The sequence below is a fragment of the Cryptomeria japonica genome, chromosome 4 (assembly GCF_030272615.1).
Source record: "Cryptomeria japonica chromosome 4, Sugi_1.0, whole genome shotgun sequence".
Taxonomy (NCBI): domain Eukaryota; kingdom Viridiplantae; phylum Streptophyta; class Pinopsida; order Cupressales; family Cupressaceae; genus Cryptomeria; species Cryptomeria japonica.
This window is the reverse complement of record NC_081408.1, coordinates 689,225,585-689,369,763: the sequence shown is the minus strand read 5'-3', so window position 1 is coordinate 689,369,763 and position 144,179 is coordinate 689,225,585. Positions and strand designations below refer to the sequence as shown.

General features: G+C 35.6%; 1 protein-coding gene across 1 annotated transcript; it reads left to right on the top strand.

Annotated features, from left to right (window-relative positions):
- The first annotated feature begins 129,168 nt into the window (after window positions 1-129,168).
- LOC131053132 (UPF0496 protein At2g18630-like) lies at window positions 129,169-130,061 on the top strand. The gene is made up of 3 exons (XM_059219418.1): window positions 129,169-129,352; window positions 129,499-129,630; window positions 129,850-130,061. Exons 1-3 carry the CDS (start codon window positions 129,169-129,171, stop codon window positions 130,059-130,061), a joined length of 528 nt encoding a protein of 175 aa, XP_059075401.1.
- Window positions 130,062-144,179: the final 14,118 nt, after the last annotated feature.

The window sequence follows — 144,179 nt, the reverse complement described above, 5'->3', positions numbered from 1 at the left end:
CCAACAGTTGTGTGCAACTCTTCACAATTATCAATTGACTATGAGTCAAATGGAACAAGCAAATCCTATGGCTCTGAGTGATAAGGGTGATAGTAGTCAACAACCATTTGGGAAGTTTAAACTGAACAGAGAGTCCATTAAATTCAATGAAAACATCATCAACAACAATGTGAATGCAGCATCAGGTGCGCCTCCTATTTCTAAGTATTTCAAGAAAGAAAGAAAGTTTACTCCTTTGAATGAATCATTGCATAGTATTATGAATAAGTTATTGGAACAAAATGTGCTTACTCTTCCTCCTATAAAGCAAATAGATCCTGCAAAGATTAATTCACCCTATTTTGATAATAAATCTTTTTGTCAATTTCATCGTCAACCTGGGCATGATACCGAAAAATGTTTTGCTTTAAAGGGTAAAATTCAAGATTTGATTGATAATAATACTATCTCTGTTTCAGGTGTGAATGATAAAGGCAACACATCTGTAGCTCCTCCTAACCAAAATCTTAAGATTTTTACTGATCCATTACCTTCTCATACCTCTAATGTGATTGAGACTAATGATTCCTCTTTCTCACCTGATAGTCTTGTGTCTATGACTCCGAATATGATTAACTTTGTGGAACAGCAGAAAATCCCTGAAGAACCTTCCATCACATTTGATTCTAGTGAAACTATCAGGGCACCTGATGGTCCTCTATATATAGTTGCAAAAATTAAGAATACACCTTGCCGTGGAGTGCTTATTGATCCTTCTTGTATGGTTAATGTCATTACTGAAGAATTTCTTTTTACTTTGCAATTGAATCAAGTGATCTATGACAAAACAAATGTGGTTGTGAAATTATTTGATGCATTTTTTTCTCCTGCAATTGGTTCTATTACATTACCTATTGAGGTCCATAACAAATCCCTTGATGTGAACTTTTCTATTATTCCATCATCCAAACAATTTTGTGTGAAGCTAGGCTATCCTTGGCTATCTTCCATGAAAGTTATTGCTTCTCCTATTCACAAGTGTTTGAAATTTCCCCATAATGGTGAAGTTGTTACTGTCAATCATAGTCTCTTTAAACCAGTTGAAAGAACTTCTAGCTTTCCTATTGATTACTTTTGGCCTAAACAATTCCAATCTCTTCCACTGCGAAGTGATCATCTTTTCAAATCTTATCAAAAGTGGAAAAAAGATATGATCATATCTCTAAGTGAACCTCGAACACCCAAACTTGATATTCCTATCATTCTTGAGAAGGAAGTTCTTCCTTTGAAAGATAAAACTAATGTCTTCCCTCAAGAAGATTCCCAACCCATCCCTATGGATGTGACTATGTCTATGCCTAATAAGCTTTCTAAAGGTAGACCCATACCTCCTCGTCATGATGGACTTGGCCTCCTTCCTAAACCAAATATTCCTCCTTTATATGGAGCAGTTCCTGCTCCTTCCTCTTATTGAGAGAAGAGGCCTTCTTCTTCTCCTATTGTCCAACCTAAGAGATCACAACCAAAACACCCAAGTGATAAGGATGAGAATATTCCTCCTCCTCAATCTTCTCAACTTCCTACTAAGACTAGATGAAATCATTCTACACGTGAACGCCAATGAAAGTGTCATCTTAGAGCTTGTGCAGCTGCTTCTCAAACTTTGCAATCCCCAAAAACACCTTCAGCTAGCATTATTCCATTTTCTCCTCAGCCAAAACTTGAGCCAAAATCTCCTAAACATAAGATGCATGATGGTCTTGATCCTGTGCGAGTTAAAGATCCTATTTTTATAAATCTTGATGATGATATAGATGAAAATGTTATTCATGATGAAAATGTTACTTCTTTTCATTCTGATAGTGAATATGAATATGTTGATGTTGATAACCATTTATTTAATGAATTTTCTAAAGCACTTATCCTAGCTCCTAGACAAGAACAACGTGGCTTGGAACATGAACATAGCCCTTGTTTAGATCTTGTGATAGCTCCATCTATTGTGTTGGATGTTCCTCCTCTAGCGTGTTCCCTACCTTCCCGAAATATTGATCAGCAAGATCAGGGGGTAGATGACGTGCTAGACTAGTTCATTAGCATAGCAGACTCTCTCCTCCTCTCTTGATCTCTTTTGTTACTTCTTCTATGTGTTATTCTCATTCTTCTATTTGTTGTCCTTAGTGTTGTCTACTTGAGGACGATGCAAAGCATTGAGATCTCTTTTGGTCTCTCTCATGTTGACTCAAAAGACACGTGTTCCCTTCTTCTAGGTGACCTTCCTTGATTGGGGAATGAAGAACAATTATGGATACATACATATGATATACATGAATTATCATACAGCATACTGACCCCAAGGAAAGCGAGTCACCTCATGCTTTGTGTTTTGTGTCTATTATCCTTGGACTTATCACACACTTGGGGGCTAAATCCTTGTGATAACATGCTCCTTTCCTTTCTCATTTCCTATATGTATCACTACCTTAAAGCAATCACCCTTGATGAGGCATGTGTGATCGCTTTAATGTCAAGGGGCATATACCCTATTCATATCTCTTCAAGATACTTGAAAATTTCTTGGCAAATTTAGCTTTGCCTTGAAAATTTTTGATATTTTTCTCGCATGACTCATAGTGAGGGAACCTTACTACTGATAGTCATGGTTCTCCCTCATGATCTTCCCTTTGACTTTGTCAATCAAAGTCGTAAGATCCTTAGTCCACTGGGGGCTTGGTGTATCTTGCCTCCTTGATGTGGTGAAAGTCTTTCAATGTTGTTTCCTTGTACTTTATTGGAAGTATGGGCGTACGCTTATACTCCCGCTAAAATGGGGGCTAAATGTGGCGTCCTAAATTTGCGACACTTGCAATTTTGACTGCATTTGGGTCTTCACGATGGCGGCACAACATTGAACCTGAATGGAGACCCCGAAACCTATCTACGACACCAAAAATTGCATCTTTTTGCACCTTGGCCTGATCCTTCCTTGCACCCTGTTGTCCCAAGAGGTGGGACCATGGCGCCCAGCGCCCTGGTCCTTCAGGACCATGGTGCCTAGTGCCCTAGTCCCTCAGGACCATGGCGTCCAGCGCCCTGGTCCCTCAGGACAATGGCGCCTAGCACCCTAGTCCCTGGCCCTATTTTGGGCCCAGTCTCTTGTTGGGCATCGGGTCTTTAAGTTTGCAATTCAGAAAATAATGCTTCTAGGTCGGCCTAAGGTCAGAAAAATTAGTCTTCTAACCCTAATTGACAAGTATATAAACTACATTCCCTCTCCCAAAAGAGGGAGGAAAAACATATGCGTGCAAGAGGCGGAAGCGATATTCAAACATTCAAACATTCAAGCATTCAAGCATTCCTTCAAGCAATTGAGCATTCTAAGTCTCCATTCAAGGCTAAGTGTTGCATTCAAGACAAGGATTCAACCATTGAAGAGGAGATCACTTACAACATACAACATACAACATTCATTACACCTTCGCATGTAAGAATACAAACATTCTTACAACAAGGTTGCAGGTACGTGGCTATAATTGAAGTTCTGGAATCCTTGTGCAGAGACGAACAGATCCCCCTTCGTTTCATGGATTTTTCGGAGGACCGTGTGCACTCCGGGCGCCATCATCCTATCAAATTTCACTCAAATTCACAGAACAGCATCATCTCGACATTTTACTGCTAATTTCAGGTCCGCAGCTTCATCCTGTGTCTCTATTTCCGTTTACAAGCAAATCTTTCCTACTTCACATGTACTCCTAGTTCAATCTTTCTATCTACATTCTTTACAAAAGAGGGTATCCTTGATGTCTCAACCCTTGAAACTCATTTAGAATTCAGTCTTGCATTGTGTGGGATTGGATCTTGTGAGTTTCAACCCCTCTTTTGAATGTAAAGTCCCTCCTAAGTGAAAACCGTCAATCCTAGTGACCTCCTTTCTCCTTGGAGTGGGGGAGACACCTAGGGTTTGATTTTCTGCTTTACAAGAGTCTATATACCTTGAAGTTCCTCTAAATTGTTCATCAATCTTTACATTTGTGTAATCTTTTATTAAAGCATCTATAAGCTTTACCCTTAGATGAATAACCAAGAATTATTCCTTCATCACTTCTAGGATCAAACTTGCCAATATACTCATCTCTTCTAATATAACATTTACTTCCAAAAATTTTGAAATACTTAAGAGTAGGAGTATTACCAAACCATAGTTCATGAGGGATCTTACCGGTTTCACCTTTGATGTGAACTTTGTTGAATGTATAGATAGCAGTGCTTACTACCTCTCTCCAGTACACATGTGGTAGATTTGCTTCTGATAACATACTTCTTGCTGCATCCAAAATAGTTCTATTTTTCCTTTCAACAACTCCATTCTGTTGAGGTGTCCGAGGTGCTGATAACTGTCTTTTGATTCCATTAACTTCACAGAATGTATTAAAATCTCTGGATGTGAATTCTCCTCCTTGACCTGATCTTAAGCATTTGATTTTCTTACCGGTTTCATTTTCAACCATTGCTTTGAATAGTTTGAACTTCCCAAGTGCTTCTGATTTTTCTCTGAGAAAAGTAACCCAACACATTCTAGAATGATCATCAATAATTAGCATGAAATATTTATCACCTTGTAGACTTTTAGTTCTAGCTAGACCACATAAATCAGTGTGAATTAAATCAAGAGCATTATTGGATTTTTCTGGAATACTTTTGAAACTAGCTCTAACCTGTTTTCCAAATTGACATTCCTTGCAAATTGTATTCTGAGGTTTCACAATTTTAGGTAGATCTCTAACTGCCTTAGAAGTACTGATTTTTACCATGCAATCAAAATTTACATGACATAGTCTTTTATGCCATAGCCAACTTTCATCTATATGAGCAATTAAGCATGCCTTTTCACTATTATTCAAATGAAAGATATTACCTCTAGTCTGATTACCGGTTGCAATTTCCAAACCAGTTCTATTCATGATTTTGCATTTTCCTTTTTTAAATTGTAACTGAAAACCTTTCTCAACTAATTGACCAACACTTAAAAGATTATGTTTTAATCCTTCAACATAGTAAACATTGTCAGTGTTATGTTTACCATCAAGAGATATTGAGCCCTTACCTTTGATTGAATAGGCTTTGTCATCTCCGAATCTTACTAAACCTCCATTGTATTCTTGAAAGCTCAAGAATTTGCCTTTGTCTCCAGTCATGTGATGTGAGCATCCTAAATCAATAATCCATTCATCCTTTGATTCAACTTTAGCTGCTAGGGCTTGTTCTAGCAGTGGAGCAATAGGTACCGATTGATCTTTTGTTATAGCCACAAAGACCCATCCATTGTCTATTGGATCCTCATCAAAATCATCAGTCACACCTTCATCAACAATGTAACAAGATTTATCTTTGTTTTTCTTAAATCTATATCTCTGATATTCAGGATTAGGTTTATATGTCCTTCTAGCTTCTTCTCTTAGTCTAGCATGTCTATCAGGGCATCTTGAAGCCATATGACCAATCTTATTGCAATTGAAACATTTAAAGGGTGCTTTACCTTCATATTTACTTCTAATTGGACCTTTTGGCATTTTTCTTGCTAATAGTGCTTCAAGCTCTTCAAGTTCTTCATTCTCCTTCCTAGTTTCTTCAAATTATCTTGCATAAAAGGCTCTCCAGTCTGATTTGTCAAAAGATGGAGTAGATGATGTTGATGCTTTGAAAGCCAAATCAGTTTTTATAGCAACGGGACCAAATTCCTCAATTTCAAAAGCTAAAAGTTTTCCAATCAATGTATCCCTAGTTACTGATGTATTAGGCATTGTTCTCAACTCATTAATAGCGGTAACCTTCATTTTATATGTCGGTGGCAAACCTCTTAAGATTTTTGAAACAATCTCATCTTCACTCAAGGTTCCTCCACAACATTTGATACCTAAAACAATTTCATTTACTCTTTCCATAAAAGCAAAAATTCTTTCATCTTCTTCCATTTTCAGATGTTCATACCTGACTTGAAATCTTTCAAGTTTTGCAATTTTGACTGTGGAATCCCCTTCATTCAGTGTTTCCAAATGATCCCAAATAACTTTTGTAGTAGACCTATCTAATAATCCCATGATATGTTGATCTGACAATGCGCTCAAAAGTGCTTCTCTTGCTTTGCAATCATTTTCTTCATCTTTAGCTAAAGTAACAGGAGCAGGCTGACTAGCTATAGCAGTAGTATAACCATTCTTAGTAACTTCCCAGATGTCTTTACCAATGCAATTTAGATGTGTCTCCATTCTGATTTTCCATATTCCATAGTTGGTTCCATCAAGTTTAGGACTATCCTTTCCGAAATAATTAGTAGACATTGGATCTCCTCAAGTTGTTAAACTTCCACAATAAGAGGACTAGGCTCTGATACTAATTGTAGGTCCTAGGGACAACTGAGAGGGAGGCGTGAATCATTTGTCAAATAAATTCAAACCAAAATCTTGTTAACCAACTTATTGCTTAATACCGGTAAGATAGTTAAATGTGTCAATGAACAATATTAATAGGAAATGTTGTACCAGTAGGAATTAATGCATGAAACATAAACATAAAATCATCCACAATACATGACACAAATATTTGTACGTGGAAACCCTGTAAGGGGAAAAACCATGGTGGGAAACCTTACCCATAATCAGATGATATTACTGTAGATAGTAAGTCTACAAGAGGGGTCTACACATGCAGAAAGGCCAATAGCCTAGAGCTCACTGCTCAAACACAAATGGGAGTCACACTGACTACAGTTGGATGGTTAAATCCAATGAGAATGTACTGCACAAAATAGCATCTTCATATGGTGGATTCAGTACCAGTGTAATGCTGATATGCTTCTACAAAAACCTAACTTCACCTTCAAATGATGTCTTCGTGTTTATCTCTGCTTGATCTCACATATACCCTTCCTTAAATCTTTTTCGCATTCCACTCACTGATCTTACAAATAAGATCTTACATTTATACCATACCCTAAGACCAATTTTAGTAGGTCGGCTCTACAAGATATTACAATAAAAACATTTTACAAATAATACAATATCTGATGCAATAATTGATTAAACATGTCGGCTTAATGCATTTACAACAATAATAAATCATCTCCATAGCGTGCCATGCTGATCTGGAAAAGATAAACCTACCAGTGTAACCCTAGATAACCTGGACCTATTTGCCGGTAAAAGCAAATATGCAAATAACAATATACCAATGATATTACTTCCAGGAAAACTGTCCACAAGATGTCTTCAACATTATCAAGTGTCTTCCATGTCATTGCAGGTATTGGTGAACATTATATCCTACCGGTGAACATTATATCCTACCGGTTAACCATATACCGGTGATGGTTTGAACAGTTTACTGATTACCGGTGAATGTTGCTCGATCTCCAAAGTAGGTATATTTAGCAGTTGTTGACATCAATGACAAAACCATACCAAAATACCAACAAGAGATACGTGAGTCTTGCCAGACCAGAGGAGAGAAGTGATACTTGCAAAGTGTAAGTGCAAAAGGTGAAGAGGAGCTAAAGGGGATCTGCATTGGCATTGAGTGTTGTTAGCAGATCATTGTAATACCTGTTGATCTCTAGCCACTTCAATAGTTGAGAAATCCCTTAATAGGGTAGCTTTAACTAGCTTACTGTAAATCCTTGAACAGGGTGACTCAAACCATTGAGTTCTTGAAATCCTCTAACAAGGTAACCTTTAACTGGATTTAACCCTTAACTGGGTATTCTAGCCATCCCTTAACTGGGTGATCCCTAATAGGATCAGTTCCTAATAGAACCTATTGTATCAGTCTTTAACCAAACAAGGCTCTTAACAAAGTGAACTTCTAAAGAGTTCAAAACATCTTGTGGGTATTCATCCCCACCGTGGTTTTTTCCAGTTGGGTTTCCATGTGAAAATCTATGTGTCATGTGTGATGTTTTCATGTGATGGTTTAGTATCTTATGTCTGATGGTAAAACATGTTGAACTAGCTGTTATTATGTTTTTGATGATAGATTACCTGTTCATGCACTAAGGTGAAATGGAAAGGAAGTATTAGATTATATGAAAAGGTAAGTGTCAACCGGTTTATGCTTGTCTTAGTTATTCTAGGTTTTGTCGGTTGTACTTTGTTTAAGAACGGTGTTACTTTTTGTTTGCGAAAGCGCAGTGTTTGCTGACAAACTAGTTTTAGGAATGTGTTTTTGTCTATACTGATTCACCCCCCCTCTCAATACTAGTTTGGTACTATCCGTTCATCATTGAGCTATCAACCTTGACCAACTTCAAAGCCTAAGCCACCTGTGTCTTTGGATAGCTTTTGTTTGCTTAACATCTTATCCAAAGCCTCAATGTTGCCTTCATACTTGCTTCTTATTTTTATTTCTTCTTTTCTTTTTTCAAGCTCCTTCTGAGCTTTATTATTTCTGCTTCCACCTCTTGATGCTCCTTTTCTTTCTTTGTCAAATCAAAGGTTGTAGCTTCACCGATCCTCTTAGTTTCTTCCAGCTGTAGCTTCAAGTCAGATATGATTTGACTGAACTTTTCCAGAGACTGCTTCAAGAGATCTTGTTCATCTATTGCAACAAGCTTAACTCTCTTGAGTTCTCTTCTTCTTTTACTTAATTCTTCAAGTGCATTGATAAGTTCACTCTCCAAATCCACTTGAACTTCAATATCCTCTTCTTCCTCCTCTTGAACAGTAGGTCTATCAAGTGCCATGAAAAGATTTAATTTTCTGTGGTTCTCATGGTCATCATCTTCTAATGCATCTTCATCATTTTTTGTGTCATGCTCAATGGTATATAAGTTGTTTTGATTCTGGTAGTCACTTCTTCCCTACCGGTAGTCATTCCTTTCTCTATCTTGGACGGTAGATCTTCTGAACTCTCTTGACTCATCTCCATCAGTTTCTTTGTGAGAACAGCTTGCAGCAAAGTGTCTTACCTTCCCACAGTTGAAACACTTAAGTGGTATCTTTCCTTTGTACTGGCCTAATCCTCTTTTGAGTTTCCTAACAAAGTTTGCTACTTCAGCATCAAAGTCTTCATTGGATTCTTTATGAGTAACAACTTCTTTCCCCTTTTTGGTGGTGTTAAATGCAACTTCTTTTCTTAAGGAAGTCTCACCAGTTGTTCTCATCTCATAGGCTATTAGGGAACCAAATAGTTCATCCATTGTAAAAGTCTTCAGATCCTTGGCTTCTTCTATGGCTGACACCTTAGTATCATATTTGGGAGTGAGAGCTCTAAGTATCTTTTTGACAAGAATTTCTTCAGCAATCTCTTCACCAAGTCCTTTAATAGTATTGATAGTTTCATCAAATCTATGAAGATAGTTTGCAATTTTTTCATTATCTTTCATTTTGATGCTTTCAAGTTGGCTCCTTAGAATTTTTAGCTTGGCTTCTTTGACCTTTGCATCTCCTTCAAACAACCTCTGCAATTTGTCCCATGTCTCCTTTACTGAAATGCATTGCATAACTTTGACAAATTCATTATCAGACAATCCACTCAAAATGGTAATGTTTCTCCTTTGCATTATTTTCATACTCCTCCTTTGCATCTGGATCAGTAGGAGGAGTATTGGGAGTGACATACCCATTCTTGACCGGCATCCACACATCAAAGCCAAGAGATGAAATATATATCTCCATTCTTCTGCTCCAAAAGGCATAGTTAGATCCATCAAACATGGGGGCTTTTGAGGAAGTAGACTCACTTCTTTCCATTGTGCTCAAAGTTCAGAATCTACCCAAGGTTTAGAAATGACTAGGAACCTTCGCTCTGATACCAATTGTTGAACATAGAATGCCATTGAGAGGGGGGGGCTGAATCAGTGGTTCCTATTTTTCCCTGATTACCGGTCTAATCTTCAAACAATCAAAAATTTACTTAACCACTAAATGGTCATGCCAATAAAGCAAGAGATAAAACTAAAGAGATCATTCACACACAAAAAACTCACAACACTAGATTTACGAGGAAAACCCAATGTGGGAAAAACCTTGGTGAGAAGAGTTGTTGGAGTCTACTACTCCAATCCAGCCTCACAGGTTAAACATAGATTTACAAAGATTTTGGGCACCAACCTAAGGAGCACCAACCCCTACACTTTTAGAGCACCGACCCAAGGAGCACCAACCCCTGCACCAAGCTTTGACTTGGTGATGTATAATTAAATACTGTTTGGTTACAGTTAAGGCTTCATGTTGTAAATGAATTCTACAACTCTTGAATAGAACAACTCTCTATCGGTTTATTGTCCTTTCTCATCCACTAGAGCTCACACTATCTATTGTGAGATCATTGTCTATATTCCTCACACTCTATTATCTTCCTCTTCCTCACACATATAAGTTCTCAACACACTATTTCTATCTTGGATGATGCCTGCTCTGATACACCTTATCGGTTAGGCTGAACTGTTAGATTATGACACTACCGGTAGAATCTCCTCACTGATTTCCTTACTAACTCTCTCTACAACTAGCTCAGATCCCCTTCTATAGTCTTCTCCTCCCTTTCTCTCCCTTCTCTACACCTTTCAATCTTCATAACATCAACAACCCTTCTGTCTGGAGCTCTTATCTCTTATAAAGTGATTTCCCGCCCAAAAAGCAATTCAAAAACTTGAGCAGTTAGGGTTTCCTTTTTCCCACATGATCTTCATGAGATCCAATCCCACCTACCTTGGACCAATCATTTGTTCTAGAAGACTACACCTGCACTACTTTTCCATTATCCAATGCACGTTTTTCTCAAAGTGGCAATCACGAATCAAATCTTCTATCATGAGGTTTGACAACACATAACATGTTCTAGACATTTCCTTTATGAGAGCATCCTAGATCAGATTTCCTTTGTCTTGATTTAGGCGCCAACTGATCCCTGATCTTCTTCAGTCATTCCTTCTTCTTTGAGCCACAATCAATCATATGAAATCCCATGATTTGTGTCTCCTTCATTAATGACAATTATTTGTTTCATCAACCCTGTCGATGAGGCTTCACTAACCACAACACACTTGCCACCTCGGCTTCTCAAGGCATTACACCGATCAAGACATGACCTTCCAACCCATAGCTGGTCTGGTAAACATATACTGGTGAAACATTTTGCTGATGAGAGTGTTCTTCTTCAGTTAACCAGTAGAACATCCCATACCGATTTTGCTCACTAGATTTCCATCATGCCAGTTGACATCAAATGACAACATAATGCCAAAATGCCAACACTATTATGCCTCTTTAACTTGGAGTCATCCACATTATTGCTTAAATTATATCTCCTTGGTGATGAAGGTATTTATTTTGATATTTGTTTTTGCCTTAAGAAAACAACATTGGGCTATGTTGACATCTTAAGGCGGGGCATGCATCATTGTTTCCTTGTATCTTATGTCTAGTTCAAGTTGTAGATTTTCTTGTGCATAATACTTCACCTAGTTATCCTTTTCAAATTCATGTTGTTAGACTTGTGTCAATATTGTTAATGTTGTCATTGATGTTAAACCCGGTGATCTAGTTGGACCGAATGTAGCATATTGAGCATAGCATTGATAATGAATAGATAATCTATGTAGTGAGTAGAGAACTAATATTGAATAGATACTAAGAAGCTAAGTATGTATGATCTACTAGAGTTACTTCTGGAAGATTTCTTCCTTCCAAATCTAGTATTTGCTAGTCATTGTAAAAGTTGTATCAGTTGTAGTTCTATCCAAAAGTTTGTATTACATTATGATTTATGAGTCCTATGCTTTAGACTATGTGGCATCTATATCTTAATGATGGAAATTGTTGTGCTTAGAATTTATGCTTATGGGTATGAATCTATGGGTCCAACAGACCCTTATTTTGTTTTAGTAATTGAAGTGTGTATTTTGGCAATTAAGAAGGAAGCGTGTAAAATATCATTAAAGGCCGACTTGGTTATGTGTTGATTTGAGCAATGTATTATTGTGTAAATCATTTATATTTAGCTTACATATTATCTCAGTGTATGTGCTTACCCATATATATATATATATATATATATATAGAAGACATATGGATGTGTATGGAGTGTGTGAGCAACAAAGTAGTGGTATGTAAAATATGCAAGTAAAGTGAGTAGTAGCAGTGTGCATGTGATTCAAGCAAAGTGGAAAGAGAGATTATCAAAGTATATATGAGCAGTGTGCAGTGTGATGGAGTATGATGTATGTGTAAGTGTGAAGATGTATGTGGAAACATGTAAGTATAGTGTTGTATTAATCCCTTACCAAATCTGGTACAAGAAGTTGAATTGATAGAGTGCAAATAGTGTTGTACTAATCCCCTACTAGATTTTGTGCAAGGAGTTGTGGTGATAGGTTGAGAAAGTTTTATAGTGATACTTCACTAAATCTATTGTAAGTTATTGTTTTTGATATTTGAGCTTATCTTGGAATTGACCTCATGCATTTGGAGATGCAATTTTCTTTAATTTATTGAATCCTATTGCAGTGAGGATTCCAATCACTAGTACATTTGGATCAAAATTTCAACGGCAAATCATCGGAATTCTGACACAATTTCATCACACTACCGACAAAAAAAGCTATCGAAAACTTTGTGTCAGAAGTTTCGACTATCCTTGTGGTCATCGCAATTCTGACATCACCTCCAACCTTTTCGATGGTTGCCATGGATGCTCATACCCTTAAAGAATACCATCACGATCTCGGCATATCATTGGAATTCTGACTCCAAAGGGTAAAATTTCAATAAAGGAGTGTCGTCGGATGCACAACATCCTCGTCAAAGCTCTCCTGGAGGCTGTCGTAATTACGACAGCCTCCAGGAGAGTTCCAATGAGGATGTTGTGCATCCGATGACACTCCAATTATGATGACCTCCAGGAGAGTTCTGACGAGGATGTTGTGCATCTGACGGAACTCCTCTATTGGAATTTTACCCTTTGGAGTCAGAATTCCGATGATAGGCCGATTTTTCGGAAAAAAAAAATTTATAGAAAAAGATTGACATTGGTGTCTCTCTTCTATCTCTCTTCTCTAACCCTCTCTACTATCTCTCTTCTCTCTCCCCTCTCTAGGTCTCTTTCTCCATCCCTCTCTTCTTCTCTCCCTCTCTACTTCTCTTTCTCTACCCTCTCCAGGTCATTATCTCTTCCTCTCACCCTCTCTCTCTCTCTCACCTCTATAGGTCTCACCTTCCATTCCTCCATCATTACCCATGTTTTCAGGTTGCAAGATATTTCCTAAAGTACTTGGTTGCTAGGGTTTATTTGCTTAAGTGTTGGAGTTGGAGTTAGATGAGACCTGCATGATTAAGCTGTATTAAGTGGTCAAGTCACCAAGATCTCAATTGTAAACATGACTAGGTTCTAGGGTTTTAGGGTATAGCATAGGTCAAGATTGAGGTATGGTGGTCAAGAATTACCTTCCAATGATAAAAGACATCCAAATGATGAAGAATGAAGGTGAAGAACTCATAGAAGTTTGGAGGAGATAATTTGACTAAGTTAAAATTTTGTTTAAGTCATGGTCATGATACTAGCTTGCTCATCAAGAGCAATTTGTGCGAATGAACCCTAGAAATGTGCCCATGCTAGAGAAGCAAGAATTCCAATAAAACCCAAGGCAATGCTAGTAAGGGGTCAAAATTAAAGAATTAGGGTACAAAAAACAAAATTTGGCTAAGTCGAGATGTTGCTCAAGGATGACCTAAATCATGGAGTGTAAATCAATCATGAAACATGAGAATGGATAGGTCTTGACCCAAGAAACGCAAGTCCCCCTTGTGATTCCAGCAGATATCACATCACAATCATTGAGTCTATCTGCAATATAAAGTCAAGACCTGACTATTGGAATCTTGGAGTCATCCCATTTGATCACGTAGTTTAGCACTTGGGAGGATTTTGTTCAAGAGAGGATAGAATACTTAGTATTTTATTTTGTGTTGCATAGTGCATAAAAAACACATCAACAGAAACCATTGAAAGGTTTGGTTAAAGCCTTCGAATCACAATCTCTATGAGAAGCTATCAAGAGTGCCCAAAATTTGGAAACTTTATTATCCAAGAACATAATTCATAAGGCACCACTTTTAGAGCAACCAAAGAAGCCTATCAATGTAATATTTTATTTACCTTGGATATGTTTTATCCTAAGTGTGATATTCCACTATTAAAAAGCTTAATTAGGTAATATTTTTACTTAGGTAGAATAAGATAATGAGTTGCACATTCTCCTTCTTTGATTGAGATTCTACTTTTTCCTTGTCACAAATTTGGAAACTTGGATAAGCAATTTCTTTTTTTGGTTTTCTACCTCTTCATGATCCTCATGGATTTGGAATCTTGGAAGCTATATATTGTAGGTTTTTCCTTGATTAACATATCAAATGAAACTATTGTGAGCTTTCATATCTTAACATACCAAGGGCTTAAGTTTGGGGATGACAGGGGGATGACGAAGGGGGCGGGGTGGGATGCAAATATATATACAACTTAAAAAATTAATTATAAAAGGATGTGTATAGAATAAGTATAACAACTATAAATAAAACTTTGCCATACTATGTAAATTTTACAATAAACATTAAAAATATGTCAATGATTTCATTGAAATTTGAACATTAACAATGGTGGTAGAGTTTTGGAACTTTGGGAACAAACTAAGAATAAGTATAAGAATTGTAGATGAAACTTTGGCATACTAAGTGTTTAAATTAGTCAACATAAAAATAATGGAAATGATTTCATTAACAATAATAATGGTGGGTAGAGGTTTGGGGTCAATGGGTAGTGCCCCTTGTGGGGGGTTTGGGGTAGAGCCCCCATCAAGGTTAGGGGGCATTGCCAAACCTTTAATACGGATGACATTTTCACAATAATTTCACCATTTTTGTTTAGAATTGGAGTTTCTAATTGGGGGCAATGGGAGACTCATAGGCATCCTCAAGATGGTCAAGAGACTCCTTGGAGTCCCTAGGACGTCCCTAAGTGGTGCGGCAAGGGGATGTTTCCCCTAAGTATTGCATCCTAAAAAATTAGGGATTTTGGAGGGGGGGAAGGGGTCCCCATGTTTCAATGGTTTCAAAAGATTCTAAGTTTTTTTTTATCTTGTCATAACAAAATATACTCCTCTTGCATCCTTGGATGATTTGAAAATTGAAAACAATTTGACAAGAAAAAACTAACTTCTAAAGTTTAGACTTAGTTTTCTTTTCTTATCAAAGTCACTACAACATTTCAATGATCAAAGTAGCTTTTTTTTGGTGGTTTCAAAGTAGACAAAAGGCTTGAGAAATTCAATATTATCTTTCATTCCACCAAAATTGGAGATCAAGAAGCATGCTCACAAACAAGGATTTGTTTGTAACTTAAGCCAATCGACTAGTTTTGGGGGCATTTTTCAGGTCTAAAGAACCTACCATTGTGTCAAAAAGGCTCATAAGACCCCATTTTCATCTAAAACTTGTCTCTTTTGGTCGTAGAAGCATTTAAGGAAAAAAAAAAATCACACAACCAATGATATGCCTATACCATACATATTTGAGATAAAATAAAAATAAAAAATTGACAAGGTTTGGAGACCATTGAACAATTTGGGAGATTGCTAGTACATACACTCAATTTATAAAGTCTCAATTTGATGTACTTAATCTTCGAGAGGCCTATACAAAAGCATTTTGTAATTGCAAACTAAGATAAATTTCCATTTTTGGCAATTTTCATCATGGATTATGGTATTAAATTCCGACATTCTATTGTCAAGATAAATTCAGAGAACCATTTGTACTCGAAACAAGGGATAGTGAAAAACTACATTATGTAGGATCTCCTACACCAAGTGACTATGAACAAAAGTGTAGGTATTTAACAACAATGACATGGTCCATGGACTAGTGATCCTCCTCTTGATACTCCATCTACAAATGAGAACATCTCTTATACACGTTGCTACTTTAGAATTAAAAGTTACTTCTTCTATAACTTTCCATGATTCTTTGCAATAGGATTATATGTCTTCTAGATTCACCCCACTAGGACACATTCCTATCAAGCATCTTTACTTTTTTGAAAAGTAGACCACATTTCAGTTCTAGATGACACCATAATGACTTTTATTTCCTCTTGCAAGATATTCCTCCATCATGTATTTCTTCATCGAAGTTCAAATTTGCTTCTTCAAGGGCTCTCAATGATTCTCTATATAGGATTCTTCATGTCTATGAGATCCACTTCATTGGGAGGCCTACTTAAACATTTCACATCTGTTTGTGGACTCTCACCTTTCAAATATTGATGAAACAATTGAGAATATTTGTCTTCTCATTGATGACAATGCCCATCGAGCCACATCATCTCCCATTGTAAATTCACTTGTTCTATCCCCACCATACCATGCAACATGACACATTCTATTTCACATTAATTAAGGTCTCACACTTCAATGATTGTAGTCCCTGAATCTTCTATGGAACAATCACAGCTTAACATCGACATCAAGACACATGAGTCGCTTCAAAAACCATACATCTAAATTCCTTTCTACATTCCACTTGAATGGGAATTCAACAATTTGACAACTCAAGATTTCTATATTGTGAAAGGAAGGTGCATCATTTGTTGCAAATGAACCTACTACAACATTCACCATTCAACATTTTGCATTGCTTTTCTCTCTTCTTTGTGGAGGCACCAACTTTAGGGGATGGGGTGGGTCTATATTATCCTTCACATATGCCACTTGGGATGGAGTTTTGTCCTATGGATTTTCTAGTCTCTACTTCGAGAGGGTACACTCTCTTAATAATTTGGGGTTATTTCATATTTTACATGGATACCTAACCTTGTGACCCATTTCTTCTTACCTCAATTGCACTTAAGGGGGTGTGCCAATGTACCATTTTATTCACCAAGTGGATATGTTTTATCATAAGTATGATATTGCATTTGTTTGTTTAGTTTACTTAAGTAATTTCTTTTAACTTGAGATAATGACTTGCACATTCTCCATCTTTCATAGGATTATGTTTTTTTCCTTATCCTCAAAAATTTGGAAACTTGGATAAACAATTCCTTGTATTTTGGTTTTCTATCTCATCCTCATCTTCATCCTCATGGATTAAAAATCTTGGATATCGAGTGAAGATATTGTGAACTTTTTCATTTTCTCTCTTATGAAATCAACTATGTTATGCTATTTTGATTTTATTATCATTTATATTTAACAATTTTAAAAATGTTATCACTTACATTAATTTCTAGGTTAATACTTATTTTGTAGATTCTAATAGAATTGAATACCATACCCAAACAATATCTAGTATGAACTAGTTAGTTATAGGCTAGGTTCCAAGCGTACTTGGTAACATAGTTTTTGAGCTTGTGTTTGTTTATGATTTAATGATTGATGCATCTAGCTTTGCTATGCATCTACTTTGAATACAATGAGAGGGTGATTTTGTCTAAGCCAAGAGACCCTGCTATCTAATATCACCCAAGAAAGATATTGATATTTTACCTTGGAAATATAAGCCTTTTGTAAGTATAATTCAATGAATTGTGATAATAACTTAAAACAAAGTGAATTAAAATTTGATTGAGTTCCCCATTGTATTTTAACAAATCACCTAGGAAGATGTTCATTCCTAACAATTTCCAATTCTCTTTCCAAAAGGATGAAAAAGAAGAGAAAGAAACTAATTAATGTTGGGACAAAATTTAGAAGACCTATGTTTTGTGTCTGAAAGCTACTAGCCTAGAGAGCATGGAAACAATCTGAAGTCATGGGAGAGAGTTTCAGTTCTATCTCTAGAAATTATGTCCAGTACTCTTGTATTGAATTTTTAAATCCTTCTAAGTTTAAATGTTCACGAGGAAACTCTAAAATTTTAATAAAATACATAAATGAAAACCAATTTTGTTTTCGTCGGAATACTTTTGAAAATCACATCACCTCAATAATTGAACTGTAACAATAAGATTGCATACAAAGTGCAAGTTTGCTATGACACATGTTAAAAGGGTTAAACTATTTTAACTAATACAAACACTAGAACTATTAAACAACAATAGCTTGTTGGTAATCAAGATTTTGGACTATACCCACATTTTACACCTTTTCATACAATTACAAAGAACATAGAAAACATGTACGTGGAACTACAGATTCCAACATATGTAAAAATACAACAATCTAAATAAGAATGGGAAGCATGTGGAGAATGTTAAGACATGCATAAATAAAAGGAAAACAAAAATATCTCAATGTGTATCACAAACAAATCAAGGAAAAAATCTTTTAGGCAAGGGACCGATATGATCATAAAAATTTCAAAAATTCCAAAGTATAGAGCATTTGAGATTTTACAGAGAATGTGCTAATTCAGCTTTATTTATGATGAGGCATATTCACAACTTTTGTAGTCGCACCATGGTGTTGTTCGTGTTGGCTCTATTGGACCCTGCAATTAAGATTCAATATGTGTACATTATTCAATAAGATTAACTGTGCAACATAATGAAATATTGAAAAGTGTGTTATCTTATTGAGCTTCACTTTGTTTCGAGAATAGTTTAATATTCTCTACTTAACAAGGCCAACCACGTGAAGGTGGAAGCTCATTTGGCCCCTCCCCCCCCCCCGATAACATCACTCTAAATTCCCCATTAACATCTAACATTCATTCATTCTTTCATCCATTATTAAAATATAACATTCATTCATTATCACATAACATTCATTAACACATAAAATTCATTAAATTTCATTAACACACAACATTCATCAATAATCATCAACACATATCATTCATGAATATTCATTAGCACATAATTACATTCATTAACACATAAAAATCAGTCATTATCAAATAAGGTACATTACAATCATTTCTTTCTTTTTTTTTTTTTTGAAGCTATGTAAAGTCTAAGTGGAGCATTGTCTTCTTCATCATTTCCCCCATCTTCGGATGTTCTTCTCTCTTGTCATGCTCTTGATGTATGCCTAGTCCTATACAAAGGATGAGGATGTTGAACCAAAGGGGGGTCCTCTGCAATAACAAAGAATTGGGTTAAATTCAAAACATTTTTTTATTATTGTTACAAGTATTCCATTAATTTAAAGAACACAACTGTTACACTCTTTGCCTGATGGGGCCACATCATCTTCCACATCATTTTGTCTAGCCTCAACCTCGACATGCTGAACACCCTCTAGATCCTTTGGAGTTGAAATACGAAACATTACATTAATCAATACACCAATTGCAATTAAATTTGTTTAAAGGAATAATAGTGGTCCTCTTTACCTGATTAGGGAGCATCACATTCCTGATGTTGTCTACCCGGATCATGCTCCACTTGGTCACCACCGACTACATGCTCTAAAATATTAACAATAAAGGTTACATTAATTACTACACTAATTTTCAATTTAAGATGTTTAATTGTATTAATAATTACATAAAAAAATTTGAATAGCAAATGAATACCTCCACTACTAGGATGCACATCTGGACCTTCATGTACAGGTTCTATTCCATGATTATCATGTTGCATTCCAATGTCATGTGCAGTGTTATCATTGCTTGCTTATTTAAAAAAAATATTGTCACTTTATGTTGAAACTTAACATCAAATAGATTATTGGTTAAGTATTCAATTTGAAATAATTTCATTTAGCTTATTTACCATTGTGACAGATGCATCAGAATCTCGTGTTTGCCCACTCAATTCTCATAGCCGTTCAGCCACGACTATATAGCCTTGCTGGTAGCCAATTCTCTTGTCATCTTCTGTGGGCGCTCTATTGAATTCAGAGCCCTGCATTTTTGCTTAGTATTGTGAATTTTGCTTGTATTGTTTGATAAAAAAAAAATTGTTTACAATTTATAAATATTTTGATGTGATACTTAATTTACTAATTCTTACAATTCATGCGACAAGTTTCATATAACCACCAGAGCTGAGTTCGTGTTGCCCATGCTTTTCTTGTCTTGCCTTGGTTGCCTTTGATGTGTCACTTAATCTATGAAAAGTTTGAAATATGTTAGATTATATAAATATAATGAATAATTAGTACATATTCACATTCTTAATAGTATCACATACCTTCTTCTGGCCTCTAGTGGTGTTTTTCCTTTTTTCCTTTCAATTCTCTCCTTTGCATCCAAAATCAGGTCCTTCCACTCCCTCTCTGGAATCATGGGGGGATGCTCATACTTTACGTTCTTCTCTAAATGTGTCTTGTATTGGTCCCTCACATACTTTAGATATGTGCTAGCTTTTTCCAGGAGCTTAGTCTTGTCGAATGTGTCATTTCCAAACAACCCTACCATACGGTTTGTGAGTTCATCTTTTAACTTTTTTTCTTGGTCATTCCACCTTTAAAGCAAAAACAAACCTGTTAGATTTAGAAAGAAACTGAAGCTACCTTTGATAGAGTTCAAGAAATAGATAAAAGGAAAACTATTCTAGCAATGATATGAAATCAAAATAGTGGATAAGGGTTAGTTCACATATGATGTTCCACCTTTTACGTATGGTGGGCCCAAATATCTGCAATGTAATGTCATTAAGATTTTTATAAAAAATATCATTTCCTAAAAAAAAAAAATGGCATCATTAGTCCAAAATGAGTGATCAGTAAGTAAATTACAATTAGACTATATATAATAATAATTTTAAAGTACCTGGAACCTTCTATATCTTCAAGGGAATCAATTCTTCGTCGCTCACCACCAATGTAGCCTGCAACGTTCCCGTACTAGCAATACGGGAAGATCCAAGAAATGATGGTATGTTATCACCAGTAGTCACCTCTGGTGCATCCTCATGTGCATCTCCTGCCACAGTAAATGAATCCACTATGAAATGCCTCCAAGAAAGAATACTTCAAGGGTAATAAACACATAACGAAAGAGAGAGAAATAGAGGGATCTACCACCAGTGGGTGGGTCAACACAAGCTAGTGCAATAGATGATGTCTGTATGCTATGTGTTGCCAACATTGCAATCGGCAATACAGTTGGGGTCGACCTCAAACCCATGTCAGCACCTGAAGAGTAATACATTAAATATATAAAACATTAAAAAAGCAAGTTCACAAGTCCAAAGGAGTGGTTTTAATATATAGAACATGGTCATCACCTAAACTACCCGCAATACCCTGATCATCACCACTAGGATGATGAGCCCTTATAAATTTATATAAAAACAACACATACATATTTTAGTTAATGACATAAAAGAGAAAAAAATATAAACCATTATTGAACTTTTGTTATGATTAAAGCTTTCATTACTGCTAACTTGCAAGTTTTCCACTATCCGCAACAATAGTTGCACCCTCTCTATTATCTCATGAGTCTGAGGGCTTATGGTTGCCAAATCAACAATATCTTGGCTAATTTTTCTAATATTCATTTGTACCAATTGTATAGGGTTTGCGCTAAGTGCGATGTCATCAGTGCATAACACTGTCGAGCACCCCACATCCCTATGGAGGTGCTAAGGTACTACAGGTTCCTTTCCCTTATCCCAAACATCCGTCTATGACAAGAATATAATTAACACTATCAAAATTAATTCAAAAAACTCAAGAAAAGATCATAATGTAACAGTTTGCTTCTATCTAATTTGTACAATTACAATGAGGTTTACCTGCTCCGTAGAAGTGTCAGGACCTACACCCCTATCTGTGCTATGTGGTGTATCCATGTGGCCCTGTGACAAAGAAAAAATATAAAAATGTTAGTGAAATGAAACCAATAGACTTAGCAAAACAACTTAATAATACAATGGTTTATTGGATTCATTAATTGGAAGTTGGCTTAAATGGTATATATATAGTACATACCACCCCCATGATAGTAACTTTGTTTGTATCTATACGATTCAAATTGTAATTGATTAGCAGCTCTTCCCCTACACTTATTGATTTTATCACACATACAAACACACAATTTCCCTCACGTGCCTCAAATATGCAATTGGGTTGCTTATTAGTTGACCCAGGTCGTGTACTATTTATAAAACCTACAATATTCCCTGTTGCTTTTGGCCTTCCATCAATGTATACAGCCACTCATTTACTTTGATCATTATCTTTTTGTTGTATATAATTGGCTAACAGTGCATACCTATGCATACTTTTTTTATATCGAACAATCTGCATCCAATCATTATAATTGTAACAAGGTCCACAAACTCTATCAATTCAGCAACTTTGTTGTAACAGACCTTTATGTTGTCCATGGAAAATAGGCCCAAACCATGTAACAATGAAGGTGCTATGCGATATATCCTCTCATTAACACAAAAATTAGTGTTTATTGGAGGAAGTTCCTTGGGTACACATTGTTTCAGTAGATGTTTGTACCTCAAGGGCACCTCAATGTCGCCTTTGGTCTCATCATCATAAGAACATGACCCCCCTTGAGCAAGAAAAAATTCCATGCGTTTATTGAATTTTCTTCTAATCTTTTGACCTCTAGTTGATCTCCTTATTTGAGATCTACTACATGTCTCACTTTCCTCTTCTATTCCTACATTTCCCTCACTCGAGGAAGACACATCTGACAAATACCTATTTGGTGATACCTGTGCACCATCAAATGAGAGAATTAGTTGGTAATGAGAGAGATATTTTGCAAATGAGGGTAATATTGATGAAGAAGTCAGCCATAAAGTTGATGTTGAGATTAAAATTTGAGTAAGTCCAGCTAGGGCCTCAAGTGTTGATAACTGTATTAGATTTGCTGCTAATGTTGAGGTTTGAAAAACTGAGGAAGTTTGTTTTTCTTGTAATTTTTTAAAAATATATTATTTCTATAAGGTGTATTGACTTATACCTGTCGATCTATGAGACTGTACAGGATCCTCGTCAAAGGGGTTCAGGTTCTTGCACCAATAATTGAGCATCATAAGCATTACATTTGTAATTTGATAAACAATAAATACTGTAGTATCATAAGCATCACATATGTATCATCATATATGTAATTAAGCAACATAAGAATCACATATGTATCATCATAAACATGTAATCCATCACATACGTATCATAAATCACCATCCATCACATAGCTAATAAGTAGTCCACATTCCATAAATAAACACAAAGTTCAAAAAATGTCGTATGTATCATCATAAGCATGTAATCCATCACATATGTATTTTAAATCACCATCTATCACATAGCTAGAGGTGCATCATGAATTAATTAAGTAAAGGCATTAGAATTCAAAACATATGAATTATTTATGTAACCATATAAGTCAAATCAATTTCTATCAAGATATTAATATTAAATAGATAATATAATAATCGCATCTCATACATTTCATTCATGTCATTGATCTTCTTCTTCATCCAACTCATCATAATGACCATCATCATCATCATCATCATCATCATCATCATCATCATCATCATCATCATCATCATCATCATCATCGTCATCGTTGTCGTTGTCGTCATCGTCGTTGTCGTCGTCGTCATTGTGTTCGTCATCATCATCACCATCACCATCACCATCACCATCACCATCACCATCACCATCACCATCACCATCATCATTAGCAGCAACAACATCATCATCATCATCTTCTTCTTTGTGTACATTTCTGTTAGGAACATCATCGACAAATTGTCGATCATGATCATCATCTATATCATCTTCTACTTCTTCGATATCTTCTTCTTCCATCAAATTATACATTATCAGCCTTCCTCTTGGATCATGTCTAACAACAAATGACCAACCCAATTTATGTGGAACCTCCGAGTAAAATACCTGCTCACATTGACTTGGAAGAACATAGGGCTGATCCCCAACTCATTCAAATGACCTTGTATTAACCATTGTAAATCCATTATCATGTTCGATAACAGTTCTATCAAGATCATTTTTATTTAATCATAGCCTATACCATTTGATGATGAACAGAACTAATTTGAAGGAATTAAAGTCACACTTAAGTATATCATCCAAAATTCCAGAGTATCGATTTTGAGACTCTTGAGGATGTATGTCATTTCTAGATGAAATATTGGTCACCTCAAAGACTACAGTTATCCTAGAATCACAAGTTTTCTTCGTGTCATCCAATTGTTTGATGTGAAATTTATGACCATTGCAGCACATAGCCTTGTGGTGTTTGACCTGCAATATGTCTAACATATTAAAATTATTGCATCATGAGTTGATAAACATACAGGTGATTAATAAAATTATATGTACCTGTTGATCTCTTAAACCATATGCTAAATCAATTTCCCTTTGTGTAACATTGGAATCTCCATTACGATGAGCTTCTTTAACCAATGAAGTGACACCATCCCATGTTAATGTGTGACCAGAATGTTGACATCATTCAATCCACACCATCATCCAGTCAAGATTGTTTGCAATATACAAATGTAGCGCATCCCACTCCCGACCAACTGTACAAATAATTAATAGACCACTTACAACTGATTTATTTAGAAGATGAAGAATTAATTTACTACAATAACATCTTATAATTACCTCTCACTTTCTTCAGTCTACCTTTCCCCATCAAGTTATCCCCTTCGAATTTATTAATGGGGTTTGGATCCCAAATGCGATCTACATGGATTTTTGCTGCAAACTTAGGAAGATATTCAGTAATGTACACCATAGTTTGGTATACCATATATCCCTCCACCATAGAACCCTTAGGATGTGCTCTTTTTCGAACCAAAGCCTTCAAAAATTTCAAGTGCCTCTCAACCATCCATATTGACCTAGTGTGTACAAGTCCACACAATTCAATCTCCTCAACTTGGTGTATGAGGTAGTGTTCTTGTGCATTGAAAAAATTTGAAGGTAGACACTTTTGCATTTCACACATTAGATGAGGGATTTTTCTCTTCCAATATTTTATATCTTCCTTGTGGATTTCTTTAGATGACAACCACCTAAAAGAGATTGAAGAGGCAAAAATATATAAATGAGACTTTACAAAATAATATACAATATATTGCATAACAAGTAAAACAAATGGCAAATATAATATCTATACAATAAATTGAACAAACATCACTACTTACCTCATGTATTTTCCAAGATCATATATGACTTGCTTGATATTATTGTTGAAGTGGTTTGGGAGAGACAAAGGTAGAACATACTGCAACAATTATAAAATGATCTTTTCATTGTTTTCTAACATAATACAATAAAAAGTACATGCGCAGTATACAAATATATAGTAAATACACAAGAACGTGAATTACCTTAATGAAGGTATGCCAATCATGCATTTTCATCCCTAGCCCAAATTCACTCTTCTTTGATATGAGATTGTTTATGTTCGCAGCAAATCCTGTGGGAAATCAAATTTTTCGTATGACTTCTTTTATAGAATTGCTTTGCTACTCCGTTAATAACCAAGGAAGGGCACTTATATTAGTCTGATCTCCATTGCTATTTGATTGAATGACATTTTTCATTGCATGATTGGATTCCACAATGTCACTACAGATTTTGACAATTTTTTCTTTGTCACGCCTTTCATCCAATATTTTCCATAATGTCTCTATTATATTCTTTCCAATATGCATTGTATCAAACAAATGCACAATTTGTAGCTACTTGTAGTAAGGCAACCTACTGAATTGTCTGGGATAACTTTTTTGTCCCTTTGGAAGGTGGTCATCCATGCCTTGACGACCTTCAGTATCATCAATTACATCATCAGTAAACAAAACACGATAGAAAAATTCAAATTCCAAACATAAACCATTAGATGGAATGACATTACCTTGACGATTAATTCTATTATATTCCAACTTCCATAAGTGAGGAGTCATTCTTTGTGGCTTTGATGTAGTCTCTTCTTTCCCATTGAAAAGATGTTTTTCAGTATTCCGGTACTTATGATTTTTGTGAAGGAAGTGCCTATACTCATCAAACACCTACTTTCCTAAACTTTTTGAATGATGGGATTTCATATTTTGACCACAAATTGGACATGCAAATTTTCTCTTTGTTTGAAGACCTCCAAGATAATGTATAATTCTATTAAATCTATTAATTTTTATAATTATAATTATCATGCGCAACTTGAACACTATAACGTACCACAAAAATGTGTTAGCCCCGAGGAATCATGTATTGTCCATACAAGCATAGCATGGAATTGAAATTGTCTTTGTCCTATGGGTCTAGAGATGTCATACATGGTCACACCATTCCATAACTCCAGCAACTCATCAATAAGAGGCTCAATATATGTATTCATATCTTTAACTTGGTACTTGCCTAGTGGAATGAACAAAAACATTACATAATTATTATGACCATTTTACTACAATATTTATAATTAAATGTAGATGACTATTAAATGATAAAATACCTAGAACAATCATTTCCAACATTATGTGCTCCCTCTTTATTGACATCCATGGAGGAATATTATTTTTGATAACAAAAATAGGCCACACCGAGTAAACAGATCTCAACTCTCCAAATGGATTGACACCGTCTGCTGCCAATGAAAGCCTAAGATTATGAGGTTCTTCTTTAAAGTGTGGCCACTTTTCCTCTATGTCCATAAATGCTAAACCATCCACAGGCATTCAAATAATGTCATCTCAACTTCTATTGTGTGCATGGTAATCCATAAATTGTGCCAAGCTAGTGTACCTGAATAATCGTTGCATAAGTGGAATAATGGGAATATAACAAAGAACCTTGTGAAGCACCTTTTTTGTTACTTGATCTGTTTGATATCTTCTAATATGACATTTAGGGCATTCTATTCCAAATTCATGTTGTTTGTGATATATAATATGATCATTGGGACAAGCATCTATTGTTTGATACTCCATTTCAATATCTTTCATAATGGCAGATAATTCTTGGTATGAGCGAGGTAGAATATTTGATGGTGGTAAGAAAAACTCACCTATCAATCTACAGCAAAAAAAAAAGTTTGAGGTGTTAATATAAAGAATATTAATGGTACATGATTCACCATTTATTAACTGTAATGACATGTATGACACACCTTAACATATGTGAGATTGTTATGTTGGATAAACCATTCATAACCTTCAAGTTCACCAACAACAATACAACAGAGAGAAGAGTTGTTCAGGAGCCTTTGTAAAGGGGCTCATATGCCTTCTCAAGAAGAGGTAAATCATGAACATCAAGGTCATCCTGATCATCATGATCAGCTGTGACAGTACTAAATGTTTCATGGATCAATGTATTTGTACCATCATCTTCAATTGTGTTTTCTAGTGCATGATCATCATCTTCCATGGGATCATTATCTTCAGATTCGATATTCACACCTCCATGTTCCTCCACTTTGAAAATCATATTCTTCGGGTTGTGTTGGTCCATATCATGTGCCCTGGGGTGCTCAACCTATATAAAAATGATCAACATAAATAAACCATGATCATGATCTCATTATCAAGTGATTTCTTATGTATATAAATTGCTAAAACAATATAATGAACAACTTACCAGTGGATGATAATCATGTCCCCCTTCAACGTGACCATGCTACCTACAATGTTTCTTAGCTATTTTGATTAGAAGTCTTCTAGTCTTTAAGCCCTTACAAATTTTGCAGGGACAATAACATTTCCCATCACCTTTTCTTTTCAAGTTAGACCATAATCTAGCAATTGTCTCCTTATTTTGTTCTTCGCTGATATTATCTAACATGGTCTTTCTTCATAGGCAAAAAAATCAGGCTATGGAAACTTCAGTGCAAAAGCTTCACAAAAGTTACAAATCAAACCAAAACCATTTAACTCTTATTTTTCATCTTAAAACATTGAACTTAATAGAGAACGTATTTAATGTAGTTGATTGTGTGAACTTCTGAGCATTGTGTTTGCAAATTCTTACTAAACATTTGCCTGTTGCAGACTTTCTGAGAGACATTTTTGAGTATTCTAAGCCTTGGTTCTTGTATTTTCACTGGTGATAAGTTGGAAACTTTATGGCAGACCTATAGCCAATCGATCTAATTTTGACAAGCTATACACCAAGCAAATAGACATCTAGAACTAGCATTGTTTGCAGGTCACCCCTACCCTATGCCATGGGTATATGACTACCCAAAACTCCAGTTTAAGCATCAATCTTAGAAATGATCGGTATATGACTACCCAGAACTCTAGTTTAAGCATTAAGTTACATCATTATTGACCTTACTTTGGGATGCTATGTATGAGATTGGAACCTTTTGTAAGGTGTGATCAATGTGCTATCATAAATGCAAAGCCAAAACCATTTTGATGAGATCATGATCCCACTAATACTATTTTGCCTTGTTAATTTTGCACCCATAAAAATGATAGAACCATATATAATATGCCATCAATACCCATATACCAACAATGCTCAAGATGAGCCACTTAGAGGTAGAGTTTAACCACTTTCCATATAGGTAGATTATCTCTAACCTCATTTTCCCTATAGGTAACTAATTAGGTTCATTTTAGAGTCTTATTTCCAAATATGTACCTCTATGTTAGCTTTTTCCTTTATTATTTGCCTATTTATGCTTAATCTTGTCAATTTTGCATAATTTTACTTAGTTCTTGCATCTTCAATGAAATTATATCTAATCATATCCAACCACATCAAAATGGAACAATTAATCATATTGTTGGTCTCTCCTAGAGGAATTAAATTGAACCAAATTGACTATTCCCCAATAAAATGTTTTGAAATGGTGAATGTATAAGTTTGTAGTTTACTTTCCTAGACTAGGACCCCATTTCGTCAACATTTCACTATGAAAGCATAAATATTTTTTCTTGAAGAGAACATCTTACAGATTATGCTTCAATGTATAACACATTTTCATAATCAATCATTCGACTTCACATGGATAAAAGAATTCACATATTCTAAATCATGATCTGATGATGTGAACATCTCATATGCAACTATATGGCATGCAAAGCATTTATTTTAACATACACTTATTCATCCACATTGCAGGGATAACAATACAAGGCTCACATATTGGTCTAAGAGGATGCCATGGTCTCACAAAGTAACTAAGAACCATATGAAATGATGGTCTTGAATCCACACACAACTAGGGAGGATCCATATGATTATGTATGACTTCCCCCTTGTTTGTTTAATGGGATTAGCCTTCAAGACATAGCCATCAATAATCACTAAGAATGTACAAGTGGATCATAGCTACCCATACAACAAACACTTACCCCTATCCTCAAATTTTCCCAATGTTTTACTCCTTATATAAACTCATCCAAGGTTATCTACATCTATCTTGGTGAGGGATCACATCACAACAAAGAAGGCAACATTAAAAAATAGCAAGAGTTTCACTAAACTACCAAAGATCATAAATATTGAAAGAAAGAAAAAATAGTACCAATAATAAGTCAAATAAATGTGTTCAATTCCAATAGCAAATCAAACATAGCCACAATAACTACACAATAGAGAAAACTCACAATAGTGATTAAACTAATTCAAACAAGATAAAATAAAATTGTTGGCCCATGCAACAAAGATGAGAGATCATCAATAATTGAAGGAAACTTCACAATCCTTAAAAGTGCACATTACATAACTATATGACTAGAAATTGTGGCTAAATAGAGTGAAGATTCATCATGACTCCAATAATATCCCCTCATGTGTGCATTTGTGGCATGAACACAAAAACTCCCACATGGCATGGCCATGTACCTAATGGAGAAGACATACCTAGGCTACATGTCCAAAAAAAATGACTATAATAATAGTCCCTCATGCATGCATTTGTGGCCTGCACACTACAAATCCTAACATATCATGGCAATACACCTCATAGAGAAGACACACCTAGGGCCACATTGCACATAGCAACATGCCTCACAAAGAATACATGCATAGGGCACATGCCACATAGCAATGTGTCTTATGGAAAAATGTGCATGCATGTCACACACCAAAGCTATATGTATACATCATGAGGCACATTCATATGTTATCAAACACAACCTATTGTATCTAACATGAGTTCCTCTCTACATTTGGGCAAATCTTCCAACACTAATCACCACTAAGAAGGAATAATATAAAATGCATCTTCAAATATTTGTGTGTGTGTGTGTGGAATTGTGTCTTTGAACCCAAATCACTACCATCAACAACATGTAACCATCACCTACACTATATCAAAACATAAGTATGGTGTGACATCATATCTATTTGCATAATGTCAAAACACATGCAAACATGAAAATCATCATAGCATGACAAAAATCAATCTCCACATGTTGGAACAAAGATATAAATAAGATAATAGGGTAAGAGGAAACCCATACCAAGAACCACATACCAACTATCGGCAATGCCAACGAGATAAATGTAGGATAGGATACCAGTATGAGCCATCCAATGGTCCATTCTATGAGGAGAACTAGGGGATACTATCTTTGAAAGGTGTGGTCAATAGAGATAATCCCTACTAATGCCACAATATGTCACCATAGCTTCTTGAGTTCTCCATTCTTCTACTTAACACCACATTTATTGAGTTCCTCAATAGTGAGGTTGGTTCTCAATAGGATGCACAAACATATAAACACACAAGCATGGTTTCATCATACTTGTACAACAATACAAATTCATTTTTCTAGTTAATTACTTAGTGTAAAAATAACTCCATTACATAACATAGGGCAATAATCACCATAAGTTTTCAAATAAACTGCCCAAACATCAATTGGAGTTACCCTTTCTAAGGTACAAACATAATTTATTTATAACTTCAAAATTAAAATAATCACAATACATCCAAATAAGTTCAATAGTGCATGGAAATAGACAACATGATCCATAATTAAACCCATAAATTACCCTAATTGGATATGCTAATAAAATGGTCTCAAATAATAGAGATTATGTTGGACCTATAATAGAGATCTAGACTTTGTTTCATCATACTTGTATCCAAATACACCATCCATAGATAGGTACTCAGTACCACAATCTCATGGGTACCCATTTAGCTGAATTTACCCTATATTTAGGTGAATCTACCCTTGTATCATTCCTTGATCTAGTATATCATTCCACCAATCAATAATTTTTCCATATTCTTGGGAGAATACACTATCCCTTAGGTGAATATACCATATCCTTAAATGAATCCTTCTTGTCATCATCCTAAGTCCTCTTTTTGTTAAGTCTTATCCCTTCATCTTTAGGAAAATCCACCTATCCTTATGTGAATCTACTTTCTCTTAGGTGAATCTATTTCACATAAATCATTTATCTTATCCATCTTTCTTATGCAAATGGTGAATTTTTCCTATCCTTAGATGACTACACTCCCATTTAGGTGAATCTATCTAGTTTTAGTCTCCTTCCATTATTTTGTCCAAATTTGTATCCTCTAGTTTACATGAATCTACTTGTTCTTAGGAAAATCAACCCTATCATTCTAAGGAAAATTCACCTTGTCATCATCCTTAATCATCTACCTTTCAAGTGTATAGTCCATCCATCCTTGGGAGAATCTAACATATTATTGGGAAAATCCACTCCCTCTTAGGTGAATCCACCTTTTCCACCTTCTCATTAATCTATTATTTGTTCTAAGAAGGACACAAAAGTGGATAGAAAACAATAGAGGAGATAGTACTCAAACAAGTACTAAGGAATTGCATTAGTGACATGTCACAAATGTGAGTTATACATGTTCCAAATTGATTGATTCTCATGAAGGAACTAAGTTATCTACAATAAATAGCTACCAAAGAAACCCATTTTCTTTAGGCAAACTATCTTCTTAGTAGTATCTTAATTCTTGAGACACTTGATTTAGATATGATCTTGTAAATGGTGTTAAAAAGAGTAATTAGTCACCAACCAACCACACTCTTCATTTGTATATTTAAGAATTAGTTTGGTCAAACCTTGATTGTAACAAGCATAACCAAATCCTCCATGATAAAGTTAACAACAAATATATTATTGCATAACCAAATCTTTATGGTGGGTGTGTTCAACAAATATATTATTGTGTGAATTGCTTTTGTCCAAAATGTAGGAACTTGATCTACATATCCATGAAGGCATCATTAGGTCTCTATACAACACTGTTTTGTTGATGCATATATGTAGTGGTTAGTTGTGGATAAACCATTTTGAGTGAATTTCTCATTTACTTGAGCATTTTGCATTTAGAGAACAACTGGATGACCATTCAACAAGGGGTTTAAACTCTTTGAACTTCACAAATGCTTGAACTTTTCTTCTCAAGCAATGTACCCACATCTTAAAGACATCAAATTATGAAAGATGATAGTCCCAAATCTGCAAATGACTGTCACAACATAGTGAATAAGGGAAATCCATAGATACATTAATGAGTAGCCCTAGATCAATACAAAGAGAGCACATGCATGCTAAGGGAGCATTGAACAAGCCTTTTTCAGGATAATATAATGGTAGTAAATGAAATCAATAAAGAGCATAAGTTCATCAAGAACAATTCTTAGCCACAAAGATCTAAGGTAATCATAGAGGAGCTGATAATAAGTGAGTTAAAGAAGACACACTCAAGCCTTCATCACATTCCATAAAAAGAAAACCGTTATTCCAATGCAACATTTGCCAGCATCCTCCCTGCATGTGCCAAAATAAGAGCTTTGGAACAAGGTATGGACATCCATAAAAGAATAATAGAAGGGGGTTTTTTGTCAGAAATTAGTTGCAAATTCTCCAATAACAAAAATCACAAAATGGGGTAGCATACACACGACATGTGAACTGTATGATGGAATACCTCAAAGAGATGTCATTTCATGGAATTTTAAGATCACAGGATATGCACAAAATGGTTTCATTTGCAAAAGAAAACTAGTTGCCCTTGATTGCAAAAAACATTAGTTGCCCTTCATTGAGAAACAAAGAGTTCCTTTGATTGCAAAAAAAGCCTTCCCTTGCTTGTGTAGAGATCGCTCCAGCGGGGGGGGCAGGGAGGCAAGACAATCGCCACTTGCTTTGGTTTGCTTTCAAAATGAAAATGCATTGTGTTTTTTTTTTTTAATAAAAAGCCTGAGGTCATCGGAATTCTAATGAACACGGGCATAGGTCGTCGGAATTCTGACCAACATGGGCATTTTTTTTAAAAAAATCAAATTTTCACACAATGCTCCTTGTCCGTCGGAAACCTCCATCGGCATTTGACCCCAAATGTATTAGTGAATAGTGAGCCTTATTGTATTATGGTAATGAGCCATGTTGAAATTTGGCAGTGATCCATCATTTCTATAAAAACCATATAACTAGTTATATTATCTTGAGAGTTAACCCTCTCCATGGCTTTTCCCATTTAGGTTTTCCATGTATAAAAATATGGTATTCATTTTGTAGCAATGTTATTTATTTATTTTGCATTACTTATTCATATTGATGAGATTACTTACTAAGGATAAATTATCAATAAAAGTTTTATTGTTGTGGGAATACTAATTCACTCCCCCTCTTAGTATTCCAGTCCATTCAACCATTCAACAATTGTTATCAAAGCTTGGTCCCTTCTCAACTAGTTTAATTGCTTGAGAGAGATCCTTGTTGGTTGAATAATGGCACCAATGCGTATGATTGAAGAATATCATCTAGATGAAGAATTGAAAAAACACTTGAGGATCTGGAAAGTATGAAATAAAAGAATGAATAATTGAGAAAATGTGAAGGTAGCAAATGAATGTGTACAAAAGCTGACAGAAAAGATACAGAAGTTCAAGTTGAGACATAAGAAAGATAACAATCAATTAGAGTAGGAAAATGAAACTGTTAAAGATCTAATGCTAAAAATTGAGGAAAAGAGAAAAGTGGAAGAAACTTTGAGAGAATTAATTAAGCTAAAGACTGAAGAATGTGAGAAGTTGGAGCAATAAGTGAAGAAGTTGAAGGCAAAAACTAAAGTTCATGAAAGTAGCAAACTACTAGATGATATTATTGATATACAAAAACTTCATAAAGACAAAACTGTATTAGGATTTCAAACCGATGAATGTTCAAATAAGAAAGCCAAAGGCAAGGAAGTTAAGGCATAATAAGAGAGGAAATCTTAAGATACAAGTAATATCTAGAATTAGAGATCTACTGCAAGAAGACTACCAGTTCATCAACCAAATGCACAAAGGTACGCATCATTTAATTGTTATTGTTTTCAATGCAATAAATTTGGTCATAAAGCTACATATTGTAGAAGCATGAAGAAACTAAACATTCAATATTACAATTACAAGAAGTTTCGTCACAAATCAAGTTACTGTAGGAATCATGTTGTGAGTCAGTATCATTATCTGGTTGGAATGAATAGGATGAATAACAATTTTCATGGATATAGTTATCTATGTAATGGTTATGGTTGTAAAGATAATGAGTGCAGATCTAGAAAACATTCAAAAAATTTAGTGCAAAGCAACATCAAATGTTACAATTATAAACAATTCAGACATTATGCTAATAAGTGCAAAAAATTGGTTGGTATAGAGAAGTCTATGGAGAAAAATATGGTCAAGATTGGTGAATCGATAATTGAAGAAAAAGGAAGTCATGGTTTGGAGAAAGAAAGAGGTAAATAATGAAAAAAAGTCTAGTGTACTAGAATTTGGTGCAGATGTTGTGATGCACAAAAATGGAACCAGGTAGCTAAGACCTAATACCACTCTTATGTACACATAGTGGAATATGAAAGAGCCTAGGGAGATATCTCCCTTTGACTAATTCTTGTAGAGAAGAGAGAGTCAAGGAATATCTCTTAGAATTTCTATTCCTTTGTTGTAAATGAGGAGTATATATGTGAAATATGATGCAACAATCGACTAAACTAAGAGATGAGAAATGAAGCACACTTAAACTGAAAAAGAAAATTTTGTGTAAATTGAAATTGAGATACAAAAAGGAGGGCTAAAAAATGGACATAGAGGTGCACCTGTTGCTAAAAAATGATGTAGAATGAGAAGGACCATGGCATTGGGCACCTTGGTCCCTGTGTAAACAAAAAATTGGATATTTGGATTTGAGGTCTCGAGGGTCCAAAATGCAAATTTGACATAGAAAACTACAAAACCCTAAGGACTAGAGCACCATGCCTTGGTCCTATTCCAAGGCACCACGCCCTTATCTATATGATATAAGATCAGATTCTGGCCCTGACACTGTCTCTATGTCTTTTGTTGCTCCTAAAATTTGTGCTTCCACCGGATTCTTGTACCTGCACCTGCAATTTGAAAAAGGGTGTTGAGGTAGCTATATAGGGTTTTTCCTTAGTCAAACCCCTTGTTTTGGTGATTTCCACCTCTACAAATAGCTGATAATCTACTAAATATGTGTGTGCAAGAATCTTGTGTGTATGCAAGATCTTAAATGAACAAGAAACTAACTCTAGAGTTCTACACTATGCTTTGGAGAGAAAACCCTAAATGCTTGTAAATGTAAATGCAAATGCTTGAAATAAAAAATGATCTAGAGATATAAAGCATGAATGTAAATCTAAAAATGAAGTTCATAGAAAGACATGAAAACAACATGAAACCATACCAAACCCTAAGGGAGAGGTACACGCCAATCATCAGTTGTTGATCTCCTATTATTCTTCAATATTTTCAAAGCTCCTAAAGGGTGTTGAAAATAATTTATTTAGACTTGGTGAATGCTTTATTTTCTATTGTAGACTTCATAAAACCTGCACTTTCACTTCATAAGAATCTCCTTGAATCACCAGATCTCCGATCTTCAAATGAGGAAAGGAAGGGTTTATGTAGGAGACCCTAACTCTATTTCGAGTCATAAGCCAACTTAGAAATAATATTTTTCGCTAATCTCTTGGATTTGAATATTAAAATAATCCCAAAACATGCTCTCAAAATTTGGGGAGAAAAAGTCAAGACCATGTTGGTACCAACATGTTCCCAACACACTGTCTAACCAACTTTTCAACAAATTTTGAAGGAAGCAAGATATTGTGATTTTAAACTAAATTCGAGGAGTATGTGGGAATTTGCGACATTTAGATATGTGAAATTGGGCCTTGAAGGTTGAAATAAGACATAATTAGGGTATTTGATGAAATGATTAATTGGGAGAATAAAATAAAAAGGGGCACGCTTAGGGTAAAGGGCCCGATTTTATGATGTGTAGAGTGATATGAGAATACCTTTAATTAAATTAAATCAATTAATTAAAGGCTTAAGGAGGAATTTTGTAATGCAAAATGCAAACACACTAAGCTGGGTGCTAACCTAAGCATGGAATTGTATGACCTAGCTAAGGGTGTACAATTTATGGCACTACAATTACCCTCTACTTTAGTGGTCATATGATACTACCTGCATATCCAAGATAAAGTATAGAAAAGTAAACATTTAATGAAAAAGGATATATCCATAAGGTGTCACATGAAGCCCCCAGTGGTATCCACAATACACTAGTTGGAACTGCACCCTAAAAAACCACATGTTAGATAAAATCACAAAATCACCTAATGCTTACTAGGGAAGTGATGAAATTAGTGGGTAGCTATATGCCCATCCTATTTCGGCTTGCTAATTAGCAAGGTGAAATAAGGTATAATATTTACCACAATGAATTGTGAAAAGAGGTGATGAAAAATGCTCACAAACAATATTGATAATTGGTTTAAGCACAACATGGATCATTTCATAAGAAACATAAATGAATCATAAATAGTGAAAATGACACTTCCATTTGCCATTTTCTCACTTTTTATCTTATTTGTAGCAGAGGATCCCACATAGCACTCATGATTCCTCGAAGATGACTTGAGATGCCTACCTGGATGGAGATCCTATGGTAGTCTGTCCTTATCGATCAGTCACTTAATGAGTTGAGTGTACTGAACTACCTTTGTAAGTTTTTGTTGACTTTCTATTCAGTTGACTTTGACTTTTGGGTATGAGAAAAATTTTAATTGCACATGTTCCCCTAGTAGAGCACCATGGTCCCACTAGGGCGCCATGGTCCCACTAGGGCACCATGGTCCCAACTAAGTGCCCTCATTCTACCAGGGTGCCATGGTCCCACTAGGGTGCCCTGGTCCTCCCAAAGCACCCTGGTGCTTCCATGGGATCCTGGTCCTTGAATAAGGTGACCAAGGGTTAGCATAGGATCAGGCTTTCTAGTGTGAATGAGAGAATGATATTGATTGTTGATTGGTTGAATTTTGAAGAGACTACCATATATGTGAGAGCACATTGCTGGACACACATATCAGAGTCTTCAGAGTCAGATTCCCTGATTGTGTTAGGACGACAGAGATTGGCTTAAGACAATAGGGTTAAGGTACATCTATAGCATGCCATCCATGAAGTTCCATCCAACGATGCTTATGGCACTCATGGAGAGATGGGACATAGATACCTCCACATTTGTCCTAGTAGTGGGGGAGATGATTGTGATACTTGAGGACATGTGTTGGCATTCTTGATGAGTATGTTGTGATTGTCATTGATGGACACACACTTGATATGAGATCACCTTTTGAAAGTATGAATTATGCTCAACCAGTATTTGTTCCAAACCGGTATTATGTTGTAGTCTTTAGACTCTCGGTGTTTTGCAGAAAGTGTTTACCGATCTCAAGTGGCATGCAGACCTCAAGCAGTTCGAGGATCTCAAGTGAAATAGAGCAAAGGAACTAAAACGGCAGCTATCATTTTGCCAATCTTCATTTTTGTCAACTAGTAATCTATCTAACATTTGCACCAGTATTACTCTGAGTTACTAACCAGAAATCGGTAAATTTGTGTAAACTAGTAATACTCTGTGATGAGTTACCAACTAGTATATTTTTGTGATGAGTTACCATCCACCGACACTGTGACGGCGATTTTGTGTCGTGTTACCAAATGTGTCTAGATACACTAAACCTAGGAACTTGAAATGTAATCCTACTGGACCGACATGAAATCAAATTCCTTTTAAGGACATCATGTCGAGGGTTTTAGGTTTTTTGTTAGGGTTTAAGGGGATTGTTGAGATTGTTGTAAGAGCGATCTCAGAAGGTGAAAAGCTCTGTGTAGAGAAAAAGAGTGTGAAGTGTTCGAAGACTGAAGTAATGCTAAAATGCATTAATAATGAGCTATCAAGGATCTAACCAAGCATACTGTGCAAATATTTAGATCATTCACTTGTTGCTTACTCACATCTTTGACAAGTCTGAAACCCTTAACCGGGTAGGCTTAGCAGAGCCTTTGTAAATCATCTAACAAGGTTGTTCACAACTGTGGATCTAAAATCCTCTCACAAGGTAGTCTTTAATCAGACTTACTGCTAACAGAGATTGAGATTCCTAATAGGATCTGTTCTAGCAAAGAACATTGTATGACCTTAACCGGTCTGGTTACTATTCTGCAGATAGTTACTAGTGAGTTTCATCTCACCTTGGTTTTTCCCATTTGGGTTTCCATATCAAAATCTCTTGTGTTATGGTGATTGTGCTTATGTGGGTAAATTCCTTATTTTCTATTTGGTTTGCATGTGTATTAACCAGTTTGTTTGTAAAACTATTTTATTGGTTTGCTGCTAGACTATCTAAGTGTTTGAGTATAGTATTTTTTGGTATACTAATTCACCCCCCCCCTCATCTTATTAACAATTGGTATCAGAGCCAACCTTTCTATAATTCTAACCACTTGGAAAGAGATATGGGGGAATACACTATGAGGGAACTTACTCATCGGCTCACTCAAACTGAGCAAGCCTATGATGAACTTAAAGTCAAATATAAGGCCTCTCAGGCAAAAAGAAGAGAGCATGTTGAAAAACTGATGGAGCTAACTGAAAACAATTCCTTTGATGAAGCAGATATGGAAGCCCTAGTTCAAGAAGTGGAAAAACTAAACGAATCCAATACCAACCTGAGAAAGGAGTTGGAAGTACTAACTAACCGAATGTGTCAAGAGATTGAGAACCAAAGGAAAGCTAAAGATCTGGTAAAAGACAAAGATCATGAGATCTCCAAGCTGAAGCAAGAGATCAGTGCACTTACTGCTCATCTTCATGAAAGCAAAGCGAAAAAAGAAGAAATGCAAGGTGAACTAAACTTGGCTATCTCTGAGAATGCAAACCTAAAGGAATCTAATGCTACTATTTCCAAAGAACTCATTGAGTCAAAGGAAATATTTGCCAAATTCAATAAGAGCACTGTTAAGCTAGAGCAAAAGCTTGAATCAACTAAACTGGTAAAGAATACTAATGGACTTCGTTTCTTTGAATATGAGGAAGGTGAAACCTCTAGAATAAAAGATGGAGCATCAAAGAAGCAACCGGCACCAAAGGATAAAGGTAAGGAAAAGTTCAAACCTATTTGCTTTAATTGTCTCAAGGAAGGACACTCTGCCAATGTATGTAGAAGTAAGGCTTACAATAATTTTCCTTATTTTCTAAATGATAAGCCTAGACCCAATAGATTCAATGGTAATTGTTATGCATGCAAAAAGTTTGGGCATAGAGCATTTGAATGCAGGTCTATCATGCACAACACCGGAAGGTATCCTCAAAGGAGTCAAGGATTTCTTCCTAAACCCTCTGGGAACTGGAACCCAAACCAGTTTAATACCTATAATCATCAGTCAGGTAGCGGTGGCTATCAAGTGGCAACCAAATGGAGAGAAACTTGTTTGATTTGTCATGGTAGTGGTCACACAACTGCAACATGCAGAAGAAAGAATGGAAACATGAACAATGGACCTTGGAGAGCACTTGGAATGGTTTGCTATCATTGCAACAAATCAGGTCATACAACAAGATTCTGCAGGATGATAAAGAATATATTGAATGATATACTGGTCACTCAGGAAGGAAAGATTGATGTTGGAACTATTCAAGTGGATGTGAAGAAAGCATGGAAAAAGAAGCCAGAAGAAGTGATTCTAGAAGAACCGATTTCTGCACCTAGTGTGGAAATCACTGAACTAGCAAACTAAGCATCAAAAAATCTTAGCGGGAGCAAACGGTGAAATATTTTGAACCCCCAGTTCACACCGGCAAAAGACCTTAACTAATATGTGATACCTGTCATTCGGAAAAAGACTAGAAACACTAAAAGGCAAATTAGGGTTTACGCCCTAATAGTGGAGCATTTATTACGGTAGGTGAAGAATTTGTTTAAAAGGAATTTTCAAGTCATTTTTCAATTATAAATTTTTGAGCGAAGAAGTTTTCAAGTGCAGAGTGACGAAAGGTGATTTGTGTTGTGATTCAAAGTGATTTCAAATCCTTGAAGAAAACTCAAAAGCTAATATCAGTCGGTCAAGTGTAGAACTCAAAGCAGTATTTCAGCAACCGAAGGAGTGAGTGGTGAAGTATAATTTGCAAGCCCTAAATTTTGAATTACGAAGGTATTTCTCAAATTTCTCTATTTATCATGACTTCCGCATCACACTCTAGCTCTAATGCACCCATTGATCCAGTAGACTTCATTCAACAGAAGGCAAAAATACAATGCCCTATCTCAAATACCCACTGGTATCATAGTCGAGGAAGGCATTTTTGATTACATTGACTATAAAATTGAAGACCTAGGATCTCTGATGATCCATTCTTAGTTAAGTTTGTTCTGCGGTAAGGACGAGAAGATTAAACCAAAGTTTAGCATTCTCAAAAAGAAGAAGCTTCACAATGCAGTCTATTCCTTGAAGAGTTTTCAGTTGATCACATCTGAATCATTTTGAGTAGAGTGCACGCTGATAAAATGGACTTAGAGTGGATGCATGATATCACACTGGAAATGATCCATGCCATCACTGGCTTCTATAATGTCAGTGAAGTGCGAGCCCTAAGGAAGATCAGCAAGACAGAAATGACCAAGCTCATTGGTTCAGTGAGTGACTCACGGGGAATGACTATCAATTCCATCGAGGACAATTTGGTCAAATATGTCTGTATGGTGATAGGATACTGGATGCTCCATGCTAGCAGAATCAACTCTGTCTCTGTTGTAGCGGTAAATGCTACCTACAGGATGATCAGGGAAGATGCATCATTTGATTTATGCACCTGTATGCAAAGACAACTTCTGGTGAACCTGAATTCAATTACAAAGGACAATGCCTTGAGATTTAAATTTAGACAACTATTGGTTGGATTGTTCTTCTACTTCCAAGGCTACTTTCCAGGTTTAGGGGATATCCAATGGTCTATTGACCAACCAGTTACAAAGAAAATCAAGGAAAGCCTACAAGCAGTTGGAACCAGTTATCCAGAAGTTTTGAACAAATAGTTTGATGAGTTCAAACACAAAATGAGCCAAAGAGTGAGAATATCAGGTGATATTGTCAAGAAATATGAAGATGACATCTGCTTCACCATTAGAGCTAATGAATGAATAATGGAGGTTGTTGAGCCCAGATAGGAAGAAGTGGAGCCTATGGGTTATGAGGTAATGTATGATATGCTGGAAGGGTATGCCTCTACCCTTATTGCCTCACCTCTTGATCCTAAGGAGAAGAGAACCGGGACCTATCTGGAAAGGATTACACTAGTTGAGGAGCCCTCGGTGAAGAAAGGGAAGGTCATAACATCTGTATCAGCACCGGTTACTCTAGTGAATCTTAAAGTGACCAAGCAGTCACCAGTAAAGACAAAATCGGAAGATACTCCCTCCAAGGTATTTGAGAGGAAGCGAAAGACAAAAATTAGCACACTAGACTCAGAGGACACTATGTCTGAAGAACAGCCTAAGAAGACTAGGCAAATGAGGAAGAAGACAAAAGCAACCAGCAATGAACCGATAACATCTGCACCGGTAAATATTCATGTTTCCTCTTATAAACCTTTGTCACATTGTCAAAGGACTATAAAGAATCTTAAAAGAAAATTGCTTAGTGATTTAAAAGAATATTTTGATGATTTCAATGACAATGAGAAAGAGGAAGTAGAACAGGAAGTCATTCAATACTTATGTATTAATGATCAGTCACCCTCAGAAATTAGATCTGAGGTACCTGATTCTTTCTATAATTATTTAGATAACAAATGGTACATTGCCATAGAGAAAGAACAGGAAATAAGAGAGGAAGTGTTTGCACAATACTTTCTTGATGTGTCTAATTCAGAACTTTATGAAGCTATGGAAAGATACAAAGGGCTCTTCTTTATGCAAAGAAGTAGACTCCTATTGCTAGAATGAAAAGTTCCTTAAGTGGTGAAAGACACCCACTCTCATACCCAGGCTACTCTGAGATTGTACAATGTTTCTAAAGACAACAAAAAGGCTGAGCAAGAACTGAAAACCAATAAACTGGATGAAGTATATGACAGTGAAGGAGAACCAGTCACTACTCAAATGGACCCTATTGATGTTGATGCCTTGAATCATGAAAGTGTTACTCTGGATGCACCAATAGAAACAACAGGTCAGGAGAAATAGGAGGAAGAAAAGCAGAAACAGGCAAAAGAGGAAAAGAAGAAAAAGGAAGAAGAGAAGAGAAAAGTGGAAGAGAAGAGAAAAGAGGAAGAACAGAGAAAAGAAGAGAAGAATAAGAAACAAGAAGAAGAGAAGAAGAAGAAGGAAGTGAAAAAGAAAGAAGAAGAGAAACAAAAGGAAGAAGAAAAGAAACAAGAAGAGGAGAAGAGAAAGGAAGAGGAGAAGAGGAAGCAAGAAGAGGAGAAGTGGAAGTAGGAAGAGGAGAAGAAGAAGAAGGATGAAGAAGAAGAGAAGTAGAGGGAAGAAGAGAAAAGAAAGACAGAGGAAGAGGAGAAAAACAAGGCAGAAGAGGACAAGCTAAGAGCTAAAGAGGAGGAAGCGGCACAAAGTGCAAGAGTGGAGACTCCAAAGGCAACCGATAGTCAAGTCAAATTGACTGACATCACCAGTCCCATTGACATCCAGTCCACAAATGAAATGGAGCTATTGCAAAGCATTACGCTTGCTCAAGAGTGATTGGATGCTCTAAGGAGGAAAAAGGAGGAAGATGTGATTCAAACTGCAATGGAAACACTCACTAATTTGATACCCGGTACCAACCTCCCTAGTACCAATTCCTCTCTGGCCCAACTAAAACTCTTATGCACAGTTGTGGAAGACCAGGTCCAAAGCCTGGAAGAGGTTATTGAAGTGAATGCCAAGAAGGAGCATCAAAAGGCTTTGAACACTGCCTTGGTGAAAAAGTTACATGAGCTCTAGTCCGATTTTCAAAAGACACAAAAGGACATCAGAGATGCAATGGATGAGGGGAAATTACTGCTAAGTAAGATAAGTCAACCCCATCTATTTTGTGATGATGTGCTTGCCCAAAGAGACAACCCGCAAACTAACATGCAGTCATTCATAAGCACCTTCAAGCTGCCTTATGATTCCTTCACCACATATGGGAAAACCGTTCATTGATTTCAACTTCAGTCTGCAAGAATAGAGGTAGAGATCAGCGACCGAACATGAAATTTGCAAGAACTTCAACTAGTCCTACTACCAACATTGCAAATTCTCCAAAAATGCTATCTCAATCTTGATGCCCTGACGGTTACTCAAGAGATGAGTACCATGGATGCCATGGAAGAACAAGTCTATCAGATGCAAATGGAGAATGAGGTTACTACCTCATTGCTTGAGTCATGGTCCTTATCCATGAAGTAATTTACTCAGGACTTTAAATCTATTTTTGACAAGTTTCACTCTTTATTGTCCTAAACACTTATTATTTTAATGCTAATGGAAACAGGGGTTATCAGCTATCTTTTGTCATTGTTGGCAAAGGGGGAGAAGTAATCTAGTATTTAAAATTTTGATTCATGCTATGTATACTCTGATGTTTATCTCTATAAGGGAGTAGTATACATTGTATTTTCTGCAAAGTGATAGTGTATATGCCTAGGGGGGGTAATTTTGATTATGGCAATTTTTTTGTAAAACACTTAGATGTCAAAAAAAAAAATTGCATAAGTGTTGCCATCAATGCCAAAGGGGGAGATTGTTGGCATTATTGATGAGTATGTTGTGATTGTCATTGATGGGCACACACTTGATATGAGATCACCTTTTGAATGTATGAATTATGCTCAACCGGTATTTGTTCCAAACTGGTATTATGCTGTAGTCTTTAGACTCTCAGTGTTTTGCAGAAAGTGTTTACCGATCTCAAGTGGCATGCAGACCTCAAGCAGTTCGAGGATCTCAAGCGAAATGGAGCAAAGGAACTAAAATGGCAGCTATCATTTTGCCAGTCTTCATTTTTGTCAACTGGTAATTTGTCTAATATTTGCACCGGTATTACTCTGAATTACTAACTGGCAATCGGTAAAGTTGTGTAAACCAGTAATACTCTGTGATGAGTTACCAACTGGTATAATTTTGTGATGAGTTACCATCCACCAACACTGTGACAGTGATTTTGTGTCATGTTACCAAATGTGTGTAGATACACTAAACCTAGGAACTTGAAATGTAATCCTATTGGACCGACATGAAATCAGATTCCTTTTAAGGACATCATGTCTAGGGTTTAAGGTTTTTTGTTAAGGTTTAAGGCGATTGTTGAGATTGTTGTAAGAGTGATCTTAGAAGGTGAAAAGATCTGTGTAGAGAAAAAGAGTGTGAAGTGTCAGAAGATTGAAGTAATGCTAAAATGCATTAAAAATGAGCTATCAAGGATCTAACCAAGCATACTATGTAAATATTTAGATCACTCACTTGTTGATTACTCACATCTTCGACAAGTCTGAAACCTTTAACTCGGTAGGCTTAGCAGAGCCTTTGTAAATCCTCTAACAAGGTGGTTCACAAGTGTGGATATAAAATCCCCTCACAAGGTAGTCTTTAATCGGACTTATCTCCTAACAGAGATTGAGATTCCTAACACGATTTGTTCTGGCAAAGAACATTGTATGACCTTAACCGGTCTGGTTACTATTCTGCAGATAGTTACTTGTGAGTTTCATCTCACCTTGGTTTTTCCCATTTGGGTTTCCACATAAAAATATCTTGTGTTATGGTGATTGTGCTTATGTGGGTGAATGCCTTATTTGTTATTTGGTTTGCATGTGCATTAACCAGTTTGTTTGTAAAATTGTTTTACCGGTTTGCTGCTAGACTGTTTAAGTGTTTGAGTACAGTATTTTTTGGTATACTAATTCACCCCCCCTCTTAGTATTCATCAACATATCCATTATCCAGTAGACCATATTTGACATCATCATTGTTTCACACTATGGAGGGGAAAAAGTGAGATTGGGTGACTAGGACCTAATCCCACTTTTGCCAACACATTCAGAATACGAAATAGCTTAGGGAAATAGTTCACTTTGGCTACTTCTTGTGAGAAAGAGAGAGCCAAGGATTATCTCTTAGGGTTTCTATTCCTCTTGTTGTATATGAAGATAAGATGTGAAAAATAGGGTTTGATTGATCAACTAGACTAAGAGATGAACAATGAAGCATATATGAACTAAAATTGTAGAAACTTGCAGGACTGGAATTGAGATATTGAAAGTAGAGAAGGGAGGGGAAATTGGATATGTACCTAGTGTTGAAAAATGAGCCAAACTGACCTAGATAGGGATGTGATGCCCTACTCATATTTTGTTTGACAGGGAGCTACAACTTAAGGTCTGCAAACTTGATGTTCTGAGCCCTTAACCTGCCAAATTTCACTTGAAAGTGGGAGGACTAGGGTGCCACACCCTATCCTAGGAAGGACCAGGGCACCATGCCCCTCTCCTAGTTTGGACTGGGGTGCCACGCCCCTGTCCCTGATGATTTGGGGACAAATCTAATTACTTAAGACATTCCTTGTGCCCTTTAGTAGTCTTGAAAGTCTTCTGGGTACCTGTACTTGCACCTGCAACTGAAAATAGGATTTTGGGTGGCTATATGGGGTTTTTCCATAGTCACCCCTAGTTTGGTGGTTTGTATAGTAAAATAGTGTGTGTAGGAATCTTGTGTGTGTGCAAGACCTTAAAATGATGAATGCAAACAATCTAGAGTAACCCTATGCTTTAAAAGGTAAACCCTATATGCTTGTAATTGACAAAGTAAATTCTTTAAATCAATGATGCTAAGTGATCTAAAGCATAAATATAAATCTGAAAATTGATGTAATGAAGCTCATACAAAGACACGAAAAACAACATGAAAACATACCCAACCCCAAGGGAGGGGTACAAGCACATCTTCAGTCGGTGATCTCCTATTGTTTTCCTACATCTTCAAAAGCCCTCAATTGATGAAAGAATGCTTGATGAATGCTTGATGGATGTTATTTAATATTGTTGAAGACTCCAAAAGACCTACTCTTTCATTGCATAGAAGGCTCCTTGTGATCGTTATAAAAATTCACCCAAAAACTCTTCCCTAGGCCTTCTAATGAAGAAATAGAGCTCTTATATATGAAACCCTAGATCTTAATTTCATCTTTAGGTAGACCTAGGATTTGCCTTTTTCACCAATTAATTAAATGCTTAAAGGAAAATTACAATGCCAGATGCAAACACACTAAGGTGGGTGCTAAACTAAGTGTAAAATTTTACCAACCTAGCAAGGGTGTACAATTTATGACATTATATTTAGCCTCCACTTTAATAGTCATATGACACTACATGCATATGCAAGCTAAAGTAAAAAAAATTAAGCATTCATGAAAAAGGATATATCCACAAGTTGTCAGACAAAACCCCAATGGTATTTGTAGTACACAGTTAGGAACTGTACCCTACAAAACCACATGTTAGATAAAACCACAAAATCACTCAAATGCTTACTAAGGGAAGGTGATGAAAATTTGAGGGTAGCTATATGCCCCCCCCTATTTTCACTTGCTAATTTAGTGAGTTGAAAAAGGGTATCTTTTTTACCACATCGAATTGTGAAAGAAGATTGATGACAAATTCTCACAAGAAGATTTGATACAAGATCAAAAAATAATGAAGAATAATCTGGTAAGAAAGAGAACTAAACCTCAATTCCAACACAACAAAGAGTGTGAGGATTTGAGAGATCTCTAAAAAAAGATGTAAGATTTAAATGGAAACAAATGCCAGAGATATAATCCAAAAATACAACTCCATAAAGGAAATTGGGAAAGAATAGAGGATTGAAATGACATCAAAGAGAGATTATTTATAGAAACACTCTTCTAAAATAAGGCAAGAGATCCTCATCGGGGACATGCACATTCACAAAATAGAAGGGTTTGTTATAAAAGATACTACTCAATGAAGAAAATAAATTGATGAATGTGTAAAGTGGAAAATTGAACCCTAGTGATTCCCCACCTAGGAGAGAGAAAGGAAATCACTAGGATGATTTTTGCTTGGGAGATACTTTACATTCAAAAGAGGGGTTGAATTCACTAGATCCAAATCCTAGAGTGCATAGGGATCTGAATACTAAGTGAATTGCAACGGTGCAATGCAATTTACCCTCTTTTGTAAGTAGAAGAGTTGACTTGTTGACTATGCAGGAAATGAAGACAAAATGGGTGAAATAAGGAGCTACTAATTTGAGATCCCACTATAACTTCAGACCCGAGGTATTTAGACTAATACAAATTTGTCCCACAAATTTGGAGAAAAGTTTTCGGGACCAAGTTGAAGTTGCACCCGGTCCTTGAAAAAATCTACGCACCGAAAAGGGTTTTTTCATCTCTAAAAACGAAGCCTAAATCTGCAATTACCACTAGGCACTTGAAACCTACACAGAAAAGAGAAGGGAAGAAGAGTTGTGGATAGGGGTTTGCCTCAGTCAAACCTCAGTTGAGGAATCAACGTTGAAAGAAAGTAATTACAAATGCTTAAATGTAAATAATGGAAATGTATACTTTGGAGATTTGCAATTTGTTGATGATGGTTGCTTTGCTTCTTGAATGTAATCACAAGTGTTGCATGAAATGGCATGTAACATGAAAAACCCCTAACACACACATGCTTGAAAATGAATTTTGTTATGTTGCTCCAATGGATGAATGAAGAAGACACATGAAGAAGAAGACTTGAACACTTGAAAGCTTGAAGATGATAATATAGACCTTATGCTTGTTTACCTAATTTTTGCTTATCTTCTCTTAATCTTTCATATGAAAATGAGAGGAATAAATCCCTTTTTATACATTCCTAAGAGGATTAACTGTCATCTCACTGACGACCAACATATGGTAAATTTAAATCCCAAAGAAAAAACTAGGTTCAAGGGTCAGATGGACCCATTTTGGGGCGACACAAAGAGGGAGGACAAGGGTGCCACGCCCCTATCCTAAGGAGGACAAGGGTACCACACCCTGGTCTTATCCATATTTGGGGCCTGAAACATGGTCTAAACAAGTTGTAAAGTGTGGAAATGTGGCCCAGTTCAATGATGGAGGCATAGATGGATCTCGATCAAGCATGGGAGATGATATCGCTAGGTAAGGGGCCTAAAATGCAGTCAAAATTGCAAGGGGTGCAATTTTATGATGCTACATTTAGCCCCCACTTTAGCCAGAGTATGAATTACGCCAATACTATCAGTAAAGTAGAAGAAAGAGCGAGATGAAGATGAGAGATGCGGAGCAATACCACAAAGAATACAGGACATCACTAATCTCAAGGAACCAAACCCCCAATCTTAGGATCTTAACTCACTCAAACATATGCAAGTGCACATAAAATGGCATGCAACAAAAGCTAATATATTAGGACCTCAATTCAACTAGCTGAAGAGACCTTGCTATGAAAAATGTCTCAATCAACTAATATCATTCTTGAAACATAAAATGCCATCTCATGAACACATACAATCACATAAAAGAGAAAAGATGACATCATCCATGAACTATCAATAGTAAAACTATGAGTTCATGAGAGGAAGAAGAGAGAGAACATGAATACACACTTTGGTGATCCATGAGAAGAAAGGTGACCAAAAAGAACCATGGACATCTTGCCCTTAGAACTAGGTGATCCACGAAGAAAAAAGGACATGGAAAACTAGCCGTTACATTATATCTAAGTAATCCATGTAAAGGAGGAGAGTGAGAACACCATTAGTTCCACTCAACCTCTTGCACATGTGTGCAAGTGAGGTTTGAATCACCTCATAGGAGTCTAAGCCTGAGTATGATACAACCTTTATAAGATGTATAGTACAAATGTCAAGAAAGGCAGGACATATCACTCTAAGAGACTATGCTCTGGTTCCGTGAATAATCACCCTGCATAAGAGAAAAGTGGTGACATCTCACTCTAAGAGGCTACCCTTTGGTTCTGAGAATGACCTACTATATAAGAGAAAAGTGGCAACATCTCACTCCAAGAGGCTACCCTCCAGTTATCTTAAGGAAATTAGAACAAGGATACCTACCTTCAACACAAAGAAGATATCCATTATGGAACAATGTCATAGATCTAAGAAAGAGAGGGAATACTCTTCAAGCAAGGATAAGATAGTTGAAAAGAGATATCTTGTTGTAAGTGTAAAGGAGATCCTTGGAGGAGAAGAGATCTTTGTTCAAAAGACGTCTACCCCCCAAGAGGAGTTGTCTTAGACAAATATAACATCTTCTAGAATAAAGAAAAGAAGAGAGAAATAATTCAATCCTTCCTCCTATTCCTAAGTGAAAGGGATTCTTGATGAAGGATGACTCACTTTTATCCCAATGAGGATGGGTGAATTTATTAGAGATGTACATTACCAAGTGTGAAATACATTTTAGTCAAGGACTTACACCCCTTGTATAAGAGAGAAGCCTTGGGAAAACAACAACAACTTCACACAAGGAATGACATCAAGTAATAAAACTCACACCATCTGCAATAATAGGAAAGAGTGGATCCTTTAGAGAGAGGGAGAGAGATAATTTCCCCCTAATGTAGGACAATGAGAATAATTACACAACTTCTATAGAGAGATTACTCATAGGAGACATACCATTTCAAGAAAGGAATATATCCTATCCAAGGAACAGACATGCGCTCGCATGAAGGAAACTCCATGCAAGAAAGGAAATCAAATTTATGAATAATGTAATCCATAAAAAAAATAGTGAAACCTTAGAAAGAGGAAAGGGAATATTCTTTCCCCCAAGGATAGAGGAAAGAATAAATAGACTATTATGTTTCTCACTAAGTATGATCGCACCTGAAATTGTACCACCATGAATGACAAGGAGCCCCCAATAGGTAGGCTAACTATGCCACATAGTGAGGAGAAACATAATAGGAACTTGAATGTTATTTTAAATGATCATGTTGAATATGCCATTCATTCTCAGATGTTATTTTTAACTTGCTTGAATCAATATAATGTTGTATTTGTGTTTTCAACGCTTGACACTCATTAGTAGAATGGCCATGGGTTTGATGATATTTACAAAAAGAAGAAGTTTTAGAATGTTGTTTATGTTTTCTTCTTCATTTAGGACAAAGAGAAGATATTAAGTTGGAATTTAGAAGATTGGTCAACACATTTTTTTTTGTAACTCAAAATTAGAATGAGAAGGTGTGGAATTACAAGACAATGGAGAAGAAGATGTTGACAAAGGAAAGTGTGATTTCTCATGACTCTCAAGACTTTGTTGCACACAATTTAGAACACGTTCATTGTATTTGTTCCTATCAAGACATGTGTTAGAAGGAGAAGTGGAAATTGGTTTAGAAGTTTGGATAAAAAACACAAAAGGCTTCGTCGAGGCTTCAATCTTAGATTGAGGGGTCTTGTATTTATTGGAGGAGGGTGTAAAGTATCCTGTACTCTAATTCCTTTTTTTAGAATAATTATTGATAGGAGATGGTGTTGTTGAAGGAATAATAGTACTAAATGTTAGAATGCACTAATACCAGGAGTAAACTAAGAGAGGGGGGAGATTAGCTTACTAACAGTTACAACAATCAATTCAATTATAAACCTTAAACCAAAGCACAACAAAATGAAGAATATAACATGAAAGAACAACACACATAACACCAATATTTTGACATGGAAAAACCAAAAAGGGAAAAATCATCGTGGAAAAATCTACCCACAATCAGATGAATACTTTGCAGTAGTATTGTGAATGATTACAATGGCGTCTACACTTGCAGAAAGGCTAACAGCCTAAAGTGCACTACTCATCTCAAAGGGAAGTCTCACTAACTTACATAATCACCAGACTACAATTCAAAAAGAAGTGAACTGTGAAAGTAGCATGTACAAATGCCTGATACAGTTCTGGTTAAGCACTGGTGTCTTCTTTGCAATACAAAACCTTCCTCAAACCTACACTGGAATGATATGACTCTATTCGCACGTAATCCTTGTCTGATAATGCAGACTTAACCATCCATGACCATTACCATGACCATACAAATTACATGAATAAGTCAGCTATAAATATAGATCATCAACCTTATTTACAGGGTCGGCTAAACCCTAAACCCATAAACCCATAATTACAAAAATTACATCACATGATATCACTAGACCAATATTATGATTTACATTACATAGCATGGACCTAAATCAAGTAACCAAACATTTATATCTACTGGGAATTTTTCTAAGACCAAAATCCAACACGCTTCACCAACCGATAGAAACCCTTACTCAGGATAGAAATACTCAGGATATGATCAGAAAACACCTTTAGCATGATAGAAATCAATTCAATCAGTCAAACCTAAAATCCACTAACCGATAAAGATAAAAGCTAATTGAGAACGCTAGGCAAGCCAATAAAGATAAAAGCTAGCTAGGTGCTGGTAGATACCAAAAGTGATAACCAAATCATGAACCACCAGAATATAGAAAGAATATAACCATTAGAATAACAATCCAAAACCAATTCTAGAGATCTGATCATACTGGATCAGAATCATAGCCAAAACCAAGATAATCACCAAGACTAACCGGGATAGATCCAACTGGGATAGATCCAACTGAGATAGTCTCCAATTGGGATACAATGTTGACATCAATGAAAATACTTCACCAAATCCAGCATATTGCCAACAATCTCCCCCTTTGGCATTGATGGCAACACTGAATGTGAAAAACATCCAAGTGCCAAGGAATGCCAACAATCTCTAAAAGATGAACTGAAATATATCTCTCCCTTTGATTAATAGTTTTTGACATGAATACCGCTCTCCCCCTTTGAAATCAATGACAAAGGATGGATACCAAACCAAGAATACTGAACCAAATAGATGACTACTCCCCCTAAGTAGTAGCACCATATTCATCATTCTGGATCAGAAAAAGTATGTCAAATAAGCTCATCGGATTGATCCATCCCTGCATCTCTAAGTCTCTTCCGGAGGGCTGGTAAACCCCAATTGATCTTTGAGATATTCAAAAGTGTCTTTAGGCAATGGTTTAGTTAGAATATCTAAAATGTGTTCCTTAGTAGGCACATATACCATTCTGACTTCCTTTGCTTCAACTTTTTCTTTCAAGAAATTATACCTTATTGAAATGTGTTTTGATTTGGAATGAAATGCCAGATTCTTTGATATATCAATAGAAGAAGTATTATCATAGTGAATAACAATAGGCTCATCATAAATTTTCCTTATGTCCTTTAACATTTGTTTCATCCAAAGAATCTGAGTACAGTTGGTAGCAACTGCAACATATTCCGCTTCAACAGTAGACAATGAAGTGCATGATTGTTTCTTACTAAGCCATGAAACCAACTTCTTCCCAAGAAATAATGCACCACCAATAGTGCTCTTCTGGTCATCCACATCTCCTGCCTAATTAGAATTTATATATGCACATAATGTGAAGTCATCATCCTTAGGATACCATAACCTAAAGTCTATTGTACCTATCAAATATCTTTAAACTCTCTTGATAGCAATATCATGAGTTTCTCTAGGATCTGATTGAAATCTAGAAGCAATACAAACAACATTCATTATATCAAGTCTAGTCTAAGTTAGGGACAACAAACCAACAATCATTGATTTGCATCTGCTCGGATTCACTATCCTTTGACAATTTGTAGCCAGTTATCATAGGAACTTACCGATAGGTTTAGAATTCTCATTTCCAAATTTCTTAAGTTACTCCTTCACATACTTGTTGGGAATATGCCTCGAATTATCCTGACCATGTTTGGGTTAATCTCAGAGTAGCCTACACCGATGAGGCAGCAGAGTGTTACCTTCTTGGTTTCTGAACACTTTCTGATCAGTGTGACTTAGGTCAATGTCTTTCTCTCTATCAGCACAACTCTGGCCAATGAACTTGACTACTCAGGTTTGGTATCAGCTATCAGAAGAAGTAGTTATTTGGTACACAGAAGTCCTGATGGTTTGGTTGTCTTTTGAGTTGGAACATTTTGCATATCGACATAGCAGGTTTTGAAGTCATCCCGATGACCTAACGAAGTGAACTTCAGCTATCGGAAGGACTGCATGAGCATTATACCAATACCCAATGGAGTCTCCTTAGGTGATCAGGTTGGCATCGGTCATCGGAGGTTCCTGTTCAGTGTTATGTCGATACCTGATGGTTCTGTCTTGGGCAGTCTGGGTTGTTATTGGCAATTGGGTAGGTGTGGGAAAGGTTGTTTGGTGCTACACCGATACCTAATGAGGTCGCCTTTGGAAATCAGGTATCATCAGGAGATTGGGTCTACCTGTTGGAGGTTATCCTGAAGAGCCGATGGAGCCTACCTATTTTGGAGTGCATTAGTGGAGTCATCTATTGTTGCATCCAGGGATTGGGATTACTAGTTCATTGTTTGGCCGAAGACCCGATGGATTGGTGTAGACATCTTCAGAGTGTTTAGGGATCGGGGAGAGAACAAGAAGGTTGTACCAATGACCTGATGGAGTCACCTTCGGTGATCGGGTATCATCAAGTGATCGACTCTACCTATTGAAAGCTATATCGATGACCGATGGAGCAAAGATTGACTGCGGATGTGAGATTGAACCGAGATCCAAAAAGGTGAACACTCGGACACTAAGGATGAGACTGTCGGTGTATATGAATACAAACTGACCCGACTTCTGGATGAATGTGGGATATTTGGTTCCCATGAGTTCATGAACCCATTGGCAGTCGCTCGACGGCTAGACTTCCTGGTGGTCGGAGTGACTAACTGTCAGAGTGGCCAATGGAAACCAAAATGCAGGTGGACGGATGGAAGGTTGTTGGATTCCATAACAGATATTCTCAATGGCTGATATATGTTGCCAGAGATGTAACCGGTGATAGAGGTTGGATGATGGTTGAGTAGATCAGAGTAAAGTGATAGGTCTGTGTTGATCAGAGAAGAATGAAGAGACTACAAAGGAATTCAGAGAGGCTACATTATTGAAGTCTTGCATGTCTGTAGTCTTATACGTTCTACATGATCTTATAACAGAATTTTGAACTTGTAAATTGAGAATAGATATCTTCTTTGTTAAGACTATAACTGTAGTTTTTATTATTACAATTAGGAGTATAAAATATACTTAAGGAAATTAATACAATGCACAAAACATAAACTTAAAATTTTAAAAAATGATATTTTTATTCATTTTTTTTTTATCTTACTACACTTTCTTATGTGATGCATTATCCTACCTATGTAACTTTTATAGCTGTCATCTGTTCTAAATCAATGAGTCCATTCGACATATACCTATATTATCATTAAAATAGCCTTTTCAAAGTATAATGTTTTACCTATTATTTAATTATTTTACTATACAAAACTGATTTGCCTCTTCCTTATTTCATTCACTAAATTTGCTACATTTTCTATTGTCTCTCACAAAGAAATTTTCATTGGCTATTATATCTATCTAGTCTCTAACATCTAGAAATAATATTTCTATATCCTCTTTCTTTCAGATTACCTTCTCCTTTTTTTCCCATAGCATCATTCTTCCTTTTTTTCCCCTCAATTTGAAGTCCTTTAGCTCTTGTACCCATCCCCAATATGAATAGTCATTAAATTTGTTTTCATAGTGGTTGTCTTCTTAAGGAGGAATAATAAAATAACCCCATAGGGAATATGTGTTGAGTGAAATTGCCACATAACAACTATAAATATAGGTTTAAAGTAGAAATCTACCCTCTATAGCATCATAAATTGTAACCTTAGATAATTTATAAAACTTTTTGTGTTCCTACTTTAGTTAGTCCCATTATAGTTCTCTCCTTGGTCCATTTTTGGGCTTTTTACCCTAGAAATGATGTTATCCTTCTACATAGAAAACTCAACCTAGGCCTCGAGTAGTGTACTATCCACTTCCAAATATTTTTCCCTTTGTCTGTGGGATAGCGGCGATTAATTCACCCTAATCAAAGGATGACAAAGATTAATTCATTCTAGTCCCCCTTAAGTAGGACATAATTTACATATGTTGACACACTCTTCTTACTCAATGATTTTGTGTCTCAGTGTTGCAATTTGAGCATTGGAGGTCAAGCTAAAAAACTATTTCCTTGGGAATCCTATATAAGAGTATCCTTTCAATTCATTTCATAATTTACCATCCATCAATCATATAGCATTTTAATCATAATTTGTGCATCCCCATCAAGAAACATCAAGCATCTTCAAGCATTCGAAGAAGCATTTTATTCCACCATAACCTTCAATCATATCATCATCATGGAGAATCAAATTACATCAATATTCATGAAAACATGTGTGTGTGTGTGTGTTTGAGTCTTCTATTTTTTGTCATGGTATTGCATCAACAATTATTATTACATTCAAAGAGCATTGCATCATCAACCATTATCAATTGCAGCAGATCTGAAGTATATCATACAACATTTATTTACTATTTCTATTATAATTTTAATTCAATTAGGGTTAATTCCAAACTTAGGGTTTGACCTAGGTAAACCCCTATCCAATTTTTTTTGCATTTCTATGTGTCGATGGTGGATTTAAAAGCTATATGTGAAGATTGAGACTGAAGAAATGACAAAAAATAGGTCTATCTTTTCTAGAAGGAAAAATTGAAGGATTGGGGAAAATTTCCCACATTGGTCTCGAGAATTTCTATAAACATCTAAGAAAATATTCTTGACAACATTTTGACCTTGCAACCTAATTCTTGTCTACATCTAATCACTTTGGGACTTAGAAAAAATTTACCTCGATCTCACATTTCTGAGCTAAAGTTTTAGGTGTGGATCCTCCTCTATTTACTTTGCTCATATCTAGCTTTGTGTCACTGTATTGCATATGTACCTTACTATTTATGTTTATTTTAGTTCATTTTCCATTACCTAGAACTCAAATACATCCCAATCAATTTCAACTAAAAAAATGAAAAAGAACTTGATTTGTGTTCAATCCTTTTATATTGGATCAACTGAATTCTTCCTTCCTTTAATGTCTTCTTTGGAAGGTTAGCTCATTTCCTAGTTTGCAAGACTTAAATTGTGTAACTCTAATTTTCCATCCAATACATTTTGCTGAACCCAATGTGTCTCATACTTATTTTTTATTCTCATTAAATTAAGATCCAATGTGTATGTATTTCATTCATTCATATTTACAATATGTGTCTCATACTTATTTTTTATTGTCATATTAATATCCAATTTGTATGTATTTCATTCATTCATATTTACAATTATTTTTAAAATTTATCATTACATTATATATATATTTAGGTGTAGTTCACCATGATTACATTTTAGTGAATCCGACTCTTCTTACATTTGCATTATTTCTATTTTTTCATTTTCAAATCTGATTTTTCATAGTGGAATTTATTAAACTTGACCAGTTTGTTATTTCACATATGATTACAATACCCATTAATTACTTTTATTAAAATCATGTGGTGGATAATAGCTTCATTTATTTCATGTTTCTTGCATTCTTTCATAGTTCTTTCACCTATTGCATAATACGGGTTTCAAAGATTTTTCCTATATTCAAATTGTTTTTCAAAGCTTTCATACATGTTTCACATTGTTATATAATGATATTTTAATGAAATTAATAGAATATATATAGATAATGCCCTTGATCATCCTAGAGACTATTGAAATGAACAACATTTGTACCTATCCTACGGTATCTTTTGTTAATGAGGAAATAATCAATACTCCTATCAATGATCTCCTCAAGGAGGAAGAAACATTGAAGAGTAAAATTGAACTATCCTATTATCATAAGAACACTTTAGAGAAAGGGTGGTAAGGTAAACATGTTGGTACATCAATCGCTATAGAGCCTACTTATTCTCCAAGAGCTTATCTTAATTATCAACATATCTTGAGTCAAGATGATTTTAAGCAATTTATTCATGAGCTATCTCCTAATATAACATTGAGCAAAGATGAGCCTTATATGATAAGTATCCTTCTTCACAACCTAATAAATTTGACATTAATAGTAATGATTTAAAGTAGAATCTTCCTCGAAAGGATTCCTTCCTCATCTATTCATCCATTTGGCCCTTAAACATGCCCTTACACAAAAATTATCAAAGAATTATATCCTTCTCCTTCATAATTGAAAACATCTTATTTTTCAAAATAAAGATATAGTAGACAGGGACATAGAAAATTAGAACAATAAATTAAGATCTCTATAGATCCTTCTTCACAATGCACTAGAGAAGGTGTAGGATTTCCCAATCCTTCCTTACCAATCCTTTTACTACAAGAATTTTTTTTTAAGTCTCCTATCCCAATAAAAAGAAAAAACTTATTTTCTTAGCTAATAAACTATTTTGGAGACTTCCAAATAATGGTGAAATATCTTTCCCTCCCATTAAAAATTAAAAAACAATTAAAAAAAAGATGCCACTAAATATTGTCTTTTTTATCATATGCATGGTCATACTATTATTGTTTCTATGGAGTTTAAAATATATGTTCAAACATTGAATTTTATAGTACCTAATATAAAAATATTTATTTCTTTACATAAAAATCAAATTTTCACACAATGCTCCTTGTCCGTCGGAAACCTCCGTCGGAATTTGACCCCAAATTTATTAGTGAATAGTGAGCCTTATTGTATTATGGTAGTGAGCCATGTTGAAATTTGGCAGTGATCCATCATTTTTGTAAACACCATATAACTAGTTATATTATCTTGAGAGTTTACCCTCTCCATGGCTTTTCCCATTTAGGTTTTCCATGTATAAAAATCTGGTATTCATTTTGTAGCAATGTTATTTATTTATTTTGCATTACTTATTCATATTGATGAGATTAATTACTAAGGATAAATTATCAATAAAAGTTTTATTGTTGTGGGAATACTAATTCACTCCCCCTCTTAGTATTCCAGTCCATTCAACCATTCAACAATTGGTATCAAAGCTTGGCCCCTTCTCAACTAGTTTAATTGCTTGAGAGAGATCCTTGTTGGTTGAATAATGGCACCAGTGGGTATGACCGAAGAATATCATCTAGATGAAGAATTGAAGAAAACTCTTGAGGATTTGGAAAGTATGGAATAAAAGAATGAATAATTGAGAAAATGTGAAGGTAGCAAATGAATGTGTACAAAAGCTAAGAGAAAAGATACAGAAGTTCAAGTTGAGACATAAGAAAGATAACAATCGATTAGAGTAGGCGAATGAAACTGTTAAAGATCTGATGCTAAAAATTGAGGAAAAGAGAAAAGTGGAAGAAACTTTGAGAGAATTAATTAAGCTAAATACTGAAGAATGTGAGAAGTTGGAGCAATAAGTGAAGAAGCTAAAGGCAAAAACTAAAGTTCATGAAAGTAGCAAACTACTAGATAATTTTATTGATATACAAAAACCTCATAAAGACAAAACTGTATTAGGATTTCAAACCGATGAATGTACAAATCAGAAAGCCAAAGGCAAGGAAGTTAAGGTATAATAAGAGAGGAAACCTGAAGATACAAGTAAAATCTAGAATCAGAGATCTACTGCAAGAAGACTACCAGTTCATAAACCGAATGCACAAAGGTACCCATCATTTAATTGTTATTGTTTTCAATGCAATAAATTTGGTCATAAAGCTATATAATGTAGAAGCATGAAGAAACTAAACATTCAATATTACAATTACAAGAAGTTTGGTCACAAATCAAGTTACTGTAGGAATCATGTTGTGAGTCAGTATCATTATCCGGTTGGAATGAATAGGATGAATAGCAATTTTAATGGATATTGTTATCTATGCAATGGTTATGGTTGTAAAGCTAATGAGTGTAGATCTAGAAAACATTCAAAAAATTTAGTGCAAAGCAACATCAAATGTTACAACTGTAAACAATTCAGGCATTATGCTAATAAGTGCAAAAATTTGGTTGGTATAGAGAAGTCTATGGAGAAAAATATGGTCAAGATTGGTGAATCGATAATTGAAGAAAAAGGAAGTCATGGTTTGGAGAAAGAAAGAGGTAAATAATGAAAAAAAGTCTAGTGTACTAGAATTTGGTGCAGACATTGTGATACACAAAAATGGAACCAAGTAGCTAAGACCTAATACCACTCTCATGTACACATAGTGGAATACGAAAGAGCCTAGGGAGATATCTCCCTTTGACTAATTCTTGTAGAGAAGAGAGAGTGAAGGAATATCTCTTAGAGTTTCTATTCCTTTGTTGTAAATGAGGAGTAGATATGTGAATATGATGCAACAATCGACTAAACTAAAAGATGAGAAACGAAGCACACTTAAACTGAAAAAGCAAATTTTGTGTAAATTGAAATTGAGATACAGAAAGGACGGCTAAAAAATGGACACAGAGGTGCACATGTTTCTAAAAAATGATGCAGAATGAGAAGGACCATGGCATTGGGCCCCTTGGTCCCTATGTAAACAAAAAGTTGGATATCTGGATTTGAGGTCTTGAGGGTCCGAAATGCAGATTTGACATACAAAACTACAAAACCTTGAGGACCAAGGCACCATGCCTTGGTCCTATCCTAAGGTGCCACGCCCTTATCTATATGATTAAAGATCAGATTCTGGCCCTGAGACTGTCTCTATGTCTTTTGTTGGTCCTGAAATTTGTGCTTCCACCGAATTCTTGTACCTACACCTGCAACTTGAAAAAGGGTGTTGAGGTGGCTATATAGGGTTTTTCCTTAGTCAAACCCCTTGTTTTGGTGATTTCCACCTCTAAAAATAGCTGATAATGTACTGAAAATGTGTGTGCAAGAATCTTATGTGTATGCAAGATCTTAAATGAACAAGAAACTAACTCTAGAGTTCTACCCTATTAATGCATAATAGCTTCGGTAAGATAAATGATTGAATGAGAGATAAATGAAGTCTCTCATTCAATCATTTATCATATCGATAACTATGATAAAACCTTCAAGCAATTATTTCTTCTTTGATAGTTGTTCTACTCTTGTATATAATCAACCAATCCATTTATCTTGTTCATGTTCATCGATTAGTAAATATCGTATTTAATGTATATCAGTTAACATATTTGATGATAAATAAATGAATTAAGGAAAACTCCGATTAAAGTACCGGGTTGCATATAATATTGGGTTGTATTATAAAGACCACTGACAGTTATCGGTGTGCTAAGCCTACACCGATAATTATTGGGTGTTAAGGCTAACACATCGATAACTATCGGTTGTTAGTCGCTATCAGTTAGCAAATACCATCAATTGCAATACACCGATCCGTATTAATGTGAAAGAATAGTGTTAGTTAGCATAAACAAAGAGGCACGACCAAGTGGTGTCTTGATCGGTCATGACCGATCAAGGCATCACTTGACCGTGCCCCATTTATTTTATACTTATATTGAGTGGCATTCGTGAGAAAGGACATAGAAATTATAAAATGCTCCTCTCACCTGCCATACAAAAGTAGTCAATCAGATTCATCATATAATTAGACAATACATAGATAAATAAAATATAACTAGAATATATCTTGCATATTGAATTGAGAATTGAACAACATTTACATGGTATCAGAGCCAAGTTAAATCGAACCTAAGGCTGTTCAATTTTGTGGAAAATTCAAGCAAGGGATTTATCTTACTTTCTTATTAGTAACCGTTACGGGGTCTTCAATGGGAATCGATAATAAGAAGGGAAGAGGAAATTATTATCAGCAAGACAACATTGGTATTTTCTTCTACTTTACCAAGGACAGGTAAGGAGTTACGTTATTGGCCTAGCCAAGAACACAATAAATTGCTTCAATCAAGATATAAATTATTGCTTTAGGAAACAGTATTAAAATATTAAATATGAAATATTTATATATGTATTTATTAAATATGACGGTTCTGATATATACTGTCTGTGTTTATTTATGTATGTATGCATTTATTTATATGTTGTCTGCATATGACTGGGACAACATGACCGATATATGTTACCATTTATATATGACTGGAACAACACAACTAATATATATTACTATTTGTATATGACCGAGATAGCATGACTATTATATGTACTATAAATTCCAATTAAAATTATTGTTGTATATCAATTAGTAATTAGAATATTGTTGCATGTAACTGGGTGAATATATGTGATAACTCATTTAGGTTACTCCTGCACATCAATTAATAGTTAGAGTAATGTTTTCAACTGTATCTTGGAGAGAGCACTAGAGATGGTAATCAGTGGTAGCAAGGGGCTACTTTGCGGTCAAAGACCCATGAAGTCAAGATGTCAGTTGCTATCTCCCTACTAGTCTTTTCAAGATAGGGAGGTTATTTGTGTGACTGATAGTATCATGGTTTAGAAGGAAAGCATAAGGAGACTACCCATCTAGCAAGGGGATTAGAAGCAACCAGCCCTTGGATTTGGTAGACAAGCAGTCCCTTGCTCTCCTCTTTAACCTGTGATACTTTCTTGCTATCTGCATGTTAGTGTTGATGGTTTGGGCTAATCAAGTAATATATATATATATATATATATGTATGTAGGTATTGTGTGTCTATCCTTGTGATTGCAAGGATATCCATAATCAAGCAACCAAGTGCGAGCTTAAGGAACTGTACTGGTAGGGGACATTACACATTGCATTTGGTAAAATACTGTGACTACCATGCAAGGATGAAATCTTATGAAGGCTACAATAACTATATCCCATGAAATGTTATCTCATTCCTTCCTATGTTAAAACACTTATTGTAAAGATATAGTAATCAGTTTTATGGGAGATTTATGATCAGCATAAATCCATTGTCAAAACAAGAAATCTATCAAGATAAGTTCCATCTATTGAATTGGGCATTAAGGTTTATCTTTAATGTTGAAGTTACATCTATTGAATTGGGCATTAAGGTTTATCTTTAATGTTGAAGTTACATCTATTGAATTGGGCATTAAGGTTTATCTTTAAATGTTGTTTGGCGCTAGTGCCACAACATTGGAAATGATACTCATATATTTGCTAGTCAAAGAGTGACATGAGAAGTGACGGTCTTACTGTAGACAAAACCATTTCGATGCTCTCTTTCATAGCATGTACAGATTTGCAAAGAAGGGTCTTCATTTGAATGCATGGCTGGGAAGATTATTGAGGAATATCGATGTCACATTGATACTGCTAAGTGTCCTGTGAATATGGGCTCAACATCTCACAGATCCTGGTTATGTCAGATGAACACAACAACTAAAAGTATGTGTATCAAAGAGCAACCATCAAATGAGATCTAGATCTTCAAGTGCAAATGAACAATTGTTGGATTGCGAGGAAGACTAATAAACAAAGAGGTAAGTAATCTAGGTTTGATTAATGGTCATGAATTTCATATGTATTTATTAATTCATGCAATTACATTATGCATGTTATTTCTGAATCAACATTGTCAGTAGGTATCCGCACACAGCAAGCTACATTTGAATATCTTGTTTCAATTTCTTCAAAGTACTATGAGAAACTTGCTCCTTACATGCAGGACATCATTAGAATCACAACAAAAGCAGTTAAAAGTGATGAAGAGCTTGTTTCTCTTTAGGCTATAGAGTTTTGAAGTACTATTTGTGATGAGGAATTCAAGAAGAATATGGAGGGGACTTTAGTGGAGATTTTGAGATTTCACATTTCCATTCTATAAACAAGTATTTGCCTGCAGAAGTGCAATAGTCCATGAGGAAGCAATGTTGACCATAGGGGCTCTTGTTTATGCTACTGGTGGTGAATTTGCTAAGTACATGCCAGAGTTCTATAAGTCATGTTTTGTAGGTGATCTTTTGAGATAAAGAAAGGATAGACCAAGAAGCATAAGAGATTTCATTCAAGGGAGAAAGAACTCAATGTTTGCAGTCATAGGACTGAGTTAATGGTAGTAAGTATTAATCAAAGAAGAAGGACCCATACAATTTGTCCTTGTGATCTAGTTCTTCAAAGAGGAGGTCAGATGGTTGATATCAGATTCAGAGGGAGTCTAACATTTCATCAGAATCAACCTTAGACAAGGAGGTCAGAAGGTTGATATCAAGTTCAGAAGGAGCCACACCATCATGAAGATATGCTTAATGCATTCTTCTCTGAGAGAGAGAAGTTTGAGGAGCAAGCCCTTGTTAAATACACTCTTCTTTATGAGGGAGAAGTTTGAGGAGAAGGCCCTTGTTCCACCCTCTGAGAGTAGTCATGGTGAACATCATGATGAGATGAAAACATCACATTGAGCAACTCCGTGATGGCCACTTGTGTTCATATGCATTCTCATACATGGGAGTAGCCAAGATGGATGTCATCATGTTGAGTACCATGATGAATCATGTTCCACCCCTCTAGGAGTAGCCATGGTGGATGTCATTTCATGACTATATTATTAACAAGGATTCCTCCCTAAGATAAGAGGGAGTGTTGATGTTGAAGTGGCCACCCTTGTGAAAAGACATATGGTGAAAGGGTGCCTCCCTCATATATATAGAAAATACAAACTCATTCTCTGATCCATTCAATTTATGTGAATAGAAGTTTATATCTTAGTTAGAGCAAATCGATCCTATGAAGAAGGCCAATCAGATTTGTTCTTGTGAAAATTGCTTCAAGGAAGTGAAGCAACATATATTGGGCCTGTATCTTGCATTATTGCTAGACATATTTGATATATAAAGAAGACATTTTATGCTCGGTATTTCTCCCTCGAGTAGGAGGGTTTTCCCTTGGAGATCAAACTGCAGATATTCTGACCAAACCTCTTTCAGAGTGAAGGTTGATCACTTCAGAAAAGGTTTAAGTATGATAGAAAGGTAATTTGCTTTGCAATCTGTATTTGCATGTTTAATGTGTAAACTTCTTTGTCATGTTAGGACAATTTTGGATTTTATCCCCTGGGTTCATATCTAAGAGGTGACGATCTCTCAAGATAGTGAATACTTGTATGGGGACATTATAAGGTGACGATCTTATGATGTCCAGACCAGTTATCATGTTGGATCTCTGGTGTGTCATGGATGTGCCATGATTATGTTGTGATGAAACATTTGTATAAAATGTTGGTGCACATATCACAACTTGGATAAAGTGAGAAATTGATCTTTCTCATATGATTATCCTTAAGTATTGCGTATAGGCAATACTGATATCACATGTTTAGGTGATATCCTATCAATCACTAGATTGATGTGATAAACTTCAGTATCATGTGTTTAGGTGATACTTCATATCATATGACTAAGTGATATGATTTACTAGGAATGTCTAAAATGCTAACCATCAACTAAATTGTGATACTTGAATACATTGCCTACATTCATCTTACCTAGATAAGAGGGAGTGTTAACACATAATAGCTTCGGTAAGATAAATGATTGAATGAGAGATAAATGAAGTCTCTCATTCAATCATTTATCATATCGATAACTATGATAAAACCTTCAAGCAATTAATTCTTCTTTGATAGCTATTCTGCTCCTGTATATAATCCATCAATCCATTTATCTTGTTCATGTTCATCGATTAGTAAATATCATATTTAATGTATATCGATTAACATATATGATGATAAATAAATGACTGAAGGAAAACTCCGATTAAAGTATCAGGTTGCATATAATATCGGGTTGTATTATAAAGACCACCGATAGTTATTGGTGTGCTAATCCTACATCGATAATTATCAAGTGTTAAGGCTAACACACTGATAACTATCGGTTTTTAGTCGCTAGCCATTAGCACATGCCATCGATTGCAATACATCAATTCATATTAACATGAAAGAATAGTGTTAGTTAGCATAAACAAAGAGGCACGACCAAGTGGTGTCTTGATCGGTCATGACTGATCAAGGCATCACTTGACCATGCCCCATTTGTTTTATACTTATATTGACTGGAATTTGTGAGAAAGGACATAGAAATTATAAAATGCTCCTCTCACCTATCATACAAAAGTAGACAATTAGATTCATCATATAAGTAGACAATACATAGATCAATAAAATATAACTAGAATATATCTTGCATATTGAATTGAGAATTGAACAACATTTACATACCCTATGCTTTGGAGAGAAAACCCTAAATGCTTGTAAATGTAAATGCAAATGCTTCAAATAAAAATGATCTAGAGATCTAAAGCATGAATGTAAATCTAAAAATGAAGATCATAGAAAGAAATGAAACCATACCAAACCCTAAGGGAGAGGTACACGCCAATCATCAGTCGGTGATCTCCTATTATTCTTCAATGTCTTCAAAGCTCCTAAAGGGTGTTGAAAATAATTTATTTAGACTTGGTAAATGCTTTATTTTCTATTGTAGACTTCATAAAACCCACACTTTCACTTCATAAGAATCTCCTTCAATCGCTAGATCTCCGATCTTCAAATGAGGAAAGGAAGGGTTTATGTAGGAGACCCTAACTTTGTTTCGAGTCATAAGCCAACTTGGAAATAATATTTTTCGCTAATCTCTTGGATTTGAATATTAAAATACTCCCAAAACATGCTCTCAAAATTTAGGGAGAAAAAGTCAGGACCATGTTGGTACCAACATGTTCCGAACACACTGTCTAACCAACTTTTCACCAAAAATTTAAGGAAGCAAGATATTGTGATTTTAAACTAAATTCGAGCAGTATGTGGGAATTTGCGACATTTAGATATGTGAAATTGGGCCTTGAAGGTTGAAATAAGACATAATTAGGGTATTTGATGAAATGATTAATTGGGAGAATAAAATTAAAAGGGGCACGCTTAGGGTAAAGGGCCCAATTTTTTTATTAGTAGAGTGATATGAGAATACCTTTAATTAAATTAAATTAATTAATTAAATGCTTAAGGAGGAATTTTGAAATGCAAAATACAAACACACTAAGATGGGTGCTAACCTAAGCATGGAATTGTACCACCTAGCTAAGGGTGTACAATTTATGACGCTACATTTACCCTCTACTTTAGCAGTCATATGACACTACGTGCATATCCAAGCTAAAGTATAGAAAAGTAAATATTTAATGAAAAAGGATATATCCATAAGGTGTCAGATGAAGCCCCTAGTGGTATCTACAATACACTAGTTGGAACCGCACCCTACAAAACCACATGTTAGATAAAATCACAAAATTACCTAATGCTTATAAGGGAAGTGATGAAATTAGTGGGTAGCTATATGCCCCTCCTGTTTCAGCTTGCTAATTAGCAAGGTGAAATAAGGTATCATGTTTACCACAACGAATTGTGAAAAGAGGTGATGAAAAATGCTTACAAAGAATCTTGATAAAATATTCAAGCACATCATTGATCATTTCATAAGAAATAGAAATGAATCATAAATAGTGAAAATGAAAATACCTCATAAATAGTGAAAATGACACTTTCATTTGCCATTTTCTCACTTTTTATCTTATTTGCAGTAGAGGATCTCACATAGCACTCATAATTCCTTGAAGACAACTCGAGATGCTTACCTAGATGGAGATCCTATGGTAGTCTGTCCTTATCGATCAGTCACTTGACGAGTTGAGTGTACTGATCTACCTTTGTAAGTTTTTGTTGACTTTCTATTAAGTTGACTTTGACTTTTGGGTATGAGAAAAATTTTAATTGCACATGTTCCCCTAGGAGAGCACCATGGTCCCACTAGGGTGCCATGGTCCCACTAGGGCACCATGGTCCCAACTGAGTGCCCTTGTTCTACCAGGGTGCCATGGTCCCACTAGGGTGCCCTGGTCCTCCCAAAGCAGCCTAGTGCTTCCATGGGATCCTGTTCCTTGAACAAGGTCACCAAGGGTTAGCATAGGATCAGGCTTTCTAGTGTGAATGAGAGAATGATATTGATTGATGATTGGTTTACTTTTGCAGAGACTACCCTATATGTGAGAGCACACTGCTAGACACACATATCAGAGTCTATGGAGTCAAATTCCTCGATTGTGTGAGGACGACAGAGATTGGCTTAAGACAATAAGGTTAAGGTACATCTGTAACATACCATCCATGAACTTCCATCCAATGATGCTTATGGCACTCATGGAGAGATGGGACATAGATGCCTCCACATTTGTCCTAGTAGTGGGGGAGATGATTGTGATACTTGAGGACATGTCTTGGCATTCTTGATGAGTATGTTGTGATTGTCATTGATGGACACACACTTGATATGAGATCACCTTTTGAGTGTATGAATTATGCTCAACCGGTATTTGTTCCAAACTGGTATTATGTTGTAGTCTTTAGACTCTTGGTGTTTTGTAGAAAGTGTTTACCGATCTCAAGCGGAATGGAGCAAACGAACTAAAGCAGCAGCTATCATTTTGCCAGTCTTCATTTTTGTCAACCGGTAATCTATCTAACATTTGCATTGGTATTACTCTGAGTTACTAACCGACAATCGGTAAAGTTGTGTAAACCGATAATACTCTGTGATGAGTTACCAATTGGTATATTTTTGTGATCAATTACCATCCACCGACACTATGACAGTGATTTTGTCTCGTGTTACCAAATGTGTCTAGATACACTGAACCTAGGAACTTGCAATGTAATCCTATTGGACCGACATGAAATTAGATTCCTTTTAAGGACATCATGTCTAGGGTTTTAGGTTTTTTGTTAGGGTTTAAGGCGATTGTTGAAATTGTTGTAAGAGCGATCTCAGAAGGTGAAAAGATCTGTGTAGAGAAAAAGAGTGTGAAGTGTCAGACGACTGAAGTAATGCTAAAATGTATTAATAATGAGCTATCAAGGATCTAACCAAGCATACTGTGCAAATATTTAGATCACTCACTTATTAATTACTCACATCTTCGACAAGTCTGAAACCCTTAACTGGGTAGGCTTAGCAGAGCCTTTGTAAATCCTCTAACAAGGTGGTTCAAAACTATGGATCTAAAATCCTCTCACAAGGTAGTCTTTAATCGGACTTATCTCTTAACAGAGATTGAGATTCCTAACAGGATCTGTTCTGGCAAAGAACATTGTATGACCTTAACTGGTCTGACCTTAACTGGTCTGGTTACTATTATGTAGATAGTTACTTGTGAGTTTCATCTCACTGTGGTTTTTCCCATTTGGGTTTCCATGTCAAAATCTCTTATGTTATGGTGATTGTACTTTTGTGGGTGAATGCCTTATTTGCTATTTGGTTTGCATGTGTGCTAACTGGTTTGTTTGTAAAACTGTTTTACCAGTTTGCTCCTAGACTGTTTAAGTGTTCGAGTACAGTATTTTTGGTATACTAATTCACCACCCCCCCACCACTCTTATTATTCATCAATTGGTATCAGAGCCAACCTTTCTATAAGTCTAACCACTTGGAAAGAGATATGGGGGAATACACTATGAGGAAACTTACTAATCGGCTCACTCAGACTGAGCAAGCCTATGATGAACTTAAAGTCAAATATAAGGCCTCTCAGGCAAAAAGAAGAGAGCATGCTGAAAAACTGATGTAGCTAACAGAAAATAGTTCCTTTGATGAAGCAGATATGGAAGCCCTAGTTCAAGAAGTGGAAAAACTGAATGAATATAATACCAACTTGAGAAAGGAGTTGGAAGGACTGACTATCCGAATGTGTCAAGAGCTTGAGAACCGAAGGAAAGCTGAAGATCTGGTAAAAGACAAAGATCATGAGATCTCCAAGCTGAAGCAAGAGATCAGTGCACTTACCACTCATCTTCATGAAAGCAAAGCGGAAAAAGAAGAAATTGAAGGCAAACTAAACTTGGCTATCTCTAAGAATGCAAACCTAAAGGAATCCAATGCTGCTATTTCCAAAGAACTCACTAAGTCAAAGGAAATACTTGCCAAATTCAATAAGAGCACTGTTAAGCTAGAGCAAAATCTTGAATTAGCTAAACCAGTAAAGAATACTAATGGACTTGGTTTCTTTGAATATGAGGAAGGTGAAACCTTTGGAACAAAAGATGGAGCATCAAAGAAGCAACCGGCACCAAAGGATAAAGGTAAGCAAAAGTTCAAACCTGTTTTCTTTAATTGTCTCAAGGAAGGACACAATGCCAATGTATGTAGAAGTAAGGCTTACAATAATTTTCTTTATTTTCTAAACAATAAGCCTAGACCCAATAGATTCAATGGCAATTGTTATGCATGCAACAAGTTTGGGCATAAAGCATTTGAATGCAGGTCTATCATGCACAACATCGGAAGGTATCCTCAAAGGAGTCAAGGAGTTCTTCCTGAACCCTCTGGGAACTAGAACCCAAACTAGTTTAATACCTATAATCATCAGTCAGGTAGTGGTGGCTATCAAGTGGCAACCAGATGGAGAGAAACTTGTTTGATTTGTCATGGTAGTGGTCACGCAGCTGCAACATGAATAATGGACCTTGGAGAGCACCTGGAATGGTTTGCTATCATTGCAACAAACCAGGTCATACAACAAGATTCTGCAAGATGAGAAAGAATATATCAGATGATATACCGATCACTCCAGAAGGAAATATTGATGTTGGAACTATTCAAGTAGATATGAAGAAAGCATGGACAAAGAAGCCAGAAGAAGTGATTCCCGAAAAACCGATTTCTGCACCTAGTGTGGAAATCACTGAATTGGCAAACTAAGCATCAGAAAAGCTTAGGGGGAGCAAATGGTGAAATATTTTGAACCCCCAGTTAACACTAGCAAAAGACCTTAACCGGTATGTGATGCCTGTCATTTGACAAAAGACCAAAAATGGTAAATGGCAAATTAGGGTTTACGCCCTAATAGTGGAGCATTTATTACGGTAGGTGAAGAATTTGTATAAAAGGAATTTTCAAGTCATTTTTCGCTTATCAGTTTTTGAGTGAAGAATTTTTCAAGTGCAGAACGACGAAAGGTAATTTGTGTTGCGATTCAAAGTGATTTCAAATCCTTGAAGAAAATTCAGAAGCTAATATCACCCGGTCAAGTCTAGAACTCAAAGCGGTATTTTAGCAACTGAAGGAGTGTGTGGAGAAGTGTAATTTGTAAGCCCTAAATTTTGAATTATGAAGGTATTTCTCAAATTTCTCTATTTATCATGGCTTCTGCATCACACTCTAGCTCTAGTGCACCCATTCATCCAGTAGACTTCATTCAACAGAAGGCAAAAATACAATGCCCTATCTCAAATACCCGCTGGTGTCATAGCTGAGGAAGGCATTTTCGATTACATTGACTGTAAAATTGAAGACCTAGGATCTCTAATGATCCATTCTCAGTTGAGTTTGTTTTGTGGGAAGGACAAGAAGATTAAACTAGAGTTTAGCATTCTGGAAAAGAAGAAGATTCACAATGCATTCTATTCCTTGAAGAGTTTTCAAATGATCACATCTGAATCAGTCTGAGTAAAGTGCACGGTGATAAAATGTACTTAGAGCAGACGCATGATATCACATCGGAAACAATTCATGCCATCACCAGCTTCTATAACGTCGGTGAAGTACCAGCCCTAAGGAAGATCAGCAAGATGGAAATGACCAAGCTCACCGGTTCAGTGAGTGACTCATGAGGAATGACTGTCAATTCCATCAAGGACAATTTGGTCAAATATGGGTGTATGGTGATAGGATACCGGACGTTCCATGCCAGCAGAATCAACTTTGTCTTTGCTATAGCGGTAAATGCCACCTACTGGATGATCAAGGAGGATGCATAGTTTGATTTGTGCACCTGTATGCAAAGACAACTTCTGGTGAACCTGAATTCAATTAAAAAGGACAATGCCTTGAGATTTAAATTTGGACAACTATTGGTAAGTTTTTTCTTCTATTCCAAGGCTACTTTCTAGGAGTAGGGGATATTCAGTGGTCTGTTGACCAACCGGTTACAAAGAAAACCAAGGAAAGCCTACAAGTGGTTGGAACCGGTTATCCAGAAGTTCTGAACAAATACTTTGATGAGTTCAGATGCAAAATGAGCCAAAGAATGAGAATATCAGGTGATATTGTCAAGAAATATGAAGATGACATCTGCTTCACCATCAAAGTTGATGAATGCATAATGGAGGCTGTTGAGCCTATGGGTTATGAGGTAATGTATGATATGCTAGAAGGTTATGCCTCTACCCTTATTGCCTCACCTCTCGATCCTAAGGAGATGAGAACTAGGATCTATCAGGAAAGGATTACACTGGTTGAGGAGCCCTCAGTGAAGAAAGGGAAGGTTGTACCATCTGTATCAGCACCGGTTACTCTAGTGAATCCTAAAGTGACCAAGCAGTCACCAGTAAAGAAGAAACCAGAAGCTGCTCCCGCCAAGGTATTTGAAAGGAAGTGGAAGACAAAAAGAAACACACCGAACTCAGAGGACACTATGTCTGAAGAACAACCTAAGAAGACCAGGCAAATGAGGAAGAAGACAAAAGAAACCAGCAATGAACTGACAAAATCTGCACCGGTAAATATTCATGTTTCCTCTTATAAACCTTTGTCACATTGTCAAAGGAATATCAAGAATCTTAGAAGAAAATTGCTTAGTGATTTAAAAGAATATTTTGATGATTTCAATGAAAATGAGAAAGAGGAAGTAGAATAGGAAGTCATTCAATACTTGTGTATTAATGATTGGTCATCCTCAGAAATTAGATTTGAGGTACCTGATTCTTTGTATAATACTTTAGATAACAAATGGCACATTGCCATAGAGAAAGAATAGGAAATAAGAGAGGAAGTGTTTGCACAATACTTTCCTGATGTGTCTAATTTTGAACTTTATGAAGTTATGGAAAGATACAAAGGCCTCTTCTTTATGCAAAGAAGGAGACTCCTATTGCTAGAAGGAAAAGTTCCTGATGTGGTGAAAGACACCCACTCTCATACCTAGGCTGCTCTGAGATTGCACAATGTTTTCAAAGCCAACAAAAAGGCTGAGCAAGAATCAAAAACCAATAAATTGGATGAAGTATATGATAGTGAAGGAGAACTAGTCACTACTCAAATGGACCCTATTGATGTTGATGCCTTGAGTAGTGAAAATGTTACTCTGGATGCACCAACAGAAACAACAGGTTAGGAGAAACATGAGGAAGAAAAGAGGAAATAGGCAGAAGTGGAAAAGAAGCAAAAGGAAGAAGAGAAGAGAAAAGTGGAAGAGAAGAGAAAAGAGGAAGAACAAAGAAAGGAAGAGAAGAATAAGAAACAAGAAGAAGAGAAGAAGAAGAAGGAAGAAAAAAAGAAAGAAGAAGAGAAACAGAAGGAAGAAGAAAAGAAACAAGAAGAGGAGAAGAGAAAGGAAGAGGAGAAGAGGAAGCAAGAAGAGGAGAAGAGGAAGCAGGAAGAGGAGAAGAGGAAGCAGGAAGAGGAGAAGAAGAAGAAGGATGAAGAAGAAGAGAAGCAGAGGGAAGAAGAGAAAAGAAAGACAGAGGAAGAGGAGAAAAACAAGGCAAAAGAGGACAAGCTAAGAGCTAAAGAGGAGGAAGCGGCATAGAGCGCAAGAGTGGAGACTCCAAAGGCAACCGGTAGTCAAGTCAAATTGGCTGACATCACCAGTCTCATTGACCTCCAGTCTGCAAATGAAACAGAGCTACTGCAAAGCATTAAGCTTCCTCAAGAGTGATTGGATGCTCTTAGGAGGAAAAAGGAGGAAGATGTGATTCAAACTGCAATGGAAACACTCACCAATTTGATACCCAGTACCAACCTCCCTAGTACCGATTCCTCTCTGGCCCAACTGAAACTCTTATGCACAATTGTGGAAGACCAGGTCCAAAGCTTGGAAGAGGTTGCTGAAGCAAATGCCAAGAAGGAGCATCAAAAGGCTTTGAACACTGCCTTGGTGAAAAAGTTACATGAGCTATGGTCCAATCTGTAGAAGGCACAAAAGGACATCAGAGATGCAATGGTTGAGGGTAAATTACTGCTAAGTAAGATAAGTCAACCCCATCTATTTTGTGATGATGTGCTTGCCCAGAGAGACAATCTGCAAACTAACATGTAGTCATTCATAAGCACCTTCAAGCTGCCTTATGATTCCTTCACCACATATGGGCAAACCGTTCACCAGTTTCAACTTCAATCTGCAAGAATAGAGGTAGAGATCAGCAATTGGACACAAAATTTGCAAGAATTTCAACTGGTCCTAATACCAAGACTGCAAATTCTCTAGAAATGCTATCTCAATCTTGATGCCCTAATGGTTACTCAAGAGATGAGTACCATGGATGTCATGGAAGAATAGGTCTATCAGATGCAAATGGAGAATGAGGTTGCTACCTCATTGCTTGAGTCATGGTCCTTATCCATGGAGCAATTTACTCGGGACTTTAAATCTGTTTTTGACAAGTTTCACTCTTTATTGTCCTAAACACTTATTGTTTTAATGCTAATGGAAACAGGGGTTATCAGCTATATTTTGTCATTGTTGGAAAAGGGGGAGAAGTAATCTAGTATTTAAATTTTTTATGCATGCTATGTATACTCTGATGTGTATCTCTATAAGGGAGTAGTATACAATGTATTTTCTACAAAGGGATAGTGTATATGCCTAGGGGGAGTAATTTTGATATGGCATTTTTTTTTTGTAAAACACTTAGATGTCAAAAAAAAAAAATCATAAGTGTTGCCATCAATGCCAAAGGGGGAGATTGTTGGCATTCTTGATGAGTATGTTGTGATTGTCATTGATGGACACACACTTGATATGAGATCACCTTTTGAATGTATGAATTATGCTCAACCGGTAGTTGTTCCAAACCGGTATTATGCCATAGTCTTTAGACTCTCGATGTTTTGCAGAAAGTGTTTACTTATCTCAAGCGGCATGCAAACCTCAAGCGGTTTGAGGATCTCAAGCGGAACAAAGAAAAGGAACTAAGTAGGCAGGTATCATTTTCTAGTCTTCATTTTTGTCAACCGGTAATTTGTTTAACATTTGCACCAGTATTACTCTGAGTTACTAACCGGCAATCGGTAAAGTTGTGTAAATCAGTAATACTCTATGATGAGCTACCAACCGGTATATTTTTGTGATTAGTTACCATCCACCGACACTGTGACGGAGATTTTGTGTCATGTTACCAAATGTGTCTAGATACACTAAACCTAGGAACTTGAAATGTAATACTATTGGACCAACATGAAATCAGATTCCTTTTAAGGACATCATGTCTAGGGTTTTAGGTTTTTTGTTAGGGTTTAAGGTGATTGTTGAGATTGTTGTAAGAGCGATCTTAGAAGGTGAAAATCTATGTGTAGAGAAAAAGAGTGTGAAGTGTCAGAAAGCTGAAGTAATGCTAAAATGCATTAATAATGAGCTATCAAGGATCTAACCAAGCATACTGTGCAAACATTTAGATCACTCACTTGTTGATTACTCACACCTTCGACAAGTCTAAAACCCTTAACCTGGTAGGCTTAGTAGAGCCTTTTTAAATCCTCTAACAAGGTGGTTCACAACTGTGGATCTAAAATCCCCTCACAAGGTAGTCTTTAATCAGACTTATCTCCTAACAGAGATTGAGATTCCTAACAGGATTTGTTCTAGCAAAGAACATTGTATGACCTTAACTAGTCTGCTTACTATTTTATAGATAGTTACTTGTGAGTTTCATCTCACCATGGTTTTTCCCATTTGGGTTTCCACGTAAAAATATCTTGTGTTATGGTGATTGTTCTTATGTGGGTGAATGCCTTATTTTCTATTTGGTTTGCATGTTTGTTAACCGGTTTGTTTGTAAAATTGTTTTACCGGTTTGCTGCTAGACTGTTTAAGTGTTTGAGTACAATTTTTTTTGGTATACTAATTCACCCCCCCTCTTAGTATTCATCAACATGTCCATTATCCAGTAGACCATATTTGACATCATCATTGTTTCACACTATGGAGGGGAAAAAGTGAGACTGCGTGACTAGGACCTAATCCCACTTTTGCCAACACATTCAGAATATGAGAGAGCCTAGGGAAATAGCTCACTTTGGCTACTTCTTGTAAGAAAGAGAGAGCCAAGGATTATCTCTTATCATTTCTATTCCTCTTATTGTATATGAAGAGAAGATGTGAAAAATAGGGTGTGATTGATCAACTAGACTAAGAGATGAACAATGAAGCATATATGAACTAAAATTGAAGAAACTTGTAGGACTGGAATTGAGATATTGAAAGTAGAGAAGGGAGGGGAAATTGGATATGTACCTAGTGTTGAAAAATGAGCCAAACTAACCTAGATAGGGATGCGATGCCCTAGTCATATTTTGTTTGATAGGTAGCTGCAACTTAAGGTTTGCAATCTTGATGTTTTGAGCCGTTAACCTGCCAAATTTCACCTGAAAGTGGGAGGACTAGGGTGCCACACCCTATCCTAGGAAGGACTAGGGCACCATGCCCCTCTCCTAGGTAGGAATAGGGTGCCACGCCCCTGTCCCTGATGATTTGTGGATAAATATAATGCCTTAAGACATTCCTTGTGCCTTTTAGTAGTCTTGAAAGTCTTCTGGGTACTTGTACCTGCACCTGCAATTGAAAATAGGGTTTTGGGTGGCTATATGGGGTTTTACCATAGTCACCCCTAGTTTTTTGTTTTGTATAGTAAAATAGCGTGTGCAAGAATCATGTGTGTGCACAAGACCTTAAAATGATGAATGCAAACAATCTAGAGTAACCCTATGCTTTAAAAGGTAAACCCTATATGCTTGTAATTGACAAACTAAATTCTCTAAATCAATGATGCTAAGTTATCTAAAGCATAAATATAAATCTGAAAATTGATGTAATGAAGCTCATACAAAGACACAAAAACAACATGAAAACATACCCAACCCCAAGGGAGGGGTACAAGCACATCTTCAGTCAGTGATCTCCTATTGTTTTCCTACATCTTCAAAAGCCCTCAATCGATGAAAGAATGCTTGATGAATGCTTGATTGATGTTGTTTAATATTGTTGAGGACTCCAAAAGACCTACTCTTTCACTGCATAGAAGGGTCCTTGTGATCATTATAAAAATTCACCCAAAAACTCTTCCCTACGCCTTCCAATGAAGAAAGAGAGCTCTTATATATGAAACCCTAGATCTTAATTTCATCTTTAGGCCGACCTAGGATTTGAATTTTTCACCAATTAATCAAATGCTTAAAGGAAAATTACAATGCAAGATGAAAACAACTAAGGTGGGTGCTAAACTAATTGTAAAATTGTACCACCCTAGCAAGGGTGTACAATTTATGATGTTATATTTAGCCTCCACTTTAGCAGTCATATGACACTACATGCATATGAAAGCTAAACTAAAGAAAATTAAGCATTCATGAAAAAGGATATATCCACAAGTTGTCAGACGAAGCCCCAATGGTATTTGTAGTACACAGTTAGGAATTGTACCCTACAAAACCACATGTTAGATAAAACCACAAACTCACTCAAATTCTTACTAAGGGAAGGTGATGAAAATTCGAGGGTAGCTATATGCCCCCCCTATTTTGACTTGCTAATTTAGTGAGTTGAAACAAGATACCATGTTTACCGCATCGAATTGTGAAAGAAGATTGATGACAAATTCTCACAAGAAGATTTGATACAAGATCAAAAAATAATGAAGAATAATCTGGTAAGAAAGAGGACTAAACCTAAATTCCAACACAAAAAAGAGTGTGAGGATTTGAGAGATCTCTAAAACAAGATGAAATATTTAAATGGAAACAAATGCCAGAGATATAATCCACAAATACAACTCCATAAAGGAAATTGGGAAAGAATAGAGGATTGAAATGACATCAAAGAGAGATTATTTATAGAAACACTCTTCTAAAATAAGGTAAGAGATCCTCATCAGGGACATGCACATTCACAAAATAGAAGGGTTTATTATAAAAGATACTACTCAATGAATAAAATGAATTGATGAATGTGTAAAGTGGAAAATTGAACCCTAGTGATTCCCCACCTAGGAGAGAGAAAGGAAATCACTAGGATGATTTTTGCTTGGGAGATACTTTACATTCAAAAGAGGGGTTGAATTCACTAGATCCAAATCCTAGAGTGCATAAGGATATAAATACTAAGTGAATTGCAAGGGTGCAATGCAATTTACCCTCTTTTGTAAGTAGAAGAGCTAACTTGTTGACTATGCCAAAAATGAAGACAAAATGGGTGAAATAAGGAGCTACTGATTTGAGATCCCACTGTAACTTAGGATCTGAGGTATTTAGACTAATACAGATCTGCCCCACAAATTTAGAGAAAAAATTTTGGGACCGAGTTGAAGTTGCACCCGGTCCTTGAAAAAATTTGCACGCCGAAAAGGGTTTTTTCATCTCTGAAAATGCCTCCTAAATTTGCAATTACCACTAGGCACCTGCAACCTACACACAAAAAAGAAGGGAAGAAGTGTTGTGGATAGGGGTTTGTCTTAGTCAAACCCTGGTTGAGGAATCAACCTTGAAAGAAAGTAATTACAAATGCTTAAATGTAAATAATGGAAATGTGTACTTTGGAGATTTGCAATTTGTTGATGATGGTTGCTTTGCTTCTTGAATGTAATCACAAGTGTTGCATGAAATGGCATGTAACATGAAAAACCCCTAACACACACATGCTTGAAAATGAATTTTGTAATGTTGCTCCAATGGATGAATGAAGAAGACACATGAAGAAGAAGACTTGAACACTTGAATGCTATAAGATGATAATGTAGACCTTATGCTTGTTTACCTAATTTTTTCTTATCTTCTCTTATTCTTTCATATAAAAATGAGAGAACTACATCCCTTTTTATACTTTCCTAAGAGGATTAACTATCATCTCATTGAAGGCCAATAAAGGGTAAATTTAAATCCCAAAGAGAAAATTAGGGTCAAGGGTCAGATGGACCTATTCTGGGGCCACACAAAGAGGGAGGACAAGGGTGCCATGTCCCTATCCTAAGGAAGACAAGGGTGCCACACCCTGGTCCTATACATATTTGGGGCCTGAAACATGGTCTAAACAAGTTGTAAAGTGTGGAAATGAAGCCCAGTTCAATGATGGAGGCATAGATGGATCTCGATCAAGCATGGGAGATGATATCGCCAGGTAAGGGGCCTAAAATGTAGTCAAAACTGCAAGGGGTGCAATTCTATGACGCTACATTTAGCCCCCACTTTAGTGCGAGTATGACTTATGCCAATATTGTCAGTAAAGTAGAAGAAAGAGCGAGATGAAGATGAGAGATGCAAAGCAATACCACAAAGAATATAAGACATCACTAATCTCGAGGAAGCAAACCCCCAATCTTAGGATCTCAACTCACTCAAACATATGCAAGTGCACATAAAATGGCATGCAACAAAAGCTAATATATTAGGACCTCAATTCAACTAGCCGAAGAGACCTCGCTATGAAAAATGTCTCAATCAACTAATATCATTCTTGAAACATAAAATGCCATCTCATGAACACATACAATCACATAAAAGAGAAAAGATGACATCATCCATGAACCATCAATAGTAAAACTATGAGTTCATGAGAGGAAGAGTTCATGAAAGGAAGAAGAGAGAGAACATGAATACACACTTTGGTGATCCATGAGATGAAAGGCAACCAAAAAGAACCATGGACATCTTGCCCTTAGAACTAGGTGATCCATGGAGAAAAAAGGACATGGAAAACTAGCCCTTAGATTTTGTCTAAGTGATCCATGTAAAGGAGGAGAGTGAGAACACCGTTAGCTCCACTCAACCTCATGTGCATCTGTGCAAGTGAGGTTCGAAGCACCTCATAGGAGTCTAAGCCCGAGTATGATACAACCTATATAAGATGTATAGTACAAATGTCAAGAAAGGCATGACATATCACTCTAAGAGACTATGCTCTGGTTCTGCGAATAATCACCTTGCATAAGAGGAAAGTGGCGACATCTCGCTCTAAGAGGCTGCCCTTTGGTTCTGAGAATGACCCACTGTATAAGAGAAAAGTGGCAACATCTCAGTCCAAGAGGCTGCCTTCTGGTTATCTTAAGGAAATTAGAAGAAGGATACCTACCTTCAACACAAAGAAGATATCCATTATGGAACAATGTCATAGATCTAAGAAAGAGAGGGAATACTCTTCAAGCAAGGATAAGATAGTTGAAAAGAGATATCTTGTTGTAAGTGTAAAGGAGATCCCTGCAGGAGAAGAGATCTTTGTTCAAAAGACATCTACCCCCTAAGAGGAGTTGTCTTAGACAAATATAACATCTTCTAGAATAAAGAAAAGAAGAGAGAAAGAATTCAATCCTTCCTCCTATTGCTAAATGAAAGGGATTCTTGATGAAGGATGACTCACTTTTATCCCAATGAGGATGGGTGAATTTATTAGAGATGTACATTACCAAGTGTGAAATATATTTTAGTCAAGGACTTACACCCCTTGTATAAGAGAGAAGCCTTGGGAAAACTACAACAACTTCACACAAGGAATGACATCAAGTAATAAAACTCACACCATCTGCAATAATAGGAAAGAGTGGATCCTTTAGAGAGAGGGAGAGAGATAATTGCCCCCTGGTGTAGGACAATGAGAATAAGTACACAGCTTCTATAGAGAGATTACTCATAAGAGATGTACCATTTTAAGAAAGGAATATATCCTATCCAAGGAACAGACCTGCGCTCGCATGAAGGAAACACCATGCAAGAAAGGAAATCAAATTTATGAGTAATGTAATCCATAAAAAAAATAGTGAAACCTTAGAAAGAGGAAAGGGAATATTCTTTCCCCCAAGGATAGAGGCAAGAATAAATAGACTATTATGTTTCTCACTAAGTATGATCTGACTTGAAATTGTACCACCATGAATGACAAGGAGCCCCCAATAGGTAGGCTAACTATGCCACATAGTGAGGAGAAACATAATAGGAACTTGAATGTTATTTTAATGATCATGTTGAATATGCCATTCATTCTCAGATCCTATTTTTAACTTGCCTGAATCAATATAATGTTGTATTTGTGTTTTCAATGCTTGATACTCATTAGTAGAATGGCCATGGGTTTGATGATATTTACAAAAAGAAGAAGTTTGAGAATTTTTTTTATGTTTTCTTCTTCATTTAGGAAAAAGAGAAGATATTAAGTTGGAATTTAGAAGATTGGTCAACAAATTTTTTTGTTGTAACTCAAAATTAGAATGAGAAGGTGTGGATTTACAAGACAATGGCGAAGAAGATGTTGACAAAGGAAAGTGTGATTGCTCATGACTTTCAAGACTTGTTGCACATAATTTAGAACTCATTCATTGTATTTGTTCCTATCAAGACATGTGTTAGAAGGAGAAGTGGAAATTGGTTTAGAAGTCTGGATAAAAGAAACAAAAGGCTTCGTGGAGGCTTCAATCTTAGATTGAGGGGTCTTGTATTTATTGGAGGAGGGTGTAAAGTATCTTGTACTCTAATTCCTTTTTTAACAAGCATTATTGATAGGAGATGGTGTTTTTGAAGGAATAATAGTACTAAATGTTAGAATGCACTGATACTAGGATTAAACTAAGAGAGGGGGGAGATTAGCTTACTAACAGTTACAACAATCAATTCAATTATAAACCTTAAACCAAAGCACAACAAAATGAAGAATATAACATGAAAGAACAACACACATAACACCAATATTTTGACGTGGAAAACTCGAAAAGGGAAAAACCATCGTGGAAAAATCTACCCACAATTAGATGAATACTTTGCAGTAGTGTTGTGAATGATTACAATGGGGTCTACACTTGCAGAAAGGCCAATAGCCTAAAGCGCACTACTCATCTCAAAGGGAAGTCTCACTAACTTACATAATCATCAAAATAAAATCCGAAAAGAAGTGAACTATGAAAGTAGCATGTACAAATGCCTGATATAGTTCCGGTTAAGCACTGGTGTCTTCTTTGCAATACAAAACCTTCCTCAAACCTTCACTGGAATGATATGACTCTATTCGCAGATAATCCTTCTCTAATAATAAAAACTTAACCATCCGTTACCATAACCATGATCATACAAATTACATGAATAAGTCACCTATAAATATAGATCATCAACCTTATTGACAAGGTCAGCTAAACCCTAAACCCATAAAAACATAATTACAAAAATTACATCACACGATATCACTAGACCAATATTATGATTTACATTACATAGGATGGACATAAATCAAGTAACCAAACAATTATATCCACTGGGAATTTCGCTAAGACCAAAATCCAACACGCTTCACCAACCGATAGAAACCCTCGGTGAAATAACAAAAAGTTTAACCGGATTCAAATAGGACCACCATAACGGAATGCCATCCAATGCAAAGTCACCAAATACTCAGGATATGATCAGGAAACACCTTTAGCATGATAGAAATTGATTCAATCAGTTGGACCTAAAATCCACTGACCAATTCACCAAATAATGCATACCAGTAAAGCTAATCGGGAATGCTAGGCAAGCCGATAAAGATAAAATCTAGCTGGGTAGTGGTAGATACCAAAAGTGATAACCAAATCATGAACCACCAGAATATAGAAAGCATATAACCATTAGAATAACAATCCAAAACCGATTCTAGAGATCTAATCATACCAAATCAAAATCATAGCCAAAACCAAGATAATCACCAAGACTAATCGGGATAGATCCAACCAGGATAGATCCAACTGGGATAGATCCAACCGGGATAGTCTCGAACTAGGATACAGTGTTGACATCAATGAAAAAACTTAACCAAATCCAACATATTGCCAACAATCTCCCCCTTTGGCATTGATGGCAACACTGAATTTGAAAAACATCCAAGTGCCAAGGAATGCCAACAATCTCTAAAAGATGAACTAAAATATATCTCTCCCTTTGATTAACAATTTTTTACATGAGTACCTCTCTCCCCCTTTGAAATCAATGACAAAGGATGGATACCAAACCAAGAATACTGAACCAAATAGCTGACTACTCCCCCTAAGTAGTAGCACCATATTCATCAACCTGGATCAAAAAAAGTATGTCAGATAAGCTCATCAGAGTGATCCATCCCTGCATGTCTAAGTCTCTTCCAGAGGGTTGGTAACCCCCAACTAATCTCTGAGATATTCAAAAGTGTCTTTAGGAAATGGTTTAGTTAGAATATCTATAATATGTTCCTTAGTAGGCACATATACTATTCTGACATCCTTTGCTTCAACCTTTTCTTTCAAGAAATTATACCTTATTGAAATGTGTTTTGATTTGGAATGAAATGCCAGATTCTTTGATATGTCAATAGAAGCAATATTATCATAGTGAATAAGAATAGGCTCATCATAACTTTCCCTTATTTCCTTTAACATTTGTTTCATCCAAAGAATCAGAGTACAATTGGTAGCAGCTGCAACATATTCCACTTCAGCAGTAGACAATGAAGTGCATGATTGTTTCTTACTAAGCCACGAAACCAACTTCTTCCCAAGAAATAATGCACCACAAATAGTGCTCTTCTGGTCATCCACATCTCTTGCCTAATTAGAATTTATATATGCACATAATGTGAAGTCATCATCCTTAGGATACCATAACCTAAAGTCTGTTGTACCTACCAAATATCTTTAAACTCTCTTGACAGCAATATCATGAGTTTCTCTAGGATCTGACTAAAATCTAGAAGCAATAAAAACACCATTCATTATATCAGGTCTAGTCTGAGTTAGGTACAACAAACCACCAATCATTGATTTGTATCTGCTCGGATTCACTTTAGGGGATTCACTATCCTTTGACAATTTGTAGCTGGTTATCATAGGAACTTACCGATAGGTTTAGAATTCTTAGTTCCAAATTTCTTAAGTAACTCCTTCACATACTTGTTGGGAATATGCCTCAAATTCTCCTGACCATGTTCAGGTTAATCTCAGAGTAGCCTACACCAATGGGGTAGCACAGTGTTACCTTCTTAGTTTTTGAACACTTTCTGATCGGTGTGACTTAGGCCGATGTCTTTCTCTCTATCAGCACAACTCTGGCCAATGCACTCGACTTCTCAGGTTTGGTATCTACTATCAAGAGAAGTAGTTATTTGCTACACTAAAGTCCCAATGGTTTGGTTATCTTTCAGTTGGAACGTTTCGCATATCAGCATAATAGGTTTTGAAGTCATCCCAATGACCCGACGAAGTCGACTTCGGTCATCGGGGTAACTTTGGCTATCGGAAGGAGTGCATGAGCGTTATACCAATACCTGATGGAGTCACCTTAGGTGATCAGGTTGGCATCGATCATTGGAGGTTCCTATTCAGTGTTATGCCGATACCCGATGGTTTTGTCTTGGGCAGTCTGGGTCATTATCAACAATTGGGTGGACGTGGGAAAGGCTGTTTGGTGCTACACCAATACCTAATGAGGTCACCTTTGGAAATTGGGTATCATCGAGAGATTGGGTCTACCTATTGGAGGTTATCCTGAAAAGTCGTTGGAGCCTACCTATTTTGGAGTGCATTAGTGGAGTCATCTACTGTTGTATCAGGGGTTCGGGATTACTTGTTCATTGTTTGGCCGAAGACCTGATGGATTGGTGTAGACATCTTCAAAGTGATCGGGGATCAGGGAGACAACAGGAAGGTTGTACCAATGACCTGATGGAGTCACCTTTGGTGATCGGGTATCATCGGGTGATCGGCTCTACTTGTTGAAAGCTATATCAATGGCCAATGGAGTGGAGACTGACTGCGGATGTGAGATTGAACCAAGATCCAAAAAGGTGAACACTCGGACACTAAGGATGAGACTGTCAGTGTATATGAATATGAACTAACCCAACTTCTAGATGAATGTGGGATATTTGGTTCCCACAAGTTCATGAGCCGACTGGCAGTCGCTCGACGGTTAGACTTCCTGGTGGTTGGAGCGACTAACTGTTAGTGTGGCCAGTGGAAACCAAAATGTAGGTGGATGGATGGAAGGTTGTTGGATTCCATAATGGTTATTCTCGATGGCTGATATATGTTTCCAGAGATGTAACCAGTGACAGCGGTTGGACGATGGTTGAGCAGAGCAGAGTAAAGCGATAGGTCTGTGTTGATCAAAGAAGAATGAAGAGACTACAAAGCAATGCAGAGAGGCTACGTTATTGAAGTCTTGCATGTCTATAGTCTTATACATTCTACATGATGTTATAGTAGAATTCCGAACTTGTAAACTGAGAATGGATATCTTCTCTGTTAAGACTGTAACTTTATTGTAATCCTTTTACTATGAATAAACTAGTCTTGCAGTTGGGTGGCAGGTTTTTTCCCATAAGGGTTTTCCCACGTAAATCTTGATGTCTTTTCTCTGTATGTTTGGATATTGTAATCATCTATCTGTGTTATCTTAATGTGTTAAAAATAAATTTTTAAAGGCGTACTTGATTAATCTCCTATTGAATTGATGTTAGGAAGGCATTTCTGCACTGTGCTTTCCTTACAATACTTAGTTTGACAAATGAAAATACCTTTTTTAGTCTGAGTAATCTGGAAGCCTAAGAAAAATTTCATCTCACCAATCATAGATATTTCTAATTCATTCTTCATATCATCAACAAATTTCATGCATAGACCTTCCTCTCCTCCAAAAATGATATCATCCACAAAGACTTCAATAATCAATATGTCATCATGCTCAATTTTGTAATATAAGTTACTATCAACATTACCTTTACTAAAGCCAAGTTTTGAAAGATACTTATCTAATCTAGCATGCCATGCTCGAGGGGCTTGTTTTAGTCTTTATAAAGCTTTCTTCAATCTACAAATGATGTCCTTGTCTTTTGATAAATAAAATCCATTAGGTTGTTTAATGTAAACTTTTCTTCAAGATCTCCATTCAGAAATGCACATTTAACGTCCATTTAAGCTTCTCATTCTGATTCATATCATACATCCCCTAATCTGCAAAATTTTGTTAACCTTTCTTCGAAATATCCAAATCCCTTTATGAATCCCCCCTACAATGAGTGGGGATTCTGGTTAGCTCCATGTTCATATCCCGAGAGACAATGTTGGTAACTTCCTACAAGATCTCATCTTGGGCAAAAGTATTAGGAGGGTCATCAACTGATAAGAGATTAGTGAAGTAACTAATGGCTTCTAGGCAAATCTCTTCATGCTTATCAATCCATCTTTGGCCAACCTGAATTTTACTAATTATATTAGTATCCCTATGCTTGAGGATTGTCATATGAAAAAACATAGTACTTTTGTCACCACTTTTAAGCAATAAGGCTCTAGATCTCTGCTTTGAGAATTCCTCCTCTTTGAAATAATATCATGTAGTTTAGTTAAAATCTCAATTCCTATAAAGACGTCAATCTAGGATCTAACCCTAAACTACACTTTATTCATAAATAAACTTAAAATTTCAATCTCTAAGCATATTTAATACATGATATAAGCAAACATCGAATATATCATAATAATGCACATGAATAATACAATATCCAATATAAAGAAATTCTCATTTTCTACTTAGGCTTCCAAATTGCCTTAAGAATTTACAAGAAGATGCATCCATCGATCTTTAGTCTGAGTCGCTTCCTTCTGTCTTTCGAACACAGACGAGAACAAGAATCAGGCGGTTTTTCCGTCCAACCTTGAAGCTTACGCTTCCTCAGAATTCTTGGTCAATCAAGAATACCTGACCCTGCACGAATTGGTTTAACCAAAGAATTCGAAAGCAAGAGGGAATCTGGTGCATGCCTAGATAATATATGCATTTTCATTTTTCCTAGTTCATTCTAAGAAACAAGCATTTGCTATCATACTAGGATGTGGTAGAGAGTATAATTAAGAAATTTCCATCTTTTTCTACAAATAATTCAAACAATAACTCGGCCGAGTATATGCCATGCACAACAAAATAATAGTTGGAAAAAGCAACTATTCTCCCTAAAGCATCCACATTCGGCACCCGTCCCAAAAGGTAAATTTTTCCAACTCAAGCTTAACCCTAGCTTGATTCCCTCAAACATAGATTCTTTTGAGAATACAATCTTTCTTTTAAAACAAAAATAGAGATATCATTTTTGTTGCTTACTAATCATTACTTGTCTAATATATCTTTCGAAGACAATCTTTCATAAAAACAATAAACCTCTACAAGCAATAATCTTAAAATCAATCTTTCATCTAAAATAAAGTATATACAATAGAAGGTGTTAAACATGTATGAGATTAATCTCATATGTAAACAAAATTACGTAAACACATTCTAAAAATAGAATTAAAAACTAAATATTTTTGTGCAAAGTATGATATTAACAACCTCTTTTCTCTAAATTCTTTTCTTTTATTCCACAATGGTTTATAAAGCATTTCAAATATGATATTAATAATCGATACCCATTTGGATGTACATATCTATTATCTAAACTTCCTTTTCTACACATTTTATACCAAATTTAATGAATAAAATAAAACATAAACAAAAGAGTCTAACCTCTTGGAAACTTAGAGTGGATTGTGAGCTTTTGACCTTGTCGTTCTTCGTCAAATGATTCAACTCCTTGATCGCAAGTCTCTCTTTCTCTCCAACTATTCTTATCTCTATCCAACTATCTCTCTATCACTCAATCTCCACGATAATATCCAACTATTCTTCCCCTGCATCCAACTATCCTTCCTCTCTATCGAACTATTCTTCTTCTCTATCACGCTATTCTTCATCTCTATCAAACTAATCTTCTTCTCTATCAAACTAATCTTCCTCTATCTCAAACTATTCTAACTCTCCCTTCAAGAAATTTGTTCTTATAATCTCATGTAAGAAAATAATCCATAAAATGAGTGTGTGCATACGTCTATTTATTCAAATCTGTGGCTATGTTTGCTGCTATCCTCTAGGTCTAATTTATTGTTCCACTATGTGGTTGCAACTGTATTCTCCACACAGTAGTTGGATTAAATATCATCCTTGTTAAGTGGCAAGTTTGATTCTTATCGTTTAAAACCTCCAACCATTTCAGTTGGAGCTTAATTGCTGCATGGACTCTGTCAATTTTAGCTTATCCACCGCAGAGATGATGTTGCATGCCAAGTCATGGGAGTGTTTTAGTTTCCATCGTGCTCTGGTTTGCATAATTGTTTTGACTGCGACCACTGTGGATGGAGGGAGTGGTTTACATGTTGTTTATGTTTTGATGGAGGTAGTGGTGGTAGGCGGTGATATCTCCCTTAGGCTACACCCACCTAAACAACTTTCCCTCCACATTGACCTATGTTAAAGGCTTTAACAGCATCTGTCGTGGGTGGAGGAAGACTATTAACTAACCTACCAAAGCGGCTACCATGGTGGAGGAGTCTATTTACACACCGACTAAGGTGACTCTTCCATTTGTTTCAAATGGTCGACCACCTCGCCACCTTTTATTAATATGTTTAATATATATTACAATATGGTATGTTTTATTAACATGTTTAATAAAGGGATATATTATTTTATTTGTGTAATATGGTTTATTTTATAATTTATTTATAAATGACTCTTTTTTAATATTAAACTTTAAACTTTGTTTTTTTTTAATAAACCCTTTCTTTGATATATATATATCAAATTTTCATTACTTAGTTTAATTTCATAAATACTATACATTATTTTGAATGGTCATGATCATAAATCAAGAAGATAATCACTTAAACATAATTAAATATTCAATATATAAATGTGTATATATATATATATATATATATTATGGATTATTATAAAATAGTTTAATTCCTCAAACCTATATTTGATAATTACACTCTTATCTATAAGTCTGTGATCAAATTATCATTAGAATTCATATACACATAATGCCTATATAGTTTTGATCTCAAATGATTACGTATATGTATAAAACAAAAGTCTTGACGAAATCAAATTTTACTATAATTGGATATTGATATATGTATATGATTGAATAAATTTCTCATATATATATATTAGACTATTATTCAATTTACAAAATTTAAACTCGTAAGTACTCTTTTCATACATTTACATATCTGAACAAGAAGGACATAAAAACCTAGGGTCGATATTCGTTTTCGAATCATCTACACATTTATCTCTTTTAACCATAAAGCTTAATATTTCACCATTACTCATGCAACTAAAATTCAATTCAATCGCCACTCACATCATGCAATCAATACACATGTATAATTATTTAAATCAATCTACTACTCATTCTAATTTCATCATTTCAGTTTGAACAAACACTCCATAAGATCATTTAAATCATCCACTTTTTCAAGATGCAAATTATAAATCCTAATGTGGTGTGTGAAAGATTCCCTTTTCTATCGAAGTCGTTTAGTTAAAAGAAATTCTACCTGATTTGTGTTCTTGCCTTCGACCTCCTTCACCTCATCCTGCATTACTTGCACTCAAAATTTTATCAGCATTGAGAAACCCAAAAGAATATTGAATTTCATATCATTTGTAGGAGTAAAAAGCATATTATATTTCCTCATACTAGATTATGAATGATATAATCTATTTTGAATTTCAAAATCACATTACATCTTTAAATTGCACAATATTAAATAAAACGATTCGTGACATCCTTCTCGTCTTCAAAGAGACATCGTCTCGATGTCTTGCCACTCATCAATATTCACAAAACCATAATATCTCACGAAATGTCAATCTTACCTCAAATTCAAATAATAATACCAAGAGAACACAAGCTATCCAAGTTTACATCATAAAATAATAATAATTATTTCAAAATATCCAAAATTTAAATAGCAGTTATTTCCTAGGAAAGCAAATGAGGAAAATGATGGTCAATCATCTCAGCATCCTCCCATGTAGCACTATCCTCAGAATATTGGTCCCACTGAACCTTATACTAAATGAAATCTCTGCTACGTAGCTTCACACTACGCTGATCAAGGATTCGGATGGGCTCCACTAGCACCACCCTTGGATCCTGAACCTGTAGGGATTGCCAATCAAGAATATGAGATGCATCAGCATTGTAAGGTTTCAATAAAGACACATGAAACACGTTATGGATTCGAGCTAGAGCATGGGGTAAAGCTAATCTATAAGCAATTGGATTGATAACCTCCAGTACATCAAAGGGTCCCACATATCTTGGAGCCAATTTTGATGATTTTCCAAGTGAGATAGAGCTCTTATGAGGTTTGACTCTCAAAAAGACTTATCTCCTACAGCGAATTGTCTAAAAGTTCTATTTCAGTCTGCATAACTCTTCTGTCGGTCAGCTACTTCCTTCAATCTACTCTTAATCAACACCATCTGTTCATCCATTTCCTTGAGTAAATCTGGACCAATAATGATCATATCCTCTAGTCTATCCCAACTGATAGGTGTGCAAAATTTTCGCCCATAGAGTGCTTCAAAAGGTGCCATACCTAATGATGCATGAAAGGAGTTGTTATAAGAAAATTCAACTAAGGGAAAGTACTCCTCCCATTTGTACTATTGATCCATGCAATACATTCTCAAAAGATCCTCCACTACTTGATTAACCCTTTATGTTTGGTCATCAGTTTGAGGATGATATGCTAAGCTAAAATTTAGCCTTGTTCCCAATGCTGCATTCAATGTTGTCCAAAATCTAGAAGTCATCCTAGTATCCCTATTAGATATAATAGTTTATGGAACTCCATGTAATCGAAAAATTTCTTGCACAAATTTCTTGGCAAGAACAAATGATCCATCTTTTAGATTACCAGGTATGAAATGTGAAACTTTAGTCAACTTGTCCACCACTACTAAGATAGTGTCATGCTTATTCTTACTCATTGGTAATCCTTGGATGAAATCCATACTGATTACGTGCCACTTGTATTCTGGTATAACATGTTGAAATAGAAGTCCTATTGGATGAACATGTTCAGCTTTTACTCTTTGACATTCCAGACATTGTGCTACATACTCAACCACTTCTTTCTGCAGTTTAGGCTAGAAATACAATGTTTTCAAATCAGCTACCATCTTTGTTATTCTAGGGTGTCCTGAATAAGGTGTATTGTGCATCTCATGTAAGATCAACTTCCTCAACTCTCCTCCTCCTGGTATATACATCCTTCCTTTATATCTCAAAATACCTTCTGGTTCTATCTCATATCCATCATAGTGATGGTCTGAAGAGTCTCTTTCCAAGGCTTGTTTAACTCTTATATAATGTTCATCTTCAGAAAGATTCTGCAACACTTGTTGCTTCAAATTCATCCATGTTGTAACCCTTGTAGATAGGTGTCTTCTTCTGCTGAGAGCATCGGCTACTCTATTTTCCTTCCCTTGGATATATTCAATAGCAAAGTCATACTCACTTAAAAATTCAAGCCACCTTCTCTGTCTTGCATTTAGGTTAGGTTGTGTAAAAATATACTTTAATCCTAAATGATTCGTTTTAAGCTCAAAAGGCTTCCCTAAAAGGTAATGCCTCCACATTTGAATGCGTGCACAATAGCTAGTAGTTCTAAATCATGCGGAGCATAATTCATCTCATATTACTTTAGCTTTCATGATTCATATGCAAACACCTTTCCTCCTTACATCAATACTGCTCCCACACCTTCACCCGAGGCATCTGTAATTACTACAAAATGTCCATTGGGATCTAGTATTGTTAATATTGGTGCTATTGTCAATTTCTGCTTCAGGAGTTGAAATGATTCCTCACATTTCTCAATCCATTCAAACCTTTTCTCCTTTTTCTGAAGTGAGGTAATTGGTGCCGCTATCCTGGAAAATCCTTCCACATATTTTCTATAATATCCTGCAAGTCCCATAAAACTTGAAACTTCTAAAACATTCTAGGGCATTGGCCAATCTACTATTGCTTCTATCTTTGCAGGATCAACTAAAATTCCTTTGGTGGATATGACATGACCTAAGTATTGCACCTTTTCTCGAAAGAAGGCACACTTAGAGAATTTCCCATAAAGTTTATGATCTCTCAATCATTGTAAAACTATCCTCAGGTGCTTCTTATGTTCTTCTTCATTCTTAGAATAGATCAATATGTCATCAATGAAGATTAAAACAAAGTGATCCAAGTATTCTCTGAAAATACTATTCATGAGGTTCATGAATGTTGTTGGGGCATTAGTTAAACCAAATGCTACTGTAGCATAGGAAATAGGAAATCATCACAAGCAATAGAAAATATTCATTAATCATTGTCTAATCACAAAAGGCTAGAATGTAATGAATCTATCCTAAGCACACTCAATAGAGACATGAAATCAAACATTCAAAACTAGAAATTAAGAAAACCAAAGGTACGATTTGAATGCTCCTTCATGCAGCTCCATTGTTCTTCTTTCCTCTTCAAATGGTTTGATTGTGGATCTCACCTACAAGTGCACATACATGATTGAAAGCAAGTAGACAAGATTTTAGATCAAGAGTACTAGAAGCATAAATTCGATAGTCTGATTATCAATTATTAGGATCAAGGGGTTTGATTGAAGAAAATCATCCAATTTATACAAGAATTGGAGAGATGACAAGATTAGCATGATTCAATTCAAATGGAAATTGCAAATCAATTATGACAAATTATGACAAATTATGCACTTTCTATGCAAAATTTGTTGATTGATAATTTATGACAAATTATGACAACTTCTATGTCAAGAATTGATTGATTGTCAATTATGACAAATTTATGACAAATTGACATGTCATTTCCATGAATTTAGGAGAGAAATAGAAGGAAATTGAAATTAAGAATTAAGAAATTAGAAAAATTAGAAAATAGGAGGAATTAGGAAAATTAGGAATTAATAAATGATGAAATTAGGAATTAGGCAAATTAATTAATAATCTTTCATTTATTAATTAATTCACAAAGAGGAATAACTAGCCAATTAAATGAACATTTAATTGTGACACAAAGACTTAGGATAAATAATTAATTATTTAATCCTAGAGGAAGAAATGACAGACAAGGTTAAATGATTAAATCATGAAACCCTAGAAGATGAATTGGCAATGAGAATGACAATTAGGTCTTGATTGAAGATAATTGATTCGATCATGATTCTGATTAAATGATTTGATTGATAAATGCACCAATTGACGAGGAACAATGACAAATTGATCCAAATTGACATAATTGAGACAGACAACGATCGATGACAAATCGATCGCAAAAATGACAAAATTGACAAAAGGACAAGGATCGATGACAAAATAGATTGCAAGACGACAAGATTAAAAATGACCATGATCGATGACAAATCGATCGCAAAATGACAAGATCGAACATGACAACGATCGATGACAAATCGATCGCAAAACAACAAGATTGAAAATGATAAGGATTAATGACAAATCGATCACCAGATGATAAGATTGATAAGAGGACAACGATCAATGACAAATTGATCGCAAATCGACAAGATTGATAAGAGGACAAAACCCTAATTAGGATTGACAATGTCCAAAATGATGACAAATTAGCACGCATATTGATGCGACAAGATAAGTTCGATCAAAATCATGACTGGATAGCGTTGTCGACAAGACCAAATTTGAGAGCGAGACAAATGAAGAATGTAGAAGAATGACTTGATGCTCGCAAATGATAAAGACCAAGTGCGTGACATAGGAGAACATGTTAATGCGATGCAAAAACCTAAAATGAGGCAATGTGCAAATGTGAAAGTATGATTCCGCAAGCATTGACCATTTTTAGGTGTCTACATTTTGCCCCTCTTTGAGACAATGAGATTTTAAGCGTTGTTTCAAAGAACAATAATGAAAATGCCCCAGACACTGACAATGACATATGCATGCCCCCTCAAGGAATTGGCCGGAAACATCCAGAAAAGAGGCCAATTGATCGATAAGAATGACAGAAGACAATAGGTTCAAACAGACTGACAATCGGAGATCGGATGCAGGAAGGACAAGCAATTTAAGGTGCAAAAGACCGCAACCAGCATAAGATGGAGAGGATGCATGTTCATCTATGCACTGACAAAGAGCTATAAATGAGACCAAGAGGCTGAAAATTGCTCATTTGTATTAGACAAAGAGGAGAATTTGTTGATCTGGACAAGGACACTTGCAGAGAGATGGCAAACATTCCAATGGTGGATCACCTTGGGGAATGTGTATGCACATTCAGACGATCAGATGATGCAAGAGCAGTGGTATGGATCTCAAAAACCCATGTTTTCAATTTTATGACTTTTGATTGCTTGCGGGACATTGCGGGGCCCACAGAAAATGCAGAAACTGACTTATGCGCTTGTGTAGGGCGAATCCTGCACTTGTGTGAAGTCTTCTGTGCTTGTGTAGGGAGACACAAGTGTAGGTTTCCTGACACAGGTGCAGGTTTCCTGACACAGGCGCAAGAGTGCATGGAAAACCCTAATTTTGGTCAAAATGACATGCAAATGATCCAGAATGGGGGGAGAAGGGTAGGATAGATCAGATTAGATGAAAAACACCTTGATTTGAACATGAAAATGAGGAAATGCAACTCGTAGGAGCAAGCCCTAAAACTGACAAAAAATGTGCCCCAGTTGTGATGTAGAGTCGACAGTATCCGTTGATCACGCGGGAGAACCGACCAGATTGCTTCATGCTACGACATAGACTTAGGAGCATAGAGAGAGATACTTTAGCAGGACTGGGGATATACTATGTCACATTCATGCCCGAGATTAGGGCAAATATAGGACTGCTTACCGCATTGGCAGAGTGATGGCATTCAGAGACTTCCTCATTCCATCTGGCGACTGGAGAGGCGACGGTGACACTGGAGGATGTATGGCGTATCCTCCACATTCCGATTCATGGAGAGATGATAGAGTATGACCCAGTGATAGGGAGAGACGCATTGTGCAGATTATTCGAGTGTGACGTAGATGATTTGGATATTGTCGAGAGGGAGATTGGCTGGGAGACTATGGCATCAGAGTATGATCGACGATATGTGGTGATAGCTGTGGTGATAGCGTGTCTACTAGCAGGAGACAGACGAGGACATGGATTCCCTATTGGATGGGGAAGAGTGCTAGAGCGGATGGCAATAGAGGGGACAGTGTATGCATGGGGACCATGTGTACTGGCTATGTTGTATTTTCAGCTGCATCAGATAGCATATCAGGGAGTGCAGACTTTGAGCTGTGGAGTTACTCTGCTACAGGTATGGGCATTTGAGCACATAGCTATATGTCGACCGATGACAAAGAGATAGGTAGTACCACACCGACCATATGTGTACTGCTATGGTGGAGCACTGAGACAGGGTCCTTTTGGATACATATTATACTGGCGACATGAGCTAGACAGACTAAGAGAGTTCATATGGAGGCCATATCATGATTGCTCGGGATGGTCAGATGACAGTGATGAGCTACCTTATTGTAGACATGAGAGGTACTTGATTGGGCGACCAGTGAATCGCCAGAGAGTGATTGAGATGTACCTGCCAGAGAGGGTTAGACGACAGTTTGGAGAGAGACAAGATGTACCTAGGAGGACTGCACACTTTGCCCGATCGCACAGAGAGACGAGTCAGTGGGGGAGTATGATTCAGCCACACATAGCATATGTTGACTTCTCATAGCTACAGCAGAGACCGTGGGAGTGGGGATCAGATGTTGAGGACGTGGGGATGATAGATGAGTATGATAGATGGTTTGCACAACAATGACCAGTGCCATTCATAGATCCGGATATTCCAGTACCGAGGTGACAGGAGGACTTCCCACTCACAGGAGAGGAGGAGGGAGATGAGGAGGACGAGGAGGATGAGGGTGGGGATGAGGACGAGGGGGATGACAAGGATAGAGATGAGGATGTTGATGATGATGACGGAGATGAGGATGGGGATGACGATGACGGAGATGAGGATGGGGAGCAGGAGACATGGCAGGACATACCCATAGAGCCAGAGATAGCTAGGACAGAGGAGATGGAGATGTGCAGGGCTATCATAGCGAGTCAGCAGGATCACATTGCGACTTTAGAGAGAGAGCATGAGCAGTTCAGAGTGGAGATAGCCAGACTCACAGCGGCTCGAGACACAGCAGTAGCTCAGGCATAGCGAGAAGGATAGAGAGTCACTGAGTATATTGGGTCAATTCGGGATGCCAATGTATGGGAGGTAGGACAGATGCTGGTAGAGACCGGAGAGGAGATACGCCATTGGAGGACACTATATGAGAGTGCAGTTCCACCAGAGTAGAGAGCACCTTCATATCGGGCACGATCAAGGACAGAGAGCAGGGCACGCTCTCAGAGGTCACTGAGCAGCATGGGGGTGAGTGGACCGATGAGACCACCACAGCCAGGACTAGGAGGGACATCATCTGCGAGACATGGCAAGGATGAGGAGGACAAAGGGAGCACCCAGTGATAGAGGCACATGCTCCTTAGGACAGACAGTGGAAATTATGTAGTTTGACATTTTGTAGTCAGCCTGCGGGCCATACTGAGGACAAACAGTCCAATTTTGTACTCCAATATTATGTGGATCTATGATATGATATGCATCAATATGGTGGGATGCAATGTGTTATGACGTATGTTATTTTCCATGTATGAATGACTTATGCACTATTTTATGTACCATTGTGGAACATGTATGGATGCATTTTTATGTGTTTTTTGATGCATTTATAATATGAAATGGATAAAATGCTTGATGCTATGCTTGATGTAATGCAAATGTACTAACCAATGAATGCAGGATGCAACATGCATTTTGGAAATCAGAGCACTAGACCGAACTGACTATCCGACTGGATGGAAGAAGTGTTAGTAAGAAGAACATGAGACAGAGGACAATTGAAGAAAAACTTGCTTTCAGTAATGCACTTTGTAGGTGAGAACCTTTATTTTTATGTAGCAAAATGGATGCATAGTATCATGGCATTGAAGGCCATAGCTGAAATGCAACCCTATTTGCGAAAGACAGACACATCATAGACAAGCAACAATCACAATCAAAAAAGAAAAGGATCATGAACCATCCCGGTCACTCTAAATCACTCAGTGACATCATCGAGCAACATAGGAACATGATCGAAGCCAAAGATAAATCAATAAAAAGATAAGATGCACAAATTCCAACAAATCAAACAAACATCTTGATCTTCATTGTCAAAAGTTGAAAGTGTTGATAGGACGATCATGCTGTCTGGTTTCAGGACATGCTGTACCCCGTCTAAGACAGGACACAGTCTGGTTTCGAGTATACCACACCCTGTATAAGACCCATGATAGTAGATCCAAGGACAAATGATATTGATGCTGATGTTCGATTGATATGACAATTTTGAGCAATTTGAATGTCTCGTTTGATTGAAAGAGTTCATCTGTTAACGCATGATTTCATTAAAGCACAGCATTGGATTGTGTGTCGTTGGATGTATACTTAGTGAGTTGTCTATGCATAGAGGGGATCATTTATTGTTTTGTTTTGCCTTTCGAGGTTTTACAATTTTTTTGTTTGTTTTTTTCAGGACTTTATTTGATTTTTTAGGGATTTTTTTCAGGACATTATATGATTTTTTTTGGATTTTTTTTTAGGACATTTTTCAATTCTTTTTGGATTATTTTAGGACTTTTTCAATTTTTTATGAGATTTTTTCAGGACATTTTTCAAATTTTTTTTGAGATTTTTCAAGACATTTTAAAAATTTTATGAGATTTTTTTAGGACATTTTTCAAATTTTTATGAGATTTTTTCAAGACATTTTCCAATTTTTATGATTATTTTTTCAGGACATTTTTCAATTTTTATGATTGTGCCCCCAGTTTCTAGCAAGGCAAGGAATATGACAGGTGAATAAATAGGCTTTCTGAAATGTTGGTGGATAGAAGGAAGATAAAGGCCTTTTATCATGGAGACAATACGGATGCAATTTTCAAGGGCTATGGCATGATGGGACAAGAGACAGAATATGACAATGTAAAGCAGTGACATGAGGGATATGTCAAGAGGTTTTTGAAAAACATGTTTAAATTTTGCGTCCTTATTACAGATCAAGATCAAGGAATGAAAAAGAGTGTATGGATAGTGATAAGATATGGATAGGATAAGCAAGACCAAGAATGGATAAGGGACATGGACTGAAGGTTGAGATAGGATACGGGATAGTGGCAGAAAGTTGCAATAAGATAGGGAATATGGATGAAAGGTTATAATAAGCAAATGGATAAAGACCAAAAGCTATGATAGACTAAAAGCTGCAAACAAGATGCATGATGCTCATGATGATCCTCAGCCTTGTCAAGATCAAAGGTGGAAAAAGGAAATGGACATGAGGGACAATAGGATATGAAGGGTATGACATGGTATGATAGGATAATGAAGGGCAATAGGATATGAAGGAGGAAACCTGCCCCCAAGTGTGGTGTGCAAGAAGTTCATAAATTACGCATGACGCCTGTTTGCCAGGTTTTCATCATAGTACTTGCCCAAGATGCCTGTTTGCCAGGTTTTCACCAGTGGACGAATTATTTTTGCTTTACTTTTTTTTTTCTTTTTTTTCTTTTTTTCACTTTTTCTTTTGATTTTTTTTTTCAATTTTTTTTTTGTATTTTGACTTTTTCAATAGAAGATGGACACATGATAGGGGATGGAAGGACTCAAGTGTCTTTTTGTTTGGATAGTAGCCTTGAAAAAAAAAAATGGACCATGACCTTTAAAAGCACGTCGAAAGACGTTGGTAGGATAAGGAGATGGAAAATAAGATGAAACTAAGGCAAGGATTTATGCAAAGGATTGGATCAAAGGGATGGAAGGATGGAAAATATGCATTGGATAATGGATAGGGTATTGGAATAATTGGGCTTCAGTGGATGGAAATGTTGGCAAGATCGACATTGGCACACACCTTGAGGGGTGATGGACTGATGGAGGAAAAGTGGGTTTTGGATATGGAGATTTTGATGAAGGAATAGCTTGGGATTTTGGGACATAAGGGCCCAAAATGGAAGAAGGAGGTGATGGAGGAACAGATTTGAGAGGTTTGGATGGAGGAATAGCAACTTTGGATGCCAAGTAGGATGTTTCTTTAGGATTTTGTGCTTCAAGGAGCCACTTAGGAACCCACATTGTTTCTGATTTTTCATGCTTTTGTGGTTCCTTGGAGTGTATTGCTTGCACAAGGGATTTAGGAACCCATATATATTTTGACTTTGCTTTATTTTGCTCAGTGGGCTTTTGTGGCCTTTTGGATATTTCTTTTTCTTTATAGATCAATTTTTTCTTTGTTTTGACATGTCGATTATATTGGACATGTTGATCCTTGAATACATGTGGATTTCTAGACTGATGACTTTGATACTTGGCATCCAAATTGCTTGGAGGGGGAAAGGAATGCATGGATGGAAATGAATGAAATGGACTTCTTTTGGATGGATGAAATTTACTCAAGGATGTGTGCCTTTGCTAACCTTGCATAGAGGACGAAGGGATATAAGGACCTAAGATGGATGGAAGGTATGATGGGGAAGGTGTATGTTTTGATTTTGATGGAGGGATACCAACATCTTGAGAGTGAGTTGTGTAGACACGACCCTTAATATTTTCTTTAACATGAAGGGATGCTTGCTTATGGAGATCTACTCCTTTGCCTTTATGAATATCTTGACTTGTAGGATACTCTTTTCTTTGGGAAGAAGACGCGAGTCCATTATGAGGTGGATATGATATGTGAGAAATAATGAGATCTTGAAGTGGATCGGATTTCACCAAAGTGGAAGAACCCATTGTGCATGTCGAGGGTTCATGAACATCTTGCACTGACACTTTAGAATCATGAGTGGGATTAGGATCATGAGGGGGACTAGGATTGTGTAGTGGACATGGTTCAATGACAAGCTCTTCAAGAGATGGAATGGGAGAAATAATGGTATCATCAAAAGAAATGCGATCTTGGAGTGTATATGGAGCATTAGGACATGGAGATGGAGGAACAAAAGGATCTTGTGGAATAATTTGATCTTGACAAGGAGGAAGATCATTGGAATCCTCTTTAAAGGTGCTTTGCTCTTGACTTTCAATGGGATCATCGAAAAGGATGGAAGGGATATCTGGATCTTTCTTAGAAAGTGGAATGTCAATGGGATTTGAAAGGACATTGTGTTCTTGGAATGGAAGGGGATCATTTGGGATTCGATGGACTAGGATATCTTGATCTTGCTCGGGGAATGGAGTGTCAATAGGACTTTGGATAGGATGGACAAGAATAGGGGAATCATTGTGAGTGTCTGGGAACATGGGGTCCTGGTCAACAATTCGATGGGATGATAAGTTTTTAGGATCTTGATCTTGATCTTCTTTAGGACTCATTTCTTCACGCTCTAAATTATCCTCTTGACATGAGGTTGGACTTTGGATATGCATGGAGGATTCAGACAAGGAATCAATGTTTTGGCATGAAGGAGATGCACTTTGAACATTTGTGATGGATTTTGGCAAGGAATCAATGCTTGAACATGAGGAAGAGGGACTTCGAATGGGGTCCTCTAAAACAGGTAATGGCAATAAAGTGCATGGTTGCATTGGGTCTTGTATTTCTAAAACATGACAAGGATGTGCATCATCAATTAGATTATCTTGGCAATCAATTATGGATAGCCCTTGGCTAATTGCATCCTTGGGTGTATTGTTTGATGAGGACAATATAGAAGGTTGTTGTGAAACTTCTAGAGGTGTAGGGATAGATGCCACTGGAGAGTCAATTTGTTTATGGGGGGATGAGGCATTGCTAGACACAATTGTATTATCTTGATCTTCCTCAAAGAACTCACTTGGTAGTTTCCTTAAGAGCATTGCAATAAAGCCACCTTTCTTTCGAGGTTTTGACATGATTGGACCTGGAATTTGAACTTGTTTTTGATTTGATGTCATGTTTTGATATTGGACTTGTTTTAATTGTTCTGACATGTTTGAAACTTGGGTTGGTGTGTGTTGCAACCTTTGTTTTTGAATGTTTGATTGTGGTTGTTGACATTGATATTCCACCATTGGTTGAACCATTTGCGGACATTGTATAGTTGGTTGGACATATTGTTGAAATTGGACCATTGGTTGTATTGGTTGTATATGTTGGACAATTGGTTGAACCATTGGTTGTATTGGTTGAAAATCTGATTGATAGTAAACACCTTCTTGTTCTTGTTGTGAAGGCACATAATGTTGTTGTCTCTTTTCTTGAAATTTTTTCATCATCTCTATTTGGGAGAGGAGAGCTGGTATGTCTGATTGCTCAAGAAGAGATCTTACATCAATTGGCTCAATATTTGGATTTCGGCCTGGAAATTTTTGAAACATTTTGGACACTTGTGATCTATTCTTCGCAATATTTTTCACTTTTTGTTCCAATATCTCATTTTCTTGAGCTAGTTTCTCCTCTAGTTTTTGTATTTGGACATTTACATCATCATGATAAGTTTGATCAATGTTGCTTTGTTGTTGGGTTGGATAGAATTGTGATTGCATTGTCGGTTGATATGTCAAACTTTGTTGCATCATTGGTGCTTGGAACCTTGTTTCAATAGACATGTCACTATGCAAATGCAATATTTTTGGAATTTTTTTAAGGATAATGTATGATATGCAACTAAATGCAAACTAAATAGATGAAAATGCAATCTATGACAAGAATGCAACCTATTGTTTTTGGTTATTTTTCAAGATTTTGACAAACTTTTGAATGCAAATCTAAAAGAGAGACCCTTAGGAAATTGAAATGATGTCTAGACCTCGAAGGACAAAAGGACCAAGTGACAAAAGGACAAGATGACAATGTCTCCCCTATATGCTTGGATACTAAGCTAGGTTTGACGAAATGACATTGATGACAAAAGGACAAAAGGGTTTGATAAGGTCTAGACCTCCTAACAATGACTTAGGGTTTATCAAAGATTTGGATTACTCAAGTATGACAAAACCTAGTTTTGACAATATATGCAAAGGGACAATTACTATGCAAATGACCCTAATATGATATGATAATGACTTAAGCTTAATGAAAAGACCTAGGGTATGCAAATATGAATGTATGAAAATGGTATGACTTTAATGCAAGAGGACACATGCAAATGGATGACCCTTATTGATATGCAAAGGAGTATGACTTAGGTGAAACCTAACCTTGGTAGTTGACAATGACTTTGCAAAAGGAAAACCTAGGATGAACCTAAATGTAAGTGACATGAATGTTAAGACAAGATTTTGAACAATATTTGACAACCATGTTTGAAGGTGTTTTGAACTTTGTTGAACCTTTGTTGGATGAATGTCTCTTGTGTTTAACCTTGTTTTTAATCAATTTGCCTTGTTCTTGAAATGAGATAAAATTCAACTTTTGACAATCAAAGAATACAAGATATTGCAACTTAGACTCAAGACAATCATGCTCATTCCCACATTTCTTATGGTAGGCAAGGACATTAGGTACTTGAGAGGTAGACTCATTATGGGATTCAAGGAGAATACATAGATGCTTAACCCCACGGGCTCCCCTCCACGGCACTCACTTCTCAGGGCAGCCAAGCATCAGTCCCAATGGAAATCTCCCCATGGCGAACTTAGTATCTCTTCCAAGTATCCGAACTTGTCCTTCTCAAGCAACTAGAAGGGTTTTTGGCCTCTAAAACAAGGTGTTTAGTAAGGATTTCTATTAAGCGTTACTCCTTGATGTCACGCAAGTGTGATTGAGACATTAAGCCCATCAAGATACCAAACAAATGTAGTCACACAAGCACGATTTAGACCAAGAGGCCCTACTTAGATGTTGATATGAGAAAGAGTTCAAGGGTCATCACTTCCCAAGTAACTACAATTCCCACGTAACACTTCCTTCAAAGCTTTCGCTCATCGAGTATTTTTTTATAATGAGTTAGAATGCCAAGGAATTCTAGCCGTACTCACTTTGGGTCATTCCCTTCTCATGATTATCACTTGCTTGCAAAAGCAAAGTGGTCGGGAAGGCAGGCCCTCTAAAGGAGACACACAATCAAAGACATGAGCATGGTATCGAAGATCTGGATTTCTGATCACCCTAAGAAGGATGAGAGCATACTCTCCTACTCCAATGTCACACTCAACAATCAAAGCACAAACACGTTCATTCCAACCTATTTAGAAATCACTAAGTGCCTAATTAAAAATCACAAACACAAAGTTTGGTTGTTTCTCCAAGGCAACCTGCAAAACCCAAGTTAGAAGTTTGATTTGTTGTCTTTGACTATCGATTCTGCATAAAACAGGTTAGTAATTTGATTTTTTGTCTTTGCCATGCATATGCCAAGATTCTGCACAAATAATTAGTACCAAAAACCAAAGCACAGAAAACAGAATGCAAAAACTAAACAAATTTCAAGTAAAACACTGCATTTTTACCTCTATTCTGGACTTTACACAGGCACAAAAGTCATGACACAGGCACAGAAGTCATGACACAGGCACAGAATGCTCAACACAGGTGCAGGTTGCTTCACACAAGCACAGAAGTCTCCAGAAAACCCTGCACGACCCTGTTTTTGGGTTTTTGGCCTGCAAAATCAACTTGAAAGCACTCAAAAACACCATAAAGTGGTTAGATGGTTAGTGTTCACGTCGGGTTCACCAATTAATGTAGCATAGGAAATAGGAAATCATCACAAGAAATAGAACATATTCATTAATCATTGTCTAATCACAAAAGGCTAGAATGTAATGAATCTATCCTAAGCACACTCAATAGAGACATGAAATCAAACATTCAAAACTAGAAATTAAGCAAACCAAAGGTACGATTTGAATGCTCCTTCATGCGGCTCCATTGTTCTTCTTTCCTCTTCAAATGGTTTGATTGTGGATCTCACCTACAAGTGCACATACATGATTGAAAGCAAGTAGACAAGATTTTAGATCAAGAGTACTAGAAGCATAAATTCGGTAATCTGATTATCAATTATTAGGATCAAGGGGTTTGATTGAAGAAAATCATCCAATTTATAGAAGAATTGGAGAGATGACAAGATTAGCATGATTCAATTCAAATGGAAATTGCAAATCAATTATGTCAATTATGACAAATTATGACAAATTATGCACTTTCTATGCAAAATTTGTTGATTGATAATTTATGACAAATTATGACAACTTCTATGTCAAGAATTGATTGATTGTCAATTATGACAAATTTATGACAAATTGACATGTCATTTCCATGAATTTAGGAGAGAAATAGAAGGAAATTGAAATTAAGAATTAAGAAATTAGAAAAATTAGAAAATAGGAGGAATTAGGAAAATTAGGAATTAATAAATGATGAAATTAGGAATTAGGTAAATTAATTAATAATCTTTCATTTATTAATTAATTCACAAAGAGGAATAATTAGCCAATTAAATGAACATTTAATTGTGACACGAAGACTTAGGATAAATAATTAATTATTTAATCCTAGAGGAAGAAATGACAGACAAGGTTAAATGATTAAATCATGAAACCCTAGAAGATGAATTAGCAATGAGAATGACAATTAGGCCTTGATTGAAGATAATTGATTCGATCATGATTCTGATTAAATGATTTGATTGATAAATGCGCCAATTGACGAGGAACAATGACAAATTGATCCAAATTGACATAATTGAGACAGACAATGATCGATGACAAATCGATCGCAAAAATGACAAAATTGACAAAAGGACAAGGATCAATGACAAAATAGATTGCAAGACGACAAGATTAAAAATGACCACGATCAAACATGACAACGATCGATGACAAATCGATCGCAAAACAACAAGATTGAAAATGATAAGGATTAATGACAAATCGATCGCCAGATGATAAGATTGATAAGAGGACAATGATCAATGACAAATTGATCGCAAATCGACAAGATTGATAAGAGGACAAAACCCTAATTAGGATTGACAATGTCCAAAATGATGACAAATTAGCACGCATATTGATGCGACAAGATAAGTTCGATCAAAATCATGACTGGATAGCATTGTCGACAAGACCAAATTTGAGAGCGAGACAAATGAAGAATGTAGAAGAATGACTCGATGCTCGCAAATGATAAAGACCAAGTGCGTGACATAGAAGAACATGTTAATGCGACGCAAAAACCTAAAATGAGGCAATGTGCAAATGTTAAATTATGATTCCGCAAGCATTGACCATTTTTAGGTGTCTACAGGTACAACTATGAATTCATAGTGCTAATATCTTGTTCGGAATGCAGTTTTAGGAATATCTTCATCCTTAATCCTTAACTGATGATATCCGGATCGAAGATCAATCTTGGAGAATACAGATGCACCTTTCATTTGATCAAATAATTCATCTATCCTTGGTAGAGGATATCTATTTTTGATGGTTACTTTATTCAACATCCTATAATCAATGCATAACCTCAAAGTACCATCTTTCTTCTTTACAAAGATCACTGGTGCACCCCACGGGGATACGCTTGGTCTAATAAAACCTTGCCTAAGCAATTCTTGCAATTGAGCCTTAAGCTCATATAGTTCTGTCATTGTCATTCTATATGGAGCCTTAGATTGTGGCTCCATTCTAGGTAAGAGTTCTATAGAAAAATCGAACTCTCTCTTAGGTGGTAACTTGGTAAGATCTTCTGGAAAGACATCTAGAAACTCGGCAAGGACAGGATAATCTGTAGGACTTTTCTCTACATTATTCAAATCATTAACCATGACGGCAATGATGGAACATCCTTTTCTTTAGGCCTTCTTGAGTTGCATTGTCGAAATGTATCTCAATTCAAGAGGACTTTGAGATCCAAAAATTTCAACGAAATTCCCAAAATCATCCATGCAACTAATGACCTTATCTTCATAGATCACTATGGCTTTATGTTCAGTCAACCAATTAATACCTAAGATCACATCATATGATCCTAGTGGTGCAACATAAAGGTTAACTTGGGTTTGGAAACTAGGAAGTTCTAATTCACTGCAAAATAGACAAGTATCTACCCTCTTTTCTGCTTGATTTCCATACTGAACCATCCATGAATTTGAAATATAACTAGGTTTAACAGATATTCTAGAAACTACTTGTGGATCAATAAAACATTCAGTAGCTCCTGTATCTAATAAAATAGAAACTATTTGTCAAAAGAGCTTACCCATAATCTGGATAGGTGTGGCTTGGAAATCAGCTTGATGATTGTTGACAACAGCGTGAATCTGATGTTGAGGGGCTCCTTGCTGATATGATCCTCTCTGTGCTGAGGTACATTGTGGACAATTGGAGGCGTAATGACTTCCTCCACAATTATAACACCCATCCCTAGGACCAGGATGGCCACCTGACCTTCCTTTGTCCATGTTTTGTCGAGCATTGGTGTTATAGTTTGCTTTCTTATTTCCATACTGATTTGCTCTTCCTTTTTCCTCGGTGTTGGGTCCCCTCTTAAGATTTCTTATCTGCCAATTGTTTCCATTGTGGTTCCTTTGGAAATTTCTTTTCCCAAAATTTGGTCGGTTGTTCTCATTCTTTCAGAGGTTCCCCAACTGCTGTAACTTCTGCTCTTGCTTAGTCGCCTTTTCAAATACCTCCACCATGGTTAATGGATTATGAATGTCCACCTCTGCTCCTATATGGGTTCTTAATCCCAAAATGAACTTCTGGATGTGGAACCTTTCATCCATCTGGTATTGTGGAACATACTTAAGGAGATTAGTAAATTTCTCCCAGTACTGTGTTACCGACATACTACCTTGAGTAAGGTTTTGAAATTTTGTCATCTTCTTGTCAAAGAATAATTGTGGAAGCCACCATTTCCTAAAGGATTGTAAAAACAAATCCCAAGTGATCTCTGTTGGTTGAAGTTTCCTTTCTAACTTTTCATTATCCCACCAAGTAGCAGCTTCACCAGACAACTGATAAGCAGCCCAAACTGCCTTGGTTTCATTTGACATGTTGCAAAGGGGTGAACTCACAAAGCTGGTTCCCACTTTTTGGTACATCCTGATTTTTGCTGAAATCATACATTTTTTGGAAAATATAATTATTTAAGCTTTAAGAGGTCCCATTTGAAGTAATTAATTGAAGAGAGTTAGATCAAAGGCTCTTAGATCAAAATTTCTTGGATAGAACCTCTCTACTTCTAAATCATACTTGCAATGGAGTCTCCTTTGCATCTATCAAATGCTGATAAAAAACCAATTTTACATTAGCTTTTGAGGGGTCAAATGAATTCATTTAGAAGTTTTGTTTTCTTAAGGATTTAGTCCTTATTATAATCTTTCCAAATAGTATAATTTTTAATATATTTAAGTTTATTAATATATTTTTATTTTATTTTTTATGAATGTAGGTTTTTCACCGAACATGAACTTCTTTGTTCAATGCATTGGGAAAAATAGCAAATTAATTCAAAAAAAATCTGAAAAATATCTATGCCCTAGGTATTGATGTCTTCTTTCTAACAAAAAAAATAAAACTTAATTTTGATATATATATAGAGCAAGTTATGTGTTCAAACGTACACCTATATCTAAATTATAATTAGTTGGACTTCAAAACTTAATAAATAAAAAATATTCAACATATCACTATCAAACCAACTGCATGCCCTGGGTATTGATGTTACAAACCAAAATTTAAAAGAGATAAGTTTTTATCATTTATAAAAAAAAATTTATACGTTTCGGGATGCACATCACTCTTAAAAAATGTTGTTTCCTGTAAAAAACTACTTTTGAGGGAGATGGAAAAATCAATGAAATTTTATTCAAAAAAAATTGAAAAAAATATATTTAGAATCTACAAAAAGGATGTTACAAATCACTATTTTACATCATCTTCAAATTCTTAACGATTTAAAAGTTATAGGTGTCGGAAAGTGAAGGTTGTTTGCAAAATGTTCATCTAAGTGTCAAAGTTGGTCAAAAAGTGGGAACCAATATTTTGAGTTCACCCAGAGACCAAAATATTTCTCCATTTCAATTACCTAAGCCTCTGCACCATCACCAATTGTTTTTCCATCAAACTTTGGTAGGGCTATCCTTTTTAAATCCTTTGCCAGCTCTTCTTCTATTCTGGCTTGGTTGTCGGGCTGCTCCTCAACCCTAGGGGCTTCTTGTCGGACTTCTCCGACCCTTCGAACCTCTTGTTCGAGATCATTCATCCTTGCACTTTGCTGATTGAGCAGATCAAGAATTTGAATGAACCTTTCATTCCCATTACTTGACCCTGCCCTTGTGGTTCTTGAGGCTATTTCTATTTATTAATTCTACAACAGGGAGATATTGATAATTCTTAGCAATAAGAGACATATTTTCTATGTTACATCTTTCATAACTTTATAATATTCCCTAACTTATAGCCTTATAAAGCAACTAGAGAGTGTAATACTCCTATTTAAGAAAAACAATATAAATTTAAAACATAACCATATCAAATAATTTCATTCTACTTCTTTTCCATTTACTATATAAGTTAGGTTCCAAGTATATATATAGATATCATTAAGGAATACACAATTTTAACTCAAAATACTATAGGAGACATCTTTATTGATAATAAAAGAGGATACATCTTTATTTAATAGTAGAAGAGAGTACATCTCTATTTTATAGTAGAAGGGATTACATCCTTATTTTATAGTAGAAGGGAAGACATTTTATTGAAGTGTTGCAACACATTACATCACTCATCGAGAGGAGTCAGGGGAGTGGATTCTTCTGACTCATTCAGACTTAATGGGGTATATCCTTCTGATTCAATCTCACTTAGAGGGGTGTAGCCCTCAGATTCCTCAAAATTGATCACTATTGGCCTGATAGGTGAATATTCCAACTCAGGCTCTTTCTCTTTTTCAGGGATATTCTTCTTAGTATGACATTCTATAGGGTCCTTTCCTATTACAATACTCTTTTCAGGGACTGGTTTTTCTTCAAAAGGAGCATCATCCAAAACCGGCTTAATAGGTGATTGAGGATCCTTTTTAACCCTCAGGTAATGGGCATATCCTGCTACCGACTTTCGAGCTGTCTGTTTGGTGTGAACCATTTTTGAAAAACATAAAGCTATTAATTTCTAGATTTATCTTAGCGAAGTGACTCATATAGGTCCTAGTGTTATAAAATCTAGGCTTTGATACCAAAATGTAAAGACGTCAATCTAGGATCTAACCCTAAACTACGCTTTATTCATAAATAAACTTAAAATTCCAATCTCTAAGCATATTTTATACATGATATAAGCAAACATCGACTATATCATAATAATGCACATTAATAATACAATATCCAATATAAAGAAATTCTACTTTTCTACTTAGGAGTTTCCAAATTGCCTTACGAATATACAAGAAGATGCATCCATCAATCTTTAGTCTGAGTCACTTCCTTCTATCTTTCGAATGCAGATGAGAACAAGAATAAAGCATTTTTTCCACCCAACCTTGAAGCTTACGCTTCCCCAGAATTCTTGGCCAATCAAGAATACCCGACCCTACACGAATTGGTTTAACCAAAGAATTCGAAAGCAAGAGGGAATCTGGTGCATGCCTAGATAATATATGCATTTTCATTTTTCCTAGTTCATTCTAAGAAACAAGCATTTGCTATCATACTAGGATGTGGTAGAGAGTATAAATAAGGAATTTCCATCTTTTTCTACGGATAATTAAAACAATAACTTGACTGAGTATGTGCCATGCACAACAAAATAATAGTTGGAAAAAACAACTATTCTCCCTAAAGCATCCACATTCGGCACCCATCCCAAAAGGTAAATTTTTCCAACTCAAGGTTAACCCTAGCTTGATTCCCTCAAACACAAATTCTTTTGAGAATACAATCTTTCTTTTAAAACAAAAATAGAGATATCATTTTTGTTGCTTACTAATCATTACTTGTCTAATATATCTTTCGAAGACAATCTTTCATAAAAATGATAAACCTCTACAAGCAATAATCTTAAAATCAATCTTTCGTCTAAAATAAAGTACATAAAATAGAAGGTGTTAAACATGTATGAGATTAATCTCATATGTAAACAAAAGTACGTAAACACATTCTAAAAATAGAATTAAAAACTAAATATTTTTGTGCAAAGTACGATATTAACCTCTTTTCTCTAAATTCTTTTCTTTTATTCCACAATGGTTTATAAAGCATTTCAAATAAGATATTAATAATCGATACCCATTTGGACATACATATCTATTATCTAAACTTCCTTTTCTACACATTTTATACCAAATTTAACGAATAAAATAAAACATAAACAAAAGATTCTAACCTCTTGGAAACTTAGAGTGGATTGTGAGCTTTTGACCTTGTCGTTCTTCGTCAAATGATTCGACTCCTTGATCACAAGTCTCTCTTTCTCTCCAACTATTCTTATCTCTATCCAACTATCTCTCTATCACTCAATCTCTAGGATAATATCCAACTATTCTTCCTCTACATCCAACTATCCTTCCTCTCTATCGAACTATTCTTCTTCTCTATCACACTATTCTTCTTCTCTATCAAACTAATCTTCTTCTCTATCAAACTAATCTTCCTCTATCTCAAACTATTCTAACTCTCCCTTCAAGAAATTCATTCCTCTAATCTCGTGTGAGAAAAGAATCCATAAAATGAGTGTGTGCATACGTCTATTTATTCAAATCTGTGGCTATGTTTGCTGCTATCCTCTAGGTCTAATTTACTGTTCCACTATGTGGTTGCAACTGTATTCTCCATGTAGTAGTTGGATTAAATATCATCCTTGTTAAGTGGTAAGTTCTATTCTTATCATTTAAAACCTCCAACCGTTTAAGTTGGAGCTTAATTGCTGCATGGACTCTGTCGATTTCAGCTTATCCACCGCAGAGATGATGTTGTATGCCAAGTCGTGGGAGTGTTTTAGTTTCCATCGTGCTCTGGTCTACGTAATTGTTTTGACTGTGGCCACTATGGATGGTGGGAGTGGTTTACATGTTGTTTATGTTTTGATGGAGGTAGTGGTGGTAGGCGGTGATATTTCCCTTAGGCTACGCCCACCTGAACAACTTTGCCTCCATGTTGACCTATGTTAAAGGCTTTAACAGCATCTGTTGTGGGTGGAGGAAGACTATTAACTAACCTACCAAAGCGGCTACCGTGGTGGAGGAGTCTATTTATGCACCGACTAAGGCAGCTCTTCCATTTGTTTCAAACGGTCGACCACCCCGCCACCTTTTATTAATATGTTTAATATATATTACAATATGGTATGCTTTATTAACATGTTTAATAAAGGGATATCTTATATTATATGTGTAATATGGTTTATTTTATAATTTATTTATAAATGACTCTTTTTTAATATTAAACTTTAAACTTTATTTTTTTTCAATAAACACTTTCTTTGATATATATATATCAAATTTTCATTACTTAGTTTAATTTCATAAATACTATACATTATTTCGAATGGTCATGATCATAAATCAAGAAGATAATCACTTAAACATAATTATATATTCAATATATAAATGTATATATATAAATTATGGATTATTATAAAATAGTTTAATTCCTCAAACCTATATTTGATAATTACACTCTTATCTATAAGTCTGTGATTGAACTATCATTAGAATTCATATACACATAATGTGTATATATTTTTGATCTCAAATGATTACGTATATGTATAAACAGAAGTCTTGACGAAATTAAATTTTACTATAATTGGATATTGATATATGTATATGATTGAATAAATTTCTCATATATATATATTGGACTATTATTCAATTTACAAAATTTAAACTCATTAGTACTCTTTTCATACATTTACATATCTGAACAAGAAGGACATAAAAACCTAGTGTCGATATTCATTTTCGAATCATCTACACATTTATCTCTTTTAACCATAAAGCTTAATATTTCACCATTACTCATGCAACTAAAATTCAATTCAATCGCCACTCACATCATGCAATCAATACACATGTATAATTATTTAAATCAATCTACTACTCATTCTAATTTCATCATTTCAGTTTGAACAAACACTCCATAAGATCATTTAAATCATCCACTTTTTCAAGATGCAAATTATAAATCCTAATGTGGTGTGTGAAAGATTCCCTTTTCTATCGAAGTCGTTCAGTTAAAAGCAATTCTACTTTATTCGTGTTCTCACCTTTGACCTCGTTCACCTCATCTTGCATTACTTGCACTCAAAATTTTATCAGCATTGACAAACCCAAAAGAATATTGAATTTCATATCATTTGGAGGAGTAAAAAGCATATTATATTTCCTCATACTAGATTATGAATGATCTAATCTATTTTGAATTTCAAAATCACATTACATCTTTAAATTGCACAATATTAAATAAAATGATTCGTGGCAATTCCTTTGTTTGAGACATCATTATCAAACCCAAAATCTTGGATATGGTTTTGAACCTCCTCAAGATCCTTCTTGAGCTTATCTTTAATTTTGAAAATATTACCAAAAGAGGACTTGTTCCAATGTTGAATATTGGACTTGACATTGGCTAACTTCTTAGCAATACGAAACATGGTCATACCATGGATATGAATATTCCACCACTCTATAATTTTATCATGGATGTGAGGGGCCATCAGCCACATTTTCTCAAATATGAAGGGGTGCGCCTTTCCTCCAGACAATGGAATCACCGAAATACAAATAGGGAAGTGATCTGATCCTAATCAGGTCAAGGCATTGAGTTTAAAAGAAGCATTCCATATCCAATCAGGAGAGACAAGGCCCCTATCGAGATTAACCTATGAGGTCCTACCCACTGCGTTTGTTAGACCAAGTGAATTTAGCCCCAATAAGATCCAGGTCCAATAGGCTCAACGAATTAATCATATCAGCCAAGTCTTGTCTATTGTCAATAGAAATAGGCATGCCCCCATATTTCTCCAAGTTTGAGAGAGGGGTGTTCAAATCGATCAGATGTATCCATTTCTCATTAGGGAAAAGCGACCTAACATGAAAAATGGAAGACCAGAGAACTTTCCTAGCAGTTCTCCCATTAGGAGCATAGATGTTGGAAATAATCCAGGAGGATCCATCTTTAAGATTATAGAATCTAGTAGCAATGTGATTAGGAAAAGAGAGAACCACCTTGCCACATAACAGTCTTGGATTCCAAGGAGTGGCGATACTGCTAGAAGCACCATTTGTATCAACACAGTGAACACCACAATCTCCAAAAATCACCAATTTAATCTTTTCCACTTTACAACCAGGCATTTTAGTCTCTTGAGCAAGGCAAATATCCGGCTTATGACCTCTTACCAAGTGTGATAGCAAATCATGCTTATGCGGATGATTCAATCCCCTTATATTCCACAAAATAATTTTCATTTAGCAAGAGAGGGGGATCCTATCCCCATTTCTAGTAACGTTCTTTGGGCTTTGTCCACAATGGAAGCCTGAATCTACCTATCTCTACTAACCGCATTGGGTGGCCTCCCCACCCCCCATGAATCTAACCCACAGTCCACTTTTTGTCTATTTCTGGTTGAAACCCCCCCACAAGTCGGAGTAGATTGGCCAATAGGGGAATTCCTTCTTCTATTTTTGGGTTTGACCTCAATAAAAGGACAAGAGTCCTCTTGGGATGATTCCAGTGTGAGAGAAATGTGGGGTTTTGCCTCAACAGAGTTACCCATTTCAAGTTATTAATATACAAAAAAAAAATAGAGGAAAAAAGGTAAAATGTATTAAATAAAGTGTGGTGGCTTGTTGTTACCCCCTTATTTTTGCATTCATTGATTTTTCTTTGTATCAAAATATTTATACCGAGACAATGCCCATCAACTTTAGCATAGTCAGTTTGTCTCGGCCTATGTGTCTCTATGGCTGAAGTGTTCATGTCTTTGAACTTTTTGTTTGAACCCGAGATTTAGTTTAATAGTTCATCGGTTCATTGGTTCATCGGGTCTTTGTATATTATGTCCTAGTTGTGAAAACACTAACTTGTGTAGAAGGCTCATGGGGGGAATGAACCTGAACCGTGGAACCTTTATTGGTTCAAGAGTTCACAAGTTCAATGGTTCAGCGGCTCCACCTCAAAATGGAAGCTTTGTTAAAGCAAGGGATGATGGAAGAAAGTTATTGGCCTAGAGGGGAATATTATAGGCATTTCAGTGATTTGTTTGAAAAAGATTTTTCACTTAAGGTGGCAATGATTTTTCTAATAAGAGATTGCGCAAAGTGTTATGTAATAGAAGTGGGTGTTAGAAGTGTCATCTCTGCCATCACTCTACACAAGTGAATGAGTTGTGGTAATCATGAAACCGAATTTTTGGCCATTTATATTGTTTTTGTACAAAAAAGATTTGTATCTTTAGGAGAAAGCTAAATTAAGAAAGGCGGAGGTTTGTCGTTGGAGGTAATTTTCTTAGAATTAGCAGACACTCAGTTGCATGAAAGGTGCATTGAAAATCTTCGCCATCTCTTTCATTTTCATGCTTCAAGGAAGAAACTATTAATTTTTTTGTAGTAGTCATAGTGGGTGTTATTGCAGCCTGTTTTGGTTTTGAAAATCAGAACCGTTTCACCAAAACTGGTGCTAGAATTGGATCTTAGTTGCTCCCTTCCAGAACTTGGGGATACGTCCTTAGCTCATGCTGATTTAGATGAATTTCTAGAAAGAGATAAGAATTCTGGTTCACCCATGATGGGAAGAATTGTAGATAGTGGGTTAATAGAAGCATCATTTTTCCCTTCTTCTATATAGTGCCCTGAGTTAGTACTCAGATATATGAACAAGTATGACCCCGAACATAGATGTATCAGAAATGAAAATGGGGGTGTCTTATTGAATGTGAATAAGGAAACCATTATGGTTGTCTTTAAAATTCTCACTAAAGAGCCATATGAAGACTAGAAAATCACCACCTCATATGGGTTCTTTTTAGAAAAGAAAACCCAGTACAGAAGTGCTATAGCCAGATATTGGCTCCTGAAATTTTAGAAGGGCAGTTCCAGACTTCCCAAGCCCTTGACTAGAGAACATTTTATTAAAGAAGTGAGGGACATTGTCATTTTGTTGCATAAGGTAAAAGAAAGCTAGCAGGCATTTTGTTGGGAAGACTGGATGTACTTCTTCATCCAAGTCATATTAGATGAGAAGAGATATATAGACTGGGCAGAATTAATTGCTAAGAGATTGCATGAAGGGCTAAGTAATTGCCTCAAAAATAAGAATTTTTATATGTCCTCATATTTGTTTTATTGTTTGGCATGTGTCAAACCTTGGCCAAGTTTGCATCATGCGGAATGGGTTGATGGAATGAAAATTTATGATTACCATCTGCATCTTCAGCTATAGAAAAGTCATTAGGATTTCAGAAGAGTTCATGATGTGTTTGCACAAAGACTAGTTTATGAGTGTAAGGAAATGTGAACAAGCGATTATCTAATGAGGCAATGCAGCTAGTGACTACATATGGAAGTTATTTCATTCAGAATCCTCAGTTCACCTATATTAGGGTTGGAGGGTTCGAAGGAGAACCATTTAAATTAAAGAGGTTTTCCCTTTATTGCGATGTGCTAATTGAACTATGCAGGAAACTTCCTCATATTGAAAAGAAGACTCTGGCCAACAAGATTTAGACGTTTCTTTCCCAGTTGAGCTGGGTTATTATATTTGCCACTCTGTTTTTTATGCTTTGAACGTGGAAATTGATTTTAGAAAGCTTAACCTTAAAGAGGACTTCTCTCATGTTTCACAACTTGAAGATTTATGGGAGGACTATGGAGATGAATTTGAAGTGAGAAGGATAACATTCTCCAAGTTTACAGTGGACCAGATTATTTCCTTTGAGCTCAGAATGAATATAATAGGAATTATGGATAATGGTGAAGATTTGATTGACCCATAGTATGTAGAAAAGGTTCAGGGTTCCCCAATGCTTGAGATAGAATGAGATGAGAAGGAGGAAGATAAAATTAAAATTAGGACATTCCCTATTATCTGTAGAACTGAGTAATGGCTACGAAAATAGAGACTGGGAAAACTAGTAATTGAAGACACTCCTGTTCAAAAAGTTTTGTCTAATAAATCTATTAAAACTTGTGTTGAAGGTGGTGCCAAGGTTAAGCTTGAGGAAAATATTGTCAAAGGTTCAAAGAAGTCTCTTGTTAGCCAGCTTCCAACTCGTGTTACCAAGTCAAGGACCAAGAACAAAGGAAAAAGGTTATCAGAGAGTAGAGTGGTGGTTGAATTGGAAGAGTCACCTGAAGCTGAGAGCGGAATGGCTGAGAAAAACTTCGAGATACCTGCCTTGGAATTTGGAGATATTGAAGAGCCCAAAAAAGAAGGAGGCACTAAAGGTTCATTGATCTTGGTCAGTGTAAGCATTCAACAATCCCAATCAAAGAAAGATGCAGGTTCTAGTACTCCTCATTGGTTAGACATCCCCCTTAGTAGTAAAAAGAGAAATGTGGTTTCTGTCTCAGTGCCTATTGAAGATATGGTTATTAAATGCATGGGTAAAACCCCAAAGTCTAAAAGGTTGAAGACAGTTTTGAAAGTAGATTTTGATCAGGATATAGGTAATTGGACTGTAGAGATAGCTCGCCCTGCTTCAGATAAGAATGTAAAAATCCATCAGCAAAGGATTTTAGTGTTTGGACATGTGTAGCAGACGTACACCATTTGGAAGCCTCCACCAAAATAATAATAAACAAAATGAGAAAGACAAATAGGATCTCAAGGAAACACTAAGGCATATGGAAGAGTACATAGATGTTATTCATAATCATAATGTTCAGCTGATTTCACAGCTGCCAATGTCATTCAATCCTAAGTCACTTGTTAATCAAAAACTTCTAGGCCAAATTCACAAGAGTAAAGTCGAACGGGAAGTGGTGTTTCCAGTGGCGAACGGGTGAGTAATGCATAAGAACCTGCCCTTGGGAGGGGAAGAAGAAAATTTGGAATACATAGATAAATTCTCATGACCAAGATTTTCTTAGAATGGTTGCAGGGGATCACTCAATCCAGCATGGATGAAGGAGCTAGAAACCGAAATTGCCAATTGGAAGAAAGAAGAAACCAAATGGAAAGTCGTGGTAGCTCAAATGGTTGATGTACAAAAGTAAGGAATCATGAAGTTTCCATCAAAGAAATTGGTACAGGCCCTAGATGATAATATCCTTTATCTTTGCAGAAAAAATATTGAGTGGCAAAATTTTGTAGTTGAACAGGATGTGAAGAATTTGCTAAACTACGAGACGAGTTATCTCAACTTGTTCTATCTATGCAAAATGATTTGAAGTGCATAGGAATTAAATGCTTGAAAGAGGATGGGAAACCATATAGAGTTTAGAAGTCGTTACTCAATATTTTGAGGGAAAAATTAATTATGTCAGGGAAGCAAAGGCTCTAACAACAAATGACTTCTCAACCATCAAAAAGATTGAATCCCTCCATTTCCTATGTATAGAACACTTGGGAAGTCATGCGGACATTGTGGCCTAGGTTAGGCGAGACAAAGAGATGTGGCGTCAGAGGATTGCTCACATTGGGCTTCCACACTTTGCCATTATACAAAACTTCTCAAGCACCCATTTAGAGTGGAAAAGTGTCACCAGCATAGCGCAAAACCAGCCCGAAGATCTTATTCTGTAGCTGCTATCTCGGTCATGCAGGCCCTTTGGAAGTTGTTTAGTGATAAATGATAGGACAATTTCAAAAGTTAGTTTTTTGGTTATGCTTTTAGAACTGAATCTTGACTCAGGGGCATAGTTATGTAACTCTGTGTTTCCCTAAATTTCAGTTAGCCGATATGTGGCTATTTATATGTTTTTAAAAGACTATGTGAAGGTCCAAGTTTTGGTTAACTTTTAGACTTGGTATACTTTGTTTTATAATTACATAATGTTTCAAAGGAAATACTCATTTATGTGTGAATGAATGAAAAGATTTTTTTGAAGCCTGAAATCTGTGTGTTTGGTGTTAAACGTCTTTCGTACTTTCTGGTTAAAAGTATATGCGTAGTTCATTTTCTTGTTTTCATTCATTGAAAAACCAAAGAGGGAGTTGTACCTCAGAAATATTTAGAGGGAAACTTTCACAAGTTTACCCAATTGTTTGGTTAATGTTTTGTTCTTTAAAGGGCAATAGAGTGGTGTTATGGAGTTTTATCAAAGGACACATTTGTTAATCAAAACTTGTGTAACTTCAATTTCAGCATTTTATAGCAACTAAATTATAGTGTTTACTTTATACAAAACTATTTTCAAACAATTTTTTAAATTTTTATAAAATTTACAAACATAAAATCCACAAAAGAATATACATTTTATTAATTTACACCATTTCAAAATTCAAAACATATATTTCACTTTCTATTGATTCAATTTAAAATGTTGAATTAGTATTAGCCATTTCCTTTATAAAAGTCTGACACAACTTTGTACTTTTACCAGTTGCAACTCAACTCAGTCATACATATTCCTTATATACAAGATAGATCATCAAAGCTCAAACCAAGTCATCTTGACCAAAAACACACTTGCTAATCCACTCAAGCAGAAAGAAGGGACCAAAAAACATCTTTCAAAGATAAATTCACCAATCCGCAACCTCTGGAATATAACAAACAACATATCAACATGGTACACATCTATATAAGTAATTAATGGTCAAAATATATCCTCCAATGCAAATAACTAAAATTAAAATCTCCACAAGCTATGCTGAGACCCATAACACATAAAAAAAATCTTCCACAAATCATATTAAAACCTTAAGATAGGTCTAACATAGAATATCACAAGAAGTTATAAACAATACCACAATATTTGGAGAGCACAAAGACATTGATAGACGTCAAAACTAATACATTCATAATGCCAAAACTATATCCAAAGAAGATAATAATATCAAACAATGTCAGCAACACTTTTCAGACCCAAACACTTTTGGAACCACCAACAAAACAATTGCATCACCAACATAGCAAGATATCTCTGTACCACAGACATTCTAGATCCACAAAAATTCATAACAAAAAGTTTGACATCAATGACAACCATATCAACACATACTTCAAATAGCTACATAGAGACAAAAGGCTCTATAATTAAGTGCAATGAAGCTATAACATGTTGCAACATGTTGTATGTTGCATGCCATATATTTGTTATGTAACCAGTCATGTTTTTAATAAAGAAATTTATATTTGCATATGCGATATCTATTTTATTTTGTTATTATGTGTCATGAGCTAACCCCTTATCTATTTTCTACTAGGGCTATAATCTTATTAAGCATTAAGATTTACTTTTCTTGTCACTTGCCCTTGCAAAAAGCCTACAATTGTTATATCTCTAGAGTTTGTTAAGGGAATATCAAGTACCATTTTAGAAAATTAAATTAATGTGCGATGACTTTAATTTACAATACAATATGGATAATAACATTTAGAAGTATATGTTAGGCTTCTCACAACCTTGTGGCTAAACTCACTAAGTTTTGCTAGAAAAGATGAGAACCAAGCGATAAAGAAACCTATCCATTCCCGAGACTCAATCACCAAAGAATCTAGACTAGAACCATGCAATCCGAATGTAGACTAGACCCATGCAATCCATAGGGTTTTGAAAGGCATCCCCAAACCTTTTATTGGTGAGAAACCCTATAAACAACACAATAAGGTCCATCTCAATAGGAATGTTATTCACATAATGAAAAAAAACCAGAAACCTAATAGTTTCAATGCTCACGGTTCCCACAAAGGGCCACAAGGGGGGGTGGAGACCACTGCAAACAAAAGCAAAGGTTTGAGGCTAGAGTAATCACTTTAGGTGATAGTTTGGAGCAAGCACAACGATAGGAAGGGAGAATGGCCCTCTTTGGTTAGATGCCCATAGGGTAGCCAAACCTTAGAATTTCCCCACTTCCAACCAATTGGCCCTCTTTAGTGAATGCATCAGAAAGTGCAATCCTTGAAACAAGTGGCCTTGATTTGACTGTGAAATTGCTTAGAAGGAGGTAGACGTTGGAATTTGTATGATGTTGCACAAACATATAACAACTGTAACGCGTTGCAAGATGACTAATACATTCACCACCTGCAACATCCAACTCAATGTAGACAAGTCAGCTCTCAACTCTACACCCCACAAATTGCATGGCCTGCGTATTATCTTATTTATTGATTGATTGAAATTCAGAGTTTTTGTCATAAGATATTTATGAGCCTTTGCACCACGAAAATACTTGCTAATAATTATCTTGACATCATTTTTATTTAATTTTGGTCTAATTTAAAGAAATGTCTTTATATATGTATTGGTTTAATTTAAAGAAATGTCTTCATACATGTGTTGGTCTAATTTAAAGAAATGTCTTCATAAATGTGTTTGTCTAATTTAAAGAAATGTCATCATACATGTGTTGGTCTAATTTAAAGAAATGTCTTCATACATGTGTATATTGACAAATGACACAATCTTGTATGAAGTTAGGTTCATTCTTGTAGCCAAATTACTAGGTTCATTCTTGTAGCCAAATTACATATTCCCATACATACCCACTCACACCTATAGAAACTCCCATGATAATTACCCATCTTCTTTTACCTTTATTTTTACAAAGGAATAGTTATACAAATAATAATAGGTATTTATCTTAAATTGATGTTCATTTGCTATAAGTAAAACTAAAAAAAAAAATTATTCACTTACAAAGGGATAATTGCTAGATTAAATAAAAGATGAAAATTATTTACTCCAGAGGAAAAACATCTATGTCAATTAAAGATGCAAACTAGTTACTTAGAAGGTAAAATACTTATGTTAATTATAAGATAACAATTAATTACTCAATAGAAAAAACAATACCTACATTAAATAAAATAAAGTAAAGATAATAAAATTAGTAATTTTAGAATAGTAACTTCCATGACATGTAAGAGGCAAAGCCTCTTCTCTTTTCAATATAATTATTAAAAATAGTTTAATAAAATATGATTAAGATTTATGACTAATTTTACTTTATTATGCTTAAATATTGTTACTGCAATAATTTTTAATATTATATTATTATTAATTATACTAACATGATATAATACTAATATTAGCAATAATAATATTAATAAAAAAATTAATCTTAATTTGAGAAGGTTAATATTGATGATATTATTACATTAATATCATTATTATTATGTTACTATTGTTACCCTCAAACAATAATAATAATATGGAGAATATCTTATTTCCCAATGATATTAATATGCAAAATTACTTACCCGAACCCTAATTCCTCTAGTAAATTAAAGTTACTATTCCACATTGCTAACATTATTATCTTTACTTTTTTTTACTTAACCCTATTTTCCTATTAAGTAATTAGTTTTTATCTTATATTTAACTTAAGTATTTTACCTTCTAATTTGCATCTTTAACTGACATAGGTGTTTTTCCTTAGGAGTAAATAATTTTCATCTTTTCTTTAATTTAGCAATTATCATGTATGTGCATGGTGTACATTGTACATTGGATATATTTTATTTATTTTTTTAAAATACTCTAATACCTAGTTAATCCTTATATTTATTATATTTATACATACACGTACCAAAATATAGCTATTATCTACCAAGATTGGACAATTTATCGGTCCATTTTAATGTGACTATGGGCTTGACCCTTGCCTTTCTAAAACTTCAATTCAAACTCTAGCCCACTATTGCCATTTTGTTTTTGTACCCTGAGCCAACTAAGTGCATGCTTTGCAAAATTTCAATTTGTGTTAGTATTGCATGAATTCATTAGCAATCATCTTACATGTTTGAAGATCTCTCATATAATATTTCTCATCATAAAACATCAAATGAGCAATCAATGGCAACACATGTCTAATTTGGACATTAATACTAATAAAAAAAAATTATACTTATTCACTAAAAAATTACACAAACTTAGCTAGATCTCTATTTATTTTTCTCCCTCTTCCTCACCCCCCTCTATCTTCATCTCTATTTTTATCTACTCTAAACTAACCACACTAATGGCAAGAACTTGACACTTCATGTCTCTTGTTAGTACCTGTCTTACGTAGATACTATGGCAATGGGCAAATAAATTTAATATTTTTATCTATCAACAATTAAAAATTAATTATTTTTAGAAAAGATAAATATTTATCTTTTGTAAAGTTAACATATAATTTTTTTTTTTTGACAGCACTATTAGAGAATAAGCGTACAAGGGTTTCAGGGGAGATCGATGGTGGAGGTGAAGATGCTGATGACAACAGTGATTGCGAGTCTAGTTGGGGGAAGCGTTGGTCCAATTTTTTTGCTGCCCTTTCCCTATCATGGACTATTTGGCGCAAGGTGGGTGCAAAGGGTTTTGTGTCAGGGCTTCTACGGTTGGGGTTGGCTTCTGGGTCACTAGTTCTAGTTTGACCCTCTATGGGTTTTGTGGTGGATGGCGGTCCTTTTTCATTTAGGCGGGACCTCGTTGCTTCTGTCTTTGCCTAGGTGGAGGATGAGGGTGTTTGTGCATTGTGCGTTGTGCATTGTTTGTGTGTCGGCTCTGGGGATTTTTTTTCTACAAATCTTGATGTGGTTGCGACCTGGGTTGGGTGTGGAGGGTTGGACAAAGATGTGCTCATGTTGGTTGGAGCTGTTGTGGGAGGCATCTAGGATTTTTTCCCTCCTCCCTTCTTTCTTTTCTCTCCCCTACTCTCCCGAGCAGGCTTTGGCTGTAGTCTTTTGTCTTTGGGCTCTTGGTGCAGGGCTTGGCTCGGGTTCTTTGTTGTGTGTCTTTTATGGCGGTGGCCTTCCAATATGGGTGTGTGTTGTCCCTTGGTTTTATCCTTGTCTCTTCCTTGATGAGGGTTTCTTATGTTCCTCCTCCATGCTTCCTTGGTTCTCTTTCTGAGGTTGGTTTCTCTCCTTTTGTGGTGAAAAGGCTTCTTGTGTGTTGGGATGTGAATGGTTTGGCTAGGTTTTTGTTTTTCTCTCCTCATTTTCTTTTTGAGGTTACCCTTTCTCCTATTGATGTCGAGACTAGGTGGGGGGTAGTGGTTCGGCTTCTGCTAACTATGAGTGGACTTTCCAGGCCAATGATCTACATTCCTCCTCATCCTATTGAGGTGGATCTTTCTCCTATTAAGGTGGAGATATGGGGTGAGGGATCTTTTGAGCTACTTTTGTCTGTGCTACTAGTGGAGGTTGTCTATCCAAATGCTCTTGGGGTTTTCATCAGACAAGTGTGGGTTCTCCTTCTTTTTCTAGTTTCCTAGTTTGTTTTGTGGGTTGAGGGAGCCTATAAAAACCCTCTTGGTTTCTTTTGTACAAGGTTTTGGGTGCCTTTTCGAAACCCTTTTTCCCAGAATGTTCCTTCAGGATATTTTGTTGTGATATGGGCTTTGTATGGTTGTGGGATCCTTGTTAAACCCACTTTCTTGACTAAGGATGCCTAGTTTTTCCCTTTTGTTTGTGTTTCTATCAAGGGCTTGTTTGATGCTATTGATTTTCAAGGGCCTAGTTTGACCTATGTTTCGTTTTGGTTAGGTTTCGGGAATAACCCTTTGTTGAAGGTTTGGGGAGCCTTTCAAAACCCTTTGTTAGGATCAAGTTTTTTTTTGGGTGGCCTAGAGACTTTGTTATAGGTTAAGGGAGCTTGGGAAAACCCTTCTTGTTGGCAGAGGGTGCCTGTTAAACCCTCATTCTCTATTTTTAAGATCTATAGTTTGATGATTTAGAACTGTTGTTTCAACCAGCTTGGTTTTTATTGGCTTACTTTTGTTGTTTGGCTGGCATCTGTTTGGAGGTGGTTGCTCTGTTATTTGCAACCTCTTTTGCCACTAGTTATATAATGTTTGATCCAACATGTGAGGTTGTGGCTATGCTACTTTATGTCTTTGATGTATCTTTTTGCAATGTTCCTTTGTTGGTTTCGGATCTGTGAAAAATCCGAGGGTTTCAGGTTCCTTCAAAACTTGTTGTACAAGGTTTCTAGTCCCCTCAAAACCTGTTTTCCTCACTAATCAAAACATATAATTTTTTTAATAAAAAATATTTTTAAAATGAGTTATTATCAATTTGATTGTTGGGAAGTTTCATTCCTTTTTAGGATTTCACATTGTTTAGGATAAACAAATACTTATTAAATTATAGAATATTAAAAATTTAAGTGTATTATGTATATATTTTGTCCCTTTTCACATTAGTTAGTAATTCATTTAAAATTACTAAGGGTAATTTTTTAGATTGGCTAAATATTCCCCATGAATTGTTAGATCTAAGTATGAGAAAACAAATAATTAAAAATAATTTATGGTTGGCTTAAGATTTATCATTTTTACTAATAATTATGGGATACAGGGAGTTTATTTCCTTCTTAACTGTTATAGAGTCTAAGTGTTATGCATATCCATTTCACAACATCTAAACATATTATGGTGGTTAATTTGGAAAACTGATATCTTATAAAAATATAGTCTACAAAATAGTTCTAATGCAATTTTACTTAATCATCCATTTGTGAGGAGAACATTCCAACCATTTTGATAAGAGTAGTTATACCATTCATTCAACATAAAGCAATGAATTAAAACAATTTAATCCAAAAAAGTGCATATAAAGCACTCCATAATCCTTGACTTTATTACTTAGAAAACATTAAATCATAGAATGGAGATGATTACAATTGAATTGTGTCTATATATTCATATTAGCTTTTGTCAAAACATAAGAATTTGTTTTCTTCATTGAGACAAAATAGGTGTAACAACTCAAAACAATTGAAATTTCCTCTAAAGCCTCAAAAGCATTTAATTTCTTGTTTAAAATTATATCTAATATCCTTTAGAATATAGAGATGTCATTTAATAGTTGTCCTACTTTAAATGTGTTTGACACTTGAATCAAATCTTGAATGGTCAAACATATCCCTAGTCACTAATCCATACATTATGTAGCTCGTACAAAATGCAAGATAATCTATGACCCAACATAACGTTAACTAAGTGAACAATATTTTCACTATCCTTCTTTCACTTTGATTTTTTTTTATTCCTTCCTCTTCTTGAGTTGTTCCTTCTAGTCTAAATTTTCTAGCATAAAGGCTTTATAAAATTTCAAGAAAAAATGACAGGTATAAAGCTTGGCTCCATAACTATTGCTAGCATGCTCCCCATTGGTGCCAATTTATGGGAGTTTTGCATTAAGCTATGGATATCCTTTGAAGGATAAATGATAAATAAAATTTGTCAAATGTTGTAATAGGAAATATAAATTCATCTTTTCTAACCTCAAACTTTGGTTATTGTGAAACATAGGGGTGTTATTAAAATAAATTTTCATAAAGAGATAGTAATGTAAATTCTAATCATCATGAATTATTCTCCATAATAAATAGTTAGATATTAGAATTGGATCTTGTACATACTAAAAATCATTTGATGTTGCATATGCTGAAAATATTACATTCAACATTATTATTTTCAAAATCGTGTATGTTCACAAGGGGCTGCACATACCAAGTAATTTATCTTGGAAGCTTAGACCAAAATTCTATTTATGTTTGTAACATCCAAAATCATAATAGAATTCCACAGTTTTAAAATGCTTGTAGTACACAACTAAAAAAATGTGATGGCATTCTTCTATTTTCCATCAATAAAATCTTGTGTTGTTGCAATAGTATCTTAGATGGTTTCAAACTATGTTATCAACCATGTAAAAATTATGTTCACTATACTAAATTTTCTCCTTTTCTCATTCATTTTTCCTATCAAAATCATCAAACCAATTTTGACAGTTGAGATTTTGTGGCATTGGTGGAAATATAAGTGTTTTATTGGAGATATTTGGCCTTCTCATCACATTCATACATTCATTCAAGTATCTTTTTTGACAAACAATGTGACCAAATCCATCCTATAGGGAAAAATTGATGAGCATTTGGATAGTCTTTAATCCAAGTTGGGATGATGCATGTCTACTCTTGACCTTGTTTGACAAGTCCTCTAAATGCTTATCAATGAAGTAGGTGTTGCTAAATCAGCTATGTGAGGCAAAAATTCTTGCAACTTGTGTGTTATCTGCAACTTTATTTATTTTGATGCATGTTCATCTTTATTGTCAATTCTCTACAAAACTGAAATATACATATTTTAGAAATTATATAATCAAATTAACAAGAACCAAAATAATAAAAATATGTTTTATAATTCACCTATGTATGTGTAGAATAATCCTCCAAGATTTGGCAATTTTCATTATCTGTAATCCCATCAAATTTATTAATTACCTTCATTAACATTGCAACACATTTAAGACACATAGTTTGCAAAGAATGATATAGTAATAAAATAAATAAAAATCATGTTTGTCAAGTACCAAATGATTAGAGACTTTGGTGGGGTATCCTTCTTCAATAGAAGAAAATGTGCTAGCAAAATTATCAAGGTCTACATGCAAGAACATTAGATAGATTTTGTATTTGTCTCCCCCTCATCAAGTTCACCTTCATTAAATGCTTTCACATGTATCATTGCATTGAAATTTTTTAAGAGCACATAGATAAATAAAGTGAGGAGCTATACACATCATATTAAAAATTAGTGCTTTCACTTGATCATCAATGTCATTGAATGTAACATGGTTATTTGAAATGCTCAAGGCTCAAACCCAATATTTTTTTACAATCTTCTCAATAACAAAGTTTCTATATGTAACATTGTTAATTACATCCCTATGCAGTTTCTTTCTCAGCTAGGCCCTATTTAGCATGCATGACTTGCTACATCTGATTTTTCTCATCACAACCCAATTCAACATATCATTTCAGCTTTCCCTCCTTATTTAGTACATTAGGTCCCAATTTGAGCCTATTTTAGAGGGAGCGTGGCATCAAGGGCACCCTGCTCGCCTTAGTTTGTCCCAAAATTGAAATTACACAACAATCAGGTGGATTTAGTAAGAAATATTTTACCGTTTCGGCCTACTCATTTTTGCACCCCACAATTATTGGGAGAGGTATATAAGAAAGGTTTCCTACCTAATTTTGGTAGAACATCAATATACAAAGGATAAAGTATTCAAGCATTCAAGTATTCAACATTCAAGGAATTTCATCCCACCATATTCTTCATTGTGACAATATTCAAAAACCTTCATGGAAGCATGTCTTTTATGATTTTATTTTAGGACTTTTGTGTGGAGTCATGTTATCACATCAACATTCATGATCATCTTCAAAGAAGCATTTACATCTTCAAGCTATAAGACACTTCCATTTTTAGATCTAGCCTCTACTACTAAATGACATGGTTTCATTTCAAGTTCATTTCAATTCTATTTCAAGGTTAATTCTAAAAATGGGGTTTGACCTAGAAAAATCCCCTTCTCACCAACAATTTACTCTCTTTTTTGTGTGCAAGAATAGGTGACAAAGCTATGGGAAGATGTGTAGAATCATCAGATAGAGATTTATAGTTTGCAATTTGTTGGATCTGAAACTTACAAGAGTGGGCTGAGTTGGGCAATCGAGTCCCTGGAGTAGGCCGAGCTGGGCAGCCGAGTCCTTATTATTTTGCCTCAAATTTGTCTATATTACTACATAATTTTTGGGAATTTATCAATCCATTACAGTCTTTTACACATAGAAACATCTCAATTCTTCATCCTAATTCACATTTCTTCATCTATCATTTCTATAGTCACTTTCAACTTGTAATGGTGTAATTTGGAATAAAGGTCAATTAAGATAATAAAACCACTAATGATCCAAATTAACCAAGACAATGTGGAAAGAGGGGTAGACCTCAATCCAAGTAAGGAAAGGGCTACAAATCTGATTAGGTTCACCTACTCTTAGGGTTTCCTCTTTCCAATGTTGAAATGAAATTTGATGATTGTAAATTAGGACAAAGTAACAGATAATTGAAGTAAGTTGTTGGAAATGGATAGCTACAAGTACCCTATGGATCTACAAATTGAGATTTGGGTAAAAGACGATGTTTAGAACATGTTCTTAGAAGTTCAACCTAAATTTTTGTGTCTAGGTAGCACAGATTCACCCTAGTCCTTTGAATTTTCCTTTGTCGAAAGCTTAACCTATTTCTCACTGTCGAGTCTATCAGAATTCCCAACTACAACTCCTGCACCTATTTATTGCATATAAAAAGAGATAAACACATTGTGGATAGGGGTTTGCCTAAGTCAAACCTTGATTTAGGAATTAACCTTGAATCAAATAATGTAAGTATTGAAATAAAAGTTGAGAAATAACTAAAATCTATAATTATTTATAGATGATGCAATGTTCTTTGAATATAGTCAAAAATGTTGAATTTGATGGCATTAAAAACATATGAATATTAAAATCCCTAATCACGCACACATGCTTGCATGAAGATTGATGTAACTTGTCTCCACAATTATTTAAGGATGAAATTGAACTTTGAATTTCTAAAAATGCTTGATGATGAATTCTTCATGGACAGATGAATATTAGAGATTGATAATTGATGCAAAATGAATTAATAGGATGTCTTTATATAGGGTTCCCTAGGTAAATTAATGATTAGGCTGACCTCCCACAGTCAAGTGTAGCTATCGGGATCAAAATCTTTTGGAGAGGGGGAGTATCTACCACATTCCAAATTGGGTCCACATTAAAGGGGACTACGGAATCTTGGGGTTCCTTGGTCCAAAACCAAGGTGCTCCATGCCCTGGTCCTCCAAAATAAGGATAAACCAATCAATAAGTCGGGGAGGACAAATTTCAGGATGGGGCCCACCCAGTGGTGTCAACCGGTGACATCAAGTTTGGAGTAAAATGGGGCCAAAACAGGCCTAGGAGAGATGAAAATGGGACATGCTAAAATAGGAGCATAAACATGAGGTGTAAATTGGACTAGTTACAATTTACAATGCTATATTTAGCCCAAAAGTTAATGGTGAGTATGAGCCTATGCAAATACTCCCAATAACAGAAATATGAGAGAGAGGAGCAATTAGGAGCAAGATCACAAGGAGATCAGATATCACTAATTTTGAGGAACCAAGCCCCCAATCTTAGGATCTTAAATCACACAATCACATGCAAGGACACACAAGACGAGACAAAGACACAAACACAGAACACAAAGAGTTAGTCCTGAAAAATGAAAAGGTTCCAAGTCAACTAGTTTAAGAGACCTTGGTAATCAAATGTCTCAGCCACTAATATCATTCTCAAAATGGTATCACAAGAACATAAGTGCTAACATAAAAAGAGCAAGAGCATGCATCAAATGATGAACAATGATCTGCTGATATCAAAGCTATGATCTCATGAGGAAGAGAGAGGAGAGAACACGGATACCACGGGATAGTAAGATGTGCTATGTTAGGTGGTCCATGTTGGGGAGGAGAGTCAGAATAGTATAGCTGTGTTTTGCTAGTTCCACTCACCCTACTACATATGCTACTGTATGGTTTTAGGAGTTAATCATCTCGTATAAGACTTCGTTTTTCTAGTTTTGAGCATGTAACAACATGTATAAAACATGTAATAAAAAAACAAATATGTCTAGTTTCAGGAACATCTTGTATAAGATTTTATGCTTTTTACCGTTTCATAAAACATAGATCGTTGAGGAACTCACGTCAGGTAAGATCACATTTTTATTATCATTGCACAATTTATTTTTTCCTTAAGCTATCTCATCCTCAAGAAGTAGAATTTTAACATCTTCAACATGTCTTTTTCTTTTCTACTTGTGCAGATGTGTTATGTTCACGTTGCTTCTCTGTTCTTTCCATGATATTCCCCGTTAACACTAAGTTTTTGGATTACAGGATTTTTTTTTTCGTGAAATTTGAAGTTTAGATGAAATGTTTGGTCCAATTTAATTTGGATATTTAAGGCTTTCCATGTTAGACATTTTATTTAACTGTTACTTCCAACAACCAAAGCCATTTCTATTCAGCTTTGAGGAGTGCCTTGTTAGGACATTTCCATTTTTCTTTCATTTCTATTCCTACGCTCTCACAGAAGATGGGAGGCGAGATGAGCAAGGGGAATTATGGGAGGGTTGGACAAGAGCCTGATTGGATAAACGATTATAAAGAGGCCTGCAAAAATGATTCAGACGTCAGGAATTTCGACGACAAGCTTGATGATGATCTAAAGCGAGTAGCCAACGTACCGCTGAAAACGGCACTAGAGGAGGGGGCGGCTTGTCTCTAGATCTCTTAAGGGAAGCCACCTCATGCTTGGCTGAAAAAGACGAGCGCCTCAAAGATCTCATACTCAAACATAAGAAAGATATCTGGAAAGACCGTAACCTGAGAGAGCTGGTTGAACTATACTCCCAAATCAATGTAGTGAATAAAAATTTCTACACTCAGCTGAACAATTGCCTGGGAAAGATGAATGGAAACCAGCGTTTGCTTCAGGTCGCGTTACAGTGCATAGCGCCTGCAAACTCCCCTCCCGGCACGGCACAGTACGACATGTGTAAGGAAAAGCTAGAGGAATTCAAGGCGGCTGAGAATCCCTTTAACAAGAATTTTTTCGACCTGTTGGAGTCTGTCCACACAAAGAACGATCAAATTATGTAGAAACTCAAGGAGAAAAAAAAGAAATTGGACAGAAAGTTCAAGTTCGTGAGGTTGGGGAGGAGGATTTCGTCAATTCTTTTTGGGATGCTGGGTGCGTCGTTTTTTATCTGTTCAGTGCTCGCAGCGGCCTTGACTTCGCCACCGTTAGCAGTGACCATTGTGGCCACCCCATCAATTCTGTATGGCCCCTCGGCCCACTGGTTGGGTTCACGGTGGATAAAATACGAGAATAAGATCAAGGTACAGCGTGAGGTTATCAACATAATGCAGAAAAGAACCTATGGAGGGCTTCGCGAGCTGGAACACATTAGCTTCTACAGAACTTGAGAATGAAACTCGTCAATTTGAATCTGTTTTACCATTTTTTTATTATTTTCTTGGTTGCAATCAATTTGCCTGGGCATATCATTTATTTGCTATCAAATTGTTTAATTCTTGTAGCCTAAATTGATAGGATTAACAATCCCGCAATTATGGGTAGGATAACAATTATTGTAAATCAAAGTTAGCCGAATATAAAGAAAAGAAACTTCGAAAGATAAAAATCTCGAGGGAAATGTTCAGTCAAATATGAGTTTTGCTGAATGAAATTAAAAAGGAGAGTAGTTAATTTAATCGATTATCTATCATTTGTTCTTTTCTGCCTTCAAAGTTTTCTGACTCTCAGAGCTGAATTGATTTTCACGGAAGGATGGTTTCCCTGTTGTTCGTTATGTCACAGATTAGATTATAATTTTATTTTAGTTTTTTAGTTTTTTCCAAAAAGTAAGGTTTGGTTGTGCATTGGAGAAGAGTTTTATTATTAGAGATTCCGGTAATTTTGAGGATTGAAAAAGCTTTTTTTAAAATCTTGAAAGTGTTCTTGAACTTTTTGAAAGAGATATTGGTGTATAAAAAGAATTAATTTATTTGGAATGTCTTGGTACGTTTTTGAAATCAAGTATTTTTCACTACTACATAGAGGGGGTTTTAAGACAATATTTGAGACAATTTTTGAGTGAATTGTCTTAACTTGAGACAAAATAAAACTTATGTATTGTCTTAAATTATTGGCTTAAAAAATTGTCTTTATAGAGACAATAAAAAACATCAGTATTATTGTCTCTTGGGAGACAATTGTATTTTTGTCTCTATAGAGACTACAGCTATGATAAAAAATATACTGTCTCTACAGAGACAGAGATGTCTTTAATCCAACTTCTTATCTTTCTTAAGATGATAACAATATTCTTATTAGAAAGAATTCCACTTTTGTCTCTCTAAAGATTATATAAAACAATGAGTTTTTAAAAATAGCTCACTATTTAGATAAATCAATATTGTTAAATATAAACTACAATATCATTGATTAATTCATGTTAGGGCATGATGGAATTGAACCACCATCCTCCTGCTTGTGAAGCAAGTGCTCTTCCATTTGAGCTAACACCCTTTAAAGAATAATTTAACCATTCAGAATATTGGGTCTCAAAACACCCTTTAGTTTAGTAGTGAGTTTTAAGTCTGAATAATACTCAAGAACATGTGACCATTTTGCCATCCATTTTGTTTTTGTATTGAAAAACTTTTTTCATTGCCTTTAAAATAAAATTCTGACTTGAGCATTACTTTTTTTATCACCTCCCACTCCCATGTGTAGCATTGATGAAAGGCTTTTATATTGAAGTGGCTTGGTTCCATGCTTTCATCTGTCTCAATCTGATGTATGTCATTCCCCTACCATTTCAAAATTGGAGTTATTGTTCCATCTTTATAGCAAGAACAGAGAAATGTCTTTCTGGGGCCTTGTTTCAAACCAGCACCTAAGCATCATTTTCATTATTCCTAAACAGTTAGCAGGTACTATATCACCATCAAGCAAATAATTGGTTCTAAATTTCTTGAAGCTCAAACTGTAGCAATGTTAAACACTGATATGTCATCAATGTTTATCACAAATCTGTTTGATATTTTTTTGGTTAAGAGGCTTGCCTAACACACTGGCAAGAAGGATTTCCTAGGGTGTCTTTATTAAGCCCTAGAAGTGTTTGTACCCTTCTCTGGAAACCCACTCCCAGTAGCAAGGTATGAGGTCCAAAATCTTGTTTGCATGCTTCCCTTTCCCGAGCAGGAGGTTCATTTTCAATGCTTGTCAAATGTAGCAGAGAGAATATTAGTGGCTACTAGCGGTATTGTTGCTGAAGAGAGATGCAAATTGCTTGAAGTGGTGACAATTTTGAACGCCCCTTTCAAAGCCCCATCTCTGCATGCGGACAAAGAGAGAATGGAGAGGAGCAAATGTGTTGTTCATCTCCTCATTGACCAAGCAAACCCAGTTTGAATTTTGGTGTGGCTAGTGGTCCAGGTGGCCACATTGTGATTGAGAACAGTGTATATGTCTGCTTTGTTATGTATCTATTAACTAGATATCATACTCATAGTTGAAGGCATGGTGAATATAAGGTTCAGAGTATCTGTTCCTCTGGTTTTTGTAGTTGAATTTCACCTTAGGTGGTCCAGATCACTGAAAATATGGCACTCTGGTAGATATCTATTTTAAAAACTTGAATTATTAATGAAAAGGAAGATGACCCCGAGCTCTTCACTTAACACATTAAAAACATAACTTTCCCATTCCTTGGGATTCATGCCCAAGTCTTTGAAAAATTGGTCGCCAACCGGTCTAAGCTACAATAACTCCCATTTTTTCCTACATATTTGGTACTATAAGATAAATAGTTTGAAAACAAGTGAAAGCCTCAATTGGCTCCTCACACTTGCTATTACTACAATAGCATAGGCCTCTTCCTATCTATTCACTAGCATCCAATGATCTCTTATATCAAACTCTCTTTTACATTAAGGCTACTGCTTGTGTTTATAAGACAACAATAACTATGCCATTACAAGAGGTATTGTTTCCCCAACTCATAAAAATAATCAGCAATGGTGGTGTTCCTAGTTTGCCGTTGATTCTTCACCATAGTTATTATGAAAATGAGAGTTGGTACTGGTACAGGAGACAGGGATGATTACAAGACATGTCATTATCAAAAAAAGTTCAAGATAAGTACCTAGAGATGACACAAATATAATTTTTATATTTTTATATTTTATTTAAATTTAGAAAAAATAAAAAATAAACAACGGAGATAAACTTTAGAGAACGAAAAATACTAAAATACTTAGAAATTTAAAAAAAATTGAAGTATTTAAATAGATGCCAATGAAAACAAAGATTTATTATAATGATATTTGATAATCATCATCATAATAAAGTCAATTAGATTTAAACCTGTAATCACTTGGAGAATATAATTATTTTAAAGGGTGGTACAGCGTCTTTCCAGATTGAAAAACTTTTTTCAATTCCGATATCATATGAGAAAGTTATGGTCAAAATACTGACTGCCTATCCTAAATTTGCACTGCTAACAATCACATTTCCCGGCTGTTCACTGGCACATTCTACCAATCAATTCTTCTTTTCTTCAAAATCTGTTTCTATTGGAGATACATATTGAATCTACTTTTATCTCCAATTGGAATCACGTCAACCCATCATCAAACGAAAAAGTCTCACACAGTGAAAATAGTAGTCTCCAAACAATAGAGTGAAACCCTAGCCAGCTAGATAGCCATACGATAGGGTGAGAATTCATTGTCATTAATAGTAGAATGCTAGATAGTCATGTGATTGGACGAGATTGGCCTGCATGAATAGCAAAATGCTAGATAGTCATGTGATTGGCTAGATTTGGCTGACATGAATAGAAAAATGCTAGATAGTCATGCGATTGGGAAATTGTGGATTGACTTGATAAGAATTGGTTTGACCCCCACAAAAGGAAACAAGAAAAATAAATCAACTCAAAAGTTATGGACAACAGTCCTTTATGAGCAGAAAACAATAGCCTTTCAAAGCCTACAATCGCAACCATCAGTGGCATAAGAAGACTATGAATTTGTTGCAGCGTTTATTGTTGTAGCATTCAAAGATAATGGTTTTGAATATCAAAGAAAAGGTTGACACTTATACAGTATTCAGGATTATTCATGGTCCCATGTGCCAATAGATAAAGGACAAGACACAAAGAGAAAAGATTAAGAACAACGCAACGTTCATAGGCCTCGAAACTTTTAAGCAAATGTAACTTTGTTGAAAAGGGTTTAGAAACTTTTAAGCAAAAGTAGCTAGTAGTCATCTAGCTAAATTCCAAAACCATAGATTGCACGATATGTAGAAAATGGATTTGTTGAAAAGGCTTTAGAAACTTCCAAGTAAATGCAATTGGCTGGCGTAAAGCCAAATTCCACGACATTTTCCAGCATCCTCTCTGTTTGTACCAAAATGGGGAGCTTTGGAGCAGGGTATGTACATCTATCAAAGCATAATCAAAGGGGGATTTGTGTCAGATATTATAGTCGTAAATGCTCTGGCAGACGTGTATGCAAAATGTGGAAGCATGGACAAGGCATGTGGTGAACTGTTTGACAAAATGCCTCGAAATGTGGTTTCATGGAATACCATGATTGCAAGGTATACAAAAAATGGATTTGTTGAAAAGGCTTTAGAAACTTTCAAGCAAATACAATTGGCAAGTGTAAAGAGAAATCCCAAAACATTTTCCAGCATCCTCACTGCCTATGCCAAATGGGAGCGTTGGAATAGGGTATGATCATCCATCAAAGAATAAACGAAGGGGGAATTTTGTCAGATGTAGTTGTGACTACACTCATAGACGTATGCAAAATGTGGATACATAGATAATGCCTGTAAATTGTTTGACGAAATGTCTCAACGAAATCTGGTCTCATGGAATGAAATACTTGTAAGATATGCAGAAAATGGATTTGTTGAAAAGGCTTTAGAAACTTTCAAGCAAATGCAATTGCAGGTGTAAAGCCAATTTCCTCAACCTTTGTCAGTTACTCCTAGCCTATGCCAAAATGGGAGCTTTGGAACAGGGTATGGAGATTCATCAATGCATAATGGAAGGGGGCTTTTTGTCAGATAGTATTGTAATGACTTCGTTAAAATGTAGTCACCACACTGAGAATGCTCTAGATGATAGTTTTAAGATCAATGATAGTGATTTTGGATTAGACATTTGATTGAGAGATTAGTCAAAAGTAGGTGTCAGCAAAGAAGATAGTGGCGGTGATTAGCAATGAGAAAGTGCCATTAAGAATATGACAAACAATCTTTATGAAAAATTGTATCTTTATGCCACATAGCAACAAAGATTCAATAGGTCTTGATGCTTATTACCTAAACATAATGATCAAGATATACAGATTGAGAAAATCTTTGCCAAAGGATATTGTTGCAGCAGTGTGATAGTGAGTAAAAGGTTTGATACAAAAACAGAGGAAAGAGTATCGAGTGACAAGATATCTAAAATGAGGTCCTCATCTAAAACCCTAACACCTTGCAGCAAGGGAGCTCTTAGTGTTTTGTTTGAGACAGAGGAATGAAGTGTAAAGAATGCATTATTGAAGAAAGGAATAATGAACCTAGAGCCATCAAGATTACAGACAGTGGTTTATAAAGTCATGACCATAGAGTAGGTAAAGAATCTACAATAGCTCAAGAACAATCCATTAGGAAAATAATGTAATCATGTGACTGTTAGAGACTTAGAGTCACATCAATGTTGGCAACACCATCATGATGCATGCAAAAGGATCATTGCAATACAACCTAGACAGTGACAGAACAGTCTACAGTAGTCCCAACCACAAAGAATAGACAATGGATGACAAAAGGGCAGAGTTGCCAATTATTGAAAACAACAGATGCAAAGGGCTAACACGGTTATTAGGTCAATGCCATCATTTGCAAACTCAGAGAAACCCTTAGAACAAAGCCATTAATGATTGTATAAAACAGAGAATATCATCATTTATCAAGACAATCATCATGTTAAAATCACAGCCCTAGACCTGTTGAAAGCAAACCAAAAGGTTATGATAGTTGAAATGAAGCACAAAAGGACAAAGCCTTTCACAGTAAATGCGTCGTCGATAATGAGCCTTATCATATGGTGAATCATAAAGAGAAGCATCAAGGACATAAACATAGTCCAAAGGAACCTATGACAGTCACACAGTCATTCACAAATCAACAAAGGATGATGACAGTAAACACATCAAAAGGGAAATAGTAGCAGCAATAAGCAATCGCAAAGAAATAACAGACATGAAGTTGATCATAAAACAATAAGGGCAACATTAAAACGCTTTTGACAGTCATATTCAAGTCATAGGCATATAAAGAGGACAATATTAGCACCAAAGATTCAATTAGCATCAAAGAGCATTCAAAGCAATTACCAATCATCAAAGCACGAGGAAAAGCTTATCCCAATCATCAAAAGATTCATAAGCAGTCCCAATCAGCTATCAAAAAAATAACAGTGAGAAGCTTGTTACACAGAGCAACTATAGCATCAAAACAAGGTGGTATTCATTGTCTTATGAACAAACAGTTTATTGAAGAAGAAACAAAATTGAAGAAGATTTGAGTATCATAACAATGAAGGTCAAACACTATAAGAGACATTCATGAGTTATAACTCTTGAATAAGATGATATAGCTCATTGGAGGTAGGTTGTTGCAGTCATGTTGCAGTCAGACCATCAAAAGAGTAAAGCTCCAATAAGACCTAAGGGTAGTGTAACAGATGATAGTCCTCTCAGGATAAAGTGCACAAAGAACAAGTGAGTCATTGTGTTAGACATAATACAATGACAGTGAGAAGTCATTGTCTTCAGACTTTAGGACAGTAAATACAGTCCGAGCTGAAGAACAACTCCTCATTACAGTTGATTTTGCCAAAACAATGAAAAACCTAGCAAATCAGAGATGAGAGAATGCAAATCAGGGTCATCAAAGGCAACATTCTAAGACAAAGTGCAGGAAATTACTGTGTGCAAACAATTGAAAGCAGTCCTAAGCACCTAGATACAGTTTCTGAGGTTTGAGCAGTGAGAATGACGCTGGACGCAGTCACCAAAAACCTCATCAACTTGACGGACCTTCCTGACCAGGGCCATGACCCAAGATAACAAAACAGAGAAAGGGATTAAAAAAATTCAACAAAAAGCATACCCATCTAGAATGTCCACTTCTAAGGGCAGATAATTCTTCCAATTTAACAAAGGAATCATTTCAATTAAGATGAACAAACCATGACCCAAATAACAGATCAAGGGATAAAAAAAAATTAACATACGATACCCACAGTACAAACCAAAAAAAAGAGATCTATCTACAAGGTATTCGTAAAGGGAAAAAATTTACCGGTTTACAGTATAGACCTAGATTTCTCTCCAAGCTGATTGAACAGTTTGCATCTCAATGTCAGAATGCTGAATTGTAGTGCAAACAGGTTGAAGAAGACGGCCAGGGCATAGAAACTGCAAACTATAAGATTCATTGACAGACTTCCCGTCATGCTCATGATAACCCTTCCTGTTGTTGTTGATAACTGCATCCAAGTGTTTCCATTGCCAGGGATGAGTGATTGGTCGAATGCATTTGATCGGATGCCTATGACGCTGGGGGACAGTACCCGCTGTAGGTCGTTGAAGGTTACCTGGAGTGGTGATGGGAATGCCGGTTCTAGTGCTGATACATAGGATGATTCAGGACTATTTGTGTCAATGCTACTCCCTCTGCCCTAGCTGCTGCGATACCAGTTCCTCACCTGGAATAGGCTCAGCTCCCCTCGATGAACCCTGGTACCGAGCCTCCGCTACTAATGAAACTCCTGGCGCGATCTATCATTCCCGCTCGATCCAAAACTAGCATGGATGCAAACGCTCTTGCCCCTACAGGGCACCCCCCGAAACTAAGGTAACTGCTTCCGTTTCGAGCAGAAGGTGAGTTGAGCACGAATAGCCAAGCCCCTGATTTGAATATGAATAATAGTAAAGTTTTATTTTAGGAAGAGTCTATTGTCTTAATTCAAGACAATTAAAAAAATTAAAATATAATTTAAACATAAAGCATTTGGTTAAGACGTAATATTTTGTCTTAAATTAATGTCTTAAACACCTCTATTGTGTAGTAGTGTTTCAAACTTTTTAATTCTTATTTTCTGAAAAAGAAAAATATTAATCTTTTATGATGTGTTTTAAGGATTTAGAAAGAAAAATATTAATCTTTTATGATGTGTTTTAAGGATTTAGAAAGAGCTTGTTTATACATTTAAATAAAATTTCATTGTTGAAGGTTTGTATATTTTTTTAACTTTAAAGAGAGTTTTTCTTCATATAAATGTTGGAAAAAAAGGTGTTGTACATCTTGCATAATAATATTTATAATTATTAAATTTAATTTTATTATGTGAAGTGGACATGTAAAGTGTAAAAATTGGCTTGAAATATTTTCAAGGCCACTCGATACTTCTATTGTAATATTGACATATATTATATTGTATTTATTTAATATTGGAGAAATCAATTTAATAAAGTACTCACCATTAGATGTGGGATCAATGGCGTAGTTATCTCATGGTATTGGCACATGGTTTTGATGTAATACTCGTTTTCTTTTAATAAAATAATTGATTTAATTATTCTTGAATATTTTGAAAGATACTTGCATCTAAAAATAGGTTTCAATTAGTTGAATTGGCTTGGTGTGTTATAAGGATCAAAGATTCATAAAATCTTTCTAGTCTAAGTTGGTGAAATATCAAGATATTTATCTTTTATGATTTTTTTTAATCCATTAAAGATTGTATTTTTATTTTTATATGAGTAAAATGAATATTTAGCATCCATTTTATTATTTTTGAAAAATTAATCTTGAGAGTTCATTAAGAGAGTTATCTATTAATTTGTAAACTCAAAAAGTAAATTGAAAAAGTAATTTTTTAAGATTATTAAACTATTCAAAAAAAATTATGTTATAGGTAGTTCTAAAAATAAAACGAGACTAAAAATATTAGACATAATAATTGTTTCATGACTATATTTCACATTTAGTTTTCTTAAGAATTATTTTATGAGTTTGGTCTTCTCAATTATGTTAGAAAAATGAGATAGTTACAAAGAATATAACACAACATAGTTAATGCAACACCTGAAAGTGGGAGATCGGTAGAATATTGAATAAAGGATAAATAAAAATGACACCTAGAAGATGGATATTCAATTGGATTATTTAAAAAATAGGGTTTTCTTAGTCATTGGAAATAAGCATCGTTAAAGACTTACAATTTTTAAAATCAAAAGAGAATTTTTTTTTAAAATCTAGAAAGTATTAATGAATATTTTGAAGAGGCTTGTAATTAGAAGAAGGATTCGATTATTTAGAAAACTCATACCTAAAAGAGAGATATGTGTTTCAATTATTTTTTAAAAAGGGTTTTCTTATACATTGGAAACAAGCATTGTTAAGGACTTGAATAGTTTTTAAAATCAAAAGAGAGCATTGTTTTAAAATGTAGAAAAGGATTATTGAATATTTTGAAGAGGTTATATTTAGAAGAAGCATTAGATTATTTAAATTGGTTTGGTGTCCTCTCGAGACCAAAGATTCATCAAATACTTGAATCATAGTTTGCAAAATATTTATGTATTCATCTTTTAGGGTTTCTTTTGCTACTTTATATTAATAAAAGATAAGTTCTCATATAGTACATTCAAGATAAATATGTTTCTTCTCCTTATAATGTTCTATTTAAAAATGGAATTCAGACATTATTGATGGAGATAAATGTATTACTTTGTTGACTATAAAAATTGAAATTTTTTGGGGGGGTTATTCAATTATTAGGAGGTTCTTATATTGTTCATAGCTATAAGATAGTGTGGAAATGATAATTTTTAGATATGGGAATTGTTTTTTTATTGTGTTTCTAATTGACCCTTCTTAGGAACCATTTTATGAGTTTGGTCTTCTTAATTTTTTTAAGAAATGATCAGAAAGCTAGGAGATTTGAACTATAAATAAAATTTATTGTACTTAACATAATAACTAAAAGATGGATATCAAGCTAGCTATGTATGCATGAATATGTAATATAGTATATAAAATATGGATTAATTTATATGATAAAGATACATTTTTAAGTTTTTATTATTACAATTAGGGGTACAAAACATACTTAAGGAAATTAAATCCTTGTAGTCTTAATAGTTAAAATATACAATGCACAAAACATAAACTTAAAATTTTAAAAAATGATATTTTTATTCATTTTTTTTTATCTTACTACACTTGCTTATGTGATGCATTATCCTACCTATGTAATTTTTATAGTTGTCAGATCTGTTCTACATTATCATTAAAATAGCCTTGTCAAAGTATAATGTTTTATCTATTATTCAATTATTTTAGTATACAAAACTAATTTACCTCTTCCTTATTTGATTCACTAAATTTGCTAGATTTTCTATTGTCTCTCACAAAGAAATATTCATTGGCTATTATATCTATCTAGTCTCTAACATCTAGGAATAATATTTCTATATCCTCTTTCTTTTATATTACCTCCTCCTTTTTTCCCAAAGCATCATTCTTCCTCTTTTTCCCCTCAATTAGAAATCTTTTAGCTCTTGTACCCATCCTCAATAACCCCATAGGGAATATGTGCTAAGTGAAATTTCCACATAAAAACTATTAAAGTTCTCCAACCAACAAAAGGTAGAACACCATGAGGAGGAATAAGTATTGGTAAGTAAAATATCAAAAAACATTCCTTGTTAAGATCATACTATCATAAAAATGTGGGACTCAATCAAGGCAACAACTTGATAAAAGTCTAAATTTAAAAAGTCAAATGCAAACGAGAAGATTATCCAATGAAATAATTTAGAAAAAAATAACAAATCATAGCTACGAAATTTTTTTTACTCCAATAGAGTTCAATAAGATATGATGTATAAAGGCAACTAGTTGCTCAAAATGGAATATTTGGTGAAGATCAATGTCTATAAAGAATTTGTCATGGATAATAAATGAAAATAAAAGAATGTAATGTGGGAAGAAGGGATAAATGTAGAGATCTAATTAGATGAATAAAATAAAAGATTACTTAAATTGAATTGATGTGTTTAAATAAACCAATTAAATTTAAATAAATTATTAATGAAATAGATTAATTATTAGATAAGATCAATATTTGAGAATGCAATATGGATTTTATTATTCTTTTGAATAATAAGATCTAATCATCAGTTTTTGATTTAATCAAAATCTAATCTAGGAGTTAAAATGTGATCTCTATTATAGAACATCCACCATAAAGAACATAACCAGAGTGCTTTACCACCCATCCTTGACAAATTTTTTCCCTAGAATCCTTCATAGGAATAATAAATCACCCTACAAAAAGAAGTCTAGCAATCTAAAATTGGCAAGAGTGATGAAATCTATTGCAACATGATATATCTGTCTTCTAAATGCTAATTTTAACAATATCACTATGTAGTAAAAAGAAAGAGAATAAGCAATCAAATAGTAAGCATTTACTAATGATTAGTAAAATTTGAGAAAACAATTTTTTTGGGCTTATTATCAACATATAGGTTTAAAGTAGAAATCTACCCTCTATAGCATCATAAAATGTAACCTTAGATAATTTATAACACTTTTTGTGTTCCTACTTTAGTTAGTCCCATTATAGCTCTCTCCCCAGTCCATTTTTGGGCTTTTTACCCTAGAAATGATGTCATCCTTCTACATAGAAAACTCAACCCGGGACTTGGGTAGTGTACTATCCACTTCCAAATATTTTGCCCTTTTTTTGTGGGATAGCGACGATTAATTCAACCTAATCAAAGGATGACAAAGATTAATTCATTCTAGTCCCCCTTAAGTAGGATATAATTTCAATATGTCGACACACTCTTCTCACTCAATGATTTTGTGTCTTAGTGTTGCAATTTGAGCATTGGAGGTCAAGCTAAAAATAAGTTTCCTTGGGAACCCTATATAAGAGTATCCTTTCAATTCATTTCATAGTTTATCATCCATCAATCATATAGCATTTTAATCATAATTTGTGCATCCCCTTCAAGAAACATCAAGCATCTTCAGGCATTCAAAGAAGCATTTTATTCCACCATAACCTTCAATCATATCATCATCATGGAGAATCAAATTGCATCAATCTTCATGCAAACATGTGTGTGTGTGTGTGTGTTTGAGTCTGTAGCGTCCTAAAATTGCGACACTTGCAATTTCGACCGCATTTGGGTCTTCACGATGGCGACGCAACACGGAACCTGAATGGAGACCCCGAAACTTGTCCACGTCATCAAAAACTGCATTTTTCCAGCACCCTGGCCTGACCCTCCTTGCACCCTGCTGTCCCGGGAGGTGGGACCAGAGCGCCCAGCGCCCTGGTCCCCTAGGACCATGGCGCCCAGCGCCCTGGTCCTTGGCCCTATTTTGGGCCCGGTCTCCTTTGGGGCTTCGGGTCTTTTTGTTTGCAAATTGGAAAATACTCTTTCCTGGTCGGCCTAAGGTCAGGAAAATCAGTCTATCAACCTTAATTGGCAAGTATATAAACTACATTTCCTCTCCCATTTTGGTAAGATGGTATGACGGAAAAAAAGCATGGAAACGATACTCAAACATTCAAACATTCAAGCATTCAAGCATTCAAGCATTCCTTCAAGCAATTGATCATTCTAAGTCTCCATTCAAGGCTAAGTGTTGCATTCAAGGCAAGGATTCAACCATTGAAGAGGAGATCACTTACAACTTACAACATACAACATACAACAACATCTATACCTTCGCATATAAGGATACAAACATCCTTACAACAAGGTACTAGTACTTGTTTTACATTACAATCATTTACATTTACAGCAATTTCTCATTTCTTGGTTAATTCCAAAACCGGGGTTTGACCTAAGGGCAAACCCCTAATCCCTAACCCCCCAATCATCTTCGCTTTTCTGTGTGTAGGTTGCAGGTATGCGGCTGAAATTGAAGATCTGGAATCCTTGTGCAGAGACGAACAGATCCCCCTTCGTTTCGCGGATTTTTCGGAGGACCGTGTGCACTCCGGGCGCCATCGTCCCGTCAACTTTCGCTCAAATTTGCAGGACAACGCCGTCTCGACATTTTACTGCTAATTCCAGGTCCGCAGCTTCATCCTATATCCCTATCTCTATTTATAAGCGAATCTTTCTCACTTTTCATGCATTCCTAGCTTAATTCTTCTATCTACATTCTTTACAAAAGAGGGTAGCCTTGCTGTCTTAACCCTTGAAACTCATTTAGAATCCAATCTTGCATTGTGTAGGATTGGATCGTGTTGGTTTCAACCCCTCTTTTGAATGTAAAGTCTCCCCTAAGTGAAAACCGTCAATCCTAGTAACCTCCCTTCTCTCTCCTTGGAGTTGGAAGAGGGGAGAGCAACTAGGGTTCGATTTTTCTGCTTTACATTTTGGTGAACCCGACGTGAACATCCTTTTTGATTATTCATGGTTAGATCTGAAAATTGTATTCCTTAATTACATTTCCATGTTTGATCTTTTGCAAATTTTAGAGGTTAATTGCATAAAAACCCTAAATTTTCTTTTTAGTAATTGAGCTTGCGAAATGTCTAAATGTTAATGCTTGTTTCAGATCTACCCTTCTATTGCAAATTATCAATTCATATTTGTGCTTTAATTCTGAAAATTAAGTGGTTAAGTGTCAAAACCCTAATTTTTAAAACCCTCTTGATTCAACCTTTGACTGATAATTTCACTGATCAAAACATCTCCAAATCGGCTGTAACTTTGGATTCCGCAACAAAATCATAATATCTTTCATCCCTGAAAATTTGGAAAAAAGTTGCGAGGACCGTGTGCACCCCGAGCGCCATCGTCCCCGACATTTTTTCCGAAATTTCAGGAGTTAGATCTTACTGTATTTTTCTGTTAAAATCCAGAATTTTGGCTGATTTTATCAATTACAACACTTTCAAAATTAAAGTCAAAGTTGGTCTAGTGATTGCTTGGATTAAGGCTTCTAATCATTCAAAAATCGTTGAAATTGAAATTTTGTGTCAAAATTGTATTCTTACTGTCTTAAATCTGAAAAGTGTGTTGGCGTTCATTCAAAATTTCAGTGCTTTATTCAAATATTTGCAATTTGTGACTTTTGAAATTAAGTGTTTAATTACAACAACTTTGATTTCCGCTTTCAAAATTGAATTTTGCGTGAAATTGAGTCAACTTTTAAATTTCAAAACTTGCATTGCTTTTGGTATTCCCTCTAAAATCCTAAAATTCAAAATTTTAGTTTCCCTCTCTTTTTCAAAATTCAAATTTTGCATTTTTCGACAATCTTGGTAGGGTTCAATTTTGAGATTGTAGCTTTAATTTGGCCTATCTACAGATCGTAAAATCACTCAATTTTTTCAGATTAGCTTTAAAATCATCATAACTTTCATCCCTAAAAATTTTGAAAAAAGTTGTGAGGACCGTGTGCACTCCAAGCGCCACGGT

Excerpts from the sequence above, each read along its gene's own strand:
- LOC131053132 (XM_059219418.1), top strand. The coding sequence starts at position 129,169 with ATGGGAGGCGAGATGAGCAAGGGGAATTATGGGAGGGTTGGACAAGAG. Across the intron at positions 129,353-129,498 it reads ACTAGAGGAGGGGGCGGCTT|TGAATAAAAATTTCTACACT; the intron begins GTCTCTAGATCT and ends AAATCAATGTAG. Across the intron at positions 129,631-129,849 it reads CACGGCACAGTACGACATGT|TGCTCGCAGCGGCCTTGACT; the intron begins GTAAGGAAAAGC and ends TTATCTGTTCAG.